This window comes from Calonectris borealis, chromosome 1, assembly GCF_964195595.1.
Source record: "Calonectris borealis chromosome 1, bCalBor7.hap1.2, whole genome shotgun sequence".
NCBI lineage: Eukaryota > Metazoa > Chordata > Aves > Procellariiformes > Procellariidae > Calonectris > Calonectris borealis.
The window spans coordinates 201455759-201577654 of NC_134312.1; the positions used below are offsets into that span (position 1 = coordinate 201455759).

Genomic DNA, 121896 nt, shown 5'->3' on the forward strand with positions numbered 1-121896 from the left:
AGAAGGCTGCAGCTTCCATGCTGGCACTGGGGCTGGATGTGGCAGCGGGCAACCAGGTGCCACTCCTGTGCCAGACATACTTCTTTGCGCAGCAGGAACACGGCAGAGCAGAAATATGCCCGGATGCCTACAGGTCAAGCCCAGAGCATCTGCTTGTTTATCTCAAACCCTGGGTGTTTTTGCTCCTTCCTCTAGCGTACATGACCACATCCACATCTTCCAGTGAATGTAAGCACGCTGCACTCCCACTTTGTACATTGCTCTACAGAAATACCAGGACCGGCATTGCTGTGTGTATGTCCTGGACAGAGCTGCTGTGCCTTATTGTTGTGCACCGAGGTGCTGTGCTTGGAAAAGACTGGGATGTGAGAAAAAAAGGCATTGGCTGAATCCTGCAAACATCCCACTAATAATTCACAAGGCTGCCTGGCAAAAACCCATTAACAGCCTATAGTCTAATAAAAAAGGCCATTACTCTACATCTGTCTATAAGCACAAGAAACAGTAAGAAGATCCAAGATGCATTTTGGTTTACAAAAGATAAAGATCTTACATTTTGTCTTTTGTCCTAGGAGATGCTCTGCCTTGGTCCTGAAATGGTAAGGGTTTAGCTGATGCTTTCAGGATCAGGCAGGTCTTTTTTCACCCCAGGACTGGATTGTTGTTCTCACGCCTCTGCCTCCTCTAATGAATTTCTTTGTTTTTATGAACACGTTTTGCGAGTGCCATCGTGCTGGGTCTGAGCATGTGCCCGGGCATGCAGTGTGACAGCCGCAGCGAAGCTGAACACACAGCTTGGCAGTGAAACAGGATCGCTAGGACTGTGTGCAACAGGCATCCCTGAAAGAATGGGAACGAACCTCATACTGGGTGAGTGGGAAAGTATTCAATTGCTGGGAAACAAGCTGAATTTAAAGAATGAAAATTGCTCCTTCATTTGGATAGCACAGGCTGCCAGCTTTTCTCAGTATCTGCCTGACAATCAAGTCCTGCACCCAATATCTGACATGCCACATGTTTTCCAGTTTCTTGACTTTCACCCCAGCTTTTGACTGTGCTTCTTGGAGTCATCACTGGTTTCTCTGGCTCCTGCCTGGTGTTCCCCTTTGATTTGAGAGGTGGATTTCCAAACCTACTGCTACAGACAGTTGACGAAAGTTGAGCCTCTCTCAGACAAGCATTGCTAATAGCTTCCATTTCTTATAGCTGCTATAGTAGGAGGTAAGAGTCTTGCATCAACTGCAGAGTCTTCTCTCAAGTTGTCTGACATGTCTCAGCCTTCCTGAACTGTGCTCAAGTTAAAACCTTGCACTTAAGAGGTTCATGCAGAATGATGCTCTTGGAAAAATATGTCAAAGGCATAAACCAATAATTTTTCCTACATCTTTTCCATGCAGTGCTTCATCTATCTCCTCATACAATCTGCTGTAGATTAACATTGGAATGGAAACTTGTGTAACTTATTTTCTAACACAGAAAAAAGCAACTTGCTTACATTGGTACTTGACATATCAATGTGCATATTAGCCAGAGAAAATGTCAATAGTTGGGACCAGCAATTTCATCAGAGGGAATGAAATTAAAGTGAGCAAATGTAATTATAGCTGATTTCTATTCTCTGGAAGAACATGCTATTGAAGGTTGTCGTAGGCGAAAAAATAGCTTAAATTGTGAATGCTAACAGGCAGCAGATCATTGGGTATGTGTGTGTGGGAGCGTGACTGTCCAAAATTGATCTTTCGAATCCTGAAGCAGAAACTTGCTACTTGCTAGCTGCGACTGGGATGGTCTGCTTGCAAATTTTGATAATACGTGAGCTAAAGAAAAGCAGCACAACCTGAATACTCCAGTTAACAAAGAGCCATGAGGCAGAGCCACCAGGTAGGAGGCTGATCATGTGCCAGGCTTCTGCACACAAACCATTTAGGTTGGGAAACTGGGGGCTTGGCGTTCTGGAGAGAAGAGCTGGTCACAAAAAAGAAGGGTCCCTGTGAAGGAGTCATCTCGGAAAGACACTGAGAGGAAGATCTTGGAAGTGGGGGAAGATCCTGGAGATCAGGGAGACACGTGGAAATGAGTGCTGGGGGTGCCCGGAGACCTTGGCCGCTGACTGCCAAGGCCAGTAGCAGGGAGCAGCGGTACAGCAGGACCTGACCCAGCTTTCTGCCCGAGCATCCCAGAGCAGCTACGACCTGCCTGCGGAGGGACGTGGAGGCCTGGGGGAAGCAGGGAAGCGAGTATGGGAGATAATGATAGAGGGCAAGAGCTTGAATTGTGTCGGTTTTTAAATAAGTACCCAGATCCACTATGTGGTGTTATTTACTATGTCTCACTCCTGACAAAGCTGTAATTAAACCTTCAGCAAAGCAGAGAGGACTCCATAGATGAGTAATGCAAGGAGGTTTTATTTAAACAGGCATCTGTGGAACAGAAAGGGGAGAATGCCTGACTGGACATTTTCTTTTATAAATAAATTTCGGGTTTTTTTGAAATGGGAAACAGTTGGCCCAACAGCTGCCAGTTATTTGACTGCATAAGATTTGCAAAGTGGGATGAATGTATTTGGAATACATTTTTGCTACACTATTAAAAATATGTTGGCAGGGAAAGAGACATTTAAAACTACTTTTAATTTAAAAGTACACAGATTTTATTTTCTACATCTGAAAACATTCTTATCCCAAAAGAGTCCTGTCTGAATCTGAAGCAAGTTGTATGGGAAGCAAATAAAGGCAAGGCAAAGAATGATAATTCTGTGTCAAAGAAAATGCAGGTATGTGAAATGCAGTTTCCTTCTGATAAGTCAGGGAAAGCAAGCTGCTCCCACAAAATGAGGCATTCCTTTTTTTTTCTGACCAGCTTTACAGTCAAAACGTGTCTAGAATTTGGAAAATATTATTGCTCACTATTTTTGCATTGAGAAGACTCGGGAAGACCATGTAAGAAGATACATAAGCCACATAAGAAGATATTCCATGCCTCAGAAAACTCACGAACGTGGAAAAGGAGGCGACTGGGGTAGCTAGCCACAGCAAGCGGCAATAACACAATCATGGCTGGCATGATGCACGGCACTTCCATCTCCTGGGTAAGTGCATTTCTTAACTAGGTGCTCCAGAACATCACTCCCAAGGTGGATTGATAGTGCCTAAAGCTGTACATACACAGTGAAAAGGAAGAGGCTGGGGAAAAGGGCTGAGCACCAGCCTATATTTAGCGCACACCCAGGCATGGTACTAACCTGCGACACTAGAGCTGTCCCCAGCAATGCTTGGTGGCTCCTGGTAAGCACCTGGGATGCGCTCCCCAGCCTCCCTGAGGAGCATCTCAGCTAGAAGCTGTGCGACTGAGGAGATGGAGGGTTGTGCAAATGTAAACCTCTGGCAACACAAAGTACAAGCCCAGCAACCCACCCAGCCCACACCAGCTCTGCCTCCGGGAGCTGGCAGGAGCCACTGGGAAAGGTTTCACTACGGTTCGTAATAAATAAACATGAAGAGGTTCTCCGAGCGTGTGCCAATATTTGCCTTGTGCTGGATTACAGCATCCGTTTGCACAAACTCTGACGCCTCAGCAGCAGTGAGCACAGCATCACTGAATTTTTGAAGGTGTCTGCAGAGGGATGCACCCGTGCACTGCTGTTCCATGGCACGATGCTTTTTGTCTCTGAGGCGTACTGAGGGGTCTCAGAGGGAGTTACTGGGGCAAGCGTGAAGGGAGGTTTGTACAGCCTGGGTCAAAGTCTTCGGTAATGCACAACAACAACAATTGTTTACAGTGTCTGGTCCAAGCCCTCTTTTTGCTGTAGCTGAGAGGACAGAGAGTGAAATAGCTGTTTTAAAGACTGGTTATTATCACCCTGTTTAACTATTTGCTTGATGTTTTTTTTTTTAATTCTCCTCTTTAACCCAGAGGGTTTGTGTCTGTAAGTGAAAGCTATGAAGGACCTTAATCTTCTTGCATCTTGTGATGCCTTTTAAGGGCTATTCAAAGCCCACAATCAGGGAGTTGATTTTTATCTGAGGAGCTGGCATGACAAACTGGCTGCAGAGACGTGAGCTTTCTCTGGCCTCATGAGCTTCAGGAGAAAATAGTTTTTCCCACCAGCCCTGTCTATCATCTGCCCGGTCCTGCTGTGATATGAGGCAGTACATGCAGAACTGGCTTTGTAGTGCCAGAAAAATCATTGCTCGTTTCCCTGCTGACATTTCAGGACGTGACACCTTCGCAGGGCGGATCGTGCCGGGGCTCCCTGTGGAGCTGCAGGAGGCACTTTCCTTCAGCCAAGGCATCACCAGAGCAGAGTAACAAACCCTGCCTCCAGCAGGGCTGGGCAAGGCTTTAATCAGCCATTCATCCAGCTTATTAAAGTGTCTATGAGTAGCAGCAGGTTTGCAGGATCCCTCTGTGTGAGCACTGTGCATTTCCCAAGCCCCCGAGAGCACACGCTCGGCAAACTGGCTAGGGCTGCCCTGCACGGGGGCAGGGGAAACCAGAGGGCCAGTGCAGAGCCTGGGCACCGGTGTGGGCACCGGTGTGGTAGCATTTAAACAGTGTTTTAAGGAGAAGCGCAATGCACAGGGCTTGTTCTGGCACACGGCAGTGGAGAAACATTTTGAGGCTATAGAGAAACTCTGGGTCCAGTGGATGTAGGGACTGAGAAGAGAAGGGGGATAAGACATTAATGTAAATGGAGAAAGCTAGCCTGCCTGAAGGTTGGCTTTGCAAAATCTGTCTGCTTATTTGCATTCCCCTGGTATTTCCTGTCCTTCTCTGAGCAGAGGGTAAATTAGTCATTCAGGTAATGAGTTATTTGAGCAAGATAAAAAATAAATGACAGCTCGCCTCCTTCTATGAAGTTAGTTATTTGAGAAGCAGTGCTGTTTGTGTCTGGCATAACCCTTGCCGTGGGAAATGATGGAGGAAGAGAGAGGAGAAATTATTGACCAAAATGGAAAAATTCCTAAGTTCATCGCTGCTGAGCTGGAGCTTCCCGGGGGTGTCTCGGGGCTTCCAGCATGTGGAGATTGGATGAACTTCACCATCTGAAAATCAGGAATGACAAGACTGAGTCACACATAAAGCCAGCAACAAGCTCTTTATTTTGGGTAACCCTTCTTTCCAACCTCTCTGATCAACAGCAAAAAAGGGAAAGGTGCAGATTTCTGGGGTCACCAATAAAACACCAGTCTGAGCCACCTCGAAACCTGGGAACGTTTAACTGAGCTTTCTGGTGCTCAGATCTAGTTTTCCTGGGGTGGGATACCCATCACAGGCACAGAGGTTCGTCCTCCACAGGAAGGCTCTGGCTGTGGGAGATACTTGCGCATATATGTTTTAATTACAGCTGGCACTTCTAGCTGATGGTAACGTCTCCCGCTGACAAGTCACAGCATTTGTGGCTGGTGCAATGGGGCAATCCCAGTGTAACACTTCAAGGCAGTTTCTGCCAGGATCTAGTTCTGCTTTAACACCCAAAAGGGTAAATTGTTTTTTTTTAATATTGAAACAAAATATGGTTCATATTTACACATGCAGGCACAGTTCTCTCAAGGCTTAAAACTATACCAAAACGGGAAAGGAAGCCTGAAGTGACAGCTACGTCAATGTGAAAACTGTGATTACAAAGATTGCTGGAGGTGGACTCAGAGTTTGAGCAAAGTCTACCAGCTCATTAAGAGTAACAATGGACGCTCCTTCCCAGAAAGATAGCAGCTAAATTCATGATAGCTGATTTTTTCCCTACGACAGTTCTTCCCTTGGCAAAACAAAATTAATTAGAACCAAAATCCCACCACAACGGCCACCCCGCCTCTGTGCTCTGTGGTTGAATATATTGTAGCAGATACCTGTGCTGCCCTCTAAGAGCATAAGGACGTGATTACTTTCAGCAGAGATGAATCCTTAGCGAGAAAAAGAGAGCACAGCGCAGTGGCTGTGGGCTTCATGAGACAGAAGAGCCAGAAACAGACTGGAAAAAGGCAAACGTCACTCCCGTCTTCACGAAGGGCAAGGAGGAGGCTTGCAGGGGACTGCAGGCTGGTCAGCCTCGCTGCAGCTCCTGGGAAGATTATGGAGCAAATCCTCCTGCAAGCCACGTCCAGCATGTGAAGGAGAAGAAGGTGATGAGGATCCAGCCCCACTGGGCTTACAAAGAGCAAGTAGTGCCTGACCAAACTCATCGCTTTCTACAATGAGATCTCTGTGGTCAAGAGGGAGCTGTCAGAGACTTCAGAGACATCTCAACAGCCTGGAAACATGGACTGGCAGAGCCCTCATAAAGTTCAGTAAAGACAAATGCAAAGTCCTGTAGCTGGGAGGGAATAACCCTCTATCACAGTGCAGGCTGAGGGTCCACTGGTTGGAAAGCAGCTTTGCAGAGAAGGATCTGGGGATTCTGTGGACAAACAGTTGAACATGAGCCAGCAGTGTTCCCTTGCAGCAAAGAATTTCAATGGCATCCTGGGCTGCACTAGGCAGAGCATTGCCAGCAGGTCAAGGGAGGTCATCCTTCCCCTCTGTTCATCCCTGGTGAGACACATCTGGAGTGCTGGGTCCAGTTCTGGGCTCCCCAGTATAAGAGAGACATGGACATACATGACGGAGTCCAGAAGAGGCTACCAAGCTGGTGGGGGACTGGAGCACATGGCTACGATGATATGCTGAGGGAGCTGGGCTTGTTCAGCCATCAGAAGAGAAGCCTGAGGGGGACCTAACTGCGTCACTAGCTACCTAATGGGGGTTACAGAGAAGGTGGAGCTGGACTTTTCTTGAAGGTGCACAGAGAAAGGCAAGAGGCAATAGAGACAAGTTGCAACATGGTAATCCTGATTCTGCGTAAGGAGAAATTCTTCTGAGCGAGGATGAAGAGAAGAACGGGGGCCCAGAGAGGCATCTGCATCCTCGAGGGCATTCAAAACTTGTCTGGGCAACCGGCTGCAACTTTGAAGTTGACCTTGCTTTGAGCAGGCAGTGGTGGATGAAGGTGAGATTTCTTCCAGCAAAGGGGAAAAAAAGTTTCAAGATTTTACCAGGAAGATACTATAGCAAATGGTTCCTATCGTTCATCAGCTGGAATGCTAATGATTTCACTGGTAATATTGTCTGTCTCCGTCTTCTCAGCAATGCAGAAATTGTTAGGGATTTGTTGTGATTCACTTGGCAAATGTTGCCAACAGAAAGCGAGTATCATGCTGTGACTACGTTACATCGAGTTTCCTGGTTAGCTGTCAATCCTGCTTTGTTTTTAAGGCAAATTCCATTTCTTGAAAAACATGTTCTTTTATTTACTTTTCTTTCCCCACCTGAGTGGGGTGACACAGGCTCCTATGGAGTTGTACATGGTGTCTGTTGTCACTAATGGACAAAAATCAAATAACACAAAAGGAACGACCATTTCTGCTCTGTATTTGGCTCAATCTCTGTTTTCCTCAGCAGTAAAAATTGGTTAGGATAACTAATGTATGCAGGAAGGATACACGTGCCCAGTCCAGTGACTTCATACACGTCTGACACAACCAGGCTGCCAGACTTGCCCTTGCATTCAGAGAGCGACTGGATGATGCTGGCTTTGAAAACAGACTTTGAAAACACGGGATCTAGCTCTGGTAAAACTTGAAAAATCCCATCTCGCAGGAACATTTTGTACCGATGTCAAGTCTGCTCAACATCAGCGTGGGGGTGTGAACGCAACGGCGAAGCCTGTTGTCGCAAGCCGGGGATGCGTACGCAGAGCGTGATGGAGAGCTGGGGAGCGAACCTCCTTCTCCGCTGCTGCAGCAACATTTCTGCACTACTGGGGCTTGCCGCCAGCATGCTCTCAGCTGTCACCTCTGCATCCTGCCCTCACCTCCAAAATTAAATTGACAAATCACCAAAACTAAACGTGTGCAGCCTGACTTGCTTGTATGGAAATAATTAAGCATCTGGATGAAGGAGTGCATTAGCTCTCTGATGTCCAGGGGCATCTGTAGGTTCTCATCCTGAAGATGAGAATTTCCTGGGGACCTTTGGGAGAGTGCAGTGGCTCTGGGCTCCAACCCACAGCGCTGGAGCAGGGCTGGACTCTGGACCATCAGTTAACCCAATACATAATTTTATTTGAGTAACAGCTGAACACAGTCTCAATTTCTTATTGCACCCTGGCTAAAGCAGGAGGGACAATCAACTTTCAAGAAGAGACAATTTCCCTAAGCTAAAAATATTTATCAGAAAAATTGACTGTAAGGAAAACTGACCCAGACAAACGTGAGCAATGTTTGGAAGTTAAGAGCATGTTACTATGTGTCCTAAAACCATGATCCCACAAACACATCAGCCACTTATAGAGGTAGATTAAAAAAGCAATGTGGTGTAGAAAGAAAGAGAAAGAGCGAATAAACAAGGAAGGATGGAATTTGATCTACCTAATTTAGACACCTGACTGTAGGCAAATAACAGACAAAGCTTCCCTTGGGAAACCCTTGATTCAACCTATTTCTCACTGCTGACTGGGGGAGACCCTTAGGCACCTTCTCCAGGAGGGTTTGTTCATTCACTGCAAACTATGGGCCCCAGCCGGGCAGCCAACTGGCTCTCACTACTGGAAAAACAGTAAATGGTTAAGAGGGAGGTTATAGCAGTGAAGATATAAGCAGCGAGAAGAACGACAAGAGAAGTAAAGGGAACCAGTGAAGAACTGGTGTCCAGTAAGGACAACAAGGAGGATGCCCTCCTGAGGTCCCTTCCTACCTGAGTGGTCCTGTCACCCTATGATCTTTAACTTAAAAATGCTTTGGGGAGGACCTTAGAGGTACTAGGCAACTGAAACACATGATCAATAACAACACAGACAGGATCGACACATTTAATAAACACTTCTGTGCTTAATTTAGATTATATTTAGCATTATATAGTGATAAGGAGTTATTTTCTATCCAGCAGTAACTGAAAGGGATATTAAACAATAACTGCTAACCAATTAAAAATCACTGATCAGTGTAGCTTATATCTAAAAGATTGTCTGAGGTGCACTGGCACTGGGAGAGCAGATGTTACCCTTTAATAAATCTTGGACACTAAGGGAGGTTCCAGCATATGGCCAGAAGGATGAGGCTGTAGAGGTGTTTGAAAGGGGGAAATAAACACCCGAAGTAGGACACGTTTGCTAACACCACATACCCCTTGCACAAAATGATGGAATACCTGCCTCCTCCTTGCAGTCTCCAAGCACACAGTAAGGAAAACAGAAATCCCAGGGAAAATCACATAGGCAAAATTATTTCTGTCCAAGATCGTTAGCCCTATTAGTCACTTAGGAGCTGTCCCCGTACTTAGCAAAACAAGGGTGTAAGAAATGACTGCAGTTCTCTTTTAGGGATATGTAATGGACCCAAGGAGATTTATAACTATTTCAATTCTTTTCTTCTAGGATACCACTTTAAGAACAGGCCATCACACAATATGACCTTAAAATAATCTTGATTTCACTTGTTTTTGTTAACATGTATTATTCTGTACCGGTAGTGCCACGTTAGCTAAAATGTCCGAAGCTCAGTATTTTGGGGAGCGTTTTTTCCCGGATGCCCCTGGTACTAACTTCTTTCCAAACAGATGTTGCACCAGTTGTTTCTTAACTGCTTTTGTGTTCATGTGCGTTTTCCATGTGTTTGTATATTTGGATCCTATTTTGTACTTTGCATCCATTTTTAGAAAGTAAATATACTGTTTAATCCAAACATTTCCATATTCTCAACAGAGACATTTTAATAATGATTTGAACAATTTTCTCAAGAGAAAGAACAGTGTTGAAGCTGTTTTATGTTAAAGCTTTCAAACACAGTTGTTTAACTTCTTTTAAGTGTCAGAAATTTATTCTTTAAATAAAGGAGAACTACAAAACCCTAATGGGGACTAGACAAGTACTTAAGTGTACTGTTTAAATTTCACCTGTTTCCATTACGCCTATTGTAAGGAATCCGTGCAGGCTCTCCAGTAGCTGTGGTTTATGTCTTGCGGTGCCACGTACTGGTATAACACGGGCGTGAAGGCTCCAGATTGCAAAGGAATTACCGTGATGTTTTCTGGAGAGAAGGACGATGTGTCTTGTAAATGACGGCATGTACTTAAAGACCGCAACGGTGCATTTCAGATACCCTCAGCAGGCGGCCTGATAGCAGGCTGCTAACAAAATAAAAAGCAGAAAGTGCCTTTAAAGAAAAGGTATTCGGGTCTGGCTGACCTCTGTGCAGAAGCGACTGTCATTCCCTGCCGTGTGCTCTCTCTCCCAGGGCTGCAGAGGGATGCTGCAGCCTTCTCGTGCTGCAGCCAACTCCTAGGAGTTGTTCAATGTCCTCCAGTTTGTAACGGGCCCTCAGATGTTGCTTCATGAGCTGTAGCAGGTAAGACCACAGCTTATGATGGGGATAGAGTTTTCTGGACCTCACCAACACACTACTTAACACTACTTAGCCTCATGGCTGGGAGCAGTTCACAGAATCACTCTATGCACCGTTCAGTCCTAAAAGCTGCGAGACGTGGGAGTGCTCTGGGGAGGCAGGGACACAAGATGGACCTTCCTGAAAACCTGAAAAAGCAGGTGTTCAGGGACCTGCTGGGACACCACCAGGAACAGTTCCCACCCTGGCTGCCCCACCAACAGCAAAGAGGGGTAGGGATAACATCTACAGAGGAAGTCTAAAGTGATTAAACACCTAATCTCAGGTGTCCAAATTAAGTGCTTAAATGGAGGTGAGATGACTCTGGGTCATCCTTATTGCAAAACGCAGGGAGTTCTCTATATTTTGCTAGCAGACGTAAAGGACGTTTTGAAAATGAACCCCATAGGAAGCAACACTTCCCCCTCCGCAGCTGAGGGCCAGAGTAGTGAGCTGGGCTGTCCGTAGGTTTTTGCTGGTCAGGGCTCCCATCTTCAGACTGAAAGGCTGTTTCACAGTCTTGATGACTTCCAGCTCATTTTGCACAGCACGTTAACTTAAGAGCAGGTTCTCGTGCTTTTATTCTTGTTGAGAAATGTCACCCTTCACATGCAGCCCCATGGAGTTACCTGAAATAATTTCTGTTGACATCAGCCTCAGTGGGTATATTATTTCCCCATGTGGAAACTGCAATGAAATAAAAGGATGTCTATATCTCCTGACTCTGCAGATACCCCCTCTGAGACATGCATCAGCCTTGGAAGCTCCATGTACCATTTGATTTTACATTTCCATGTTATCAGTGAGTTTTCTCTGGCTTTGGAAAAAAGGTACCGATTCTGATTGCTGCATCCACCCCGCCACTGCTGGGGCGCCCGGGCAGGAGGCACACAGGTCCTGGAGAAGGGGTTGCCTTCCATGTGTTCACCATCATCTGCCTGATACGGACCAAAACCTCTTGACTTCTATAGCATGTTACAAACTCGTTCTCCCCCAGTCCTGCCCCTTGGGAAGTCAAGAATGGGGGGCAATGAGAGACCCTGATTTTTTTTTTCCTTTTTTTCTTTCCATCTGTCCAGTCTTGTCCGTGATAGGTTATTTTAAAAACACAGATCTGGCAAACTGTAAATTTGCCAGAAAGTATGCCCTCACGTCATCCTGTAATTAAGCATAAAGTTAAACTGAATTCACTAGAGGGTTTCTCTTGGAAAAATATTTTTCTGGTTAGGACTTCTGTAATCAGAGGGCAAGATGCCATGCCTCCTTCATCCCAGGGCTCACCAGATTCCTCCAAAATACGCAAAGTCTATATTTAGTGACCCCCTGCAGCCTGAGAGATTTGAGTCCAGCCCAAAGGCAGCTGTCTGCAAAGTGTGAGGTATGGGGCATTCAGGGGCAACCTGAAATGACGTGTTCACGCTTGGTGGGGACCATATTTGACCAGTGCCGGGAGCCCATCTCTCGGCATTTATTCCCAAATAAATAACCAAAAGCCCATCTCTCCTCTGAGCACCCTGCTCTGGCATGGAGACATTCGGGAGCTCTGAGGCGGGTCGGTGGGATGGGGCGCACCCCCTGCTCAGATATCCTCTGGCTGTGGCTTCTCATGAAGAGTGGGAGCCCTTTGCTTCAAGCCGTAGCCTCGACTTCCCTGAGAGAGGGGCTGCCACGCTCGGCAAGATGTTTGTCTCTCTGAACATGTTATTTGCAGAGCCCTACCTTGCCTCTGCCAGCCAGCTGCACGGTGGAGGGGTTTCAGAGTTACCTCGCTGCAACCAAAGCATTACTCTTGAGCATTCACTCGTCAGCCCAAGCAGGAGAGGCAGAGGCAGGGGAAGATGCATCCCTAGCCGAGGCGGAAAGGGCCATACAAACACAAGTGGTGAGGAGTAGAGGAACAGCACTGGTGGCCCTCAACCCCTCAGTGCGTCACAAGTGATGGACAGGTGGGACCTCACTACTGGTTTTGGTTTTAAAGAAGTTTTCTCCTACTTGCGCTTGTGTCAAGGCTGCTTTATTTAATTCCTGATGGCAGCTCAGGGGCAGGCAGCAGCTCTGGCTCAGGGTGGGCTCCTGGCTCCTGACAGCCTGTTTGGGACCTCCTGTACTTTATTTCTCTGCCCCCTCGCCACTGCCCCGCACAGCTGAGCCGCCTGCAGAAAGCAGCACCGGGGGCGCAGGGCAGTCCCCGAGCAGCCGCTGCGCGATGCCCTGCTCAACTGGGATGCACAGGGAGAGCTGGCAGAGCTGTACGTCAGTAGCACCCTTCTCAGAGAAAAACTGCTCTCCGTTCACCTGGCAAGGTTTAACGGGCTAAGCGATGACACCCGTGTGAGAAATAGCAGCTGGATTACAGCAAGGTAAGCATGGCTGCCTGCAGCAAGTCACTTCTCGCACCTGTGCGACGCCGCTGACTTTAATGGAGAGCCCTCTGATTTATAGCCATGTCAGTGGAACAAGAATCAGAGCTAATATGTCTTTATTTCTTCCCTTTGGTCCGCTCTGGGTGTAATCAGCGCTAGCTGCTGAAGTCAGTGCAGCTGAATCTCGGGCTGAGACGAACGACAGCTCGCCACTGGTGATGACCAGTGGTATCAGCTGATGTAACTCTTTCTATGGAAACTGATTTTACCCCCTCAACTCCTTACCGTGTTCCAAAAATACTCAAGAAAATACAAAACCTAAGGTGCTGGAATGGCAGAAAAATCTACAAGCCAAAAAACCCAAATAAATACCAGCTCTTCCAAGAGCTTTGGCTCACCCACAGCTGCCAACACCAAAAGAGAGGGCTTTAAACCAAACACCTTCAGCAAAACCCTCACACAGAACTGACCTAAGAAAGTGGCATAAACCTAAAAGAAACAAAGCTCCAGCTCTAATAACCACATAAACTTTTCATAAGCAATTTAAAAAATGTTCCTTTTCCTTGTTTTGTGAAGATGATGAGCTATAAAGCTCGCTGCTACAGTAATTACTGAAAGATGGCCTATTATATTTTCATCTGATATAAAACACAGAAACAGGGTGGAGGTGATGAAGTCACTCAGAGTTGGCCACAAACACATCCCCTGTGCTGAACGAAGGAAGACCTGGGGATCAAGCAGCATCCTTTGCCTGGAGTCCACAGGGATGGGTGGTTGCCAGAATGCCAAACAGTAAAAGAGCTCATTTCTCCCATGCTATAACATAAACAGGAGCACACATGGCTCTAGGAGCTGAGAAATTGTCCCAGACCACACATTTTCCGTGCACTGGATGACCCATAAGCCGCTTCGAGTGAAAACAAACATCAAGGTAGATGTGTTCTCACCAGAAAACAGCCAAGGAAGGAAGCACAGAATGCCAAGGAACGGTCTCATTTTGGTTACAATTTTTAGGTTTATTAAATCAAACAGAGTCCTGCTACAGGCTCACTTCATTCCCGCAGCGCCTTTGTCATGTGCATGTCATTAAAACTTACCAAGCAAAGATAAAGTCTGATGCTGAGGAGCTTTTTTAGCATGAGTTTCATGTAACCATATCCCTGGGAATGCCTTTCCCTTTAGATCAAAGTCCTGCCTTGACCTGCCGAGGTGAATAATGAGGGGCAGGGAAGTATTTTTAACTCCACAGTGGGAGCTGTAGGTGCATCCCAGAAGGGAGATGTGGGGTAGCAGTGGCACTGGTCTATAAAAGGGACGGCCGAAACAGCCTGGCCTTGAGCTTGTGGGGCGGGGGGCAGTGGCCTGGTTCTGCAGGACCCCCCTCAGCCCACTCCTCAGACAGGGACACCGCTGCAAGGAATGGGAAGGGAATGTTAATTTTTAGATGGGGCCAAAGTCAGAGGGCACTGGGGAGGTGGCGTCCATTGCACACGGTGCGTACACCGGCAGAGGTGGTGGTGTGGGGTCCCGGCTCCACCGCTGTTGGGAATCAACCACCCGTGCAGCTGGTGGCTCGCAGTGACCCACTCCCGGCACAGCAAAAACGGGGACCTAAAAACCAGACTTCCAACTTCATATTTAAACATCTGAATATGTGACCCAGAAAAGCTCCTTTGGAGCTGCCTGTTACTCAGCATCCCAGAAAACCAGATTTAAGTGCAATTAGTATGAATTATGACATTAGTGTGAATTTAAGGGTCTAATTCTTGGCACCCAAGTTATGAAAATCTAAGTTTTCTGATCTAATCCATCATGGAGAATTCTCCTTTTCAGCCTTTGCCAGCTTTCTTTCCCAGTGTGGCTACATCTGAGCAATGTCATATATTTCATTTTAATTTGTGAGACACTTTAGGGGGCTAAACGTTACTTGCTATTAATATGGAACTGAAATGCTAGGAGCATTTTTTAATCAAATATTATGAATAGGAAAAGAGAAAATGGGGACTGGGGGAGAGAGAGCGTGGAGACACGGCATCTTTAACAAAGCAAAAATGGAAACAGTGGAGTATATACAGTTTGTACTGTACTTATTATTAATTGGACAAATCAAATGAAATGCAGACCCGCTTTCCAAGGAGCCCACTGTGTAAGTCTAAGAGCGCTTACAAGTACATGCGTTTCTCATCCCCCGACATCCTGGAGATTTGGGGATCAGTTGATTTACGGCCACTGACTCAAGATAATACTCTTTCATGGGCTCTGTAATTTCGGTAACACGGGTAGCACTAAATTCAGTCTAGTCATAAATCCTGTGCTGGTAATTCAGTTACAAGTGACGACGCTTTGTCAGCGCTGTCTGTGCACCCTCCCCGGCGGGGCTGGCGCGGTCCCCACGCATGCCCGTACCTCCAGCCCTGGCTGCCCTCCCCATCCTTGCTTCTAGGCAAAAGCAAGGGTTCTGGGGAGGACCCCGGCCCACTGGAGCAGGGAGGACACCACTGCACCCATGACTGAGCTATGTTTTCATGGAGAAAGGTTTAATCACAATATCGTTCTCACTTAGCACGAGAAGCAAAGTTCCTTAGGTGGGAGCGACGTCCTGAGCATGGCCCTCCAGCTGCCCCTGCCAGAGCGGGAGACGGCAATTTTATTCCAAGGGATCTGGCTGTGATACATGTTGTAGAAGGAAATTAAGTGAATTAAAAACTGTTCTGCCTTTAGGAAAAGCTGCAACACCTTCCTTACCATACAAACACCACTCATCTACCCCCGGGTGCAATTCTTCCAGTGCCCTGTCAGAACAATCACTGTCTAAAATAACGACAAAGCAAATGACTATGTCCAAAAGAGGGATCCCAGGCCGAGAGACTTTATGCTTGACATGGATGTGTCAAGGACTCCATGAGGTCTGTCCACCTTTCACGCTTAATTTCACATGAAAGATGCTCAGCTGTGACGGTGGTGGAGGGCAGCGGGTGGCAGGGAGGCAGTGATGTATTCAAGCAGCTTTGCAGGGAACAGCAATGTAAAATGGGACTAAGCAACCGGGGCTCCTTCAGGCGCCCGGTCTCTGACGAAGGTGTCTCATCTAACGTTAGCCATGCAAAATGCCCACCTCATGCCTCCTGCTCTGCTGTGGTCGGTGTGGTGCTGCAGGGTCCCACACATCCCGCCTGCCTGAGGCAGAGAGGAGTTGCTCTCGGGAGGTCCCTCGCTCCCTCCGGCACTGGATGGTTAGCTTGGAAATGTATCTTTACATTTATTACCTTAACATGAATTAATTAATTAAAGTTACCTTTACTAAAGAGGCAGCTAACTTTTTGACAGTTCATGTTAGATGAGACAAATCTCTCCCTTGCTGTGTTTAGCTCAGATAAGGACACTGCAAGAACTAAAGAGTTAATATTTACAGTAAGCTGAGAATGAGGGGTTCCAAGACAACAATCACTGCAAAAGTTTTAAGCACAGACACACAAAGGAACTGAGCCATAAATAGAGGGGCAGACTTTCCCATTTGTGGTTGGGGATAATCTTTCTTTTGGTCTTAAAAAAAAAAAGGAAAGGCCAACACACAACAAATTTCTTCTCTTTGATGAGATGTGAGATTACGTTCCTTTTAACTTCAAATTTTATGATATGCTGTCATGGCAAAGGGGTGATGAATCTTCTGCGTACAAACTGTTCCCAGCTGTTGATAAACGCATGACCACCGTCGGCTTGCCCTGGCCAAATGCTGTACGCAGTCTCTGCAGCCAGATTTAGAGGAAAGGAGCTGCTACTTTTGTCCAACTCAGGAGGCCTGTTTTGCCGATGGGCTTTGCTGGGGCACATGGAGAACTAATCAAATTTAACCTAATCTGCCAGTTTTCTGGAGCTCAGTTAGGGTTCACCTAATTTTTAAGTCTTAATAGTTCACACTTAATAGTTCACATATTTCTTTGAACATTCTTCCTTCATGTTTTTCTTTGAAGTTGCATGAGTACCACCAAAGTTACGCTCTGCACCCCTCGCTCCTGGTGGCTGCTGTTTCCTGGGGTCACACAGGAGATGGGTTTTGTAGCCCCTTGTTTGATGCAACTGATGGAGAAGGAGGAGTGGGATGACCTTTTTCATCACACTCCTCTCTTGCGGGGGCTTGGTGAAGGAGCTGTGATGGGTGAGACAGATCAGTGACACCACTGGGGACAACGCGCAGTGCTGGCTGGCCCGTTTTCCAGGGTCTGGCATGGAGAGAAACAGCATATTGCTGACACCCTACCAGAACTTGCACTTCTGTCTGCCCTCAGACAGGGCAGTACCGAGAAACGTCATGATCGCTTTGCATGGAAGAAGCTTCTCAGACTGAAAGGGCATCCATGTCCACAGGGGACAGGACAAGAAGTCCTGATGCCTTGAAAGGTGTCGGGGGCAGTTTGGGCTAGACGTGCAGAGTCAGGTTCTAATGGCACAGGCAGGGAGCAGTGGAGAGGCTGCCTGGGGAGGCACTGGCTTCTCCGTTGCTGGAAATTTTTAATTAAAAACAGAAAAAAAAAAAGCCAAATTATTTGTTGCTCTTTGAGTCTCTCTGCCAACAGTGACACCACATTTCTTTTCCACCCGTTTGGAGTGATACTTTCTTCGATTTTAGCTCTGAAATTCTACCGGTCGCAGCTATTTTTCCAGACTGCCCAGGCTTTTTGCAGATCTCTATATGCAGGTCACATGCATTTCAATGACTCAAGGCTTGCCTCCTAAGGAATAACTGCTGGAGATATTTATTTTAAAGTAATAGAAGGCTGAAATTCTGCAAAATATATTAGGAGCTCAAGAAAGAATAATGCATAGTACTGCCATAAGCTGATTCCTCCCATCAGTGGGAAACCAAAGCAGGCTGCATGTTGAAATTTCTACACTCATTTTTAAATGTTTTTGAACAGCAATCATATTTGCAAAACACATTTTGCTTGCCGTTCATTAACAGAAACAAAGGTGCGTGTGTTGTGAGCTAATTGTGTATCCTGACCACCCTGTAGTGGGCCTGACATCTTCATCGTTGGGTGCCGGAGATCTTTCACTTCTCCATTTTGATAAATGCTTTCTGACAGGGGAAATCTGAAGTCGGTGTGTCAGAAATGCATCCCCTGGGTCTCTTCTAAGGAACAGTGGCAGAGTGAGGAGTCCAAAGTGCATCTAAGTGATTGCTGCCTGCTGCAATCTATTCAGAGCTCTCCAGTCTGGAAAAGAGGTTAGACATGTCATGAGAACAAGCTGTTCAGTTCTTACCGAGCTTTTGGCCAGGTCAGTAATAATATAAAAACTCTGTCATACTGTATATAACCTTATCTAATCAACCTGTCAAGGCATGTGTGCTATGCTTATCACCCTGGTATTAGAGTGCTTCTTCTCAGAAAATAATTGTGGTGGTGTCACCAGGAGAGCCTCAGAGTGTAGGGCAGGTTATATAGGAAGAGATAATATCTTTTATTAGATCAACAGACAGAGCTGGCAAAATGTGGACAGCCCACCCCTGGCTCAGAGCTGAAAGGGGGCTGGGGTCTTCCCATCTCTTCTCCTAGTGACATCTTCTGCTCTCCTTGATACTTTTTTCTGACTGTCCAACAGGTTAATGCAGTCAGACTAAACCCAAAACAGTAATTCTGGACCTGCATCAGCTCCCTTTGCTGTGCCAGTCCTAAAGAAAGCTCTGGTTTCCTCACGGCTTGTTTTCTCCAGCTATGTCCATCCATCTAAAGAAGGTATTAGCTCTTCATTTGCCTCACTGGGGAAAGCCACTTCAGGCCAGAGAGCAAAGCAGGGCACAGAGAGGAATGGGAAATTAAAGTCACAATATACAGCAATATTCTATTCAGTGGCTAGACCTGGTACACTGTGATTTCGTCCCCGGCCTCTACTTGCAGAGCTCTTGACCTCGCAGATAGCAGCAGGCAGCTCTTTACAACCTGGCACTGGCTAACCTCACCGGTGGGTAAATTTGGGGTTTACTGGGGCACTCAATGCAGCCCAAGCAGAGTCCCATTGGGTTCATCAGCCCACGCTCCAGAGAGTGCATGGGTCTGGGTCAAACCCTGCCACGCACCCACGCACTCCTGGGTGGGGAGCAGCCCTGCGTGGGCTCCGGGATGTGCCGGCTGCCTGGTGCCTTCCCAGAGGGACAAGAAGGGCACAGACGTCCCATCCTGCCTGTCCCCAGGGGAGCTGGCTCCTGTCTGCAGGCAGCAGTGACAGCTGAGTGTCCCTGTGAGTCATGCCACCAAGCACCCAGATCCGCGGGAGCTTGCACTGGGAGTAATAGATGGGTTTATTTCAGTAACCAGGTTGTGCAAGTAATTCCTCTAAGAATTCCGCTTCTTTTCTTCTTGTCAGTTTATTTTTTCTCCCTCAGCTGTTCCTTAGACTTTATCTGCACAGTTTTTCTTACTGATTCAGACATGGATGCTAGGATGAGCTATTAGGAGATCAGCAGGAGCTTTCATTTTGATACAGCTGTATTTGTGTAAACGTAAGAACAAAACACAGCAGTGTAGTGTACTGCAGTTACACTGCTATGCAAAGTAGACACGTGTGCTGGTCTCTGCCAGCACAGCCATATACGAGAGTCTTACCCCAGACTGATGGAGCAGAGATAGTAATGACAATTCACACGCAGCCTGCGCAGGCAGAGTGGTGCTTTCACAAGGATAGATTATTTTATCTGGGCAGAAGAGGTAGCAAAGACAGGAGAGAGTGTAGATCCACCTGCTGTAGGTCTGGCACGTATACTGCTAGCAGTGCACTAGCAGGGTGCTTTTTACACTGGCCTGGCCAGAAAGTGATCCCCTTTTGCATGAACTTGCTTACAGCGCTACGAAGTTACAGTTCTTCTGGAAATACTGCCCTGAGCTCACACGCCCCAGGTGACACGATGGAGAAATGCCTGTGGGACCGTGCTAGCATCCATCACCTGGGGAGCAGCATCCAGCCCAAAGCGTTTGGGAAGCTCCAGCATGGCACAGACACCTCTGCGAGTGGCAGAAGTTACTGGAATGACATCTGTGTATCTGATGGCAATAGCTTTATTTACTGCAGTGGGGATGGCATGCCTTGCTGGTTCCTCTTATTATTCCCTTAGAGGTCTAAGTTCTGTTCATCAGCATTTTAGGCCAGAAAAATGTTTGGTTTGCTGTTTCTTTATCCAGTTTGTCTATTTCTTGGAGCATCTGTTTCCCAAATGTACCCCCCTTGCTCTGCACTGGGAACTGGCTCGAAACTAGGTAGGAGGTTTGATAGATAGATTACATCCAGGACTCTAATTTCAGAAAAAAATTGAAGATAGGCTTGAAGGCTTGGGCTGCCTCTAATCAAAACAGTGTTTAGAGTATATAGGGCCAAATTCTGATGGTGCCTGTATCTGGGAGAGGAAGGATGGTTCTTGTGAAGCTCTGGGAGCTGAGGAAGATGGGTTCACTTTCCCCTTCCATGTGGGTTTTGTAACCTTAGCAGGACGCTTTGCCTCATTTTCCCCATCTTTACATCAAACGTTGCGGGGTGGGTCTTAACATCAAACGCGCATTGCCCAGATATTGCAAGACTTCATTCATTACTGCTGGCAAAATACTTGGAGTAGAAGGTGCTCTGGGCATGCATAGACATATGTTGATGTCGGCCGATGTTTTAGACAGAGAACGTAAACTGCACCATTCTTGGTACAACCCCTAGTGTACACTAAGTCCTCCTGCTTCCCCTTGCACGTTGTTGCAGCCAGGCATGCCAAGATTCGGTGCAATTCTTTATGGACTGCCAAAGAAACAAATTATTATGCACTACAAAATGAAACTGGCATTTTAAATCTAAAACACATGACATCAGCATTACATGTGGAACCAGATACCATCAAATCACATGCCACCTCATAAATATTCAGGCTGGTGGGGCAAAAGAAATGAGAGGTGGATTGCTGGCCAACAATGCTCCCCAGGGTCTACTGCTTCGTAAAAGGCTTTTAGGCAATACGAGGAGTGTACATACAGTCCACTTTGAATAACCCACAAGGAGCTGACTCTATAGTGCTTGCAGGTTTTCTCGGGAGGCTGTAAGAGGGGGCCTTTTTGCATCAGAAAGCACTGGGGTAGGGATGTGTATCCAGCAGAAGGGCCACAGGAGGGGACAAAGGCCAAGAAGCCAGTGACCCAATCAGAAGTAATATAAAGAGCAAAATCCCGGAGGAGTGTGTTGCTGTTCAGCACCGCATCGCCAACCTGCCGGTATGCGTGGAAGTGTGTGAAAGTGCCTGTTTGCTACCCCTTCCCTAGAGCATCCTTCAGACCACGGAGGGGCTGCTGAGCTTGTCCCAAAAAGCAACACCTGTGGTACCTGCTGGAGGAGGATAGGGCTTCACGTTTGCCTCGCCAAGGGCTCAGGAAACTCATGCACAAGTTGGAAGTTGTGGTTTGATTTCCTGGAATCAGCCCCCAGTGCAACCCCTCCCTCCAAAGCAAGTTCTAGATATTTGAAAACTAACCTGAATAAACTTAGCATTTGATTAAAATAAACTTCACCAATTTTTCTTTCTTTTTGGTGGCATTGGAAAAATTTTAATTTTCAGAGAAGGAACTCATCCAGACTCCAAAATATCTTGGTACATTAGAAATGTGATTCTCCCATTATCTCTCTGCGCAACCTCTGTGAGGAACTCTATTTAAATCACATTTACATAATTCTAAGAATAGACTATTCTGCTCTTAGTATCCATTCATCCTTAATTTATTATAGGTTCACCAAATATTTGCCCTGAATGTAAAAAGGATATGAATTCAGACAAGTCTTATAGCATAACTTGATGCTGAGGTTACAGAAGATTTGGAAAGCACACTTATTATAAGGCACTTAAAAACTGCTCCTAAGGGTGGTGTAGGGGGCTCTTTCAGCATTTCTGTAATGACCTGTATGCTGGAAGCAATACGCTGTAGTAATAACTGTTTCCTGATTTTTATGCTTTACTTGTGAAGGACCGTTCCCCAAACTCAGAGAAGACAAATAGAAATAGCAGAGCGCTCGGGAGAGAGAGGGTGAATTAGGGTTTTCTTTTTCTTTTCTGCAAGGTCTCTATCGATCTGCTGCCGCAAGCCGTGGAAGGGAACGACTCCCCTCCGGCACTCCTAGTCACCAAAGAGAGGTGCGGGCGACATGTGTGCGCCCACTGGAAGATGGCGAGAGGGGCAGGGTGCTGCAGCTGGGGGAGCTCGCTGCAGAGACCTGGCAGAGCTGTCACAGCCCTGGCACTCCCACGCCCGTTTTGGCTCCGGAGGGGAAGGCAGGAAAGCTTTGAGGGAGCTTTCCAATGAACGGAGCTGCGTAGCCTCTGCAGCCCCACATCCTCAGCCGGCTAGACAGTGTGTTTCCAACAGCTTAGATGTTGGATGGCGAGCGGAGCCGGGCAAAAGCGTGGTTCGAGCTAAAATTTAATGTTAGAAAAAATGTGTGATTTCACCTTGAATGACCTTGCTGGGATTTTGCAGACGCTTCCGCTGTCTCTGTGTGTGGCTAGAGGACAAGGAGTGGTGGTATCTGATTCTGTAGTGGTGGACAGGAGACCCCTTTATGAAGTCAGGCTCTGCTTGGATAGGACCTTTATGTGGGTTTGAGGGATATGCTTATCTGTAGAGTTAAATAAATAGCATACACAGCTGTATTGTGGGGCTGCAGGAGAAGCCAAGGTGGAGACAATCCTCCTGGCGTTGCCTACAAACCAAGTTCCCCGGGGGTGTATCACCAGAAAGGGGTGTAGCACACAGCAGAAGATGCCTTGGCCAGAAACACTGGAAGCATGAAGGGTGGCTGTGGTGGCCCAGAGGGGACTAGTGCTGGCCCTGGGCTGGGATGTGCCGCGCATTTGCCATCTCCTGCAGAGCTGCAGCCAGGAGAAGGGCAGATTTCATTTCACTTCTTATAAACAGTAAATTTCCAACTGTAACGATTATCTGGAAAACGTGACCCGCAAAGGGTCAAACGCCAGAAGGCGGGGAACAAGAACCCATTATTCATAACTTTTATGATATTTAGAGCCAGCCCGTGGCTGGGCAGCAGACCCACGGTGTTTGGACAGCTGGGGCTGGGAGCTCGCACCCCTGGGGCGCCCAGCCACCCCCGGCCCCGCGAGACTTCTGCCCCACCGCAACAGCCGCCTCTCCCTCTCCCTTTCTTAAAGTGCACACCCATTCATAATTAATAAAAATAAGGTGATTAAGGTGCACAGCAACAAACAACAGAAAAGCAAGCAATGAACTCACTACTAGATATCATAGAAAGGTAAAAATTAAGCTCTTTTCATTTACATTTTACCTTTCAGTTTACATTTAGTTGGCTTACAAGTGCGGGAAGGGTCTCTGTCTTATTCCCACCTCCTGACATCATTTTTTTAAAGAAAATGTTTTTCCCTCTGCTGCAACCGTACAACAAACCTCTGAAGAGGGAGAGCGATTGTAAATACAGAGAGGCAATAGATGGCTGCCAAGAGATAGAGGGCTGTGTGATTGCACAAACTAGGGGGGGAAAAAAAAGCAAAGAATAACAAAGACTTTTATTTCTGCCTTGTTTTCATTTATACTGAGCTACGGTTTTATTTGTAGCAAGGGACACTAAGTAATTTCCAGGCAGAGACATGGTAATTTTTAAATTGACAGTGCCCTTGTGAGTACTCAATTGTATTTCTAATAAATACATTTAGTACAAATCAAGAGAATGGAGGTGACTCTTTTATAAATATGGCTTTTTGCTGTTCCCACAGACCTCTGGCTTTTATCCTTTTCCCTGCAGAGTGAAGGACAGAGTTAGTGTCATATGTTCCCTTCTCCGCTGGTGGAACAGACAGAAACTGAAAATGAAATTTTATTTAAAGAAAAATACTAAATGGAATGGAATAATATATAGTAAATTGCCATTACCTTTAACAAGCACTGAGTGGATTACAGAGGTTAACAAGGACATATTTTAGAGTGCCTGCTTATCCTGAGCTCCACTTGCAGTCAGTTAGCCAGTGCAAATGTTGATTAATTCGAGTGGGAAAAGCATGGCCTATTATGATTACGGACAATTAGAAGAAGCAACAGGAGAAATGCAAGAAACAACAAGATATATGCTGCGCCACAATGGTTCTGTTTACCCTGCTGTTTTATTGCTCCCTCTTGCTGGCACTTTCCAGCAGTTATTTCTTAGGCCACATCTATAAATTTGCTTAACCGCGGTTTAGACCAAGGCTTTCTCCTTTTCCCTGCCCGTGGGCACTCAGAGGCTGTTCAGTTCAGGTGGGCTGTGAGCGTGTGATTTATGGGGGCTTCCCAAGTTATCGCCTGTTTGCTCGGGTACTGAACCTGACGAGCCAGCCCTGGCTGCACCAGTGTTAAATTGCTGTAACCAAAGACTGAGCACATCTCAGCCCGCCTCTGCCTAGGGGGGAGGAGGACATTTGGTGAGAGGAGCTGTATCCCAGAAGCGTTGTTCCTACAGTGGGTGAAGCCGCCTGCAACGTCCATACCATGGCACATAGCTTGTGGGGAAGGGAAACACCCGCGTGAGTGTGGGTGATATCCATGGGTATCACGGTGCTGACGAGGCTGTTGGCAGCTCAAGTCAGGACCTGGCTAACCCTGCCCTTGGCTGGCCCAAGGGTGGGGTGAGGGACAGGGACGATGGCCTGGAAAATATTCCCACTTGCAACAAGGGCAGCGAAGCTTGCACGGCACTCGGGAAACATCTCTGCATTACCGATGGTGCTAAGTGAGCATACAACTGAAGGCTAGTGCCTGCACACTGTCACTGGGGAAGCTGGTAATTCGTTATCCTGAGTATAAACATCATTATAAGGTAAAGGGACACCATCAGTCTACCCCTCCATACACACATACACATGCACACAGTCTCTGTTCAGTGAGGCTCTTTATTTCCATGACTTCTGAAACAGAGAGTGTCTCTGTGAAAATCGGGGTGCAGGGTGAGGCTGTGGCTTCATGCTATCGCTGAGCCAGTGCAACCTGATGGCAAGAGGGACAGCCTGGTCCCCTGTCTCTATCCCAGCCTGTTCCTCGCTGCGGGAGAGGGGAACGAGGAGAAGTGGAGGAGGAAGGACTGTTGGGCTATTAACAGCTGCCAGGTTTTCTATTTAAGCATATCCACAGCTTGGTAACACAGCATGGTGGGTGCTAGTAGAAATAAAATCCACCTCTGTCTGTGGCAAAATTTACTGCAATACTTGTAATATTTCCATTTGGCAGTGGTGACATCACACACACATAGTATGGAAAATGTGCTTTTTTTCCAAATAATTCCATTGCACATCGGTCCATGGACGGCCTGACCAATTAATACCAGTGGGAAAAGACTGCAAGTTTCCCTCAGAACGTCCTTATTTTTTAAGCTGCTACTAGGTTCTTTATTAAAAAAACATACAAGTCTCTAGAAGCACATCTGATGTTGAATTGTCACTGCTCCAAGGGACTCATCTACCTCTATCGAAGACTTAAATTGTTCAAATCTCCTTCAAGATTTGTTTTTAATCATAAAACCATAGAATTGTTTGGGTTGGAGGGGACCTTCAAAGGTCATCTAGTCCAACCCCTCTGCAATGAGCAGGGACGTCTTCAACTAGATCAGGTTGCTCAGAGCCCCATCCAACCTGACCTTGAATGTTTCCAGGGACGGGGCATCTACCACCTCTCTGGTCTGTTTTTCACACAAGGTTTTCTTGCAGAGGATGACGCAAGCACCGGGTGAGCCCTTCTCTGGACATCCCCGCCTGAAGTACAGGGAACTTTCCTTTTTTTTGTCAGTTAGAACAATTTAAACACATGTTAGTTCAAAGTAAGGGATCCTAATTAGATCTTGATCTTGGGGATGGGTCATGCCTGTTAGCCAGGTCCAGGAACTTGCCTCTCCTGTTCCTGGAGATTAATATACTAACAGGAACAATTCTTCTAAATTACAGAATGTTTATTAGCTGGTTTTGCCTGTTTTCTTTTAATAAAAAGGGTTTTAAAAGTATAAGATATTGGTCTGGTGGTACATTGCTGCTGACTCCAGTGGGGAAAATGGAGAAGGGCAAATGAAGTTTGGCAGCTTCAACAGGTGTTTTCCAGGTGTAAAGGCTTCTCAGAAGTGATGATGCCAACTACCTGACTTAGAAGGTTTTCACTCTTTCTTAATCAAGTGATGTGGCTGCTTGTCACCTCTATGTCTCAGTGCACCAGACACCGTCACATTTTTCGTGGTAGAATTGGATGTTTCACATTGCGATGGGTACAAGACAACCCTCAAAATGAACTCCAGCAATGTGTGATTCATCCCAAAACATCTCATCAGTGAAATGAATGATGAGGAACTTCTGGTACGAAAGAACTCTCTTAGTGGTGGCACGTTGCCTAGAAAGAGTACAATTTCCAAAACAATTGTGGACCTTAAAATTGCAGAGTGCTGATGTTCCCCAGAGATGCTAAATTAATTACAAATATGATAGTCCTTGCTTCTTCTCTTGATTTAGCTTCAACATTGATTTTCACTTCAGAATAGGAGTGAATGTTTTAATTCAGAATGGACTACTCAGGGAAGAGCCATGATTTTGATATCCTTTCATTTGGTTAATGCTGCAGTAAATTATGAGCTAATATCCTTTGTTAAAGACCAATTCATCACCAAGAAAAATTAATCAAAAGGAATTTAAACTTTCATGCTAATTTTCAAATCCCAATTGGGTTGTGCTATTCCAAAATCAGTATGTTGCTTAGCTCCAGAGCTGGATGAAGACACTTGGGTAATGGCATGAGCTTTTTGGAGCTGGCTGCTTTGAGTGTTTTAAAACTTTCAAATTCAATTCTCTGTAATTTTGGTAGCCAAGAAGCAGTCCACTTCAAACTGTGATCATTTGTTTGAATCTGAAAGCACAGGCATCCTAGATACAACACGCCAATTCGTCACATTTTTTGTCAGAAAAGCCTCATCAATACCAGTTATTGAGCCACAATTCTCAGCTCCAGAAATGAGTTCAAAGCATCATTACTTAGCCTCGTTTTGATAAGAATAATTCAAATTTTCGTGGTGGAACATTGTACCTTGTCAGCCCAATCATCCAGAGACCTATGGTGGCTGAACGAGTGGCAGTCCATGACAGATGGGTTTCCCTCCCTGCACACCTCCTTTTGTCTAATAGTTGTTTCTGCAAATTGCATCCCCTCGTATTTCCATTCATCCCATGACTCATCCTGGCCTACCAGAGGGTGTCTCAGTTTCTGTGGCTTCTGTTTTCTTCAACAGCTTCTTAACGACCACATCAGGGTTCATGATGTAACTCTTCAAGGTTGCAGAAGAGACCTCCAAACATGATCTGTGACCACTGGAATATTCCTAATTATCTATGAAAGACAGGTCTTGGGCCTGAGATCCTATGGGGACAGGTTAGACTGTTGGTTTCTAGGATTATTTTAACAAATCAATCCATAATCTTTAAATTAGGATTACCAAAGTGTCGAAGTATGTACTTTATACATTTGCTGATATGCAAAGCCATCACTTCCTTAGCAAACCAGACCACCTCCACAACCCTCAATGGGCATGAACCTGTCAAACAGACTTTGGACCTAAAAGACTGGTATACTTGGTCAGTGGGCAGGGATATGGTGGAGTCCCTGAGGACTAGCCAAAATCAGCTATCCACTCGGTAAACACATAGTCCTTTCCCTGCTGATTGCGTTCGGTGACTGCTTTTGGGTAAGTGGCACCCCTCCATGCCTAGCTGCCCAGCACGTTGAGTGGCATGGGAAAGAGGGGGGCCCGCGAGGCCAGGATGAGGCCACTGGAAGAGAGACCAGTGTCTCCTTCTTGCCCAATTTCGTCTTTCCGAAGTAGGTGTCCAGAGGCTGCCTTCGCCGTGGGCCAATACAGTACTGTAGGGGCTGCTTAGGGCTGCACAGCTACAGTCATACCCATGTAGATGTGGTTTTGTTATCTTGTTCTTATTATACTGGTTTTGGCCGCTGGGTATTGGGGACTGCTGCAGAAGATAAGCGTTATGATCCGTTTTTATCCAAAGTGGCTCTCAATCTCTTTGCTTAGCTCGTCGGCTGGCACACTGCAAATCAGTTGAATATTCAGAGCTAAGTGGTCTCTGCTTAGGCCAATGGTTGCTTTACCCATCCATGGACAGAGGTCAACTAGGTAGGATCATTTTTCTTATGTCCTATGACATTTATGACATTCGTATGACATTCTTATGTCCTATGGCATTTTTGACGTTTTCTTATGTCCTGTGACTTGCATTCCTTTTGCCTCTGCACAAGGCTGCTTAGCTCTCTTGGTCTGCGTTTCCCTCTGAATTACCAGAGTACATGCAAGTAGCCTGACTATCAGAAAAGACAGATAACTGCAAAGTTGATGAATATGAGATATGAGTCAGACCAACCGATTTGATTTAGCCTGCTTATCACAGTGACTTCTACTTTGAGGCTTACTTTAGATGTGACTCATGTTGTACCTATACTTGCAAAAAGCCTGCCTTGAAAATATTTTAATAGGCTATCTCAAGTAATTGGCAGATTTCTGTTAACGTTGTATCCTGTGAGTGCCAGCTGACCTTTGCAAACACAGTTCAGAGAAGGTAGAGCAGAAAAAGAGAACTCTGATTAATTTTGCCAGAGCTGAAATACATGACACCAGCTGATGCAAAACTACTGCTCCGCCTGACCAGCTCCATGTTGTGCTTCTCCTTGTGAGGACACCTTGTGCTACAGAAACACGGTCTTTCACGAGGTGGGCATTTTGGCAGTTAACAAATGCTTGATTAACATGAGTTACTACATAATTAATTATAAGCCTCAAATGAAATGACTGGGGAATTGATTCAGGTCAGAAGCTGTGAAGCTAAATGAAGGTTATCGGGGTTATGGGTGCTGATTTGCAGTGGAAACCGTTCAGCACTGGAGGCTGGAAATCAGCTTGGTGTGTGAGATCCGAACACAGCAATTCTCAGATCAAAACGTTTTCCAGATGAACATAACTGAAATTTCAAAACGTGATGATGGAGGTCATCTGCAAGAGTTTGTCCAGTGAACTGAGCTGCTGCACTGATGTCCCTGGAGCAATGCTGATTGGTGTTGCCTCAAGATCTGATGCCCTGACCTTCAGTAGTCTTCATCATGCTATTTTACAATCTCAGTCGGCATTTCGCAGCTGCTTCAACCTAATGAAACAATTGTAAGCTGTGAATGGCTGATTGCAGGCAGCACACCCGAGGGGCACCGTGCCGCTCGCTGCATGGCACGGTGCAGGGCACGGCCGCTGGCCATCCGCTTGCACTGTTTCTGGGCAGGTTCTTCTTTTGCGAGTGTCTGAATTAAATAAAGGAAAGCGGGAGAATAGAATATCTGGCCTGATAGTTGGTAATCCGTTGGCCATCCAGAAAATGATAAGGAGTTGAAAGCAGTTCAACAAGCAGATCTTACCACACAGTGTGTCTGCATGGCTGGAAGACTTTTTTTATTTTCCATAACCATTTCCCTCAAGTGTCCCCAGCCTTCCAACATCTCAGTTGTTTAGGAATCATAACATGCGGGTTGCTTGGGTAACCAAAATCTGCCCCACCCCCTGCATCCAGCTGTCTGGGACACTCCATGTTCCAGGATGTGGATCAGTCCTGGAAAGAAACCTTGGCCAGATGTGGCATGGCTTCCCTGTCACAGGCTCCGGCAAGGTGCTCGCAGCGAGCTGAGAGCCGTGCACACAGACTGCTTGTGCCGCTATGCAAGGAGGAGACTCACATTGTGGTTTCTGGCCAGGCTGAGTCTATGGGACAGCAACATTTAAGATTTGCGCTCCTGCACGCCACAAAAAAGCATGCTGGCTGTTTCCAAACCGTCATGAGCTCACAGCATGAAGCTCTCGCTCTCCTGGGTGGCACTGTCACCTTGTCTTTTGTTTAGGTTGATGGCTGGGGAGCACCTCCCCTGCAAAGAAGAATAAGCAGGACCTGCCCAGCTTTCTGAAAAGCCTCCTGGGGAGCAGCTGATGTGTGCATCCCATCAGCTCAATCCGCTGTAATTTCTGCAGGGTGCTGGCTTTGGTCACAGTTTCTTTTTACTCATGTTTTTCAATCCATTCAAGTTTTTGAACCCATAAATGTGATTTTCAGTCTGGACTTTGGATGCTGTGCTAAGGACGCGTGCTTAAGGTTGAACTGAACTACTGCAGCACTCATTGATTGGAGGGATTGATATTCTTGACACTATTTGGTATCATTTCACTGTTTGAAATTACATAAGTGTCTGCTACAGGCATTAAGAGATGTGTCCTTGGAGACACCGAAGACTAAACCAGGCACACCAACAAGCTGCGTACTACAGAAGTAATCATACTCTGGAAGGGGACAGGAGACAACCTAGCAGATTTTCTCCCACGAGATCACTGCACCCTCCCTCTGCAAGTTTCATTACATCTCAGATGAACCGGCAGGAAAGGACGCTCACCGCGCTGCTGCCCGGCCCCTCTGCTGGTGGTGGTTTCAATGGATGTGGGGTTTTGCCTGCGCTCTTTGAGAGCTCTTCTGGACTCAGCCTGGACCTCCAGTTCTTTGTCCTGCCTCCATCGTGGGTCCTGACCTCCATGCTGTCCTCCACATACATACTTTCCTGTTTCGGTGAGGAGGCGTTAGCCTCGTTTGAGAGATGGGAACACAGATCCTGTATCATTCACCCAAGACACTGATAAATCTCTCATGGGGTAGGGAACTGAGTGCAGGGAAATCCTCAAGTTTGAACTAAATCATTGGACCCTTCTTCTTCTCTCAACTTCTGGTCAGTGCTCAGAAATGAGACTTCTGCAAAGTCAGTGGGAAAAGGCATTAACCATTGGCTTCACTGAAGTCTCTAGGAGCTTTATTTAAGATTTCATTGGAACCATGGGCTTAGCCAGCAAGATCAGTAGTAACCAGTACTTCTGCATATAATGGATCCTAAAGCATAGTTAGATGTATCATCTACAGTCATTGCATAATTTTCTTAATTTATGTTGGATTTCTAAAGCACAGCTGGATTTGTGAAAAGAAAATCCTACACAGTCCCTACATAGGATGGTACAATGCCAGGTGGCACTGCTGCACGTCCATGTAACCTACTTAGCCTTGTAATGTATATCCCCAGATACATCACACACCATGTCAGACCCCTGTCTTACTGTTCTGCCTCAAAACCATTGCTGTTTCATTACTGGTAGGTTGAATGCTCAAATAGATTTGGCAGATAGTGGATAGCCTTTTCTCCTGACAGATGCAAAACTAGTTGCACATGTCCTCTCCCCACAAAGCGTGGGCCGTCTTACAAACACAAAAGCAAGTAGATGAATTTTACCCCAGAAAAAGATTTTTTTTTTAATGTCTGTGATCTTTCCTACCATGAACTGCTAAACTATAAAGTACAATGAATATAATGTTTAATTTTGGGAGCAGAGGGCAAGAGCTGTTCCCCTGGTGCTGGACTAGACCCTGGTGGTTTTCGGGATACCTTTCCTGATTGTTCTTTCATGCATGTTTTGAGCTGTAAATTCTGATTTGGTGATTGTATGCTGGAAAGTTTCAGCCTGTCCCCTGAAGATACTGCACCAAAAATCTTCTCCTCTCTCTGATTTTCAGAATTGATGTCATCCTGGTCCCTCTTAATTAATCTGATCGCTTGTGCTGTGCTATTGCTTTCGCAGTTATGCCTATAACTGCTATTAGAAGTGTGATGAATCATTTGTCTTTTCCTGGAAATGTACTTGAATCTTCTGCAGAATTGTGCCCAGACCATCTTCTCCCTTCCTGTCCAAAAAAATGTATATGTCTCTGCTGTGCTCCATGGCTGCAAAGTGTTACTGAGTTCAAGACTGAGCTGCTCTGAGCATAAACACTCAGAGTTGTTATAACGAGATGTTCTTTTGAAAAATAATCATTTCCCCCACTTCCTCCAAAAAGACATGCAGTGATAACAGGAAAGATGTGAGCTCTTTGCTCCGGGTGTTCGTCCTGCGGGAGCATTTCAGCAAGGCAGGCTGAGGGCCCGTTGCAGCAGGTATTGTATAAGCACGGCACAGATGGTCCTAATCCAAAGCGCTTACAAGCTAATTGCCGTGTCTCTGTACTCATTAGCGTGTGGGCACTTTTCCCAGTCCGTGGTGCAGGGCTGTATGTACGTCTGGCCAGTACGCCCGGCCAGCTGATCCAGCTAACCACACCGGTACTTCTCTGCTCTGCTTTCTCATCGCAGCCGCTAGCGATGGCCTCAAGCCGCCAACCTCCAGAGCTGCGTTCACAGCTCCTCCGTCCCCCCAGCATCGCCTCCTGCACAGGGACCTGCGAAGCCGCCGCACGGATCCTTGCCATTCCCGGCTTCTGCCGTGATGCTCCTGGGACCGGGGAGGCAGGCGGCCATGGGGATGGACCCTGCTGCACTTGTTTGACCCTGTTAACAACAGCAAGAGACACTTGAGGACTTACCTAACGGCGTGCAGACTAGCCAGGGAAATGCTCTCTCCTATTACTGCCCCTAAAAACATGCACGTTACTGTAAGCGGTGGTAGCAGTAGATAATAAATGAGCGGGTGTCTACCTAAAAGGCCAGTTCTTTGCTCATTTGAGAAGGAGAATTGTTTCCCAAGACTCACTTTCTCTGCTTTTGTGGCTTCTTCCTGCTGCAAGGGCTGCCCTGTTTATCTCTTGATTTTCATACTTCTAATTTACTTTCTCTGAAAAATATCTGCAAGTAGTTAAACGGTGCTAATATATATCCACCAAGGGATGCTATAAAGTTTTTAAATAGTGATTGGGTGTTTGGCAGGCAGAAGGCGAATTGCTCTGTCTTTCCATGATCTCACACATCACATAAGGGTGAACAAGGGATTTTCTAAACTGCAAAGTCCCAGTGCTGCTGTCATTTGGCAAATGCTAGAGCCATACATTGAACAGCTCCTATTTTTATTGGAAATATTTCACTACAGTAAAAGGGGGTTGAAAACCAGAATACCATGCAGTTTCTCAGCCCCAGAGGTGGTATTCTCCAGGTCAGGGTTGAGTGGCTCTGGAGGATGCTACGGTTGGGGAAGTTTGCACTGCTGTGCTGGGTGGATGAAATTCACCCCTAAATACAGGATTTAGTCAGGATACGATTAGCACCAAGGTCTTATATTTTCCTTTTTATTGAGCTGTGTTCCACCCTGCAGGGACAGAAGCAATCATTCTTCAGTGCCTTCCTTCTGGTACTTTGAGAAAAAAAATCACATTAATAATGCATCGAAATAAATAACCTCTCTGTGTTACTTACACCAGAAAGATAAGTGCCACACAGATTGTCATGTCCTTGCTGTCACCTGTGCTACTATCACACACACTCAAGTATCCCCAGGGCCAATAAAGAGGAAAATGTGATACATGGCGATCTTCCACATACTTTCTGGTTTTAGCTGCTTCCATGCAGAGTGATTTCTCTTCCTTTTTAACTTGTACTGAAATACACTAGCACGGAGTTGGGGCAGAGTGGTTGCGGCTGGAACAGCTTTATGTTGATGCTGAGCGTTTGTTTACATTAATACTAATGACACATAAGACTCACTCCTACGACGAATCGCATCCAAATTGGTCTCATGCATCCAAAGCCAAGGGAATTACTCATTGTGCATAGGGTTAAACATGTACATCTCTGTGCAGAAACAGGACCTTGGCTGGCAGACCGCAGAGCGCGTTGCAGTTGCAGGCTGCGTGGTGATGCTGAACCAGTGCCTCCCGTCCCTCTGCGGGCCCCGATGGAGCTCCTCAGATGTCCTTTTGCTGCACAGAGAGCAACCTGCTCCAAGAGCCTCGGTGCAGGTTTCGCATCCAGCATCGCGTGAATGACAGCCCAGCCCAGCTGATCTCCCACCGGAGAGGGCTGCATCCCAGAGAGCGCGGCTCCCCACCACCAAGGCCAAAGGAGAGCTTACTGCTTCCAGAAAGTCCTGTCTTGGGAGCACACCCAGTAGCCAATTTGCTACAGCTTTATTATCCATGTAGAGTTACACCTGCTTCACAATTTCCGAGCTGGAGCTGTGCAGAGTAGCAGCCTGGGCTGGGGAAGCTTGCTGAGAAACCTTTGCTTGCTGCACAGGGGAGAGGGTGGGAAAGGGGAATGTCAGATCAGATGTTAATTCCCAAGGCTCGCCTAAAAGTGGTTTCTCAGAAGGAGGGGAAAAAAAGAACTTGTTTTGTCTCTTCTTTTTTTTTTGGAAATGTAATCTGGTACATAATGTTCCAAGTTACCAGCGTCTCATATTGTGTGTTGCTTCATCCACTCTAAATATCATCTCTTTCTGCAGTCTGGCTTGACATATTCCTCTTAGATTATCTCATTTTGCTGTGTACAGATGCATCTGTGGCTTTACCCAAAATTACGAAGGAAATATCATGAAAATGGATTATTCAAGCCAGAGCAACCAGAAACTAAAGTTTCTCTTTAGTGTTTAAACACAAATTTCCCCTTAAGTGCCTTGGTACTAGAAAGTCAGTTTATTCAAGTTAAATATTAAATGTGGGTCATGATTCATCAAAAGAAATTCTCAACTTTCGGTACGCGGCTGTTCCTATAGATGTCTAGTGAAGTACATCAGGACATGCTGAAACCCTATTGAAAACATCCAGAATTTGGGGCTAAGTGCCTTTTGTGCCCTTGCTACTTGCGTCTATAATAAAGGAAACATAGATCTCAGCTTTTAGCTTTAAAAATTGGTCGCTGTGAGGTACCTTTAGCAGGCAGGGTGTAGAAAGCCTTGAAAGATTGGATGCACAGTTGCAGTGGACAGCAGCTATAGTAGTCCCATACTATACAATCTGTAGTATCACCGACACATACTGCCAAACCCCACGCTGCAGTGTTTCCAAGGAGATATTACATCACGTGAGTGTCTCGTAGGAGTTTGAAACCTGCTCCATCTGACATGTTATTTAATATTTCCATTAATAGAGCTTTGTGAATATTTCCATTAATAGAGCTTTGACCAATTTCTGGTCAAACTTCTCTCAGGTCAGAGACCAATAAGTACCCTTGCACATGGATGGGAGTTTTGGTGTTTACATGTTAAAGGATGTCAAAAAAACTGGAAGAAAGTGGAGAGGAGAGCTGCAAATGCTTTGAGGTTAGAGAGGCAACCTGCAGTGAGAGGCTTGAGCCCGCTCCTTGGTTTGCGAGGCACAGGAATGAGAGCAGAGATGGTCAGAAAAATCAGGGAAACAAATTTGTTGTCCAAGAACTTGTGTCCATCAAAAATGGAAACGTTTTGTGAAAGTCAGCACTTTGCTCATCATCCATTTTGGAGGGAAAAAGGATAAAACGTTGACTGTTGCTGTATGAAACTCACAGGTTTTTCATTTTCAACAGTGACACCACACTGAATAGCGATGAGCACAGAATACACAAGGGACTTGCCTAGGGCAGGTTAGAGAAGCAAACTCCTCTCCTGAGCCCATGGGAGAGAGACGAGTGGGGCAGCAGGGCTCACCTTCACTCTCTGAGATGCTCATTCGTTTTCCCACCTGTTCTCATCCTCCAAAAAATGTGACTGTGTCAATAACAGTTTCACTAGTAAGGCAGTAATGAAATCCTTACTTTGGCCTGAATTTTGACCCTGAACCCCTATAAAATACCGATGAGCACTCAGAGCTCCTCTTATCCATTGTTACATTACCTCCCTGGGGACCAGTCTGGCACACAAGACGTAATCAGCTAAATTTGCAGCCAGAGACATTTAATTTTAAAACTTTCTAATTATAAGGCTAATTAAAGATTTTTTAAGACAAGGTCAGAGAAACATCCATCAGGGACAGTCTGGATGTCTTACAGCCTGCTTTCACGCCTTCTGGTTCAGTCGGACGGCTGCAGCCGGCTCAGCTCTGGACGCAGCGCCCTGCCCCACCAGCCGTGCTGTGTGAGGCTTCTTCTGATGAGGAAGACAGGAGGCTGCCCAGGTGTGAGAACGTTAAAAGCAAATGTAATCTTGCATCGTAAATGACAGAGCCGAATCTCTTCCCATCCATGCCAGAACCACTCGCGTGTCACCCCATTACTTTAATTTTGCTCTCACTTCATGCTGGAGAGCAGGACTGGGTCATGGACGATGACTGCAGAGTTTGGCTGCCTTTAGTAAAGCCTTTGGGCTGCACGCTCATGTCTTCCAGCCTCGCGAGAGGCTCTCGTGTGAATTACCGTAGCTCTCCAGTGAGCGATGTAGGTCATACCTGATAAATTTGCTTACTGGATTAGTGGACGAGCTGTCAGGGGTGCATTTAATACTGCACTGCACGACAGATTGATTTGAAGGTCAGAAAGCATGGCATAGAATAGGCAGAAAAATGCTGAAAGGGATTAAAAAATGGCTTAAGGGCAGAGAAACGGCAATGTCATTAACGGGGAAAATTTTAAGCGAGTTATCATCTTTATTATTGGACCCCTTTTTTTTGCTGCCAGTCCCATTGAGGAAGGCACTGGGAAAACAGTGAAGAGGGAGAACGGTCTAGCCTGGGAGGATGCAAAGGATGCAAATGCAGAGCTGAGGTGCCTGCCGGCATGCTCCCCTCTGTCCTAAGGAACTGGGCACCAGTTTACATCAGAGGCTGATTTGACCCAGAAAGCAGAAGAAGTCGATGAGCAGAGGAGTCAGGCTGCTTCTGTGGGATCCTGAGTCCTGCTCGTGCACAGGGAACCACAGAAGAACTGAGGTCTTCTCCCTGGGCTTCCGGGCTGCTTGAAAAAGATATTTAAGCTCTTGGTTTCAATTCACCGAATAAATAGTTCTTCCTTCCAACAATGACCAAGGGCTTGTCTTTGCCACCTGCGTGGCCAAGCCGGGCAGCGCTGAAGTGCAGAACAGTTTGGGAAGACCCTACAGAATGCCCCTACACATCTCCAACTCCTCTGCTTTGTAAGAATCTGAAAAATTGGTTATCATCTGTCACTTCAAACATACCCAGTCTGCAGCCCTCTGCGAGGAGTTCTGAGACCTTCTTGGCTTGAGAAAAAACTCAGGCAAAAAGGTGAAAATGTAGGTTCCCTGCAGTGCCATCTTGCCTCGTTATTACCTTTCCTGACACCACTTTCAGATCAACTTCTGCATGAAATGATTAGGAGGCCTAACGTGGCTGAGACAGCATTGCTTTTGGAAACTTAGGGCTTTCTTTTTTTTCTGCTTCTTCCTGGTTTTTAGATTTAACACATTTTCTTTTTTCAGCTATACACTAAGTAACATCAAACTGTAATGAGAGAGAATAATTTAAAAAATAACTTAAAACAGCCAAGAGTTACAAAAATAACAAATCCTGTGGGTAGCACCCAAAAGACTTTCTATCATGCTGACTGATTAGAAGGCTCATTTAATTGTCTGTATGCAAATTTTGTGTCACCAATTCCTGACATTCAGAAATCTTGGGATTTTAAAATTGACAGGTTCACATCGCTTTTATTTGCCTTTTGGCTGATTTTGGGACCTCTACCCTGCAGGCTCCATTGTTTCAAAGTAAGGATCTTTTTTCTGAAAAGTTGAGGAAAATAAGCTTTTTTAATTCTTAAAAGCAAGCTGAGATTCGCTCATGTTCACTGGGTTTCAAGAATTGCGGTCTTAAAATATTGCAAGTGTTGAGCATGCCACAAAGGCTACAAGGAAACTATAGGAGTCATTTGTTTTAATAATGAAGAAAATACACAGATTTCAGTTTCAAAACCTCTCTTTTTCAATATCAACACATTTCCACCAGGAACTGGACTGACTGGCTGCTGTTGGGCTCTCACTTGGCCAGCGGTGGGAAGTGGGCAGAGCCTGGTAGGAAAAACAGGCCACACAACATGATTTTTAAGGGCTGCATCCTGGAGGATTTAAAATCTTGATTTCACAGTCTCCTGAAATGACTGAAAAGGGTCTCATTGCCCTTCCCTGATTCAGGTACGCCCGTCACTGCTTGTCATACACACTGGGAAGGTGCCCCATTTCTTTACAACAGAGTTTTAGGTACTCAAAGGGCGTTGCCACCTCCATCCCTGTCCATGTCTCCCACGAGCACTTCTTGCAAGCCTGGGCTGGACTCTCTCAGCGGCTGCCCGGACGGGCCAGGAGATGGACCCCAGGGAGAGCTGGGCTCCCCGGGGAAGATGACCCGAGACGCATGGTGCCGGCAGAGCTACAGCGTGGGAGCTGGACCCCCACCGCAGCGCTGGTTCCTGGGGCAGAGGACTGAAGCTCTACCTGGCCGTTGCCTTCCAGGAAAGGGATTTCAGGAGCACTGGTGCTGCAGCGCACATTTCTGGAGACCAGGTCTGCCCAGAGTCCTGCTAACTGCAACCGGTATCTCAGGTATTAAGCAGAACTGGCAGCCGACCAGTTTACCTCCCAAATTTTTCCCTGTAGCTGAAAACACATGCGTTAGCCCATGGTGAAGAGCAGTTTACAGAAGCAGTCCCGGTAGCAGTTAAATTGTCCATAGCCAAACTTTCTTTAGAAGTTTATCATCCCCATTTCAGAGGGTTTACTTAAGGCAGGGTCCCGCTTGACCAGACAGGCAGCGTCTGAAAGCTCCAGAGCTGTGTAAAAGTGACGCAAGAGGGACAGAGCTGCGTTATCAGCCCTGGTACCAAACTCGGCTGAGGTCGTAACTAAGTTTTGCGCATACCGGCATTGTTTAAAAACTGCGCTCAGGCCAGGCTCCCCTTGATTAAGAGCAGCCAGATGGACACCATAAATCAGTTGGAAAACCCTGGGCCAAACTCCACGATCAGACTGATTCAAACAGCTCCATTTAATGTCACAAATGGGATTTGTGCAAACGGAGCCCAGAGCAGAATTTGGCCTTTCATGTTTGTTTAGATTAAGAAATTTGGACAGTAAAAGCCCGCTTATATTCTGGCTAGCAGGCTGGGTATTACAGCACTCGAATAGTGGGAAGCCCAGACAGATGGCTACATGAATCACAGTGAGGCAGGTCTGATTATCTTGATATTTTCCATGCGATAAAGCTGAGGATCGTGGTGCCATATGGTGGAATATGGCTGAGGGACCCTCCACAGCTGGGCGGGATGCAAGTGCTTTCCAAGGCAAGCGGCAGAGTGCAACACCCGCTCCGGCAATGAGGGGGACGGACGAGGAAGGGCCGGCTTTCTGGGACAGCCAGCGATGCCGGGCCATTAGCAGCATCCTGATGGGAGAGTAAAACAGGACAGGTTGGCCAGGTCCCCCAGCACCTCAGGATGCAGGGAAAGAGGGAGGGGGAAGGTAAATGTGTGATGGTGAAGAAAGAAGGAGGAAAGAGGTTGTGCATGGAGGAGGAGGGAAGCCAGCAGCTTCTTTGGGGCTGAGTGTGTACAGAAAGGGCAAAGGGAACAGGAGAGCGGTGCTGCCGACAGGGAACAAGTCTGCTTTCTCTTTCCAAAGGCTGCTGTTGTTTTGCTGGACCTCACAGTTATTTCTTACAGGCTACCCTGGAATAGAAACAGCCTATGGCTTGCTAATCCGTCTTATCCTGAGAGCTGCAGAAGAAAGGAAATTGCATAAAAGGAGTGGATTTCCACAGATGTCTAAGATCTGTTTTTAAAAGTGAACTTGTGCACAGAGATCATTGAGAGCCACTTCACTTTCATAATCTGTTGGTTGGGGTTGCTGGTCCAAGGCTTTCCATTTTGCATGTAGGAAATCTATTTGCAGAATATTACGTTTAAAAAAAAAAAAAGCTACCTAAAAGCAAGGAAATTTACTCTTCTATGGTAATCAAAGGATACAGTGGGTTTATTCTTTTGAACTCAAAAGACAAGAGCTCTCCAGCAGACAGTGCCCAGGGCCAGTGGTGCACACGGGCAGTGGGTGCCGATCGTATGGAGAGCATCAAAAAGATGCCACAGTGCCGCGGGACCCACCAGAAATGGCTCTGCCCTCCCATTGGCAGTGAATCCAGAGCACAGCACTAAAAAACACATTCAGTTAAAAAAGATTTTAGCAGCAACTCCTTGGTTAACCAAGGGAGCAAGGTGCTGGTCTCCAGGCCCTGGGTGCCCAAGAGGGGTGGCGGGGGCACGCGGTGCAGAGAGATGGGCAGTGCTGCATCGCAGCTTGACCAGCGTTTGCCAGAGGATGGTTTGGGGTTTTTTTGCAGAGACTGGCAGGAAAATCTCACATGTTTAAATTGGGGAAGTGTTGTAGATATTGTTTGGGTCTGGTCAGGGAAATGAGGAATGAGTTTTCTTTTGTTTGGGTTCTGCGGTTTGCTTGCTGAAGCCTATGGCTGGCTGTATATTTAGCAGACCTCAGAAATAAGGTTAGATACATCAGCGAGCAAGTGGAAAAGTACTGGGGAGAAAGCATGCGGGGGCTGTCTGGGAGATACCACGCGGGCTGGCTGGACCGCAGAGCGGGCGCACCAAAGCTGATGCCCCATGGCACTGGATCTGGCTGGGGACACGAACCCCATGGGACAAAGTGTGTGAGCCCTGGTGATGCTGCGTCGGTGGCCCTCCACCTCCAGGTCCTCCACCACCGGGAGCCAGCCCATCCTGGCAGGACAAACTGGAAAGGCGACATTGGAAACCACTTTAAGGGGCAAAGTATCTATAACTTGAGATGTAAGTAAACAGCAGAGTAGATGACTCTAGCTGCAAGTAACTGGGATGAACAGTTTCAAACCAGGTGCCTAACTTTACACACTTGTGTAATCCGGCATGCGGGTAGCTGCTCTGATTTATTATCATTAACTGATGTTCAGCAGCACAATTCCAGAGTGAAGCCATAATTTCCACCTTTTTTATAACTGTAGGCATCTCTAAAGGCTGCTGGGAGTACACGTGCAGACAGTGCAGTGACAACTTCTAATATTTTGAGAGTGGAGTTACATGTTGCTGTTTCATTCTAACAATAGGAGAGGACTGTACCTTATTGCTGTAAAGTCATTATCCCATAAAAGAGCTGATTGCCTCCTGCGTGCTGAGGAAATAGCAAATGTCTCTTTTTTTGCTGTTAGAAGATCAGATGGACAGATTGCACAACAGAGGAACTGGGCCCTTTGCTTGGAGAAGTAGCTGCATGCAGCAAGTGATGGCCTTTCAAGTCAGCAGATGGCTTCGTCAAGAAATATGGGGTACGTTTGCAGGCACATAAAAGTGCCAATGCTTGGCTAACCTCTTACCAGAGGTAGTTAATAAGAGATGCTCAAAGGAATGGAAGTGGTGAGGAGCAACCTCATTATGCTCCCGAGGTGCGGCTCATGTCACAGCACACAGCGTGAAAGGTAGGAATGATTAACCGTGGTTGTCAAAAAAGCAGGATTTAGCGTGAGAAAAGGGAACTGATATCAGATTTAGTGTCTGAGGCATTTCATGGAATGACTCTGGCAATTTGTTAGCCAGATCAACATATGATTTCCTACTTAGAGAGGAAGTGTTCATCTCTGCTTGACATGCCAATGCGGGGATGGATATTAGCGGAGACAAGAAGAAGCACCAGTTTGCCTCATCTGTCCTACTTTTGCAAATGTCTTCATTCTCGGTAGTTTATAGCTTCCATCTTCTCTGCATAATTCACAAATATCTCCAGATAAACCCCTAATTCAGAGGCCAAGCCATGAAATGATGTGCCAGCAGTGACCCGGCACGCGGCAGAGCTGGGAACCGGCAGCCGGTCCTCTGCTGCTGCCATCACCAGCAAAGGCGCAGTGAGAGGCAGAGGTCTCCTCCCAGATCTCCTCTGAGCTCAGGAACAAGCGTTCGAAGGATTTCGACACACTCCCAGCCGGCGGGGTCTTCATACAAACCAGCTGCCTGGACGGGCTGTGCAAAGCCGAGCTCTGGGCAGCAGGACTGAAATGATTTCTTGGAAAGCGATGCGGACTTGCTGCCTCGCTGGAGTTGCTACGACTGCAGTACAACAACACCACGCGTGCTGTCAGCAAACGGCAGCTACCCAGTTTCAACGCAGAGGTCACCGTCATTACTGCCAGGGATCCTCTCTGGCCACAAATGATGCAGTAAATAACAACCTCCATCCAGCCCACAAGTCCAGCTTGCAAAGCACAGCTTTGGAGGTTTAACTTTTAAGATGCTCACCCTTACCCGGTGACTGTAGTAGCCGTTTCCCAGTCGGTCTGCTCTCCTGCTCGTGCCAACTCGTGTGCTGGACTCAAACCTGCGGAGAGAGAAAGTTGTGTGGGTCTATGAAGATCACACCGTTTGGGTTTTACGACTGCAGACACCTCCCCTCTCTGCGGGCTGCAGGAGGGCTGGATGCACGCTCTCTTCCCGGCTGGAAGGGCAGACCACCTGTTTGGCTCCCGTAGCAGCTGCCCGTGGTGCAGGCAGGCAGGAGGAACACGCGAGGGCTTGCTGGGAGCGTGGGTCAGGAGCTCAAGCACCGGGGCCGTGCTGCCTCCCAGGCGGCCAGAGCCCTCGACTGAAAACTGCGGGAGGAAACCGGAGCAGGCGGTGGGCAGGAAAGTAATGAAACTGTCTGGGCAGGTGTTTGTGCATGCGAGGGGCTGAGGAAGGTGCAGAGCCAGAAATGCATACAGGCAAACCCTCCCGGACACGCAGAAGAGATTTTGTGCCTTTGATTTATCCTAAAGGAGATTTTCCCATTATGTCACAGGGAAAAGAAACGTGTTGTTACTGTTTTACGGCAATCATGGTAAAAATTTGTTGATCTGCCACTATAATGATCCAGAAAGCCTGAGCTGGCATAGCGTGATAGTGAGTTTTGATAGATGAAGAGAGGTGAGATGAGAAATGCATGAACACACTGTGCTAAGGAGCAGTCACACCTAGAAAGGACAAGGGAAGTGGTCCCGTCTTTTCTCATGGTGGGAAGTGGGAAGCTCACTATGGACAAGCGCATGCAGAGACGTCATTTGCAATCAGCTTGCAACAACAACCATAAGCAACTGGAAAATACTTATGTCTTTAATCTTGCACACAAATAGTGCCTATTTTCTTTTCTGTATTTGCATATTGATCCCATGTCCTTTCATTCACAATTTCAACACATAGGAAAGACACACCCCCCCAAGTATTAGGTCCCACTGCCAAAATTCTTGGGTTTTACGTAAGAAGCTAGACATAATCATGTTCTCCAAAGCAAATTTAAGCAGCAGAAAGCTTGTAGAAGGGGATTGAATTTACTTTTTTGTTTGAGACACAGTCTTGGCTAATAAAAGCAAGTTTATAGAGTACCATTTTTATAGAAATAGGTTTTTGTTTGTTACCTTGTGAGACCATTTCCCCCAACAGCCATCACTGAGATGGGAAGGGGCTGACCCACAGCATCCCTTGCCTGGGCTGTTCCTGCAGGCCTCTGGGGATGGTGACTGCAGCGTTGCAAAACGACAATTGAGACTCTCATCTGTCTCAATCTGCAACGCTTTTGCAATACTTCACCAGAATACTTGACGTTTTGGTTCTTCCTGAAGGTTAGCCACGAGAAGCCATCAGAAGGTGCACGGACTTTTGCAACTTCTACCTACACAGCTGAATTTTATGAATTAAACTGTATTTTAGTAAGTTTCTTAACTAAAGTGATCTTCAGAATCCAAAACATTTTAAACCTTGACCTGCTTGGGCTGGTTTTTTTGTTTTTAATAATGGGCTTAGTGAGTTAGATCTCCCTCAGACTTGAGCCTGATTCTCCCCAGTTGCTTCCCCTTCCCTGGACATCACCCCCTTCATTTTCAGCTGGGTACCGCTGTTCCCTATTCTGCTGCTTCTGACTGTACAGCCGTGAGCTGAACTCATTTATCTGAGTGTTATGATTTCAGAACAGAAAACAGTCTTGAGGTAATTTAGTGGCTGACTCAGCAGATTTCCCCAGAACTTAATTTAGAGACAGGATCCGAATTCTCCATCCCTGAGGTATTGAAAAGTCACAGCCCTCTCACAGGTGACTCACTTCACGTCTCAGTGAAGCTCAAAGTCTGCCCGCCTGGGTACATGGGATGGTGACTAGTGTGAAATTCAGTCTCTCTGCAAGTGCTGCAAGCTCGGTTGAAAACACTTCTGGACCAAACTCACAGAAGTGCTGAATTTCAGACAGCTGCTGTCCTTGCCCGCAGGATGACTGACATATAAAATTTTGTTTTAGAAGGACTTGTCTGTAGTGAAAATCCCACAAAAAGGAAAAGAAACAAACTGTTTCTGTCCTGATCTTTGGTGTGATTATTGCTGCTGTACGGTGGTGGCTCTCGCCTCTCCTTGTCAAGTGGATGCCACAAATTCTAAATCTAATAACATTATTTTTGACATCTTGGCTATTATAGTACCAGCTCAAAAGATTTACGTCTTGCTCAACGTAAAGTAGTTACAGCTTGTCTCTGCTGAGGAAAAAGTCACAAGTGGAATTTGATGTCATTAAAAAAATTTCTTTCTCCTTAAATCAAACCCTGTTCATTATGGTGATTTAATTCAACCTATCTCCTGTCCTTACCACCAGCTGCTCAGGGATGCCTACTCAGCTTTCAGCTAGTAAAATAAATCTCTCTAGCAAGTCCCACCAGTGTTTTCATGTTATCGAGGCAAAAATAGAGACTCTGTTTGAAGAAATTCAACTTCAGACATATCAGAAATGTGAGCCACCCCCGTCCAAACAACCAGTTCATTTTTACATTGTATACTGAATATACATCTTTCATCTCCTTAATCAAACATGTTTGTAAGATTTCCAAGAACAAAACGTGTATACATATATACATCCCCGCTCCAGGCTCATAGATACATGAAACTATAATGTATTTACTTGTCCCTGTCAGTTCTCTACTATGTATATATGAGTTTATTTCCAAGCCTGCTCTCCTTGTAGTCAGTAGTTTTAAACCTCAGAAACCTCCATGCTTATGCACTCTGGATTTTCAGAAATGTATATATATCTAAAAAAGGACCAGAGGGGTATAAAGGTTAAGGTTGAAAATATAATTGACAAATTTGGACCAGTCTTTTCCAATTTGTCAACATCCAAATGTTTCCTGATTGTCACCCTTTTTCTCCTTGCTGGGAATCTGTGATAGTAATTGAACAAATGGAAGTAAATAGAAAAGCTGAAAGAAACCAGTGCAGCAAATCTCTCCCAAATCTCCCCCTCTCCAAGCACTGTGTTTACCAATTGGCCAAGACTTGGTTTACTGATTAAAAGCTATGGCTCTCTGCTAAATTGTGGTAAGCTGTGGCATGGTGGTAAACCACAGCTCTGCATATAGAAAGCTCTTGAAACCATTACTGTGTTGGCATCGCTCGTGCATTTTACAAGTATTAGATCTGCGATGCAAGTTATGAGAGAAATCTTTTTTGGTTCGCAAAAGTAATAAACATCTGGGGGAAAGGATGACCTTCTCACTAAGAGTTAACGTTAAAATAAACAAACAGCCTAAACCACATGGAAAAATAACATAGCTCCCTTGCATATGTGCTCTGCATTATAGGACATGTGTAAATGCATAAAAAATGGTCAGGTATTAAACAAATGTGTGTCCCCCCTTTCCCTCCACATTAATGTAACATTAAGATTGAAAATATCATCATGAAACATCAAGAGGGCAGTGGAATTATGTGCAATAAGCCACATGTGTTTCTAAATAAAAGACCTTGCCAGACAGTCTTGATTACATTTTATGATGGAGTTTTACCATTACTGGACAAAGGCAATGACGTAAAGGAAATGTTCTGGGATTTTAGTAAAGCAAATGATAGGGTATCTCCCACCAAAGAATAATAATCAAAGTTGGCCTGGAAATGAACATTGTCACGTGGATTGAAAACTGGCTGGAGAGCTACAAACAAAGTGCTATGAAGGGTAACAAAACATCTAGTGGAGAAGCCTCAGGAGGGACCAGACATATTGGCCTTTGATTCATTCTTACAGAAAAACTGGGTCTAACAGCCAAGACTGGGGGTAGCCAACCTGCAGATCAGGGCAATATATGCCCAGAACGAAGTATCTAGCCCACAGCCTGCTTTCTGCTGCCAGCTATCCTCAAAGTCCCCCAGGCACAGGCAGTGAGCACTGCTGAGAACAAATGACTAATGCTAGCAGACATTCAGAAAGATGAACAAACAAAAAATAGGGATGAAACAAGGGAAAATACATTTTTTTATGCCTGGGAAAATATTCCTTGCTGTAGGTAACTGTAGAAAGCAAAGAGGAGGAAGTGATTCTGTGGAAAGAAAACTTTAACTTTGAAATCAAGCAAAAGCAAAGTTCTCAGAGGTTTTTGGATATCACCAACCCTGCCATCCCTTATGCAGGGCAGCTAAGACACCAGTGACTTTATCTCAGTCACAATTATTCTGCTGAGCTGCACTTCATTTTTTCTTTCATATTTATCACCATCCTGTGAAATTTTCTAGAGTATTGTGACAATGTGAGCTTTTACTCCAATATCTCTTTGGTACCACTCAGAAATTAACATTGCAACTTTACTGGTCAATATGAAAATGTGCACCGTGGCTGATAAAATGCTACAGTCTGGGACCTGTAAATTTATAATGCCTTATGCAGGGAGCTGAGTGGCATTTGAGCCAAGAAAGCTTCTGGTTGGGATCATTCCCATTTGACAACAGAAACAACTAGTAGACAAAATGACACCTGCTCCACATCGATCAATATATAGACCAGAAAGAAAATCAGTTGTATAACAGAAATCCTTCCACGATATCATTTAGGTATTAGTTTAGCATCAGGATACTATTATTCCCTAACATGGCATTTATTTTACCACCATACTTTATAGTATTCAAAGCCCTGAGTAAAAGAAGGAGCTTTCAGTAACCAGCCTGCTCTGATTGTTAGCTTTTTGGTGAAACTCTCTGGAAGAGTAAATCATTATTATCCCCATTGCCATGCACATAATTCATTACCTAACGCTCATATGCCAATTACACATCAATCCATATACGCAATTAAGCAATAAAGCAACCAAAGCCACAGGCTGGCAAGTCAAGCTCACCTTAGTTCCCGCAGTCCCTAAGACATGGAGCTTAAAGAAATACCTTTTTGGGTTGGGTTAGGCAGCAGATGAAGGCATAGCTGAAAATACTTGTCCCCCTTGCTGAGTGCCATTTGGTCTATAGTAGCAGCCACTGCTCCGAAACACAGGGTGGCCACCCCAAATTAGAGGGGATGGACACAAGGGGAGATGGGGATGGGGCATGCTGGTATCGTGGGGTGGCCAGGGGTGGCTGTGGGGGTGAGACACCACCAGCAGCTCTGTTTTCAGAGGGTTTGAAAGTGGGGAGAGACAGGCGGGGGCTGCAGTATTCCAGCATATCTTGGTTATTCAGCAAGTTAATGAGTCTGCAGGTGACCTTCATCTGCTGGATGGTGTGAGGAGCTGGGGTTTAAGAGATGGACTTTTATGTTACGACTTAAAGAGCTGACATTAAACCTTCAGGTCAAAACTTAGGAGGCACAGGAGCGGTTCCTGTGCCCTGCAAACCACCACATCACCCAGCAAAGCACCCACCAAATTTCCCCACAAAGACCTTCAAGGCTGCAGCACAGCTTTGCATCTGCACTCCGGCCTCCTCCCACTCACCCAGCACTGGAAAGGGGTCTTAAATGAAAGGAATCTTTCATGTGATGTAAGGAGCCTTTCATGTTGCTGGAGTGGTCTAAAGGGCCTGGCAGCAGATGGGAAGCAGCACGGCTGCTGTGTTTTGGGACCCGTGTGGTGGAGCAGCCAGGGCTCTGGAATTTGCAGTGTAAACTATTCACGAGATGCAGTGGGGGATTTTTATTATCCTGCCAATAGAAACTTTTGAACTAAAGAGAATGGGAAAGCTCTTGCACTGATGTAATTCAGAGGGTTTCCACTGTTAACACTGGAGGTATGCGACCATACATCAACCGCGCTTCTGGCGCCAGTTCCTTCTCAAACGGTGTTACCCCAGAGTCTTCATTAACATCAGATTATAAACCCCTCTTAAAGAAATATGATTTACGAGCATCTTGCATGAATGCAGAGGTGGAGGTTTCCTGGACCATTTTTAATGTGCTTGCATTCAGGTGGAGGAGAAGGAAAGGTAAGCTAGGAAAGGCCTGGCCTGCTGACGACTTTATTGTGAAATAACCTTCTTCTGGCAACTTTTTACTTTTCCTCATCGATTCAGTGAGGTAACTGTAAAATTATAGCATCCAAATAACGTTGCAAAGCATTAAATAAAGCACAAGGCCAGAATATATTGTAGAATAAGTGAATAATGTGACATCAGTGTCAGTTCAACCTTTTGAAACTAGCAGAAATGTTCTGAGGACATAAAAATATGTGCCATTATGTCATACTCCAAAACATTGAAAATCCTGCAAAACCTAAACTGTATATTTATATGCATTTGAATTTCAGTTCATTGAAATGGATTTTTTGCTGCCTTGGTTACCAAAATTGGCCTGGTAAGCACATGACTTGGCCAAAACCCATAATTCACTCGTTTTTCTTGACAGGCCTCTCAGGATCAACAGTTTCCACTGACCTGTAAGTCTTCGAGCCAACAGCAAACCTCTTTAGTGCAGAATTAAGCTGTGAACCTTGAATGGCAGCAGAAACAACATGATAGTCCTGTGATTGGCTATTTCAGGTTCCTTCTTCGTAAATGCACAACAATCTTTCTGACGCTAATTTTAGCCTGTTTTTTTATTTTTGTGGCCAAGTACACATCCCCACAGCCAACTATGTTTTGACAACTGCAAATACATAAGATGTGAAGCTGGTAGGGTTGCGTGTTGTCCCGAGAAGATGGTCCCAGGCATCTAATAGTGATTATCTATGCTATGTGGTTTATTTCTCCCCAGGTCTGCCATTAGCTTATATCCCAATTACATTAAAATCATTGTAAGGTGTTCTTATATTCAAGTTGTGTGCAAAGTACTGTAATGTAATGCTGTATTACTGTGGTAATGCTATATTGCTGATGCTATACTTTATGGTGACCAGCTATCCGACCTCATGCCTGAGGGTCCTCCAGAGAGAAAGCCCTCCCGAGAACTAGATTGTCCTAAGTGCAATATTTAAAAGCATCTGGGAAAAAAAAATCATGTTCCTTTAAGAAAAAAGCATGGCTTTCAGTGAAGTAATTTGAACACACCTCACATTAATTAGCTTTTTTCCATACTCTACCCTTGTAACAGTTATAATTAATGCGTGCACAATATTTATGTCGCTATTTTTAGGTTGAGGGAAGATCCAGTTGTTCCTTTGCCAAGCTGACGCTGCTCCCTGCTCGCCGGGGGGGGCCAGGCAAAACTGTTCGGAGGTATCCTGTCCTCCCCATCCAGGCCACCGACCCGCTGTGCATCCGCAATGATCTCCGTGACAGCAACCCAGCCAAGCCCGTGCTGCCGACGAGCAGACACTCAGGGCTGTGCCGCGACGCCCCTGCCGCCTCCTTGTCCCCTCCCGCGGCACGTGGCGTTTCTTGACTCGGCAGCACCGCGGCTGCCAGCTCTGTGTCTCCTCTGCCCCCGCATCTCCTTCCCACCCCTTCAGGTCCTCTCCTGCTGCTCCTCTGCCCAAATTCCTGAGCATTCATGGCAATGAACATTTTCACTCTTCCAGCATCTTGAAGGAATTTTTTTTCCAAAATAGGTTAACCATTTTTTTTCCAGATTATTTTTTCCCTACTTTGTGAGCTAAAAAAGTTTATTTTTTAACAAAGATTACAAAACAGGTTTTGGTTTGAAGGGTCTGGGAGTTATTACAGTAACAAACCCTTTTTTTCCTCAAGCTTGAATCCTAAAATAATTCAAGCCCACAATTATCCTACGGCTTAGGTTTCCATCCAAATGTACACACTTCAGTAACGATCACCTTTCTGTTAATTTAAAAGCAATAACCGTTTAGCTTTGCTTGATAACCAGGGCCCATATCCTGCTGATCCAGGAGAAATGCTGGGTCATATGAGCTTTCATATTGAGAAATAAGCGTGATAGGGATATCTGCTGGAATCTTATCTAAACTTACACTATCCAAATATTTTAATAGCTTTACATATATTTTCTGGCTTCAACAGTTATAACGACACTTAGGAAATGTGAAACTAATACATTTTTCCTTGCTAAATGGCTTTCTGCATCATGGGGAATAATAAATGTTTTTGTAAAATATTAAGGATGGACTGCCAACCTCCCTGTACCCCTCCCCATGGCTACAACTTTCTTCAGTTAATAAAGAAGCAGAGAAACATTTGTTTTGGAGGTGGGGTGTGAAAGGAAGACAAACATGTGCGCGGCGTCCTTACGAACAAAACATCCCCCTTTGGAAATGATGACTTAGAAAGGAAACGTACCAAATGGAAAGAATTCCAAGAGAACAAGATTGATCGGAGAACCAGGAATCATCAACTGCAAGGAAAAGCTGACGGATTTGGTATTGTTTAGTCTAGAAAAGAGGATTGTGGGGACATAGTGTCCAAATATGTAGAAGGTAGCTCTCAGGAGGAAAGAATAAACTCTTTTCATATCCCCTGGGCTTAGGACAAGTTGTCGTAGGCTTAACCGAAGAGGAGGCAGTTTCAGTCAGGCATCAGGGAAAATAGTTCCCAATTGTGGAAACAATGCATAGACAGGCTCACAAGGGAGGCCGCACATCCCCGTCACCGCTCATTTCTAAGAACAAGTTATCCAGAAGGCCTTTAGGAAAGACCTAGGTAAAGCTGCTTGATGATGAGGTTAGGTGATCTTCTGAGGTCCTTCCTAAATCTGCTTCTTATGATTACCATGTTGGAGTCAGGAACAGCTCAGATACACTCCGAAACCATTGCTTTTTCCCTTAAAATGTTAGGATGCTGGAAATAGCACCTGAGAGGCGGAGGGGTGGTGGTGGGAGCCTGGCAGAGACCACGGGCACTCCTCTGCCCCGGTCCTGCTGGCTGCTCCCTTCCGGCAATTAAACCTTCCTGCATTGCAGCAAAAGCCAAACTCCATTTGGAGGTTGACAGTCCTCATTGTCCACATCAGCCAGAAGATCCAGGAACTCTAGCCCTCGTATCACGGACCATTTAAGCTGTAAACCGCTAGTGGTGTGGTTAGAGGCTGAGACAGGCAGGAGAGCCAAATCCTCGCTCGATGGAGTGCAGTAAAGCTTGGGCTCCCACCTTGGCTGACAGAAGCTGAAGTTATGTCCATCAGGTTATACTGAGTAATTCAACACTGTGTACAAGAAAAATAGAGCCGTTTCCTCTCGGAGCCCCAGTCAGCGGGAGGATGTCTAGCTCAATTTTTATTCATCTGCGTCAGTTTTGAAAGCATCCCACTCTTGCAGTGAAAAATATTGCAGCGTGTTACAAAATGACAACTAAAAATCTTCCCCATCATTTTTTTATGCCTGTCTTTCACAGCTTGACAGTCCCACAGGTTGTTAGGAAAAGGGAGTTCTCTATGGTGAATAGAAAATAGTAAATCCAGGGAGAGATCAGAAGTGCAATACAATCCATCAGTATGTTAAAAACACAAACTGACAAAAAATATGGCCCCCTGGGTTCTTAAACACACTCGCAGTAAAAACTGTCTAGGTTGTGAATTAGAGAGAGAGAAAGTGATGCCTGAAATGAATCCAGAGCGAGGATGATAATGTGATAACTTTTATGGATGAGTGCATGTCACACTCGAAAGGGTCCCCTGTTCATGGGAGCTTCCTTCATGTTTCCTAAAGAGCCAATGTCAACAGCCCACTTTCTGCTTGCAATAAATTGAAGTCCCATCAGCCATAAAACAAAGATGCTCTATTCTTAATGCAACCCCAATAACTTCCCATTCTAGTTACTATAAACGTTCCTGTTACGAATGTATAATTCTCACCGGGCACATATATGCCAACCTGACTCATGTTACCTAATTTATCACTCTGTGCCTCGACCCACTGAAAAGGGAATCCGGCTGTCTACATGGCCAATGCCTTGTGGAGCTCCAGGGAGTCCGTCAGCAATACCTGGCTATAACACAAAAAATACTACAGGTTATTTACAATCTGTATGCCGATAACCACGCTTCTCAACCGTAATTTTGGGACAAGCATCTGAAAACACACCCTCATGAAATTTTAGGTGATAGGATGTCTTTTCTCAAGAATATGTTGATGAATAGAAACCAACCTCAGTGCTGAGCATCACTGTGAGTGCTGTGGACTGTGGGTTTTCCAGGAGTCAAATAGTGTGATGGGTACGGTGACATCCAAGAAAACTCAAGCTTGTACTGAAGAGATGTGTGTCCTGCACATACCTGAACACTTCGGAGGTGTTTCCTAAAGTCCACCTCCTACTCTTAATGGCACCTGCATTTTGTACTTAGGATTATGCTGCAGATTCAGTTCTATGTATTTCCATCACTACTCACCTAGCTGAGAGCAAAGTTAAACAGCTCCAGGTGCAGGTGCTCAGATTTAGTCCAGAAATGTTGCTTACAAAGGGAAGAGATTAGGCCTTATCTTAAATGAAATGGTATCCTTTCATGTCTAATACTTAGCTCCTACGAAAGGTCTCTCGTGGATGAATATCCAGTTACTGACTTTCAACTTTGCCTTGCAATTTGCAGTTGAAAGGTTGAACTCTGGACAATGACTGTAAGAAAATCTTCAGCGCAGAGAAACCAAAAATAAACAATGATGTTACAAGTGTACGAATGTGAACAAAGGAAATAATGCATAAAAATCAGAAGTAAGATGTAGGAAAAACAGGGAAAATGTGAATAGTAGGAAAATCTGAATGTCACTTGCTTATGGGCAGTGCTGATATCAGGCCATAGGCCATCAAGGTGCTTACGCCAGCCGTATTTGCTCGCAAGCATCGTACTGGTTTACCTATACTAATTATAAAATCAAGCTTAATTAAATCAGAGCAACGTTTGCATGCAGGAAGCATGCAGCCCTTCAAAGGCAAACTTCCCTTTGATGCGCTGGACTGAATTTCACATGGCATATGCAATAAGACTGAAAGGGCTATTAAGAATTGGCAGGATCGTTGGTAGGTTCCTCTGTAAGGCTGGGTCGTGACAGTCTTTCCTCATCTCTGGGCAGCAGGTATGGCTATGGGAGGACAGCTCTAGCTGGCCATAGTGGTGATACTGTGTGGAGCACCCAGCGCTCAGGCTCTCCCAGTGCTTGTGCTGTCCCTGTTTCTACAGCAGAGTTGTCACCTGGGGTCCCCATTCAATGTGCACACTTGTCCCTGTTGCTGCAAACACGCCATGTGCTGCAAACTCAGACTCCACGTTCTCACGGGGCCACCCTGTATTTTTGGGGTAGAGAGAGCAGATAGATCTTTGGTTATTTGAGACGCTTTGGCAGAACTACCCAAGTGAGGTGTTCCTCAGCGCTTACGGAGTCTCTGAGGCAGAGCATCTGGCACGAAAGGCCCTGCAAACTTTAGAGCATGGGAAGGGACTGAATGGGGTATTTCCTGTTAATGTGAACCTATCTGCACAAGGCATTAATAACTGCTGTGGCCTGAATCCCAGGACGTTTGTGAATTCCACTTAGCAATTACCCACACAACATTTAACAATTTTATTAGCAAGCTGCTATCGAAACACAAGGGCAGGGCTTGGTACCTGGGCCTTCTTCGGTCCAGACCTTCTGGAACCACAGAGCATGGAGGATGCTCTCAGCTTACCACAACCTTTTTTGCACAGAGCAGCAGCAAATGCTGTGAAGATGAGCAATGAAGGATTCACACTGTAGGGTAAATAACACTGCCACTAAAGCTCCTCAGCTGAATTCCAGAAAAAAAGAGGATGCCTTCTAGTCAGCATTCCCAAGGGATGCTCTAATTTATGCTAGGATAACTGCAAGTTGAGGGTAATGTGGAGCTGTTAAGTCATCCGTCCTGTTCTCCTTCTCCAACCTTTCCTTTCAAATCAGCTTTTCTCCATCTGAGTAGCTCCAATCTGTCCAGGATATGGCCCTATTTTTAGCTGCTCATAATGTATGAGCAGCATGAGATTCTAGGTATTGGGATATTAAAACAGAAAGTCATTGCATCAGATCTCATTGAAATACAACTGCCCCTGGAGCTTCCAATTCAGATCTACTGCATGGCTTTAATTGCATGAAGCGCTTGCGAGGTTCATAAAATTAGTGCTTAGGTAAATGTACCCTTTTGGGGCAGATTTGGTGGAATCACATTTATTCAGTGCAAGTTAAGTACAGCTCACTCATTTCTAGCCTCACATAGTTCCTCAGATATCATGATTTTCTTGGAAGGGAATGTCTGCTAGTGCTAACGTGTTTGGAAAGCTCATAAAAACTGGAGGTAGCTGCAGCCTGTGTATCTAGCATTTGCTAACAGTTCACTGTGGGTTTCTCTAATGTGGCAGATTTACAGGGGTCATATTTCCATCTGGATGGGTTTGCCCGTGAATAATTCTCCTGTGTCTTGTGCACAAACGTGATTTTCCTACAACACCCATATATTTTTCTGTCCCGATCCCCCCTTTGCCTCCCCAGTATTTTTCTTCACACAACACTGTGGCCAAGGCAACAGAAAGAAAATCTTCCTATGAACATGCATGTTATTTTCTGAGCCTTGTACGTCTCTTTTTAGGGCAGGGCTCAAGCAGGATTTTAGCGGGTGGTGATGATAGCTGGTGCAGTTTAAGGATGGTTTGGTGCAATTATACACCTCAGCTTTTCATTGTTCAGCCCGACACGGGTCAGAAATACCCAGGCTGATGTCAAAACCCAGACAGCGTTGGTGTTGTGAGAGAAAGCGAAGAGACCCCCCAGCAGGCACCCCGTGGGCTGGCCGACATCAGAGCGTGCGCTGCGGGGTGGCAGGGACCGGGGCGGTCTGGGCAGCAGCAGCCCCATCCCCATGGCTGGCTCTGCACCAGCCCACGTGGAAGTTTCTGCATCCAGTGGTTTTCCCATCGGCAATCTCTGCACAGAGATGGGTAACAGTCGGGCAGAGGCAGCACGGGGGATGCTGCACAGGCTGCAATTGCATCCTGTCGCCAGCCTCCGTCACGACACCAATTTTCAAAGGTCTCTCAAAATCCAAACTAAAATCAATAAACAAAGTCCTGATCTGCCAGAAAGAAACTGTTGGTTAAGCTCTGAACAGTGCATTGGGAAAATCTATTTTTCCCATTTCCCGGTTTTGGCAGTTCTTAGCAGGTTTGTTGACTTATTTTTACCCTTTGAGATTAATCACTGTAAGGCGCGGGACCCGCTCGCTGCCAGCTCCACCCCAGAGGTCTTTTTACAGGCAGGGTGCTCCAGGCTGCTGTACATCGCTGCTGTACCCCGTGCGCTCCCTCCCTGCCTCCATCGTCCGGCTGCCGCGCTGTCCGTGCCGCAGCAAGGGGAAGTGAGGCTTGTAAAGCTCTGCTCCCTCCGAGTCACTCCTGCCAGCTCATGCCTCCGGCACTAAACTTCCCGTCCACTTTTTCTGCCCTAATGAAAGGTACGGGAAAGTTAGCACCAGGGAAGTACTGCAGCCAACAAAAACTTCATGGCTGTATACTCACATATGCGCACAAACATATTTGTGCTGCGCAGAGAAGAAAGCTTCTTCTCCGATCTTGCTTACCAAATGGCAATATTTCAATCTATTTATCTCAGTGAGTAGGTGAAAGAGTCAGTATTCAATGAAGAGCGTAGGAAATGTGCTCATGGTAGTAGATAAAAGAACACCTCTAAGCATGTGCGAGCATTTCGGAAAGCTTATGTAACATTTCCTTTGCAAAATAAACATATACTTACAGCCCCATTTCCAAAACGTCACCAAGAATATCATCACTTGCAAATGTTTCTGGGGAGGAGGTTGCCAAATTGCTAAATATATTCTGGGCTTCGAATAGACATTTTGTACCGTTTCCTTTCTACCCTGATAAATCTTTTCTTAGCCCTCTCACAGAAGCTCGGAGACCTGCCTGGGGATGGCATCCCTTTGGGCTGGGTGCTGTGCACTAGCAATCGGAGACTTGCCTCCCGATTTCATAGACGTGGGCGCCATGCCAGGGGAAGCCTACGCCTCTGCCTTTTCTCCGCTTGCCGCTAACCCCCCGCAGGACCAGCACCACAGTGGAAGGAGGGGAAACAGGGACACGACCAAGGGGACGGGAGTGGAGGGATGGGAGAACCTGCGAGAGCACTGGGACAAGGTCTGCACAGTGCGCAGGGACGGCTGCTTGCCGCCCCGCCTGATACGTAGCTTGCACCAAGGTCCCTGGGCGCAAAAATTAGCTGATATCATGGCTTTTGGAGACTCATGCTTTAAAAATTCAGAAGGTTTTTTATACGCTGGTTTGCTTTAGTGATGTATGTCCATCTGTCTGTAAATTACTGCAGATACCAAAATGCATCATTTCAAGGTTTTTACGCTTCAGCTGGAAGACCGTACAAATTCAATGAAGAGGAAATGGTGCAACTCATGACATGTTAACATACATAATGCATAGAAACCTCTGCCCTAACCATCCATTTCTCTTTCTCAAGGATATCAGGGGCAGCCTGGTGGGCTTTCTGAGACTGGACACACAGGCACAGTGTTATCGAAGAGCTATCTCCTGGTGGCCTAACAGTCATAGATTAAAAGTTAAGAAGAAAAGAGGAAACGTTAACAGTTGGATCCAGGAAAACCCAGTGCTTCTGCATGAGGAGACAGAAGCACTCATACTGCATCCCAGGCTTTAATATTTCATCTTTCCTTTACTTACACTTGCCTGATTCCACTGACTTGCAGAAACGAGGGTGCAAGAAGAGGGCAGGTGCCCACATCAATCTCAACAAAGAGATCATTGAAGTACTACCACATGGACATGCTAGGCCTAAATAACCTAAATATCAAGGTGGCCACATAACATGGAACCAAATATCATCATTTACTGCCATTTCAGTCACACACGGCAAGAGCAGCTGCCATCAAGTTACGGAAACAGCACATACATTTCTGCATCCAGGAGGAGAACCAGCCTGGCTTTTGCTGATGAAAAGTAACCTTAAAAAAGCTGTATCAATTCTCAATCCAGTTCATCACAAGGATGTAGAAACTCTTCTTCTGGCAGAAGAAAAGTGTAGATATGAAAAGCTGCACATGAGATGGCAGGATCTCTCTTTTTCTGCTTTTTTTTTGTGATCAACACGGGAAAAATGCATTTAAAGCCTATGACAGCTGGAAAGGCTGGAGATAAAAATATCCCTCGCAAACTGTAGAAAGATAGGATTAGAAAGAACCTCCTGGGTGATCAGGAGTAGCCCTTTGCTGTTGAAGACACCATATTTAATGAGGGTATACGATAACGTACAAACGTGACAGCCATATCAAACTGCTGCTGGAGCTACGCCTTTTGCTCCCGGCTGGCTGGTCTGGCTGGCTGGTCTCCTCCACAACCTCCTTCCTCTTCTTACGATCAGTACGATCAGTACGCTTTCTTCCCATCTCCAGCCGAGATTTATTTATAGCCTATTTACACCCATTTGTTTTTAAGTCAACGCCATCCATTAGCTTAACTAGTGGTTCCTCCTCCTTATTGTTCATGGCTTTCTGGAGCACAATGGCATCCCCTCAGCCTCCCCTGGGCTGCCCCAGCGCCCCAGCAGACCTGGAGCCCATGCTGCCACGGTCACCTCTCATGCCAGGGACCCCTGCACCCGTACCTGTACCTGCACCCACACCTGCACCCAACCCGCTGCTTGCTCCTCACATGGTGACCATCCCTCGGGAGGGCTCCGGGGAGGAGCACTGCACTGACCTGCCTTCTGCAGGGAGGTGGTGGGGGAGGGTAATTCTGGGGCAGTGCAACACCCACCCCAGTCCTGGGACCCTGCAACAGCTCCCCAGTGCTGAGACCCTGCAACACCCACCCCAGTCCTGGAACCCCGCAACACCCACCCCAGTCCTGGGACCACCCAACGCCCCCGCGGCCCCGCAGCTTCCCGCTGGCACCGCGCGTCCCCCCCTCCGCGGGTCCCGGTGGGAGCTGCCTCCCGCCCCAGCAGCGCGCGCCACGCCCCCCCCCCCGGCACGAGCGCAACCCCCCCCCCCGCCGATTCCCGGCGGCGGCGCATGCGCGTCGCCTTCCTCCCCCCATGCTTCCATACCCTTTCTCCACACAGTGGGGCGCGAACCTGTTGGGGGGCGTGGTCGGGTGAGGGGCGTGTCCCGAGGGGCGTGGCTGCGGGGGCGTGGCTGCGGGGGGCGTGGTGCGGCGCGGCGCGCCCTGTCCATGGTGCGGGCGGCGGCGGCGGCGGCGGCGGCGGTGGCGGCGGCGGCGGCGGCGCGGGTGTTCCCGCGGCGGGAGGGCGGCGGCGCGGGGCTGCATGGACGTGATGTCCCCGCAACAGGAGCACCTCGGGCCGGGCCGCTCCTCCTCGGTGAGCGGCGAGAGCAGGGTTTTCGCCGCCACCGACAGCAAGAAGGTGAGGCCGACCCCGGGAGACCCCGCGGGAAAGCGCCCCCTGGCCCCCGCCCCGGTCCCGAAGCCCCCCGCGGGCCACCGCGGGTCAGCGCGTCCCCGCGGGACACCCTGCGGCCCCATCGCCCCGGGACCTGCGGCGCCGCCGCCGGGGCAGCAGGCTGGGCGGCACGCCGCCATCGGGACCGGGGCCGGGGGAGCCGTCCGGGGAGCTGGGGGTGTCCGCGGGAAGGGCTTGCTGCAGGGGTGCCCCGGGAAGCTGGGGGTGCGGCGGTGCCCGGTGGAGCTCAGGGGGCTCTGCCGGGTGGATAACCTAAGGGGGATTGCTGCACGGATGTCCCGGGAGCAAAGGGAGGCTGCTGCCTGGATGTCCGGGGTAGGTCAGGAGTGCTGCTGCATAGGGGACCTAGGGAAGGGTTTGCTGGGTGGTGTTCGCTGGAGCCAAGGGGCTTTGCTGCATGGATTACCCGGTGAGCTGCGGGGTGGGGGGGTTGCTGCATGGATGTGCTGGGGAGACCTACGGGGGGCTTTGCTGGATGGATGTCTGGAGGTTTGCTGGTGGGTAACAGAGAGAGCTGGGGGGAGGCTTGCGGAATGATTATCCAGGGGAGCTGAGAGGGATATGCTGCATCTGTGTCTGGGGGGGAGCCAGGGAAGGGTTTGCTAAAGCTGAGGGGGTTTGCTGGCTGCTCTCACACGTGCTTTGTACAAGAGAAATGTAAACGTAGCTTCCCGAAGAAGCGCTTTGCGCTCTGTAAGTATATCACAATTGATAGCAGAAGAGCGTCATCCCATCTTCAAAACTGGTTGTAAAATCTGTTTGATGTCTCGAATTGCTTTTCAGCATCTGACACGATCAAGTGCAAAATGCTCACTTCTGCGTACAGCCCAGTACTTGTTTCTGCCATATACTTTGCTGTAACGAGTGAGCTGTAACAACCACATCTTTCCCACTGTGTAAAACAGGAACTCTTTTTTTCTCCTTGCTTTAGCAAGTGCTAAAGTAGTGTTTTTCTACCTAAAGTAGAGCTGGTACCTTCCTACCTTACCAATTTTGCCTCACAATGACATTTAAATCTATGCACTGCCTTGTCATTAGAGGTGCACAATACTACTGACTGCTAAATACACTGGCAGAATTAGAATGACTGGCCAGGTTACAGTGTCCTTCACTAAATCAGCCCACCTGGTAACATGAATTTAGGATGCCTGATAGTAGAGGCTGAGCCTGTGTCCAGTCCTGCTGCTGAGCGGGGGTTGGGGCTTTGCTGGCCATGGCACAGCGGTGCGGAGAGGAGTCCTGGTCCCTCTCTTCCTGCTGAAGCGTCTCTTCGGGCTGGGAAGCAATGCTGTGTGTTTCCATGGGATGCGTCCATGTGTGCCATGTCCCACCAAGGCACGTAGCGCTCCAGCCTGACCGCAGCCCTGGGGACCTCTTCTCATGGCAGCTGCTGCCAATGGTGAAATGGTTGCCTGGAGAGTGTTTGGCCAGGATTTCCACCACACTTCGCTGCATTTAATACCTGATTGGTTTCTGAAGAGGGAGTGTGATACACCTACACAAAGTGGTGGAGTACCTTCTGCTGCCTAGCTGGGCAAAGTGATGGAGTAGATACTCACCCTCTCCAAGTACTACGATCAAATTTGAGACGGCTAAATGTGCGGTTTTGATTTTTCCTCTATAATTTCTTTCATTTTTGCTGAAGACAGAGTACCATGTACCTTCCAACTTGGCAGACCCCTGATGCCAGGCACCTGCCTGAAATGAGAAGGGATGCTCAAGTACTGTGAAGATGAACATTTTTTTCTCACAAGTTCTGCTTCATGATTCAGCATTCTGAGGACAAATATTAATTGTAGTACTTGTGTTTCCTATTCCTGCTCCAAAGAGCCCACAGTCGAAGGAACGCAGACCTTGTTTTTGCCAGTGCTGACAAGGGAGCGGGGATATTGCTTTTTACGGATCTTGGCAGCCCTTTTGGAATTCCTCAGCGTGGAGGCACATGCAGCGGGGGTACAGATGGAAATCCTCCTGCGGAGAAGCAGCTTGAGACCCTGGCTGGGCCATGCAGCATATGGCAGCTTTGCACACCATGCACAGCCAACACAGGCAGCCACCAACATCCAGCCAACTGCTCAGCTGCTCATCCACGGTCGTGGTGCTCCCTTGAGACCACTAGCACGCCATCTCTTTGTGTCTGTCTGGGGAAGAAGATTCCTACCTTTATGCTTGTGCAGCAGTGAGCTAGTCCTAGTTCTGCCTGAAGCTGGATCTCAGTGAGAGTTCGAATTTTTTTTTACTACTTGGGTCCTATGGACTCTATATACCTCTGTTTTGTCTTCCACTCAGTGCCAAAGCATCACTTTTTTTACAATACAGAAAGTCTTTCTTACTACCGGGGAGATTACATTGCTTGTATTGGTTACATACAGTTAAATGGAAGAATGTGTTGGCAAGAAATCAGTTTTGATACTGGTGACACAGCATGTCAAGTTGAACAACTTTGTTGCAAATATGTATTTAACATCACCTATTTTACTTTCTGGCACAAATACCCCCAAATATGGGATGCTAAGTGACCATTGAACCTTTCTGCTGTTTTATTATCCTGACTATGCCTTTCTCATATTAAATTTATTTAGCTACATTGTTCTGTGGTTGTCTGAACTCCTCCTTCATCTTCAGCTTGGCTGAAGGATTGCCTGCATGATCACATCATACCGAGACAGAAATTGTCTAAGACTTTTTTTCATGTATTTTGTGTGACTGTTTAAACCATTTTTCTGGAAACATTTCCTTTCCTTTTCTTCACATGCAAAGTGGTTTGAGCTGCTAACCTACCTCACAGACACTGGGAGGTTCTCTCTGTTAAATGCTTACAGGACATTCAAGACACCCTGCTAAAAGGTGACATTGAAGTGCATTAGTTAATACTTTGGGAAAATTCTGGACCAGATTCCCTCCTTACTGGACTTAACCGGAGTCACTGGACTATGTGTGGTTGATCTACAGAGAAGTTTTGTACTGACTGTTTAGTTTAGTAACCAATACCAGTAAATTGATGCAACTCTGAAGTGGATTGAAGTAACATGAGTAAGAGTGATTATACTGATAGAGCTTATTTCTACAAATTTATCAAAACAAACTATGCAGCAGAGACGTCTTTTATGCCAGTGTAACTGTGTCAGCAGTAGCAGCTGCGGTCATTTAACCATATTTGTAAGTTCTTGGTGTTTCACTTCTCTCTTCTTAGAGGGGCTAGATTCCAACCAACCCTGAATATTTTACACAAGACAATATTTGGTGACATAAGAATTCACTCTTAGGATTTTTTGCTGCCTCCTTGAAGATTTCAAGTGACTACTTATAATTTTTTTGAGGCTCAGCAATTTTTTATATTTACTCATACAATGTGTGCAAAAAATTAACCATTTTGCACATTAAGCAAAATAGTGTTTATGGTTTGAGACTTGAAATATGGTATCCCATCACCATAAAAATGTGTTTCTTTGTGATTCTGATCACAAATACAGCAACAGTTTACTGGCAGGGAAAGGAGAGTTATAGTGTTCCCCAACAGTGTACTAAATGGATAAAATTCAAGCAAATTAATGGCATTGGAAGTAAAGGTAGTCACACATAATCTTCATCCCTTTACATGTCTTACTCTGCAAAGATGAATCAAGTATGTATTTGCCATTATACCTGATGATACATTGATCTCATGCCCATATATATATGTTTTTTAACATAAAGCTCCTTAAGCAGAAATTTCTTCTTCCTGCGAGTCTCTGTCCTGTTTACTGTGGTCCTGGCTGAGGATCTGGGGGGTTGCTGTCAAAATTGCACCTGGTGCTGGGAATCTCAGCTGCCCAGGAACACTTCCGGCGCTGTCTAGTGAAGTGATGACAATTCCTGCCATCCCACAGACATATCCTGTAGCAATTTTATCTCTGATGAGGACTGAAAAAGCCCCTATTTTAATGAAGTCATCCACATAGTTGGTCCTTAGGTTGGAATCACCTTGGCAGGCTGTGCTGGTGTATGGTACCTTAATGTTGTGACGTGCCTTTTGATGATGCTTTAATTACAAACTAGCATTAGCAATCCTTCCTCTGTCTGTCCATGAGAGAAATGGAAAATTATGCATAAAACAATGTGTTCTAGTTCTTGAGTTTCCTAGTCTTGGGGTTTTTTTTTTGTCCCTCATGGTGGCAGCAGGAAAGAGGGATTTGGCATGTCATGTGGGATCTAATATCCAAGAACTGCATATATCAAATTATTGCCTATTTACTTAATGCTGCTTGAAGTATCCATGTGGAGTGGGGGGGAATCTCCTCCCTCTGTCATCTGTAAACTGCTCCTGAGAAAGCCCTGCTGTACAGACACTGGGGCAGAATCGTGTCCATGTGTTAACCTTCCTGCTTTGTGTCAGGCTTGAAAGGAAACTTTGGGCTTCATCAAAACCACCACAACCAGAGTCGCTGGTCTGAGCGCTGTGGGCGCAGTGCAGCTGACAGTAGGATCCATAGGCTAAACATTCTGTGCTCCCCTCCTCCACATTTTTAGTCGTCTTCCACATCTCCATCTTTGGATGTAGATGGGTGAGATCTTTTGAACACATCCGTATCAGTGCTTCCAAAGATTAGTATCCTTTGGGAGGTAGCTGGTACAACACCTTTTGCTTATAGTTGCTTTCATCAGTTTTTCTTTCTGCTCTGAGATGGCCTTTAGTCTCTATCTTTGCTGTGCTCTCTAGCAGCTGCTGTTCCATGATGATGTGCTTTTGCTTCCACTGTGTTGATAGCTCTTTCCTCTTGTGCGCCTGCAATTGTTTTCTCCTCGGTTATCCATCCAAAAATGGCTTTCTTTTTAGGAAGGTCCTTGTAAGTAAAAGTATTCTGCCAGCATAAACAAAAGAACATACTTCTGTCACCTGCTCTGCCTTTATGATAAATGGGTTCTCCGTGGGACCTAGACATCTCTGCTGCCTGAGCCAGCAGTTCAAATGCAATCATCTTCTCACCCTGTTTATAAGGGCTTGGGATTGTGTAGGGCCATTTCTTGCTTTACTGAAGTATAAGAGATTCTTGTTATTTCTGTATTTTTAGACAACCATATGCTGTAATTCTAACAAATACTGGATTATGGCATGTAGGAAAAAATGATTTATTGCCCCTTGTATCTAGCCCAGTGATACAGGGGAAAGAGTGATGCCCAATTGTCCTGGAAAATTAACTGATAGGTGCTGAAGATTGTTTTGATTTTTTGATCGTCGGGCAGTTAGTCCAACTTTGCCTCACAGTTTTTGGTAAAGGTTTGTGTTCTGTGCTTTGGTTCATGTCTTTGGTTCAAAGCAGAAATGTATGCCACAGATAAATAGGTTTTGTTGCTCAGACAACAAGAACGGAGTTTGCATGGGTGAAATCCCTCACGGTTATTAACTTAGATACTTTTAAAGACTAGGTTTTGTTAAAATCAGACTTCCTTTTATTAGAAAAATAAAGCAGTGAGAAGGAGAGCTTAGCCACTTGACTGCAATCCTCAGCTCAAGGTATTGGCACATCTGAGTGTTGTCCCTGTCACCCTGTTAAATGACCCAGGCACATGTCCCAGCCTTGACCCACTTCTGGAGCCAGCCTGTAAATCAGGAGCCTGAAATCCTTTCATGTCTGGGGAGGCTTTTACAAGGGTGTCTGCACATTGCTGCATTCACCTGTCAGTTGGGAACTGAATACATTTGTCAAGTATTTCGTATATGAATCTCTTAAATAGACATCAGGTAATACCATTTTCTCATCCTAAGCTCTAACCACTCTCTGAGACATCAATTGTTCCCTATGTTACTGAGCTCACAAATTCGTCTGTTCCCTGTCCTTTGCTCAGATAAAGGAGAGGATTGAGCTAATTAACTCAATTTTCTTGGTCACCTTAGTTTTCTTTTACAGTCAGTGGGGGGAAACAGCACTTCTAGGACAAGATGAACTGTGCACTACATGTGTCCTTTTCTCTCTGTTGACTGCAAAAGGAGCACAGAGCGAATAGCTCAGGTGTGCAAGTCTGAGGTTGGGTGAGAGGAATCCTCCTGCACGTGTCTGACCATCGTATCGGTCAGGCACCATAACCTGGCAGCGTGGGCAGTGTGCTCCCCGGGAATCACAGCACACAGCCCCTGCCTTAGCCCGCCGGCTCCGACCTCCTACACCTTTGCAGTAGCTGCAGCAGGGTATCCGCTTATTGCACAGATTTTCACTTCTCTAGATACTTATAAAATATTATAAACACTGTATATCTGTTACTTAAGTTATTTGTCATCACAAAAGAAATAGTAAGTACCATGAATTCTTTCATGCATTCTTTATTTAATTCATGGTCTGCCATTCTCTTTCTAAGATTGATATAGTTAAGTAATAAACACAAAGTACAAGAGAGCGCTTTATCTTCAGTTCCAATTTTTTTGAGGACAATATGCAGATGCTGCTGTATGTTACCTATTTCACAGAACAGGAATTAATATCATAACTTGGCAATACATTAATTTACATAAATTCCATATAATACCATTATCCACTTCAACTGCAAGGAAAAACTGGTTGAATACTGGCAGTCAGGAATAGATTTTTTCTTCAGCCGATGACTTGTGAGATACTTGTGAAAGTTTTACTGTAATCCTGTAATCCACAGGGGTTCTGATTCCTGAGGAAAGACAGCATATTTTCAGTGATGGTTTGCAAGGTTACTGTCCTCGGCATGGTGGGCTGATCTGCTCATAAACCACCTACCATCACAGTTTACAAAATAGTGTTTCAGCGTGTAGGTCTGATCATTATCTGGTGTAAATTAATTCTTTTGAAATCTATAGCCCTATGTCTCTTTATACCAGATGAAAAACTAGCCAAATACTAATGCGTACCACCAGTCCAACAACTGAAAAAGCAAAACTTTTTGTTTCTGTTAAAAAAGCAGTCAAGACAACCACCACCAGAAATGTAGAAAGTATGAAGTTAAACCTGAATCGGAGGGGAGGGGGGCGGGAACTCAAGCTTTTGAACGTGAGGAAGGCAAAAATAACCCTAGTTTGTCCTGACTGATACAAGATTATCATCTTTGCATCTGGCACACTGTAAACGTTCGTTATGGATACTGATTTTATGATACATTTCACATGGGTGTGACTCAGCCAGCAAGTATGAGGGTTTCTCTGTGTTGACCTTTCTAATATTTACATGAAAAAATGGGAGGTTATGATGTGGGACACATGTTAGAAATGCTTCTCTGTCCCCCACACTTAGATAATTGGTCTTTGCATCTCCTTTTGCTCCCAAACATCTGCTCTCTCTACAGCTGTCCAGGATATATCTCCTCTTCTCCGCATTGCCAGGGTGACATCTTTGCACATGTAAACACAGTGAAACTGAGGAGAGCGGGCATCTGGGTCCAACTTAGCCAAAAATGAATTTGTCTTCTTCCTTCTCAGAGTAAATCAATTCAAGTTATCGTGATGGTCACTTATTTTATTTTCTTAAACTCCGTACATAGCAAAATAAAGACAACCCCCCCCCCCCCCCTTTCTGCCTGTAGTCAATGTCTCTGTATAATGTTTTTGTTTGCATACAGCTGACCTGACTCACTTCACTTTTGCTGTGAAAATTTTCCTTTTCCAAATCTCATCAGTGATCTTTTTATGTTTTAAGGCTCTTTTTTGTTAAGCTTTGCTTAATAGCTGTATTAGGAGGTTTCCTGGAGAGGCTGTGGAATCTCATCCTTGGAGATAATGCAGACCTGGACTGGAGGTGGCCTGGAGCAGCCTGCTCAAACGGGTCCTGCTCTCAGCAGGTCCAGGGAGGCTGGACCAGAGACCTCCTGGGATCCCCTCCAACCTGAATTATTCTGTGACTCTCTGCCAGTCATTTGAGCTTTTTTTAAACTTGTTGTAGTCCTAATCTTTACCTTGGTCCTCAGATATTTAAGTCAAGACTGGAATCTCACTGCCACAGGCACTATTCAGTGCTGCTAACCCAAGCATGAAAAAAATTGCCATAATTGAGAGAGATTTTAAAATGCTGCGTTTTTTCAGTGGCTTCCTTTTCAGAACTGAGAAGCCAAAGGATTTAAGATAACCAAACCTCCACTGCATTCACAGGAGCTGAGATGCTCTAGTTTTAACCACCCCCTGAAAGCCACCTGCCCAATAATCAGACTTGCAGTAAATTTCCAAATGCGAGTTGATGCTTTATATAAACTCCTAGAAAAAATGCTGGTTGGGGGAAATCTGTTGCATGTCTTCTGTAGGATGTTAGACTGCATGTTATACAGGTCTCTTTTTGCCTTCATATTTGTAGATATGCTACTTTTTAAAATGCTAACAGCTTCTCAGATTTGCTAGCAGTAAGAAAAACTGATTTTATTCACTAGAAAAATTTAGCAAAGTATTTTCTTTCTTTTTTGCTCAAAACTAGCAAAAATGGGCATCTATATTGTTAGTAATCTATTAAGTTACTATCCAGTTATTTTCTGATCAGATAGAAGACATCTAAATGTTCCCAGGCTTAATTTATCAGTCTTGAGAAGGTTATTTTTTGATGAAAGAAAGAGGGAGGAGGGGATATTTTTTAAAGGTGAATTGAAATTACACAGTTGAATTTATAACAATTGCTGCACAATAGCTGTAACTGAGTATCTGACAAAACAAACAAGCGTGCTCTACATAAATAAAGGAGGAACCGAAAAAATGACACAATAACAAATGCACTGTAGTGAGTAAAAGAAACACACTTGTCAAAAGTAAGTAAAGCACATAGTACTGTAGAGTTTCATTTCTCCGAGGGGAGCACGCTGTGCACCTGCCCAAACAAAATGTGTGCCACATCCAGCACATACATTGGCAGAAGAATCGGTTGTTCCCTAACATATCTGTTCCTGGTAGTCAGTGGTTATTTTTAGTATAAAGGAAGAAAGACTTGCTTTGCCATTATTGAGAACCGAGACGTCATGACTGTCAAAGGTTCACCTGTTTGTGGGCTCTCGGTGGTTACCAGGCTGGTGAAAGGGACCGCTCCAGCATTGGAAACTGCCCTGTCGGGGTCTCAGGAGGAGTTCAACACCAGTCCTTTTGTTCACCAGTTTATTCTGAAAAATATTTGACCTAAATAAGGTAATAACCACCCTTCTGGTGGAGGGTCAGCGAGAGGAGAGGTCATGCACCTTGGCAGCAGGCTGCACAACCGGTTCTAGAGAGCAGCTCCCAAGTTAGGGCCAGGACTCCTTAGTCCTTCTTCTGGCTGCAGGAGGGAGAGGATACAGTGGTGAATACGTTTGTGTCCAGGGAAATGTGTGGTTTTGTCTCCTGTGGGTGCTTTTGAAAATTTCTACCTCTGGGGAAAAGTGTTGTTTATTTGCTCAGTATTTTTATGGTAGTATTCAACTTCACTCAATGGGAATCCATGCTCCCTTGATAGCTAGTGACATTTTCATCTCTTCCCTATGCTTTGTCTTTTTTTTTCCTGCTGCATTCTCTGTCTTTGAGTGGCTCCTTTTTCCCATTCCCTTCCTAGTTCTGTGCCAAGAACTGCCCTGCCTCTCACTTTCCTATTTTGTCCCATACATAATCAGGAATGAAAAAAATGTCATTATTGACCACTGAGAGACAAGATGTAATGCCCCAGCTAGATTAGTAGGGAAGGAAAATGCCCTCAGCTCTAAAGATTTGGAAAAGAAAGGTAGCCCAATGTAGCACGTAAGGTTAGGTGGGTAGAATCCAAACCTTAATTTATGGTAAATGTCAGACCTGACACAGAACTGTATCAAACATTTGAAATTTGAACCACCATCTGGATATTTGATAATTTTAAAGTACAATAGATTATTAAGGGACAAAAAGTGGTTCAGGACAAGCCCTAGGTGTTTACTTCATGTGTACAGTGTACCTCAGGTATCTGTGTGTAAACACTAATTATCAGCTTTTCTTTGTCACTGGCTTTCTGGTCGTGCTCCCATTTTTCTCAATATGTGATATTTTACAAACGTTTTCCCCCTCCAGGGTTGCTGATAGCAATAACTCAGCCTTTTTCCCATGGTCTGAAATTGGAGTCTGGCTGCGACAACTCTGTTTGCATGCAGTTATTGTTCCGAATCTCACCTGTGATTTCATTTTGTTTCTCTTTCCAATCAGAAAATGAAGAGTTTGGCCCAAAGACGTCAGTCTGCACCATCTTTGATCTTTGTCAAAGCACTTAACAGATCTCGATCGGTCTCAAGGTGAGTCAGTGAGTTTTGCTGGCTGTACTGTTTTGCAGTTTCTCAGCCCAAAACTTGAAATGTTTTTGAGCTATTGTCCACACCAGGTTGTCAACCACAATTCAGGCTGCTCGCTAGCTGCACAACTATAAAGCCTGCTGAAAGATGTGATAGACCCAGGCCAGACGCCGGCTGATCTCCCAGAGGAGGTTTCCCCAGTGCTGTTTATACCCAACTGGGCAAGCAGAGCTGCTCCCCAGTTTGCAACCGGGCATGCAACATTTGGGCTGCTCAGTTCTAATTAATTTGGGGCTGACTACGATTGCCTGCTGGGGAGGTGGCATGGGCAGAAGAAGATTAATGTTTCCTACTTTCTGCCTTGTACACTTATGCAATGCCAGGCATAACTCAGGAGTGGTTATTGTGGGATTGTACAATTTAATTTGAGCTAAGTTTCTGTCATGGACTGCTGCATGGTACAGGCTCTCCAGGTCTTCGGAAGCACCTGCTGGTTTAGGACAATGCTGTGGGCCAGGGTCTGGTAGTCACAGCTTTCTCCCTTCCAGCATTAGCAGCTTGCGGGGCTGCGTATGTGGGTGTGTGTGGGTGTGAAGCATTCAGCATTTTTTGTCTTCATCTACTGCCAGGATCAGCCGTTCCTCCTCCTTCCCTACCCCAATGTAAAGCTACCATAGAAATGGGAGTTTCTGTGGAGCTAGTCCACTGTCCAGCCCCAGCCCTGACCTGCCATTTGAAGCACTCTGCATACATAACTTTTGTCTTCTTGCACTACAGTTCATTAGACTTTAAACTTACAAAACATAAGCGTTTATCGAGAAGGGAACCATCTGGTAGGCTGTTAATGCTTCCAGCTGTGTAGAGCTCTTTATAAAGAAACATTATCGAGGGAAATTAAAGTATGGCTTTGTAAGGAATATTTTTTCCTACTATGTGGTGTGTTAAGTAATCAGTATGTGAGCTTTGGAAAGTTTTTTTGTGTTTGATCTAACTAATACCTGGTTTCATATTCATCATCATGGAGAATTCCACAGTATTTCAGAAACCTGTGAAAGTATTCTGTGAAAACATCAGAGTTGCAAAATAGGATAGGAAAATGAGTTGAAACTACTTGCAGGTCTTTTTGCTGGCTATGACATGAAAGAGGAAACTTAGAAATTAATTCCTAAAGGCGTTTGCACCTTTTTGTGTAGTCCAGTGACCTGAGCCTAGGACTGGGAGCCAGCAACACGTGTTCTGGTTCTGTCTGTAAAATTTCTTCTGTGGCCTCTCTCTGACTTTGTTTCCAGGTCTTTAAAATAAGATAAATGGGTATTTTGTTACCTCTTCATGAGAATACTGAAATTGTTTAGATTGTCTGTACTACCATATTTATTCTTAATTTACTATTATGTACTTATTGTATTTGTAGCTATGTTCATAATTGTGATACCACCTTTTGGGCATAAATGACACATGCATAACTGAGGTGGTGAAATTAGAGACGGACTATTACTATGGGGAGTAGGAATAACTGGAGATGGGATCTCTCAGTGCTTGGACTGTAGGGTTTCCTGCAGTTTATACACTTTGTGTCTCCATAATGTCTTCCCCTCAAGCTGTCTTAACACTTGCTCCTCGATGTTAAGAGAATGAACTGTATTCGATGCTTATATTTCAGTCTTCTGTGGTTTGCCTGCTGGGGTTCAGACATGAACATTTTTCTTCAATTCCACTTTTATTTTTTTTGTTTGTTTTATTGCTCTGTAAGTATCAGAAATTGGACATAGATGGAGAGACACTGAGTGGGATAATACTCAGCATGTACACTTTCACCTAAGAATTTTACGCTTTCTTAAGTGTAAATATGTCTTGCTTGTATAGCCCGGATCAGAATTATTTCCAGATCTGGTGTGTGGAAGGATTTTTTTGTAAGGCCAGATGGCAGAAACTTTGTGGTGGAGAGGACTGAAGAGGGGAAAATGTTGCCTTGCCCTGCAGTAAGGGCAATGCTTTGCCTAGCCGGCAGACCCTGCTGCTTTCACAACTGCTGGATGCTGCCTCAGTCTTGCCTGTCCTCTGCCTGTGGCATGCAGCAATTTAGCTGCTCCTGTTGTTTTGAACTGAAGCTTGTGGCCGTAGTGAGAGGTATCGGGTGAAGTCTGAGGACCCTGCAGCCAGAGCAGGTGATTTTGTAGCTTCAAAGTCTATCAGTTAGAGTGTAACACTTTGAATGGTGTTTATTGTTGTTCACAGGAGCAGTAATTCTCACCTGTGCCTGACTTCCTTGTTTGACTGTGCAAAATACATTCCTCTTCATCGCCAAACTGATGGATGAGTTTGAACTTTCCACTCGGTTTGTGTAAATGCTTAACTCTTGTGAAGTGCTTTCTCTTAAGGCGAGCTGAAGAGCAACAAAATGACTTCTCATGTTTTCTAATCTCCTCCAAATGTTTTATCTCAGACCTGTCTCAGCTCTTAGTTCTCCTTCTTGTAGACACAGCCAGCCTGCAAAATCCATTATTCTCCTCTGGCAGTGGGACTCCATAACACTTACTTGTTAATGGTTGATTAATGACTTGTAGATAATAAAGCTCCTATCTGAAGTTAGCAAACATCTGTAAGGGATTTATATGAATCCTCTCACCTCAGCAGCTGGCTCACCTCAATATTTGTTGAAATTAATGAACAAGTGCAAAGTTTAAAAGGGCAGGAAATACTTAGAAGCACAAGTCAGTTTGTATTTTTATACCACTTTGTATGTCAGGTGTCCTTGGTTTATATACAGGGCACTTCCATAAAATGTGGTGGCACCCACTTTGGACAGACTTACTTTGGGGCATTTTAAAGTTTATTAATGATATTTATTCAAAGAAACCATTGTGACATCTGGAGATGGCTATTTAGCATTCAGAGCATTAAGTTTTTTTAATGGTAGTGTTGTTGTAGCTGTGATGGCACGAGGATGTAAGTGAGGCGAGATATCTGGCTGGAAAAAGCAGATGCTTGTTTGTGCTGTTGTCCTCTTCTTCAGTCCTGAAAAAGAAGCAAATCTGAGAGTCTTGTGTGCTTAAAAGCTTGTCTTCTTTTTCTGCAGCTATATCATTTGGTTTAATGAAAGTTAAGCCTTCCTTACAAATCTTGCCTTGCCATGTCAGTCATATAAAAGGAGTTTCAAGATATTTGGCCTACAGAAGAATTCGGGGATGGCTGTATGGCACGATGGTGCACAGATGTGCAACCACGCTGTAATCCCTGCCTCACTCGACTGTAACTGCAGGCAGCAGAGGAACATAGTAAATAGTATAGTGGACTTTGGGCCCTTACTTCCAAGGGATGAAAATATGCAGACTATTCATTGCCTCCTGTTTTTGCTTCTCTTCCTTTTTCCTATACAGTTCCTCTTTCCTCACAAAATAGGATGAATAGGCAGCTAAGGACTGTTTCACATCATCAGATGTCCTCTTTGGAAGCACTTTGAGCAAAGTTATTCTAGAAATACATTGGAAAAGTAAGCTTTTGATATTTTTCTTGGCTGATACTCAGATGCAGGAAAAATAAGTTTGATTGTTAACTCCATTAATGTGTATGAAATCAGCAAAGGATTTGGGTTAGTTATATTTGGCCCTGGACGTGTTCCGCAGTTGTAATTTTCCTTTTTCTTGGTGTCCTTTAATGAAAACTGCACAACTTAATGATATACTTCAGTGCAACACAAATGTCTGAGGCCTGGATTTAAGCATCAGGTCTTGTAATCTCAAAATAATTGATATAGAATAATAAAGACTTGTTTCAAGCCAAATTTTCAGCCTTTGTTCTGCTGTCCCTCAAAACAATTTTCGTATGTAACAAAGCCCAAGCTACCAAGTTTCTGCTCTGCGTTGGCGGACTTCTGCTCGCATCTTGGATACTTCACAGGGACAGCCAAATTCTGTGTTGTGGTTGCTGGCAGCTTCCCCTTTCCTAATGCACACCTCACCAGATCTTTGAAAGTGATATTTTTACATGCTGAAACTTATTAATATAATTTCACAATTTCTGAGCCTGCATTACCATTTATATATATGTGTCTCTACACACTAAAGGTGTTAAAATATCGGTAATGAAACTACTCTTTATTAGAGTGTGAAGCATGTTTATGATGTTATTTTGGTGTAAGCTAGAAGCAGGGGTTGTTTTTAAAAAAATTAAGCATAATTTTTAAAAGGTTTTATGACCAACTCTTTAAAGAACCTGAGAAGGAAGTACCTAAAAAGGCACCCCCACCTGATTTCATTATTTGTATTTTACAGTAGAAAAAGTTAAAGGTAAAAACTGAGGGTTTCACAAGTTTTCAAGGTGTTTTTTTCCCTTCTGTACATGGAAGCAGTATTGTGCCATTCACAGAGAGGCTGCTCTTCCAATGCACAGTAAGTGATTCTGGCATGTTATCTTCCAGGGGTCCTGTGCCAAATGCTAACTATCCCAGATAACGAAGATCATATGTGTAATCTAGTAATACATTCCACTTGGCGCTAGTCAAATACAGAGTGTTCCCAAAGTCTTGGACATTGTGTTTTCAGGGTTTTAGTCAGAAGATATGTGGATGATCCAAGCTGTGTGACTAGATGAAGACAAAAATAGAGACTTTTAATAAATGTAAATTGCCAGAAGGCCTTAACTGTCTTTTTTTCACAGCGAAGATGAGTATTTGGTCTTTCAATCAAATCCAAGCGGGGAGGAAGGGAATAAAAGTTCATTGCGAGTAACCAATTTGTTAAGTAGGTATTTCGGTTGTAATAATTTTGTTCATTCTTCACTCGTTTCCATGGTAGCGAATAATTTCGCCTAGCAAAATAATCTCTGCGAGGCGCATTTAGTTGGTGAGCCTGAGCTCCTCGGTACGGTACGGGGGCATCGAGCGGGAGCCACCGTGCCCCACAGCCATTTTGTTTACTGGCTGTCGCAGGATGAGGCCTGGTACGCCCCGAGCAGCCACTGTCCCCCTCGGCTGTTGTGGCAGAGGCAGCCCCCTGGGCACCATGACAGCACTTGTTGGGGTGCGGAGCGGGGATGGCACCCGCCCGGCTGAGGCCGCCCTGCCGCCGAGGCGCCTCTCCCCGTCGTCACCACAGCAAAACCTGTCAGGTGGAGGAGCCGGACCTTTGGCTGTGGCCACCGCGGCCTGGCCGATCGATAGTGCCATTGCTGGCAGCACGCGGGGCATGGCCTTAGGGCCACCCTGCTGCAGGGCACCAGCCCTGGGATGGTGTGAGACAAATGGCGCTTGGCAGCTAAACCTCAGGGGCCTTGCGGGACAAAGGCTGCCATATTGCATGTGTGCACATTTCCATGTGTGCACATTTCCGTGTGTGCCTGTGCGTGTCATACGTATGATCAGTGTTGGGTTTTGCCTCCGAAGCTGTTACACACCACCAGCGGTGATGGGAGAGATGAGCTCAAAACCAGGACAGGAGGTAGCGTGGCCAGATACTGTCCCAGCCTCCTTCCATTTCAAATGCAGGTAAGTCAGTTTGAGGGGCAGGGTGTCCCTTGGAGGCTGCAAAATGGAGGGGAGGGGATAACGGGGTAACAAGTCACTTTGAAGCTGGCGCCGTGGGCAGTAGAGGAAGATCTACAGTGTTTGAGGCCAAAGTGGCTGTCAGGCAAGCCAAGGCCCTGCCTGGGGGTTGCTCCCTGGTGTGGCCCTCACCCGCCGCCCCATGGCTTGTGAGAGGCCGACTCAGGTGGCAGGGGGTCGGGTAGCTAACGCTAGGCATGCATTGAAACAACGTCTCTAAAGCCTCCCCCCATGCCCTCGGCCACCTAAATGGCATGGTCGCAAGAGACGAGGGCTCTTAAACGCCTTCATTCACCCTTAGGAAGAGGCATGCCGTGGAAGGGAGCCCTTGCCAGGCAGTCTTTCTGAAGCCGCAGGGCTCATGGTTTTTTGGGAAGCACAAACTGTTGTCAAAGTGGTTCGCCCAGGTGAAAATGAAAGTGGCAGCACACTGGGGGCAGCCCTGTGTTCTGCACTCCTCATCTTACAGTCCTTTTTCTGAGAGACTCCAATACACTCAAGAATACAAAAGAGCCATTTTATGAAAGAAAGGAGGAAAAAGGGCAAAATCCCACAAAATAGAGTTTCCCAATGTGAGGGACTAAGTACAGGCACCGCTTATTTTATCTTGACTTGTGATATTTCATAGCTTTTTCCATAAAGCTCGAGCTCCAGGAGTCATGTGCTTATAAAAATCACAGTTTCATTAGAAATCAAGTTTCTAGTCATCAAGATGGAGGGAAAATCCTGTTCCTAAAGACTCAGTCAACAAAGCAAATGAAAAGTTCTTTGCTTCTGGGTTTAATTTTTAGATTTAATTCAGCCTCAAAACTTCTGATCAGGATTTTTTCTGAGATTTTCCATTTCATGAAAAGTTTTGGTGTTTTAACATTTTAACATGCTTAATCTGAATGGGCAGAAATCTCTGTATGACAACTTCCCCAAATTTCTTCCCTCGGTATGTCATGTTTCCCTATGTAAGGTAAGGATACATTAATTTGTAGAAAAACAGTGATTTAAAAAAAACACAACCCACTATTTTGTATCAAATTGCTCTTCCTTTTTAATGGAATTGCACATAATGAAAATAACTTGTGATGATATTGTTCAAGTTGTCATTTTTATAGTATTTCTAATTCATGCTTGATTTACGCTAATTATGACACTGGAGTATTGTTTCCTTAAACCATGTGCTTGAACGCAAAAGTTATTTTTATGTAGTAATAGCTGGGGATAAAATTTTATTAACTGTTAACAAGGAACAAAGTGAACTTTCTGAGGCCTCAAATGGCCTTTTAACTCAGAGATTGGCATTCCTGTCCCCCTGCTGTGTTTTTTCTGTTTTGTTTTGTGTGTGAGCATGTGTGTGTATGCGTGCATATGTTTGTTTTTGATAAAACCCATCAGTTCTTCATTTATGACATGCAAACTGGCTTATAGCGATGTTTGTACATCTGGAAATTGAAATGAGCTGTGGCTCTCAGAGATATGCTGCCTTTTTTATTAAAAGAAAAGGACTAGAGGAAAAAAGAAGGAAGGCTTGGAAGCAGGGTTTTGGAGGGATTGGAGTTTAAATGAGGAATTAATTTTACAATAAATGAGTAATAGTTTAACACTAGCGCTTTAAGCTAATTCCCCTTTGGGTAGAGTTGTGACAGTTTTAAGACAAGGGGCACTGCTCATCGGGATGAGCACAGGGCTCTGCTTGTCCAGATATCCCGCTGTCCACATGTGCTTTTGGCTGTGGCCCATTTTGGGGGCTTTTTGGATTAGACCTTGAGGCCTGGCAAAATGCAGCTGTTGTCCAGCCATTGTGTATCCCTGATTTTAGACAATAAAATCTCTGCCAAATGACAGTCTGGCCAAGCAGTTTGGGCAGCGGCCTACCTGAGGAAATCACAGACCGACTCGCTCAGACTGCTTTGTGATCGTTTATCTTGTGTAAACAAGCAGAAAACCTCTAATGATGTGCAGGCTGATGTGCAGCCTCTGGTGCTCTCACCTCTGACAAGGGCCAGCATTAAATACGCGTTGAACTCTCTTCCTGGATGATACGGCATCGCTTCTGCTGTGCCAGTTCCTTCCTCATGGTGCACAAAACTGCTGGTGAGGAGTTTTTAATCACACCACAGGAGTAACAGTCTGTCTTTAGATTTCTTCTGTGCCCATGTCTTAAGTGTTTGAGTACCAGGGGCTAGATCCAATAAAGGATAATAAGCCTCAAGGGCAAGTAATGGGAATAATTTAGGTACCTGAATCTAAAATCGTGACTTAAAAAACATCATCTCAGTGGTTGCCTGACCTCCCAAGTGCCTCTGTTTTTTAGGCACTCTCCTACTGACCAAAGAGCTCCCCAAACACCTGGAGTTGTGCTTTTGCACATCCCAGTACGGCATGCCTGTTGGCAGCATGAACAGGTCTGTGTCAAAGAACTAAACACTGCTTTGTGTGAGGCTCCTGAGAAGCTCCATCCATGAGTCCGCAGACCCTATTTAACCTGCCCGGGCAAGAGCAAGGCCCTCACAAAAGCAGTTGCAAATGTTGCTGTCTTTTAAATCTCTGGCTGAGTCCATTTTTCTGGAGTGTTTTTTTAATAATTGTTTAAGGCAGTGGTTTCCAAACATGCAATATCAGGGCTGAAATGGGAAGGCTGATCAGGTATTTTGGCAGGGAGAGACCACGGTCTGTGTTGCAACCAAGGTTTGTGCCATCTAGCAAGCTTGGTATAAGCTACGCTAGGCGTTTCTAGCCTGCTCCTTCGGCAGGTCCCCACAGACCACCACTGCTCTTTGTGAAACTGCTGGCCTCGAAGTCGGTGAGCTTTCGATGGATCACCCAGGTTCAGCTCTCTGCCTCTCTAGGCAATTCATCTTCTGCTTCTCAGAGTGATGTAACTAAAGCAGAGGGTAGTTGGTGTGAGTGAGGACTTTCCTTCTCCCTCTCACAGTTGAAGTTGGGCCACTGTGCAGAAGGACATGCAATATTCCTGGGACCAAAAATCTTATGTTCACAGGAGCAAGCTTGGTTCTGTAGATGAATGGTAAAAGCACTTACCTGGGAGGGGAAAGGCCTGCGTCTGTTGCCAGGATTATTTTTGCATATCACCCACTGACACATCCATGTTCAGCCTGTCCTGTCCTCTAGCTGAAAGTGGTTGTAAGTACTGAGATGAGTGTGCTGGTTTGGATCCTCATGCGATTTATAGGGAGCCTGTGCACTGAACACAGACTGCATTCAGTGGGAGTAGGTATCTCAGTACATCTAGGTGCATCCTAGGTCTTCGTGGCAGGGTTATTCAGAAAATGCAGAAAAGAATGGTAAAGACTTTCACCTGAATGAATAAGCAGAGCTGACGTGTTTTCATCCACCTTCCTTCCCTCTCTTCCCTCTGCATTTTGTTCTGGTAGTAAAACCATATCCAATATTTTGCAAGGCATCTCATTTTATCAGGGCTCCTCTGGAAACACATTTGGTTGCTGAGTTCCTCTGACTAAGCAACCTCACACTCACTCCCCTCCCCATTTTGCTGTCCAAGAGCAGGACAGGTTTCCTGGTGGGAGGTGTGTCAGGTGTGACATGTATTTCTACAAGGAGGTCACTAATCAGACACAGGCAAGCTCTGCTGCTCTATCAAAGGCTGAAAAGCCTTTGATAAAAAAAGCCATGGGGAAAAAAAGTCATCATGGAAAAGGTTCTTGTGTTCTCCAGGCTGCCTTCTTTGCAGGTAACTGGCCTGTGCCTGCTTCTCCCTTACATAAAGTAATTACCATCAGGTGCAGGGATGTGGGGAATCCTTTAAGAGCTTTTTTCTCCAGCTCAGATCACTGGTGGAACAGAAACCTCTGACTAACCTGCCTGAGTAGCTATGCAAAAAACTCATTGAATATATAGGCAGTCAGTTATAGGAGAGCAAACCGGTGCATGTGGCTGCAACTAATTTGTCTGCTGGCTGTTCACAAGGAATCTGGGTCATTATACTTGCAATAGCTGGCAGCGGCAGGCATATCAAGTAATCTCTTCACTGTAATAGGATAATTCCTGTGCTGTAGTACTAGTATCAAAATATGGTTTAAAGCCCTTGAGGCAAACCAAAGCCAGATTTGTTCTTGTTACAGCTGGGACAGGTGCAGTGAAATGACAATCCTGTTCTCCATGCGGCACCCATATTGGTCATCCCTTGTAGGGAAGCAGTCCTTAAAAATTTAAGCCAATACAAGGCCTGGGCAGATCTTCCCTTAACATCTGTGGTGGAGGTTTGTGGAGTTCACCGCACAGTGTCCCACAGTTGTGGGGATACAGGCAAGGCTACGCAGCAGCGGCTTCAACGAGAGCTGCAGCTTGCGGGAGGATAAAGCATGGTGAAGGGGCTTATCTTTTAAAGGCAGTACTTGCAGCTATTTATAGGTCACTTTGTATGTGATTACTTCGTTTATAATCAGCAAGTTTTCTCCTGAAAAAGGGCAATCAAGAAACAGCAGCTGGTGGATTCCAGGTTTGCTTTACCTGGCCACATATTTGAAGTCTTGCACTGTTTTGAATGCATTTGTTTTTCATAAAACTCGTTGTTGCCTAACTGCAGACTCTACCCAGGTGGCACGAGCCAAGGAGGGGAAGAGCCTAGCTGAATTGCTTCTTCAAGAAAGGGAAAATTAGAGGCTAAAGGGGAATGACTGTTGAATAATGAGACTTTGAGAGACCGTGAGCAGCCCCTCTGGTACTACCTGCTAATTGAATGAGGTGACTGACAGGTAATAAACCTAGGCAGTCATGTAGAAAATGCTGTTTCCCTGTTAAGAGAACATGGTATCACAAGTGCCTTATTCTTGCTCATCTACAGCCTGTGTAACATGTAGCTGCAGATGATAGGGTAGGCAGATACACGCAGGCTCATTGACAGCCATACATGATGGTCCAGAAGGGATTTCTAAAGATGCCCACACCAATCTTTTCACCTCATGTGCACCTCAGCTTGAAATGACCTGTTTCTGCAGAGGCCTGCAGCATGTCCTGGCTATTTTTGGTAGCCCTGGCTATTCATGACCTGTGCTGAACTCTTGTAATACAGTTTGCAAGAAGATATTTGAAACCCCCTTTTGAAGGAAAGGGTAGTTTTGTCCATGAGGTAACTCATGAGCTAGGCTTTTAAATGTCCCAACTGTGATTAAGTGGGATTAAATGTCCCAATTGTGATTGCTGCTTCCCCAAAAAATTAAGGTAGGACAGAAACCTTATCCCTTCAGGCTACTAAAATAATACTGGATCCTCTTAGGGGGACCTGGGTGAAACTGAGATCCCAGAGTGCTCCCCTGTTTGCCTCCTTGGAATGGGTGGGAAAGAGCCACGGTGGAAGTGGCAAAGGTGGTCTGCGTCTCCAGACTTCTTGTAGGCCACAAGAAGCTCCAAAAAGCCCAGACAACCATGGTACAGAACTGCAGTGCCGGAGTGTTAAGTTCTGGCCTTTTCTTTGCCCTCTGTTCATCCTATTTTTTTTCCTTTTCTTTTTTTTTCCTTTTTTTTTTCTTTTCCTTTTTCTTTCCCCCCAAAGGTCACTTTTTTCCTGACTTTTTTTTATCTGAACAACAAAATCTTTTGTCTGGGTAGACAATGCCTGGAATATGCCATTTCCTTGGTGCAACTGGAATGGGAGAATAACTCAAGGTGGTGGTGCTATGTCACTCAGCAAAAATGAGTGGGAACTGCAGTGGGGAATAGAGGATCAATTCTTTCAAAGGCCAAAGAAGGCTTTATTGACTTCTACATGTGAATATGTCCTCCCCCAAACATCTCCCCTGCTCAGGGAGATTTGGACCAAAACCCCTTGGACTTGTTGATTGCTAGCAGAGCTGTATAGCAGGACTGGAGGACACCCACACTGCAAGACCTTTTCAGTAGGATTTAAATAACTTGCACTAAATTATTTTCTGGTGGAAATAGGCAAAATATGACCGAAACGTGTGGTGCTAATTTATACCAATAGAGAATTTTGCCCTTGTGCTGAATTTTCAGAGTAAACACCTTGCAGCTGTTTGTTAAAATAAAACAAAAAACCTTGGAAGTAAACCAAACCACAAGTGTGTTTCCTGTCTCCAGCCACCACACTGTAGCACATATTTGCTCTGCAGAAAATATTGTCCTTTTGGCTATGTAGAAATTACTTAAGTGCAGCTTGTTTTCACTTAAGCTGCCAAACTTCCATCCTGAAATGTGTGAGGATTTTTTTTAATGATGCATTTTACCCTACAGCTATGTGATATTTTACTGCAAGTCTTAATCGTTTACTGATTTTTGGAAGACTACAGAAAAATAATACAGTTACACCTTGAACATTTAGTGTAAACCACATTATTCATCATAGTAATTTTTATTACTTTTCATAAGATTTTGACATCATGCAAAGATGATTTCAGGTACTTACAAAACAACTTTTAGAATCCTAGAATAATTTAAGTTGGAATATTTTCTTAATATATTTTGAATTAAAACATGTACACTGAGTTTCAGAAGCAGAGGAGTGGTACCCAATTTCCTAAATATGAGTGGTAGCCCCGATTTCTGCCCTAAAATGTAAATGTATCTATTTATCTGAGGAAAACTTGCTCCCAATCTCTATTAATATTCATCTTCCTTCTATTGTCTAGGCTTGTGCTTGCCCTGCCTGGGCTGGAGAGGGGGTTGCAGTGCGTTTTGATCCAAAGGCTCTATGACCCTATTGGGACTCATTGCTTTATCTTGGGTGCAGTGTCTTCTGCTGCAGATTGCTGAGGTCCAGCTGCTTGCATGGGTAGAGTGAGGATAGCCCTGTGCTAGAGGCTGTGAACTGGAGCCGACGCGTGCCTGTGGCAGGGGGCTTTCTGTGGGATCCACAGGCACAGTCCATGAGGGAAAACACAGGGGTGAGAGGTGACTGCCTCAGATTTGTTCATTATTCGTAAAAAAGAAGTTGCAACCAGTAAAGCACACTCATCAAGTAGGAGCAGGCATTTTAATACTTAGAAAATAACTAATGCTCTTTGAAAAACTGAGCACATCTTACTTGTTTCATTGTATAAAAGCCACTGTACGTGATGGTGATGGCCTAGGAGACTTTAATGGAGTGCTGCAGAAAATAGCCTTGCTATTTCTGGAATGCTGCACTGTTTTCACAAAGTGGTCCTTCAACTGTATAAGATTTACCATAGATAACAGCAAGCAAACATGCTCAGCATCCTCAGAAAGAAGCTCCCTTAGCATAGCAGGGATCAAGTTGACAGCAGATTTTCAGAAATGGGTTGCCAGCCCATGTGATTAAGAGAGTTTTATGCTTGTCTCCCCAAGTCCCTTCTATAAATAGCCAGTGTAAGATTACAACAGCATACTAACTTTGTGTTGGCCCGTATCTTACCTACCACCTTCCTGGAAAACACTCCTACCCTCCAGGCTGATACTTTTTGTGCTTACTTTCACCCTCCAGGTATAATTATTATTTATTAGAATAAAATGCTGCATAAATTTAGATGAAAAGCATATTCCGAATCATGAGGAGTCAAAGTGGGAAGAAGCACCAAAGATCCTGAGCACATGGGTGACTCCCCGAGGGCACTAGTCATGGCTGGAAGGCAGTGACAGTAGTGAGTGGTTGCCACCTTTAAAAATGCAGAGGATTTTTTTAATATAGTCTGCCTGCCTAAACAGGGCTCTGAGCTGCAGATTGCTCCATGTGGGTGAACCTTGTCTGTGTGGAGCCTCGTTCATGGCAAGAGGAGCTGCAAGTGCTCGGCCCTGAAGCCAGCAGATTTTTGTGTGGCCATGCAAACAGGTAGTGGGGATGGGGCAGGCTGGGCCGAGCAGCTCTTTTCAAACCATGCACTTTAATGAGCTGTCAGTATGATAGAGGCTAAATTCATCAGGAGCATAAGCAGGACCATCTCTGTTGTCTTGCGTTCAGTCCCAAGCATGGCCATTCCCTTTCAGTGTACAAAACCAGTTCTTCTTTCACTTCGTTTTTCACTCTTCTCTTTTCTTACACAAAATGTGATGATCCATTATCATAATATTGTCAGGTTGGCCAGGATATGGTATAAGTCATGTCCAAACTATCATTTGATGAAACTATGATGAAATTAGATACGTGTTGAAGTCCTGAAATGTTAATTCTGCACTTGAGTGCACTGTAAGCAACCCTGTGATGCAGATCAGCACTCACTGCTGTGTTACAGGTTTGGGGTTTTTTTTCCACCTTATCTCAGAGCTTGCACACCAAAATGGAGCTCTTTTCTTTTGGTTGGTTAAAGAATTGTTCTCAATACCTTAATAAGTTAACTATCTTGAATGCAAAATACCCTCTAGCCACACAACATGGGTAATATGTCTTATGTGCTAAAGGTTTTCTAGCAGTAAACCATCTTGGCTTCCAAGTTCCAATTAGCAGGGCCAGCCTCATTAGCAAAAATAGGAAGCAAGCATCTATTAAGCTGCTATCAAAGTTCCTTCTCACAGGAAGTTTTAGGAGCTTAAGGGTCTGAGTAGGAGGCACAGAAAAAAAGTGCAAATATTGTTACCTGATTTCCAATATAAGCTCTATTAAGAAAATGAAGGAACTTGACTTCTAGATCAGGCTTGCTTTTTGGGGGTATCTCTGCTGGTCACAAATCACATGTCATCCCTGACTGATATGTCCATTTTGGCAAAAATCTGTAATGTGGGCTGGGCTGTAGACTTTTCTCACTGTGCAGATAGCTGCTGTTTTCACTAGCCTTGAAAGGGTGTGAATAGCTCCTGCTTCTCTCAGTGGGTTGCTCTAGCCCAATGCTGTGAGTCACTGATGATAAAGTAAATGCTTTACTGAGACATTGAAGTTGAAAATTCATTGGCTTTATTTTTCCTAAAAGATAATTTGCTGGTTCCTTAGAGCCATCCAAAACTGGCCTTTGAGATACACAAAATAAGTCTGTCGTCTCTGAACACCATGAGGAGAGTTGGCAGGTGCTCTGCTTGGTGGCCTCTCTAGCCTGTAGCCAAAACAAGGTTAGGTTTATGCCATAAGCTGCAAGCTCTACGTGTGTAGGCACAAAACTGGAAAGAGCTTCTGGTCCTTACCTGGGCTTCAGCGCTGGCACAAGCTTGCAGTATTTTTGCTTATGTTACCTATGTGTGAAATGAGTGTAGGCTAAGTTGTTCACTGTGAGAGGAATTTGGAAAGGAATTATGTATGTGTGAGTATTGGACAGACCATGTGCATCTTCTCATGTGGCTAGGCTGACTCAGATTTCAGCCTTTTGAATAGCTGCCATTTTACTGCTCTGCTAATGAAAAGATGCATTTCTCACCTGTGAAGGACTTCAAAGGTTAAAGAGCAAAGTGATATTCTATTTTAATAGGTATCAGTCATGCGGAGAGCATTGGTGCTACATCATTAGAGGAAATCAACTTCTGCGGCTGCAGAGATATCATCAGCGGAGAGAAGTTCTGGCAGAGAATGATAACCAAAACAACAGAGTAAGATTTAGGGTGGAGCATGAGCAGTCTGTGAGAGGGATGTCATATAGCTGAGATACCTGCAATAGCTCATTCCAGCTTAGGTACCTTGGAACAGATTGTTCCCCTGAGGCTTCTTATAGCTTAATCTAAATCATAGACAGGCTGAAGTCATCGACTGAAATCAAGGGAAAACTTCCCATTGGCATAAATGACATTTGGATCATGGATTTAGTAACCATTTAACATGGGCTGTTAAATTCTCCTTTGGAAAGTGTAATTTCTTTCATCGTTTTCACTACAAATAGAGAATAAAGCTGACATCTCCATTACACCAAGAATAAACATTTTGGGGGTCATGCCATTCAGGTATCAGTTTTACTGAGAAAGTCCAAGGAAGCTCTGCAGGGAGAAGAAGAAGGGGTTTTTGTGCTTTTGTGGTTTCTGGTAAATACAGGATTGATGAAGTGAGCAGTGATGTGTTTGCTTTCACACTGAATACAACGGGGATGTATTTTTCAATGTTAGGCTGACGACTTTGGATTTCAATTTCAGATATTACACCTACAAAATTGAAGAGTTCTTTTAAATCATTGTGTCTTGTAAATAGGCACAAAATGCCTATTTTAATTAATTTGAAAAAATAATAGGTGTAAAAATTTAGGCTCTGGAAATACCAGGAGAAAAATCTTCAATTATCTTTCTAATAATTTCAGCCAGTACAGTGATTTTAGTCTTTTCCTGAATAACTCAAGAATATCTCTGTAGATATCCTCAAATTACAGAATTTACTCCTTGGTTAAAACCACACATGGAAATTTTAGACTCCCAAAATAGTACTTTTGAGAAGAAATGTCCACTTGAGACTAGAGATTTACAATGGCAATGCCGTCTAATCATCAGTATCAGCCTTCCTTCTACACAAAGTGGAATATGGCTGATTGCTGACTCTGCAGGACATCCCCATCTTTTGGAAATCAGTTCACAACTCCTTCTTAACAAACTCGGCTGATGGCTTTTTTCCTGCTAAACTGGGAAGATGTTACTTTGTGGGATTTTTACATGTGTTAATCATAGAATGACTTTTAAGGGAACACAGAGAAGGCCCTATATCACTTACTTCTACTTTTTAAATTACATCAGAAGTTACATTGACTTAGGTACTGATTTTTGCATAATTCTATGAAAAGGAATTTTCAAAGAGTCAGTATTTGAGTGCTTAGCACTTTTTCAAAATTAGACTCATTTAATGGCCAGAAAAATCAGTGAGCCATTAAAAACTGAACTCCAAAAATACCTCTCTTATATAAATCCCTATGCCTGAAGGTATAGCTGATCTGCATTTTCTTCAATGTAACAAACCGTGGATTTCATTCATGTCTTGTAACAATGGAATGTTAATTGAGAGGATCAAAAGCATGCTTTCCAAAACACATTTTTTGTCACTGCTGGTGAATTTCCTGCATGTTCGTTCGTCCTGGGGTTTAGAAGGTTCTGGTTGAATTAATGGCTTTGATTTTTTCCTCTTTGTTGGAAAGGAAGAAAATATTTTCACTTTTTTTTGATAAGGCTTATCAGGTAAACTCTATTAAAGTATGTGAGAGTGCTTGTTAGAGTTCAGATGACAGAGAAGCTTGAGAGGCATTGGGTCAAAAGGCAGATTTCGTTAAAATAACTGATTTATGTTATTGCATTTTCCTGTTCTAAAACCAAGTTCAATTTGCTTGACCCCTGCTGGCATTAATAAACCTACTGCACCTTCCTTTGCTTACCTGCATGACAAAGATTTTGCTTACTTTAACTTGGGAGGTTCCCGGGCTTACAAATCAGGATGTAGAAAATGTACAAATGGGAATAATCAAATAGAGTTGCCTATATGGAGACATATGAGCCTGAACCTACAGGAAAGTCAGTAAGGGCAGGCACTTCAGTATGATTTTATGAATGTTTCTGCTGATTTGGTTACAGCAGTGTAACATGAAGGGTTTTTTCTAACTATTGTTGTTACTGGGTTCAATATAAGTGAGTATTTCCCTGACTTTACTTTTGAGGTAAAGGCTTTCACACAGGTGGACTGCTCATCATTCCTGATTTCTGTGTAAGTTTCTGTGCCAAGTGCTGCTAGGGAGTTTATGAAATTGAGTCCCAGTAGCCTGTCAGGCTGGTGAATTGGTGAATTCCCAGTCCCACGGAAGTGGCAAGGTAGGAGAGATGCTTGCTGTTCCCCTGACTCCTGTTGCTGGCCACACAGCACTGTTGTATTGGACCAAAACTCCTCTCTCTGCTTTAACCTCCACACTCCTGGCCACCCCTTCTGCTGAGGAATGATCAAATAATTTCAGGTTTGCATTATTCATTCTGAAAGTCATTCGTCTTCTTTCCCTCTTCCTTGAAGAGGTAGGTAATGAAAGATAAGATTAAGACACAGTTTAAGACAGATTAAGTTGAGGAATTCTTTCAAAAACTCAGGCTCCCAGCCAGAAAGGGGAAACCAAAGCCAAGGTAGAGATCCTCACCAGCTCCTTACAGATCAGTGAAAGTGTGTCCTGCTAATGTAGGCCAATCTCAGAGCTTATCCTTTCTCTCCCAGCTGTCAGGATTTCCTAAATAATTTCCTGAGTAATCCAACCACAGGCATCAAGGAGAGGAGGGCTGGGAATCATCCAGGCTCTAGGAGAGGTGCAAGAAGGTTTATGACCTTTTTTGAAGGTTTTCTTTGCTCACTCTTGTTTTCTTTCATATCTCTCCCATTTGTTTTGTGACTTTCACTGTATAAGGTCTATTTCTTCTCCCAGCAAAGTCATTAGATGTTTGTCATCCATTCCAGCAGGACCAGGAATAAACTATAATCATAAAGCTGGTCACTTCAGCCTTTCCTTGCCAAGCTGATCCTGCCAAGTTTTAGCTTAATTTTTCTTTTTTTTTAACAAGAAAAAATAAGTAAATACATTTGAATAAAAATTGAACTGATTCATTCAACCAAAGGGAAGTGGAAGTGGTTCATTTGGAGGCACCTCTAGGGAAATCAAATAATTGAAAAGTTGCATTTAAAAATCATGAGTAAAGATCCTGATGGGTCATGGTTTTAAACCAGAAATTCATTATTTAAGGTACACCAGGGTATAGGAGACGCAGGTTCAGTTCTCTCGCTTGCCTGGGAGAATTTGAAGCCATGTCTCTGGCTTTCCAAGGGAGAGCCTGACCTGCAACCAGCTTCTAGAGAACCCTAGAGGAGGAGTGTCCTCCCCTCAGACCCTCACATTCGTTCAGTTCGGCAACTGAACAGACATTTGTTAGGGTGAGGCTCAGAAACTAGGGGTATCCTGTCTGGGTGAGTGCCAGAGAAACTCTCATTTTTGCTTCAGTGTCATGCTTTATGTCACGCAGAACAGTTAGATCAGGAGGGGTTGCAGGAATCATGTCTCCACCATCAGTAACCTTCGACTGCAACCTACTCGATACCTCCTTAGAAAAGATCAGTGTCTTCCAGGAGGGAGCCTGATCTCTCCCCCATAGACCTGCTGGATTATCCAGCAGCCTCTACACACCACAGCCACAGACCAGCATAGCCATGCTCCAGTCACATAAGTAAACCCTGCAATGGGAGCTTACTTCAATGTTGGTTGTGCGCTGGGAGAGAGGCAGAGCTGCCTCTTTTCATGTTGCATCTAGTACACGGCCTGCCTCTAGCAAAGTTCGGTTGCACCTTATGTTAGTCCGTGGTTCTGAATAATTTCTGTAAATTGCTCTTGACCCCAAGTACAAGTCTCCTTCTGACCAAGATGGGTGTGCAGTTATCCCTTTGTCATGCATATGTCTCCACTCTCTTTATGGAGAGGCTATAGAAGGTGCAGTATTTTCTCTAAGACTTCAGTACAAAGGGACACAAATACAAATAGACAAAATGGAGAGGGCTGTATTTAAATTTTGCTAAATGCTATCCATGTGCTTGGGCTGTAAAAGATTCAGTGAGGACAGTCCCTAACAGATTTTGTCTCCGAATCAGACTGCTGGATTATCTTCATTGCCCCTCTCACCTTTCTCTGAAACGTGGTCAAATAAATTCTTTTTGGCAGCGGGTTTAGGAAGTCACTCCCTGGTTCTCACTCACAGGCAGTTGGCTGATTCGCTTTCCTTTATTCCCTTTATTTCCTTTTTCAGGGAAGGCTGCTTCTCCCCCATCAGCCCAGAGGCATGTCCCCTTGTGCAGTCTTTCATGTGCCACAACCGAACGTTCATCCTGGATGGCCACGTGCAGCTGAAGACGGGTCTGCAAACCCAGGAGCGACACCTTTTCCTCTTCACAGACCTTCTGGTTGTTGCCAAGTCCAAGTAAGTATGGCATCTCAGGCACTGCTCCTACAGAGCAGCCCTTTTTCTCAGCAGAGCATAACATGGATTTCCATAATGCTTTTTTAGTAGCAAATCTTCCCTGAATCATAAGGAAGCTTTTTATTTGATTGCCTCTCAGGCACCTTTGAAAACCCCATAGCCATAGAGGAATTCCAGGATGCAACATTTTAAAGAAGTATCAGATGTTCTTGAATATATTGTTTGCATTGTATCATCTTCCCTGCTTTGGGAGTGCAGTGTCATAGAAAAGACTCATCGGTGCTTGACTGTGTCTGTTGTGCTGCCTTCAACTGACTGTTGTGTTTTAGACAGGTCATCTTCAGTCCTATGGGGTGTGCGTAACAGCAGTGGCTGTGTCGCAGAAGGGCTACAGATCTTAACGCTTACCTGCTTTGAAGCTGCTTTGGTACAGATCTTAACGCTTACCTGCTTTGAAGCTGCTTTGGTACACATCAGTGATGAGCAGCTGTATAAAAATAGAGATTGCAGGCGGCATCGGAGTGTAAGTTGTGCCATGCTAGGAGGAGTGTGGGGAAGGGGAAGGAGAAAGAAAGCGATGCTGAGCAGTCTGGGTAGTGTTCATGTGTAATCAGGCTTGCTGCTGAGCTCTGATTATTCACTCTACCATTCACAATTAAATCAGATTTACAAGCTGTGTCTAGCATGAGAGCTTTGTGCAGCATTTGTGGTTTAAGGCAATTTTAGAGGGTGCTTTCACTTGTTGTTATGGGTTATGGGGAAACAATAATAAAAAATCGTGATGCAGCTTCATTCTCTGTTAGGCACTGTGTTTGTGGTTTCACAGGGTGGGTAATCTCGATGTGGATCCTGGGCTTTTGCTTAAGCAATTGTTTCAGAGGCTGCTGGGAAAAGCCAGAATAAATCTATGTTTTCTGTAGAAATCTGAGCTGTGTCCATTTGAATCCCACATAGTAAATGTAACCCCCCCAGCTGAACTTCTTCACTTGATGTAGTGTGACAACACAGAGGATATTTTACCCAAAACATGTTCCACTGCGGGTGGGTGGTGAACATAAGGATATTTAGGGGAAATCTTGCTATTCTACCAGCAGTAGCAGTAATAGCATTGTCACTGTATTTATGTAATTTATGTAATTTAAGCTTTCAAATGTTAAATATTTGCAACTTACCTAGGCTTCTAGGCCCCTTTTATAGTTACTGAGGGAAAGCCAGCACCTTCCTGCAGCAAACTCACCTGACCCTGAAAGAGTGCTGACGGTGGGTGGGGGGAGTCACGCTCTTGGGGGTCTCTCACTCTGTCCACTGGCTATTCAGTGGGCATAGTCTCACTAGCTTAGATCTAAGCTCCTAAATTGTAGAAGATTAAAGTCAGGTGAGATGAATCCCTCCCTCCCTGGTCAGCATGCTGAGCAGAAGCAATGTTACAACCCCAGGCTGAGCTGCACATTACTGCAGGTTTGGCTGGGTCCCAGAGGGACTATTTGCATAGTAAAACACTACTCTGTGTAACCACTCCAAAATCTGGTCCCCAGGGAGTAGTAATGGCTCTTACAGCATTTGATTTAGTGTGGTGAAGAGTCTGCAGTGTTTAAAGAAGGTGGAACAGAACAAATTGTGCTTCTGCATGTGAAAAAGGGGGAGAGGGATCAAGTCTTTGCTAGAAATGGTAAAAATAGCATTTTGAGTGATATTACTTCATGTATTTTAAAGAACTAATTGGGATGTTCTCTCTACAGCTGCCCTGTCAGCAATTAAAGCATCAGAGCTGTCACTAATGAATGCTACTTAAAAGTCAGCATTTTTAAAGATATCTCACATTAAAATACCACTGCTGATTCCTAGAGGGAAAACCTGAGTGGTGTGTATTGCTATGCAGCCATGACTATTGATTGTTATTGATGTTTTAATAGCTGATGCAGAGTCAAGACAGCAAGTCACAAGGACAGAATTAATGATACAGTTGAATCTGACTTAACTTCAGAATTATTCCTTGTGAAGGTGCTAAAAATTTGTAATACCCTTTTGTGTTAAGTAGTTTTTCAGCTTGGGGCTTATGAACACTTAAGATATCTTAGGTAGAGCTCGGCGCTGTACTGGTGTCAGCTCAGCTGCAGGTACAAAGGGAGCTGTACAAAGGGAGCTCATGTATAATTAGACTTAGTATGATCAGCAAACGGGTACAAGTTTTTCCTAAAGAGAGCAACAAGTGTCCTCTGAGCTTGCTGAGTAAACTCCTGTACAGCACTGAGCTCCTGCTTAAAGGCAGTGAATTGGCATTGCTCCCACAGAAATTTGTGGGGGGTAAGTCCTCTCTACAACTGGTCTGTGTATGACTTTGGATAAGGTGCCTGTAGGTTCATTTTCTGCTACTTTCTAATAATTTTTGAAATGTAGACTGTTATCTTTTCAGATCATGCATTAGCCCAGCTTATAAAAAATAAGAATAATACTCACATGCTGTGCTTCTGTCTCTGCTTTTACTGCCTTCATGTGAGGAATAAAGCATAAATTGATTGAAAACACTAAGCCAATGTTAAGTACGTAAAACGTTATACTGTTTTCTATATATTGATTAGATTTCTTACAGAGACCGTGTGTTTTAATTTGGCAGAGTAAATATTTCAAGGATCTGTCATTTCAATGATCAAGGTTTCTTACATAAGTTTTTGTGTGGGAGGCACAGAGAAATGGCTTCCTCTTTCTCCTTTGTAATACATACATGCATATATACACTATATATTTTAAGGTTATTTTCCCAGCGTGGCTGGACATAGAAATTGATGGTTGAGTACATACATGGAATTACGGTAGCAATCTCATTAATGCTTTTGTAAGAGGGTCCTATTAAGGAGATTAGCAAATCTAGTGAGAAGTTAATCTTCCATCTGTTAACTGGCCGTACGGTATCCAACTGCCACTTACAGAAAGCAAAAGGAGCTGAGTTTACTCTGCAGAGGTGGCACAATTTGGGGTGCGTCAATACCTACACCATTGATGTTCATGATTTTTCTGTTGATTTCAGTGGACTTTGGATCTGCCTGATGTTTACAGATGGAACACTTGCAAGGGGACTTACTTCCTTAAAAAATAAATAAAATCTTTGTTAGATTGTTACTCTTTCCATTTTTCACATGTTCAGTCATGCTGCTTCCTTAGTCATTTCTAGAGGTAATGCTTTGGCACTTAAATAGAAGACCCACATTTCACAAACACTGAGAACCCATGGATTGCATAAAGGACGTGGCAGATGACAGAGATAAAATTATACTTAGATGTTAAAGAAGGCTACTGTTTCAGTGCCTCTGGAAACCAGACCACTTGAATACTGATAATAGCTGAGAGCTGTGACTAGGCATGGCAAACGGAGTAAGAATATACATCAAGCATGATTGGAGAACATCTTTGTCCTTCCGCCAACACCCTGCCGACACCTGCTACTGGCACTGTAGGGGTCTAGCTTTATGAACTGTAAATGTTAAAAAAGTGAAACAGCATGTAGAGAGTTCACGGTACTGGGTAACGGGAAAAAGAAATTGAGGAGAAAGGGAGGGTCAACAGATTGATTCACTGGAGTCAGACCAGGCATCCATTTATTAACATCTACATTAGAATTCACAGCTGTAATTTTTTGTAAATCTACATTACAGTTCATTCTGTGGTCAATCAGTTACAGTTATTTCTGTAAGACAGATCTTACTCATTGCATCACAAACTGATTTGTTGACGAGCGGTTGAAATGTTCTCCTGTACTTTAAGTTTCTCTTTGATGGGGTAACAAAATGTAATGGAGTAAAGAGAGGTGAAATGTACAGCTGACCAGGAAACACCATGGTATAGTTTAAAAAATACATGAACTTGAGATGGTATTTTACAGTATTTTATGGTGATCTAATTGAAGTGCACCTTTTTGCCCGGTGTGATATGAACTGATGGTCCTTTCTTGCCCACCACTGTAAATGCTGCTGGGTTATTAGTGTTGCTCTGCCCCACTACACCTGTTAGCATAATGTCAGCTGGAAACCTCAGACCAGTCAGGGTGTTGCAAGTTCATCTATGTCCTCTTTAAAGCCGCAAGGTTCAAGTACTTTCATGTTTCAGACTGTATTAGTTCAGTCTGTCCTAAATCAAATACCTTGTAAATGAGATTAATCTCAGAGAAGGTAGTCCGTGTGTATCAAAGCTCTAAGAAACTGCTTACCTGGCATATTTATTTATAGAGCACTAATCACCATGGTGCCTGGCACTGTCCCCCATCTACATTTGCAAGACAGTGTTGAACTGACATGCTCTGGCTTGCAGTCCTTGGATTAGAAGGGCAAAATATTTTCAGGGAGGGGACACTTTTCCTCCAGCCTTTCCCTGCTGACCCAGGAGATCCATAGCCCAGGTAATTCAATCTGCAAGGCCTCTAGTGCAAACCTGCCTTGAAGTGAGTGGCTGTTGCATTGCTACAGAGCTGGACTGACTTTGTGAGATTTTACTTGTTTCTCACATAGCACTGGTGCCCACCAATCCTACAAAGGAAGGAGACTTATCATGAGAAATTAAGTGGAAGAAAATAATTTAAATAAAAAAGTGAAAGTCTGTAAATTTGACCTTTACTGTACTCTAATGTTTAGTAGGACAAAATACAGGAAGGGCCAAATTTTTAAAAATTGGGGAAATTTTGTATCTTCCTTGTAGATGACTAGATATTTTGAGAATGCACAAAGTCCTGGCTCATTCTCCAAGTGGTGTGGGCTTAAAGCTACCATTCAGTGAGTTCGTGGAGGCTGTATGTGACCTGTGCTGTAGTCAACGCAAATGGAAGTTTTCTGCTTGTTCTTTTTTTAGGATTGCCTAGTTGTCACTACTTAACGTCACCATAATTGTTGACCCTCGGGCTAAGCAATCCAACTATACTGTAAACTTCTCCATGGCATTAAAGTCACTGAAAGGAGAGTCCAACACAAGTGGCAATATCTGCCTCATGGCGAGATTTGGAGGGGAGCTCTAGATGTGGGGAGAATTTTCTCCCAAGAAGGGGGATGTCCAGGGATGCCACAAGCAACCAATTTTTCCCACATATAAGATATGTGTTGATCCCATTTAGATGAGAAATTGATATATTTTTATATGCAACCCAAATAAAACATTGCTTGCTTTAACTAAAGCAGAAGTGCTTCTTCCATCAGCTCCAATGCAAGATTCACATGTGCCTGAAGGAGGAAAAAACTCTGAGTTGTTTAACCTGCCTTGCTATGTTTTCATGTGTGTGACATACCTGTGAATTTCTGCTGGCAGGTCACATTCTCATTTCAAACTAAAGTGCCAAGCACGTCTCTGTGAGATGTGGACAGCATTTTGTACAGAAGAAGTCTGTGAAGGCAGCACAGACCCAGAGAGGTCCTTTGTTTTGGGCTGGCCCACCACAAACTGTGTGGCAAATTTCAGGTAAGAACTGAGATATGTTTTATTTGCCAAGTTACTTAAATGTTTTTAGGCTGACGGGTAACACGTCTGGGTATCACGGATTCATTTCAACACCAGTGAAGGTGGGAAGCAGGAACTTACTGATTCTTACACCAATTCGTTCTACTGCTGTGAGCAAGCCACTTACCGTCCATGCCTCATCTTCTGTCTCTCTGCAAATGTGGCAGTGATACTCGCTTATCCTTAAAAATTTGAGAAAATACGTGATTTAGCAAAGCACTGTCTGTGCTGCAAACTTGCTCAGTGGAAATTCTCTTTTTTTGGGGTATAATTTGACAAACACCTTGGCTAATTAATAAGATGAACTACAAATAGTAAACAGCCAAGCTGATGAAAGCATCAAAGAGACCCTCATAGGACACTTTTAAACAGAAGAGCTTGTATTGGAAGTAGCAGGAAACATACAGTGAAATACTGACCTTGTCCTATTTCTCTTTTTAATTTAATTGTGCCAGAGAAAATGTCAAAATTCCTCTTAAAGCAGAATCTCTGGATTTTAATAGAGAGAAAGATTTTTGGGCAGTCTTTGCAGCATTGACTGTAGGACACATAAGGGCTGTAGAGCTAATTTCAGTGATTAGGCTAATTTTAGTCTCAGTGGGAGGGCTTTGTCATCACTTTAGATAAGGGAGGGCACCGTCCCCCTGAAATCCCAGCTGCTTAGCCACAGTAATTTGGCTGGGTCTTGGAAAATGCATTTTCCTCTTTACCAACAGAGAGCAAAAGCTGACGCATGCAGCTTAATTTGTATGTCACATTGTCCGTATCCGAAGAGAATGCTGTGCACAAACTGCTCTCTGTTGAGCTGGTTGTGCTGTTTATGTTTTTTTCACTTAATAGTCTTGAATCAAAGCTGAAATTTTCTATTGATTTTCAGTTGAACTCTTGCCAATAAGCATGAGCTTTGATCTAGAGACAGTACATGATTCTCTATAGCTATCAGAAAGTAGTTGGATAGGAAAACAACAGGTTCAATCAAAACAGAGTCAGAGATTTTATAGAACTGAAATTATTTTATGTCTGGAGGTACACAGAAAAATCTAAACCGCCATGCATGAGTCTGTAGATGCATATCTGACAAAATTGAAGCAGCCAAAGCAGAATCACATTTTTAATGTTTATAAAGTGTGCATTCTCCTCATAGCATCATTCAGTATGTTTGTAGTTCCCTAAATGCCTGCTCTGAAAATCTGAAGAACTTGATTTGCAGAAGCAGCAGTGGGAATAGCAGTTACTCCATCTGGGGCAGGATTTAATTCAAGAAAGTTGAAGCAAAATTAGGTTAGATTCCTTGCACTGGCCTATTATTAGCTACATTTAACTGGACAGTTTGTATCCTTGAAAGTGTATAAATGAGATAAAGATAAATGAGATAAGCCTTAAAATGTCCAAAGTTAAACCCTACTAAGTACAATGGGACCTTTTTTCATTGTGGCTTATGTGTACTTTGTAATGTGGTCATAAACCAAGTAATAAGTAAGAAGAGAATTAGAATAGTGAAAGCGGAAAGAAGTCTATATACCTGAGGAAATACCTTTACACTTTTGAATTAAACTCTTATTTTAAAGTGCACTCCTCTTCTATTTGGACACTAGTTTAAGAACTCAACCCATTTCCTACTGAATTCACTGGTAAAGCTTTAACTTCTGTATAAAAGCTGGTAACTGGGGCTTTTGATCTCCGTGGCAGGCTTTTCAGTTGATTTTGCAGAGAAACAGATTTTTCATTCAAATTTGCAAAAACCTTTTACTTTCTGTAGGTATTTATGGAAATTGCAACCAAGAAGCAGTCCATTCCACCGTGGTTTGTACAAGGGCTATTTTGGTATTAGAATGATGACTGATCTGTCCCTGTTTTTCTATAATTCTTGCAGGTCTGCAGAACAAAAGGAAACATGGCTGTCTTTTTTGCAAAGGTACTTTATTATACAATCTTTGAAGACACTGAAAAAAGTTCCAGTCATCTAGACCAGTGATTCCCAAGCTGTGGTACCTATGCCATCATGATAGATAAGCTCTTTCAAAGTGATATTAAGAAAAAAACCATCTCATGCTTTCTCCCTGCAGAAGATGGTATGTGCCGTTCATGCAATGATCACTACACAAGGAGGGAAACACTTCCCTGTGCCTGAACGTGGCTCGGCACAAAACTGGAGTGATTCCTGTGACACATGGTCCCTTCCCTACACAGTTGTAGGAGCCTCTGCCACCATCGCTCTAGTTGAGCTGGGGCTCTTTCCATGGTGATGGCATCTAAGCAAGCCCAGCTCAGGAACCTCTGCTCTAACCTACCTGCTGGCCATGGCTGGCTGTATTTTGGTCTTACAAAATGGACCCCAAGCTGGAGGGTATGGTGGGAGGGTTTGCGTAAATAGAGCTGTCTTATTTCAGTCAGTATTTCAGCAGAAAACTACTAGTGGTGGTTTTGTTTTCCGGTCGGCTAGTTCTGCTGGTTGAGGTTTGTGTCTTTATCTGAGTCTTCAGAGTTCCTGGGGTTGTTTAAATCATCCTTGCTGGAGATGATTTCTAATTCACTCTTCTCCTATTCAGTCCTTTGGACTGGTCTGTACAATGGGATGTAACTGATTCCAGTAGGAGCCTGTACTGCAGTCTGAGGCATCACAATGATGGGTAGTTTTAGCTTGATTTTTTAAATCCAGTTTCTCTGCTGCTTACACTGATTTCTACAATGAACTTTAATACAACAGGGCATTGCTGGGGGCCACGGTCAGCATACCTTCGAGATACTGCTGGGTGCTTTCTTGTCCTCAGAGATCTTTCTACTGCAGTACATCTGCAAACAATCTGCTTCTCATCCAGTTATTGCTTGATTGCTATTTAAATCTCCATCTTGCTATTTGTATTTACAATATTAAAAATTTACTTGTTTTGTACTTGTTTTGTCAGTCGAATAAGAGAAGAGAAGGAAAAAGACTATCCTAAAAGCATTCCTCTGAAGATAATTGCAAAGGACGTGGGAACTTGTGCATATGTAAGTGCTCTTGAGCTAACCAGGGGTCTAGATCCCCATCACCTATGAGTGCTAGTCACCTAAAAATCCTTTGGATATTGGGAAGGTTCCTTTGGGTTGCAACGTCCTTTAAGGATCTAACCCCTTTAAAAGACTCGCAGCCCTGAAATGTTTGTTTCCTGTGTTTAATACATGAGTTCCTTTTTAAAAACAGTGTGCTTGATAAGAAATACTGGTTCTGGCACACAAACTAAAGACTGTACAGTGTGAAGTCCCAAGAAACACCTTTAGCGGAACTTATGCATAAGCATATTCAGAAATGCCAGTACAATGTACCCTTTTTTTGCTTGTAAAACTGATCTAAGCTCACAGCTGCCTTAATTCAATTCTGCAAAGTTGCAACGTGTTTTATTGTTTATAATGATCGTAAGTCAGTAAAGCTGTCTATATGAACACCCTGAAATTGCCTTAAGCATGTTTTTCATCAGCTAACTGATGTTGGTGAATTTATAGGCAGAAGGTAAATTGGTAAAGAAAGGTCATCCACAGGGTGATTTGCACCTGTTTACTAAGTCATTTTTAACCAATTTAAACTAAATTCTTGTATGAGGCCAGTTCCCTAGGGATAGCCTAGCATTCAGTGATAATCCATCCATTCTTCCTCTGCTTCTTATACATTTGTTCTTTCTTTCTAACTGTGCTTTTAAGATCTTTATTTCATGCTCAGAAACCTAAAGAGCATTTGCAAGGACAGGAGAAATTTTTACAGAAGTTAGACTTCATTGGAGGTCTTTGCCCAACAGTGAATCTCCACTTAGAATTCTGTATTTGCATAGACATAAGCATAAAGGTGTCTGCCTTTTTTCAGAAAATCATTATTAAAGAAACGATAATAGTTAGAATTGCCAGGTTGCTAAGACAAATGTTAATAAACAATAACAATAATTGTGATGATAGTTCAAGTGCAGGTCTGCAGATCAAGGTGTGTTCAGGTGTAAATGTCTATAAATCACACATGCACTCCGGTGTTGCACTCTTGTACCAGGATTTGTCTGGGCTTTTTTTAAAGGTCTTGTCTCCTTAGCTATAATTAGCTTATGTGCCAAATATGGTTTCCTGATCTTGACAGTCCTAGAAATGACACACTCTAGTCTAGCTATTATCAGTAATAAAACAGTGGAGGAGCAGATGGAAACTTTGTGATGCAAATAGTTCTTATGGCACTGTGGTCCCTGTGCTACAGCAGCTGGAGATGCCCAAGAATTATTTCATTTTTGGAGGGTAGGGAAGGCTGAACACAAGACACAAACCATTTTATTATATTCAAGCCAAGAACAAAACTTATGCAAATGTGCTGACCTCCTCCTGAGAGCCAGATGTCATTGCTTCAGGCAAATGTTAAATTTTTTATGGTATGAGCATTCAGATATGTCCTGAAGCAAGATATACAGTATTATCACTACTTTCCTTTGATTGCCATGGCAGCCATCAGAGACTTATACAAATGTACAGCTCAGATCTTTTCTAAATGCAAAATGTCACGGGTTTGTTTCATGTGAACATCCTATGGCCAGTATAAAATTGATATGCTACACAGGGGAGCAGGGTATAGCAAACTGTCTCGGGACTGGCAATGAACATTTACATCCCGCTCTGCCACTTTCCCTTCTTTGGGCCATTGGATACACCTGGACGGTTTGTTGTAGTGGGCACGTGTTTGTTCTGCCAGGGCTTTAGGATGGCCATGAACCAGCTGCAATCCAAAAGCTGTGTCGTCTTGTCAGCAGAGCCAAACTAGCATGCCTCTAAAGAGGGCTTAGTAACTTCTGCTTGATGTGTGGGAGCTGCCTGTCGACTTGGAAGTGAGGCCAGTGTGGGTGTGATGGTGCAAGCAAAAACCACTCTGGACATGCTCTCCCCACTTGTTTTTGCCCTGCAAGGTGATGGCAGCGGTGCTGCCACATCCTGGCAGGGCTGACGATGGAGTCATTAATCCTGCTGTGTTTGAAATGCGCTGCCCTGCATAAGAGCAACCCATGGTGCGGAGGTAGAGAGCATTGCCCAGCTGTACGGGAGTAACACTGGTGCCAGGCAGCAGGTGCTGAAATCTCACTCTGGAAAGACTGCCTTGTGGAAAGTGGCACTTCCTCCGACACGAAGCTCAGCACTTTGTGCTGGTCACCGTAGCTATTTAGAAAGAGGTGTTTCTGCAGATCCGTGCTTTTCCATACTGCCGATCAGCAGATTCTGGAGGATGCCAGAGAGGTAGCATTTTAACTGGATGAAAGATTACCAGCAGGAAGCGTTTCTGGTATTAAGCCAAATCTCGCTTTGAGAAGTCTATATAGAAAGTGGCAAAAGATATAGAGATGAACAGCCCGTGTCCAGTATTTTCTTACCAGGGAGATTTTCAATAGAAAAGAATGGAAATGATTAACAATTGATATGAGAACATCTTATTTCACCAAAAACCTAATTTTTTTCAAAGGAAACTTGTATGCTTTTAAATTAATCAAACCATTAAGTTTCCCTCATGCAGTGTCTAAAGTGCAGTTAGTGGCTGTGTCTTTTTGCATATTTTAATGTGGAGGTCTTGTCCCCGGTAATCATGGCACTCTCTCATCTGATGGAGTTGTTGGGGAAGCAGGGAGCAAATACAGAAGATATGTGACAAAGCAGAGGAATCAAACCTTGGTCTCAGACAGCTGGGTCTTTATCTATGTAGTATAACTTATTTATCAATGAAATTTTAACAGGATACTCTCCATTTTTCAACAATGAATTATGCAGAGCTATTGCACTTCAGGTACTCTCTGCAAATCCAAATTTTTAATGCCACTTTCCCCTTCTCCTTTTTTCTGTTCACAGTCAAAAACCTTAAGTGTAACCAATGTTGATACAGCAAATGATGTAATTCTCATGGCCCTGCAGCAGCTGGGAATTAATGTAAGTCCTTGCACCGGTTTTAATGAGTCTTTTTGTAGTCATTTTAATAATCAAATCTTCTTCTGCACTTTTTCCAAGTTTTAGGATATGAACATTAATTAAATCCTTTATCATAGCAATTTAGTGTTGTTGAAATGAAGCAAAAGTGCCTAGCTAATACATAGACCTCCAGAGATCATCAAGTGCCTTGAAAGTTTTGAATAAGTCTCTCATCCCTGTAAGGGATCCGTCATGTTTGAAGCTTCTTTTAAATCTGTTTTGCTGATGCCCAAGTGGAGATCTCTTGACAGAAGAAGTGAGATTTTGATACAGCTCCTTTTGCATACTTCAGTGTGAACAGGAAACCTATTGACCTGCTTGTTAGTTGGTTTCAAAATGTGCAAACATGCATGATCAGCTGTGTCCCCAGATTACAAGTACAAGCACTGCTCTCAAGCGTCCAAATCAGACACTCTAAATATCCATGGACCTTCAGTGTCATGTGAGATACGAATGTAACTGAGTGATTGCACAGAATCTGAATGTATCCAATTGAAGCAATGGCCGGAAACTCTTTTGGGAAAAGACTTTTACAGGACTTAAGATAATGCCGGATAGTGCACCAAGTAGATGCAGCGATTCCTAGTAGATCAAGTACTGCCTCAACTGGCTCCCTTTGCTCTAAACAGGACAAGGTAGTGCCTCAGCTGTAATAATGAATCAGTGCCAGGGACAATAATTCTGGCTCCCTTATTCTGTTTCTCTCATTGTTTCACAACATGGCTTCAGCCAACACTGGTGATCATAGAAGCTCCTGGATGACAGCTTTCTAACTGGCCTGTCAGTCTGCTGTGTGGGTAACAAGATTTTTTAAAATGTCTTAGTCTTGATGTATACATTGATCTCATTGCATGGAATCTGACAAGATTTTCCATACCACAGCCCAGTTTGAAGAGTCAAATATGGCCAAATGATATTCTTGTGTGTTCCTGGGGCTTCCGGAGACACCCAGCAAAAGTGAGACTAACCTCAGAATTTGCCTTCTGTAGCATTCATTATCCCTAATTTATACAGGCTTTTAATGCATCCAGGGGCCTATTCTGCTAGCTTGGTATTTCCTAGGTACAGCAATTTCTGTCTATCTATCTGTCTTGTTATGGCTCAGACATCCCCTTTACACCAGGGCTGTGGCTCTGGCCTGAACTCGGGATCCAGCAGTCTATCCAATTCAGGTAGCTCTGGAGTTGATAGAGGGACTGCAAGGTGAAGAGGATAGTATGTGAGTTAAAATCCATCCCATTGTCTACCCCAGTCTGCACCAAAAATCAAGAGACTGCGCTATATTACAACTGCAAGTCTTCACTGTGATGCGTTTCATTTTTTTCCATTTTATGGGTGTCATTTGCACTTCCTCATTTTGTATACAGAAAAAACAGGAAAATGATAGTATTGGAAGAGAATATTTTATTTGAGATGAGCAGGAGGAGGAGATGGTTAGGTTTCAGCTTTGTGTTCTTTTGTATGTATCACAATCAACCCTTTCCTCCTCTTTGCATTTTTATTTCAAGTGGAAAAAGAATGAAAGCCATCTGAAAGATGTAAAATCTTGCCTGCAGAATTATTTTCCCAAGTAATATACCACTTTTTTTTTCACTGCATCTTCATACCATAAAGCCTTTTTCATTAGAGGCATATCATAAGATTAGCAATAAAATCAAACAAGCTAAATAAATTAAGCTGTAGCCTGTATATCAATCAAACACCCAACCCCCTCATAGAATTGTTCTGACTGCGAGGAACCTTTTCCTTATATGCCGTCTCAAGGTTTTTTATTTACGTCCAGAGAGAACCACTTGAAAGGAGCTCTACGACTTTTCAATGGCAATTATAAAAACTACATTTCACATGTTGTGTGATTAATGGGGCTATTACTTTGGCTGAGTTCACTCTGGTTTAACGCATCAGGGTTTTTCCCTCTGTGGTTTGTCTGGTAAAATGACAACTAGTTCGTGCAAAATGGCATTGATCATCTGTTCCAAATTACCAAGTGGGGCAGAAAGAAGGGCCTTGGGTTTCCCAGCTCCGTAAGTACACTTGCTGATTTTTCTAGGACAGTCATATTTATACCGACAAATGGCCTTATAAAGCCCATAAAGGACAACATTTGCAATCGAGAGATGAGCAGTCTGCCTCCTGAAACTGCGCTTACAAGCTCTTCCCCTTCCCTTGCTTCCCCTTTACAGCAACAAACCCTTTCATATATATATTTAGAAGGAAAAGTAAATACCCTTTCTTGTGCTCCTCAGCTGTATTTATTTGCTCCTGGCTGCTTGCCCTAAGGCATCAGAGATGTCTCCAAAGCCTATTTATTTTCCTTCTGCCCCCTGCTAGCTAACTTAACAGCAGTGCTAATATAGGCCAGAAAGCTCTGTCAGTCAGAGAGCAAACTGTGAAGGCTTTATTGGGTGTATCAGCATTACACCGGGTGTGTGCAGCAAGTAGAAAGAGTCTCAAGAGCTCTGGACACTGGATGAAGGTCCAGACAATGCAGGATAGTAAGCAAATCTGTTTAAAAGGAGATAGGATTTAATTTTAGAGCTTATTAAATACTGTCATGAGGTATTTATCACCTTTTGTAGCCAGAAAACTTTCAGACTTTAATTATCCTGATTTAACAGTGTCACTGAAAAGGGATTTAAGGTATAATAGATCACTTTTCACACAGTGTATTTATCCACTTGCTACTACCTTTTGTCCTGAGAGTGGTTTATTTTAAATGTTATTCTTTTTCTCTCTATTGTCTCACCATCATATCTGAAATAATGTACTGTTCTCCAGTTAAACTGCAACATTGACTTGTATAGTTATGCTAAAGGCAATATTTAGAATTTGCTTTCAAATCAGCAGTTTTACACAGCTTTTCCGAAAGATGTTCACATTCTCCAATCCTCTGCAAATTGTCTCCTTTGATGTAAATTTGTTGTCTCCACAGCAAATTTTAAAGGAGAGCTCAGCAGTCTTAAAACACCATCCAGCGCTCCCAAGCCCTTCCACAGAAAAGGGCTGCACAAAAGGCTGACAGCAGCCCTACGAGGAGATTTCAGGGCAGCATTGAGTGCCAGGAGCCCCTTGGGTGCCATCCTCGCCTTGGCATCATCAGTGCAGGCTCAGGTCTCAGGCAAGGGTGCTCCTGCCCTGCCTTCCAGCACAGGGCACAGGATGCTGTCGGCTGGTGAGCCTGAGCTCTGTAGAGGAGCTGGAGAGATGGTGGAGCAGAGGTCTCAGGTGTGAGGCTGGGGGTGCCTATATGCCAGAGCACGTCCCGGCGAATGCGATTACCCTGGTACTCAGGACAGAGCTGAAGGGTCACCTTAGCTCACACAAACTGCTCACTGTCTGCCACATGCTCCGCAGCAGGCCCCCGCCTCATGCTGCTTATCTGTAATCCCTCCGGGGGATCAGCCCTGTCTCTCCTCAGGGCTGGGTGCTGCTCAGCGCCAGTGGGGAGAAGTGGGGCATAGAGGCGCTGGAGGCCAGGAGCAGCACCCGGGGCCGGAGGTCCCCTCCATGCTGGGGGCTGCCTCATTTCCAGACTCCTGGGAGTGGGGAGGCACATGGGCCGGGGACTGACTCAGCCATGTGGCTGGGAGGTCTGGCACGGCTAATGTCTTGATCTGGCCTCAAAAACAATCCTGAGTCCCGACAGGCTGCGACCTCCATCCCTCTGGTTCCAGGAGCAGTGAAAGAACTGGGGCAAATCTCCCCGTTTTCCTTCAGAAATGATGGGCTCCAGCCCCTCTCACTGCTCAGAGCTGGACCCTGGTCACATATTGCGCATGACAGACACAATTCAGAAGCTTTGCTAGTGGCAAATTTGGGCACTGCAAAAGCAAAGGGGGTTCCTTTGACCCCGCTGGCAAGGTGCAGATTATCCTTATATTGTGAGAAACCTAACGCGAACCTGTTCTTAATGGCTGGCAAACTTATTCTTAATTTTGGTTTTAAAGGGCTCTGAAAAAGACTACAAGCTGTGGGTAATTTCAGGAAGAGAAGATGCTCCTTACCCTCTTATTGGTAAGTTCTTGACATGGTTTTGTTTTTCAACATTCACTCAGTTTTTAGTGCTGAAGGAAGCAAGAAATACAGAGAAGGCTGAAATGCAGCTTCCTCTTTTGTTTTGTTCTGTTTTTCCCATTTTTTCTCTTATGTCACTGTCACGCAAGTTTGCCTTTTTGGGGAGCTAGTCAGATGCTGATCCTTTGTTTTGAAGAGCAATTGTCTGCTTGTGTCACTAAGAGGTTGAAAAAGTTCATTTATTTCTGCCCCGATTTTGCTGCATGAGCATAAGTCTTTCTAGAGATTCAGCTTCTCCACTCACTCACCTCCTCTCCTGAAGCTGGTCCAGCTTTACCGTATTTCTTCCTACACTTCCAATAGCATTGTTTACTCTCCTCCTCAGCAAAACTCAGCAGAGTTTTGAGAAATGTTCTGTTCTTCCACAACTCAAGTTAACTGATTCAAGAGGTCCTTTCCAATCCTCTATTTCTCTTACTGCCTGACAGCTCTCCTCTGATTAGAAGCAAATTATTGCTTATTCACTTTCTAAAATGCTTTTCGAAACATTTCCTCCCCAGGAATCAACCCAAAGCTCAGAAGTGATTGGATGGAGTGATATGATTTTGGCCCATGATTCACCGAGAACAAATCCCTTCCTGTTATTAAGAACCTTCCCCTGTAGAAGCCCGGCATTACTTGTGCTATAGGAGTTCACAGATGATTAGAACAAGAAAAATTTGTGGATTTTCTGTTTTCCTCCTGCAAATCTAACCTCAGTAAATCTTAGCATTCCTTCTTTAAGTAGCCTTAACTACAAATGCTTTGCTGGAGTCAGACAACATTAATATTTATAAAATGTCTAACTTGTGCACCTTATAGACAGTGCAAACTGTTTTGTCTTTGAAACGTAGCAGACTTTGTCTTTCTGACTATTATGTGTAGCTTCTTCAGATAAAATCACAGCCATGGTTTTAAATATAGAACCAGAGAATTCAGAAATGGGAAAGGCCTTTCTAATTGACTGACTCTTACTGCAAATTCAAGTTACAATCCTTGGAAAAGAAGAATGTGATATAAAACTGGTGCTGTTCTTGATATTTATGTAAAGGTTTATTAGATAAGGCCAGCTTTTATCGTAGATAGACATCAGGATTTGGCTGTGCTTCAGCTTCATACTACCTATAATCTCAAATAATGTCTCTTCCACTTTCAGTGTTCAAGTCTAAGTGCAAGTTAACTAAAACGTCTTAACATTGCACCCATATTTAATATATTTCAACTGCCAGGTCTTTAGACAAGTCCGAACAATATCTTTCTGGTGGCATTTTTGAAAGCTTCTCCAGAAATGAATTGCCGCTGTGTAGTCCCCAAAGATGCTGGTTAATGCTGAGCGTAGCTCATTTGCATTAGTCCTGTGATTAACGTTTCCTTCCTGTTTCAGCCTCAGACAGGAACTGTAATTGTGTCTCGTTTGACTGAGTTGATGGCTGTTGCATGGAGAGGGAGGGAAGATCACTTTCACACTGAATTTTTTGGTTTTGCATGCTCAGCAAAACTTTGATAGATGACTGCTTCCAAAATCTCATTTCTTGCCAGAACCATTTGAGCAACCAATACCTAAACTTTCAGTGTCACAAGTAAAGCAGTAGAAAGAATAAACACTGAATTCAGAAATAGTCACTTATATTTTTTCTGATGGGCTTTTATGTGATACAGCTGTAATAGGTCTGATTTTACTTTTATGTGTGTTTAACTACACTGAACACAGTAACTCTATCTCTGCCAGTGTATGATTTATGCCAATGTAAATATGCAGAAAAGCATCAATTCTGAGATTACTGAGAGAGAAAGTGCCACAGGCCAGCATGCAAAATCTGCTTTTCCTCCAAGGCAGATGGAGTTTTGCAAGTCTCCAGTCAATCCAACACAGATTATTATGATTTCTCTTTGAACAGGACATGAATATCCCTTTGGAATTAAAATGAGCCACATTCGCGACGCTATGCCCCATGGATCAAAGCACTGTGCCTGCCCCAGGCAGCTTCAGGGGTCCTTCTTGACGGAGCAGCTGCCCCAGGAGCTGCAGTGCCAGTTTGTGCTGAAGCCAAGCCGCCTGGCTGTGTGCCAGCAGCTGAACGGTACGTCGCCCCGCGTCGTTCACCCACAGCCTGGCTACCTCCCTGGCTCTGCTATAGAAAGCAAACGTGCCAGGATGAGGGGGGGTGGAAAGCGAAGAGGAGCACGCAGATGTACCTTCCAGCTGCACGGGGGATTTTGCAATGTAGCTCTCCCTGATTTGAGTGTGCTGTTGTATGTGTGTCATCTTTGTAAGTTACGTTTTGACAAGCTGCCTGTTAAATGGTTGTTCTAAAACTACCTAAAGAAAGACAAGATCTCTCCCCTGCAATTTTTTGTAAGTCTATTAGCTGAGCTTTTCTCTGCAGCCCTTGCTGTGCTCTGTAGCAAGGCAGCGTGGTTTTGTGGTTCAGGAGTCAAGGCTTGACTTCGGCACAGAATTCCCATGCAGCGCTTGTCAGCATCCTTTATCTCAACAAGGTACTTCGGACTACGCACCTGCCTCACTGGGACCCTCACGTGGCAAAGCCTAGGCATGTACTTGAGTACCTAGATGAAGTGAGCAAATACTACTTCTTTATTTCAATTCTTTTTGAATAAAATGAAGACAGTAATATTTTCTTCTGCCTGTGGCCTTGATGCTGCAAAAGTATGAGCACCTGCTCTCTGTTTTGTACTCTGCTGTCAATGACGCAATGACTGCTCACTGATCACGAGTAAAACAAATGAGGAGATCTTTACAGGATTGGGGCATTAAACTAAAAACTCTGTAGGGCAAGGATGCATCCCATAGTGTGTTTTTATTGTGCTTAACACACTGGCATACTCACCTCAATTAGAAACTCTGCCCTACTTCACCATTAATGACCATATAATAACGAAAATAACATAAGCACTCTGTTATCCTGTGCGCTCCTCAATAACTAAAACCTCCCACAATATATGAATAGAATCCATTTGTAATGTTTTTAGAAATTAAATATAGTGAGGCTATACCAGTGTCTATTACAAATTATTCCGGAAATTGATTGCATTTTATATAAATTAATTTCCTTTCCACACTCCTGCATCCCCCCTTCCCCAGTAATTTGTATCATATATTACTTCATGGCATATTTTAAGAATGAGGCAATCTAGCAAAGGGGTGTAATTAGGTTTACAGGCCCCGCTTGGCAGCTGACGTTGACTGGCAAGAGAAAATAGAAATGCAAATCAGGCCTGTAAAATTCTAATGCAGATGTGTTGTCAGCGGTGCTGTGCAAGCCGCAGGAGGGGAGGCGAGGCCGGCTTTGGGGCAGCAAAAACCTGGGGAAGCCTGCAAGTCATGCACAGGGACTGCACTAAAAGAGGCTTTTAGTCCATTCACCTTTCCTACTTTCATCAGACAAAACCTTTTAAAGTGATGTATAGGTCTGGCTGCTTGCAAACCAGATTATCTTGCATATAGTGCTATTCGTTGTGCTCTTCCCAACTCCTTCTCACCTATTTTGATTTTGGAAAATGGTGAAGGGTACCTGCGTGCAAGCCAAGGCTATGATTTGGCTTTGGGTTCATCGTCAGGTCAGCAAGCCAAAATCTGTGGTGTTGTTAGGTAACCACTAGGCACGCCGCCACATACAGGGCAAATTTACAGGGAGCAGAGCCTGTAACCCCACATTTCACTGCCACGCACGCTGTGCTATCCTCCCTCCTATCACTTCCCTGCACCGATACCGCTCTGCTGGACACGCTGTCCCTTCTGGAGGCAGCAAGGTGTAGCTGCCCAGTTGTACCAGCATGCACCATGGTTAGGCAGCATTGTAGGTGTTGACAGGCAGACATGACTGACAACTGGCCATCATGTCAAATAAGTAGCTGTGTGGACACCAACTGTGGTGGTGTAGTTGCATCAGCTGTCCTGGCAGGATGGTTAAAAAAAGTACAGAAGAATTTACTGTGTGGAAGAACTGGAGTGTTTCTTTGCCTCTCCTGCAGTCTTTCAGCACGTAACAGGAACGCTCACCTACCAGTTAAACATAGCCATTAAGTAATGCTCATGAGCACATGTCTAAAAAGTATTGTAAATAATGATTTGCTTAAAGTTTAATTTGAAAGAACTGACTGCTGTCAGTTGTTAGTCTGTAATCCAAATTATTATTTAATCGTCTGTTAAAATAGAAAGCAAAATTTCAACAAGTTGGTCTCAATACAGAAAGGAGGTCTTTGAAAACTGTTTGACATTTAGGGGTCTGATCAGAAAGGATGCTACGTTGTTAAGTAGACCTGAGGTTTTATTTATAAGTTTCTGATTAGTTTACAAGAAGAGGAAATGCCACTTGCAGGGGACACTACCTATGAATAGAAATTCCCTGCATGTAAAATATGAGCAGAATAGGCAGCTGTTGTGAGCTCTGAGCAAGACCTGCAACCAAAGAAGTATTGCTTTTTTCCTGATTTTTGCCTAGAATAATCCACCAGAGCAAGGCCCTGATTTTTTTGTATGGAAGTACTTCTGCCGAGCAATAATTGGCATGGGTCTTGGCAGAGTGGAGGCTGGGCTTCTCCTAGTGTTGTAACTTTGCACAGGTTCAAGAAAAGAAAGTGTACATCCTCCCCTTCTCATCTGCTCTTTACCTTAAGACTTCTCAACACCCTTAGAAAAGGGGATATGAAAAGGATGAGTTTTCCTGTTGTTCAGTGAATGTTAGTTTTCTAAGTGACTTGGCATTTCGTTGCCGTACATCAGTTGTTGGTTTCTGCGCCGGTATGTTGAAGAACACTGATTAAGATTTCCTTCCTGTCCCAGGAGAGAGCTGCAGTTAATCACAATAACCCCTTGCTCACATTGTCAGTTTGGGCTATGGCTTTTAGGAGTGGAGCAAACAGTGAAAGACTAAGAAAAGTTCCTAATCTGAAGATGCATTTTTTCCACTTCTGCTATTCCTTGTTCTCCAGAATAGCATTTCTTCCTAATTTTTACTTCCACTGAGATTTACAGGGTTGCCAGAAAAAAACACCTATATGTATTTGCCATTGTGTGAATAGAACTCCAGTGAAGCAAACCATATTCACATGCTAATATCCAGCCCATCTGAAAGGAAAATTGCCATTTTGAAAGTTATAGGTTAGTTATGTTCTCCCAAAACATGATGTGTCAAGTAAAGCCTTAGACACTGCCAAGCTTATATTTCATGAAGCTTTGGACTGCTTAAAAATGTATATCCTCCTCATTATTTTTTATTAAAAGAATTTTTCATCAGGCTTTCACATTCATATGTTCACATTTTGAGTTAAACTGTAACTTTTCATCCTGTAAGCCTCTAATGAAAAGACTTCCACCTATTCCCAAAGGGACCATGATCTAGAATGGAATGACGTCTAATGAAAATCACTATTTGGGCTAAAAAACAAGTGTAGTAAATTATAGGAGAGAAAAGTCTGGTATTATACCACAATCCTTCCTTCTGCAAGCCTTGCTTCTGCCCTCCACAACAGCAGAAAGCAAAATGGTTTTGGTTTTTTCCACCAGGAGGAAGAACGAGCTAATAGAAAGGTGCACAGGGTAGGTAAGCTACTAAATCAAAGCTGACTGGCTTTGAAAACATCTAGAAAAGGAAAAGTATATCAAAATAAATTTTTTCTGGTTAGCACTTTCATCATAAATGTGTCAACCCACCCTTAACAGTAGCCTGTGCTGTTAAGAAGCATTTACACTGTCATGAAAAAACCCTTTTGTATCCTAATACCAGTATTTCCTTCTCTATGCATTGCAAATAAGAGCTTCAATTAGTGATACTCTTTAGATATCTCATGAAATACGTTAAAATAAATGAAGACAAACGGAGTCCATCAGTGTGTTAGCAGCATGCTGAAATGCCATCTGGAAGGCGTTGATTAAAGGGCAGGCACCGTCCCTGGGCCATGGTCAGCAAATGCTTGGAGCGAGGACTCTAATGATACACTAGCTTTGTGGAGAAGAGAGCAAAGGCAGTGACTTTTCCTGGTCTGAAAACATCTCACCCCATTAGTTGGTTCTCTGGTGTTACTTGTGGGGAGAACAGGTGCTCTCCTGCATTGCCAGGGGAACTAGGATGCCTCCGGACAGCAAGCCAAGGTGAGGGCAGTGGTGTTTATGTATTATTTTTTTCCAAAGAAGGTCTGTGGTTTTGCACCTGTGGATGGGAAATGAGTTATTCAGCACAGCCCAGCTCCGGGTGAAGTCAGCGGGCTGAGGTTTGCCATCCCACAGTGGTAAGTGCTGACCCTGTGGTCCAGCAGTGCAGTGCAGATCCTGTGATCCTCTTAAGAGCGTGGGTAAGGCAGCACATTCTCCACACACACACGCACAGGTATGTGCATGGTGGATTAGGCTGAGCCGGATGCCAAGGAGTTGGTTGAGTTCATGACATTTTTTCCTTTGAAACCATAGCAACTACTACAAAACAAATACTGGAATTAGAATTGAAATGCATTTCTTCTAATAAACACCTTTCTCTTTTCCCAGACTTAAGCCAGAAGTCATTTAAAAGGAAAAGATCTATCATAAATTGGGCCTTTTGGCGTGGCTCAGGCACTCACTTGGACAATGCACCCCTCTCCTCAACATCTGCTGCTCCTGGGAAGCTCTTTGGCCTCTTGCTAACAGCCATCTGTGAGGATGACAACCTGCCCAAACCCCTCTTGGTGAGTCCTAGGCTCAGGGCTGGCTCTTACAGTGATGGAATTTCTTTGTGTAGTGAATGAGAACATGGAGACACTTTGTAAATGGACACTGAAATTACCCAAGCAGAGAAACCAGAAGGAAACCTCATTTGTGGTTCTCAGCAAGAACTTTGGTTTTTAACATATGCTGTGGTCAGGCCTGGTTAATAACAAACAGCTTGAGAAATATATGTGATCGGTCTGCTGCTCCGGGCTGTTTCTTCTTTATAGCCCACGCTATAAGGCTGGTTCCCTAATCCTCACTTATGCAGTGTAAATAAATGCCACGTTCACACATACTTTTAAAATCACTCCAAAGATCTCTGTAAAATCCCCAACTCCATAAATGTGGTTTCTGCTGTCCCATACAGACAGCCCACGTGTGCATACAAATGCTACCTACCCTTAAGTAGGCAGTTTCAGAGCCTTTCTTGAAGGCATCCCAGGGCAGGCAAGCACTCTGGGTCCTCATTTTTGATCTGACAGCACCATTGCAAAAATAGGTGGGAAGGCGGAGGCTGCAGGAGCATCTTTTCATCCTGTCTCGAGGGAGCGCTAGTGCTGTGGGTGCTCTCAAAATCAGTCCAGGAACATGAAAAAGGTTGTCCTAGAGCCTATTCCTAGGCATAATTAAGGCAGATATGTGGCATTTTTGGTCAGGACTGAGGGCTGCCCTGTTGTCGATGCAGCAATTGAAATGTTTACAGGGTGGGAGTGAGCCCCGCAGGATCGGGCCCCTCATCCTAACAGCCCGACTTTCAGCTGGAACAACTTGCCAGAACCCCACTGAAATCACCAGTTAACTGGTTATACCAGTTTACTGGAGGAGATGGTTTGTCTCCTAAGCTTGTGCTTGATGTGCTGCTTTATCACTGCCTGAATAGTGAATCATACCAGGACTTTTCAAGTCTTTTAATAGTGTGGGTTTGTTATTTTCTTTTGAGGAGGAAGTGTGCAATGTTATCATTTAAGTTATTTAAATAAGCCCTCCAGAGATGGACTCTGTAAGAACCTGGTCTCTTGTTCTCTCTGAGATATGAGCCAATGCTGTCTTTCAGAAATTTTTCCAAAACATAAATATTAGTAAATTTTTATCTGAAAAAAACCAAAGTTACTAAGCATAGAATCACAGCTCAGTAGACTTTGTGCTTTGAATCTTAAACACTGTGTTTATGCTACAAAATATAACTTACTTTGGGTTTCATGCAGCATCTCTGGAGAATGGAATACTGCATCTGAGGGACTGTGTGGGATTTACCTGCAAGAAAAAGAAAATATCAGGGATAAATGCTGCAGGCACGTTTGATATCTCTGCTTCAGAACTTCAAACTTGCTTTCACAGCTGAAGGGCTCTCTTTTAGCCATTGCCACACTGAATTGTCTTACACCATTAGCTTCATTCATGTAATTTTGCCTGCGTTTACTACTTTAAGAGGGGCTTCCCAGTTTTCTCTTGTGGGTATTTTATTCAAAATATATTTTCAAAGTGTCTGTTCATGCGCTAAGAACCTGTGCTGTGGGACTCAGCCTGTTTTGACAGCAGAGCTCGAAATCCCTGCAAAGAAAATGGAAATGCTGACACAAGTCCTGCTGCCATGAAAGGTGCTCCTCCAAAGTGTCTGCACTTACATGAATGCTTGGCTTTCAATTTCTGCAAGAGCAAGAAAGAAACGTTAAAGAAGAAAAGTAAAAATAATAGTTTCCAGTAGACTTATTTGCATTGCTGTGTGTCGGGAAGACCTACCTCACAGGCCAGACTAGGAAAGTCACCAAAACCCACTGCTTAGCCATCACTGTTACAGTAACTTGGTTTAATGATGACAGACTCTCCCCCAGTGTCCATTTTCTTGCCATTTCTTGTGATAACTTGGTCCTCAGACCACTGTGTGCGTGCACGTAATCCCAGAGACAGTCTGCACGCGTCCCCCCCCTTGGAAGAGACAAACATGACAAATTCCACGTCGCTTCCACATTGCTTGGAGCAGGCCTGGGGAGAGGTGACCAGCATATCTGAGAGATGACCCACAGGAGACTGCGGAGAATTAAGCAGCTGGAAAGTATCATGTACATACTACCTCAGGAGAGGTCTCTGATTTCAGCATTTTCCTTTTCTGCTCTTTTTCCTCTCTTATTTAGCAGAAGTCAGGCCCTCCCGTTATTTTAAAAGCTAGGCAGGAATCTGCTTGTTTTCCCTTTCCTTTTAAATATCTCATGTAGTGAGCTGCCTAGCTGTTCACTCCTTTGCGGCCTCATTGGCTTCAGAGGAGCCATAAGCCAAGCTTTATCCCCTCTGGGTGACCTCCCAGGCAGGAGCACCTTGCCCCAGAGGTGGTCCTGCTAACAGCCCTGAGCTGCTTGCAGAGTACACGATACCGCTCACAAGAAGCAAAGGGGGTAAAATCTGACTCTGATCTGCTGTAGAAGTGCAGATAGATGTTACCAAACAAAGCACTTTCCAGCTTAGATAAAATCTCTTTTTTTTGCAGACATCAGGCATGGAACAGAAGTCTTTGTCTCTGGTTGGTGATAATATTGAACACACTGATGAGCAGTGAGAGTCTCATATCTTCCTGGAAAGTGGTGTCTGGCTGAGGCCACTGTCAGATACAGAGCTTTGGATTAGGTAGACTACTCCCTTTTTCCCATGCCACAGTGTTTATATATTTAAATGACTTGGCTAAAACTTGCACAGATCCTGGAAGATCTTGCAGGTTAGTGCTCAGCAGTGGCAGCACAGTATATCTGAGGGGGTGTTTTCCAAAATCAGTGCCCCAGACCACAGCTTTGCTGTGCAGTTTGGCATGGCTTGGAGGGTGAGCCTTGACTTGTGTTTCATTTGTGAGCTTTTTTAGGACTCAGAGGTTTTCACATGTGGCAAAAGTGGCAAAACTACATTTTAATGGCACTAGGCAATAAAATATATTCTGAGAAAGCCTCTCTGTCTTTTAATTTTGTTTAGGACATGCTTTCCCTCCTTTACCAAGAGGGCCCTTCTACCGAAGGTATTTTCAGACGCTCTGGAAGTGCAAAAACCTGCAAAGAGCTCAAGGAGAAGCTTGATTCGGGCGCTGAAGTGGACCTAGCCTGCGAATCCATATTTGTGACAGCATCTTTGTTTAAGGTATGTGAAGAATGTTCCTTTGCCCCTTTTTGGGTGAGAGCAGCGCAGATCTCAGGCACAAACAAGTAGGACTTTTCCCCAAGGACAGCCCTTGGTGGGCTAAATTAAGAAAAATGGGCTGGCACCTTAACATTGTGAGGATCTCCAAAGGAGGCTACCACTGAATTAGGATGGGGAAGAGGACTAGCCAGTTTGTTTTGCTGCCAGCGTTCCTGAGGTCTCAGCTACAACCTAGTCCTGTTATTCTCTTTATCTCTGCTTAAAGTCAATGAAATACTAGAAAGGCAGATTTGTGGACCTGTTTCCTTACTCGTCAGTAATACCCTACACAACAGACCCTAGCGAGTGTATAGTGTTGCCCAAAATATTTGGATTAATTTTCCCATTCATTATCTTTTCTTAGACTTGTACATTAAAAACAATGTTCCCTGTGCAAAAAGCATCCCATGCCTTCAGTAAAATTTCAGCTACGAGGAGGATCAGCATATTTCTTTTCATATTTTAGTACAGTGCATCTGTTTATGTGTAGGTTTTGCTTAAAAGAAATAGTAATCTCCATTCTCAAGCAAGTACTGCTTCAGGGGAATATTTTTATTGCATTCCTCTTGCTACCATTTGAGAGGTTTTCATGGGTGAGACTTACTTACACAATTACTTTCCTACTGGTGGATTTAGGACGTACATTTAGGGCAGGACCACTGCACCATGCAAAGTGCTTGTGTGCAAAACTCATCCCATGGTAACAGTTTCACTGAGGGGCAACTGATTAGCATTTATCAAAGTGAAGAGTTACCACATAAGAACAAATGTGTTACTCGGGTGCTTCATAGCTTCCTTTACCCTAGCTCGTCTGGGAAGCTGGGATTTGGGCTCCTTCCCAAATTGCAATAGTTTGCTCACCAGTGGTTGAGGTATTAGGAAACAGGAGCAGCAAGACTATCCATGACTAGTGTAAGTACTCCATTACCCAAGGGATTGATTAGGGGAAGGAAGGTGGGGGTGCCTTGGAGTGCTTATGGTCTGGTGATATTGGAGCTTGTCAGCTAAGGAGAAGAAATGGGGACTACAGATGAAGTTAAGTGGTAAGTAAAGACAGACATTATGCAGCATCAAAATAACTGGTCCCACTGCAGATTTTTTAGTTCAGCAATAGCAGATGAAGCATCCAAATACCTCTATTTTGACAGGAAAAGGTGAGGAAAGGAGAGCAAAATTTTCACTTTAAGCATAATCCAAAGTACTTCTTTATCTCAGATGATTTTCTGCTGGTTTTGGTTGCTGTGTGGAACAAGATGCTTGGCAGCTAGTGCCATCCCACAGATACATCCTCTTGTATCTGCATATCTTATTCCTACTCCCTCCAGAACAGCTGTTCACATATTTTGTTCTTCTTTTCTCTTGATAAGGATTTTCTTCGCAACATCCCAGGTAGCATTTTGTCATCCCAGCTCTGTGATAAGTGGGTCTCTGTGATGGATCAAGGAAATAACGAAGAGAAGATAAAAAGCATCCAAAGGTAGAGTTACTTATATTCTCTGTATTCTTTTCCTATCTCAGAATGCAGAATCCCAAATATTTGACTTACAACTCACAATTAAATTTTTTTTAAAATAGATGCTAAAAATATCTTTGTGTGTGACAGAGCATTCAAACTTACATATATATTTAAGCGATTGCCTGTATGGGACAATTTTCTGACTCTCTTTTGCCCCGCTTTTCTGCCTTTTGTGGATACCAGTAAATAAATGAAATATCCTTTCATGAAAAAAAATATTTATAGTGTTTATCAATACGCTGTCCAAGACGTGGATTTCTGCCTGATACTAAACCCAAAATCATCGGCAGGGAACTTTGGGATTCTGGGTGAAAGGGTAGCTGAAATCAGTTCCTCATATATTCCCCCTCATTCATCTAAATTTTAGTGACCATTCTGAAGTCAAGATGGAATTGTGAATGAAATACTGGAGCATAGTGACAAGGGAAGCCTCCGCCCTTGCAGGTGATATAAAACAGCAAGTGGGCAAAGTTTATGTCATGGGAAAGAGAGCTTTGTACACTAGCTGACCTCATGTGTACTTACATACATATATACTTATGGCAACTAGATGGCATGGAAAGACAACTGAACTGTTTGGTTAAGTGAATAGTGAATTATCAGGCAACTTAGGTGAAATACAGTTTCATGTCATGCATTGTACTTGGTTCATTAGTTTGACAGAGTGTAATCTTAATTATGTGTTAGGGTGTTTTCTGTCCTCACAGAAAACTGTTCAGAGATGTGTCACAATGAGGGAAAGCAGCTGAGCAAGAACACCTCTTCGACACACTCCCTGGTTTAATTAGTGGACCATGTTACCCTGTTTCTGTATTTTCATTATCTTGACTTGTGTGTATCCATGGAAAATGGTTTTATTTTGTCCAGTCACTAATTTGAAGAATTACATTTGTATATGTTTTCAGGTTAATAGAGCAGCTCCCCAGAGCTAATGTTGTTCTCTTACGTTACATCTTTGGAGTACTGCATGGTATAGAAATGCGATCTGAAGAGAACCAGATGAATGCGTTTAATCTGGCTATCTGCATTGCACCTAGCCTGCTCTGGCCTCCTGTTTCCTCCACTCCTGATATAGAAAGTGAATTTACAAAAAAGGTAAGATTCACTGCATGTAGTAAAAAACCAAACCAGTCTTCATCCTGTTCAACCAGGCTGTTGGTTACAAATGTGAAAACAGTACCTCTTCAGATCAGGACTTGTCCTCTTATCAGGGCTCCAGAAACGTTCATTGATTCATTCTCATAATCTGCCTGGAAGTAGGGAAGGAAGATCATAAAACAATAGCCAGTGTATTAGCAAAGTGCTTCTTTCATCAAAAAGATTGCTGGTTGTGGTGACCTTGGAACAGGACAGAGTAGAAATGAAAAAGATGTATACAAGCATGTATACTGGGACATTTTAGCTGGGCCTGACTGTTTTCCTCAGGCCCAGGAGATCGGGAGAGGAGTTCTTGGCTGTCAGGAGGCACATCACGGATGGGCAATTTGCTCCTGTTCCTCATCTGTATGGTAAGCTTGCCCTGAATGGAATAATGGAAGATCTGACAAGACATCTCTCTCCCATTGCTTTGTTGCAGATTTCTAGTCTGGTACAGTTCCTCACTGAGAATTGCTGCAGGATTTTTGGAGAGGAAATTACCTCCCTCTTTGGAGAAATACTGATCACATGCAAGAGAGAGAACGGCTCAGGTAATACAAATGATGTTTTGATCCTGCTAGACAGCTAAACTCAGCCAGGCAAAAGATCAGTATATTCCATGGAAGAATGCTGTTCCCTCTTCATGTGGTGTTCCCAGATACTGCTGTTCTCTTTCCTTTGCCGAAAGTATTGGTGATAATCACTGATTCAACTTATCATAGACCTGGAGTATGATCCCAAAGAATCCCTTGCTCCTATTCCAGTCATCTGAGCCACTATGTTAGAAAAGGGTGGAGGGGAAACAAATAAAAAGAAAGACAAAAATCTGGAGAACGTTTCATCTCAACTCTAGAATTTTTGCCCCAGCCTATATTTTCCCAGAATATCACGAAGTCAGTGATCAACAAAGGCTATAATACCATTCTATTAGGGTTGAAAGCATCTATTCTTCATTATCAAAAGAGAGAGATCTCCAGAGTTTCAATGGGACATGCAGATTTTGCTCCTAGCACAGAAAAATCATGGAACCGGTGACCGAAAATGTCTGACAGACTAGTTGGCAGAGCATTCCAGAATATCATAAATGCTCTTTTTCTCTCCAACTCTGTGATAATATCAATTTTGACTGGAGTTTTGGGTCTCTCCTTAAAATATTTCTAAAGCAGCATTTCTGTAAAATAAATTTTGGTATAGCTGGCCTATACTAAAAGTGGTAATGGCACTTGCTCCAGCACGCCAGACTGACTCAGTGTGGCCGTCCCAAACTCCTCATGCACTGCCTCCACTGAAATTTGGTGAAATCCAGTGAAGTTTGGCCTGCCCCCTCCCCCAGAGTGGAAGCACATGGGATCTGCTCTTCTAGGATGTGCTGGGGCTGAGAGCTCAGATCCACTATAGGTTACGGCAGCTGCACGAGTTTTCAGGCACGCACTGAGGCATGGTGACTGCCCATGTGTGAACTCTGCCTGCTGCAAGTGTGAGATAAGTCAGCTTAGCATAGCCCAGAGCAAAAGAGATTTAACGTAATTCCAATTATTGCATATACAGAATAGGGCCAAGTTGTGCATTGCTCAGTGGAAATCAGGTGACTGTTTAAACTGAGACTAGAACTTTATTCATAGTGCTGCTTTTAAAAATACTGTAATTTCTGGAAGACCATAAAAGTACAAAGTATGCCCTGTTTTCTTCATTTGTCTAAAAGAAGGAAAGAAAGGTTAAATGATGCTTTCAATATTAAATAACAAAAAGAAAATTTCAATAAACTACTGATTCAATATACTGTATGTAAATTATTGTTTACAGCTGGATTACCTACTCCTAAAGTTCCCCATTTAAAAAAAAAAACAACACAAAAAACCTTAACCCTTATTTGTGCCATTATCCTATATTTCTTGACTGAACTGCAACTTAGCACTCATTTCAGTTTTTCCATTTCAAAATTAGACAGTAATTTTTTCTGAAAAAATTTCTGCTGAAATTCTTCTGAAAAAATTTCTGAAAAGCATTTCTGCTTGAAGAATCTTTAAAGGCTGAATGCTCCTGAAAGTAAAGGATAATTGCCAAAAAAAAAATGCAGCTGCTTGTCAGCAGGGTGGTTCAGTCACTGATGTGTTAACACTTGGTTTGTCCTTGCAGATGCTGCTTCTCTCCATCTGAATGACTCTTCCTACGACAGCCTGGAAAATGAGGCGAACGATGAAGCTGACTCCTCTTCCAGCGACTGGATAAAGAACCGAGATCAGGATAACAGGAGCAGGGAGTCTGTCTTCACTCTGAGTGACGGTGATTCAGAGCAGACGGAGGTGGATGAAATCCAAAGTAAAACCAAATCAAAACAATTGACAATTTCTGTTGACGTACACCGTAAGTTTTCATCACAAGAAAACTCGGAGAACAAGTCTCTCTGCTCGAATGCACTGGGCTTCTCTTCAGCAGCTACCTCAGGCGCTCTCAAAACTTTGAGGAGACACAGGCGCTCCTCAGAGCCGGCCATTGGCCTCCTCCCCCCCAGCTTCGCCTGCGTTGGCGATGGTCATGAGAAGGCAACACGCAAAGCCAGCTGTGACGTTGTCCTGTCTCATGAAGACGAAGACTATCTCCGTCAGCTTCGGTCATTGCAGATGGAGGGGCAAAAGCTTATTAATCAGAGCTTGATTATAGGGATTAATGTTGGTAAAAGTGACAACACAAACCAAAACATTGAAAAGAAAGACTTGTCCCATTGCCTCCTGCCTCCAGCGCCAGAGGGATTAAATATTTGCTCAGGATTTAGCTCTTCTAGCCTGTCTTCTCCTGGGACGTCTCCGTCTGTGTCATCGATGAGCTCTCTGGACAGTGCTTTCTCTCAATTTTCAGACCAATCTGTGTTTACCCCAACTGAAACCTCCTCCCCTTTCGATAGCACTTTTCAGTCTCTAAAGAAACACGAAGACACTGCCGCTGAAGCGGCTGATGACTATTTGGTTACACCCACCAGGGTGCCACCATCTCCACAACCTACCGACGCTTTGGCTGAGGGGGGCTTGGTGGAGCTCAACAGCAGGCCAGCGCCCCTGAAACCTACTGACAGAGTCGACGGCTATTTGATTAAGCCTGACATTCTGCCATTACCTCTGAAAGCCACCGGAAGAGACAGACTTCATGATCCAAGATCAAAGAGGAGGTCTAGAAGAGCATTACAGCAATCCAAAGTTTGAAGAGACTGACCAAAGCTTTTTTGCGGAGGAATCTTAACGCTTAAAATAAACACCATAAAGAAAATGCCTTTGGTGTTAATGTGTGTTCATTTTAAGTTTAATATCCAGGTTGTTCAAATTTCATTCAGCAGTCCCCAGATTCACAGGTTTTCTTTTTTTAGGAAACTCTCTGAGTAATGTTCCCACATAAAGCTTTGCAAGAACATTGTAAGAATAATACAAACTGCTAAAAAGCAAGGAAACAGAAATCTCCCGAAACTCTGGAAGGGTCCCCAGAGGTAACTGAGAGAAGCGCCCTGTTCTCTGAGCCTGCCAGGGCAGCGGGGTGCCTGCTGGGCCTCTCCCCTTCACCACTCCTGTGTTGAGCCTTGCGGATGTGAGTCCCAGTCCTTTGTGGTTTTGATGTAGCGTGCAAAGTCAGCATAGATTCCATAACTGTGGTATTATACTACTGTTCTGAAACTGATAGCTATTACCTTCATTGTCCTCCAAGGAATATAAGTGTATTGTTTTCTGTATGTTTATAAGGTATGTTCGATAGGTGTAGTTATTTCTTTCACACTGCAAAAGAAAGAAAAAAATAAGCTCAAAAATATGTAAAGAGAAGTGCTGAAGCTTGTAACTAACACCTCGCAACTCTGTGTGTTTCATTTATTGTGCTTCGTTGGCTGTTCTGTTCGTGTTTAAGTTGTGAATAGTTTCTTAACATTGCTGTAAATGGCATTATGTATTATTGCAAGCAGAACACATGTAATTTTATTATGCAGCATCTAAAACATCATATAATATATTAAAAGTAACGCATTATCTAAATGCTTTGAGTTTGTATAATATATCCTGATAAATTTTGCTATTATATATGTTCTGAAAAAAATGTGTATTTTTGTACTTGCAAAAAACTGCTGCTAATTTTACAAGTTCTGTTTTGTTGTTACAGCACTGATATTGATGTGTACGCATTCAATGCTATATATTAAATATTATTTGTTATGTCATAAATTCAATTTATATTCTGTGTAATTTTTTTTTAGGTGTCAGTTCTACAAGCTATTGCTGAAACAAAAAAAACCGCTGCAAATCTTGCATGAGGAAGGACTGCAGCATTTTTCGTCCTCTTTGGGTGGCATCATTCATACTGTATGTCATCATCCTGTCAACTTTTGTAGATTTTAGTAATATTCAAACAAGAATTCCTACCCTTATGCTCTTCATCTAGAGAGATGAGGGTGTTCTCAGCTAATGGGATGCAGTTAACAATATGGAGGTGCAGAGAGATCTTTTTGGGTGATAGATATTAGGGAAAGCAAGGAAAGAAGGGGAGCAAGACACTGGGTGAGAGCAAGATTTATTCTTTAATATTAGCAGGGTTATAGAGAAAGCAAGAAGGAACGGCAGGGCTAAACTAAACACATCTGGGCATGTGTGCATGCATACAGTGCTTCTGAAATTGCATTTATTCATTCATTAGATTTCCATTTTCAAAAGCCCTCCCCCGTCCAGTTAATACTGGCCGGTAACGGAGTTTCAGATCCTATTCTGCTTAACTGTGCTCTCGTAAAGGTGCTTATGCTCCTAAGTCACTATGCATTTCTGCAAAATGGAAACACTGTCTAGTGCTCTAAGGCGTTTCCAAGTATTACCAGCACAAAAGGTTTTTAGCTCTGTATCAGACAGAATGGATACCCTCCAGCAGATTTGGAGAGGGGAATGTATGTTAACAAAGTTAGAAATATCCTTACTTGAAAATAAAGAATCAGAGGGTTGTTATTTCAGGCTCCTGCAAATGTTGTATCTGTGAGCAGAGCTGCATTTGTGGAGACCCACATAATGCAGTAAACCATCATGCACTTAGAACTATACCAGCATGTATAATTGTGTGCAGGCTCAAAGACGTCACTGCAATTTGTTCTTTTTCATCTTTTTCAAATTCAGCTATTTTGATAAAAATGGTAATATGCAGAATCTGATCTGTAATAGTCACCTTCCAAAGGTAAAATCCTTTGTATGTGTTTTGAGACCTGTCATCTGATAGCCTTACCTATGCACTTCCTTTAAAACAAAAAAGAAAAAAAAAAGATGCTATTTTGAAATAAAACAGCTACTCTGCATTTCTTTTTGAAACGGTAAAAAGCATATTGCCGTGCTGCCAAGATTACATCAAGTAGCAAATGCTGATTCATTGCAACAATAATAAAGCTTTAGAAAAACCTCTAGTCTCTGCAATATAAATGTTCTGTCCTACAAATGATATCTTCCAGCAAGTCATTTATCTCTGCTAGTCTGAAGGAAAAGTGTATCCAAGAGTGCTTCGATATGGAACAAATTATGTGTCTGCTTTTGAGCTGTAGCTATGCTAGAGTGCTTTCAGCTTTAAACATATGGCGAACAAGCTGGATGTAGACCCGGTACAATTTAAAATGCACTCCTGTCTTACAAGACACACACCCCGCTGCTGCACGAGGCATGTTCTGTGACAATCACAAAAAAGAGCGCTAATGGAGGAGATCGCTGTCTGCAACTCCTCACTGACGGAATTAAATGCTGTTAAGATCCAAAATGAATAATACTGAACCTTTTCAGAGTATAGGATGCAACTCTGAAGACTGCAGTAAGCAGCAGCTTTAGGTATGCGGTTCTTGGGAGGCCAACATTTAATGTACTGGGGGTCCCTGCTGCTCTCTTCCCCTGGCACCCCCACGGGCTGGGACGGGATCTCTGGTCTGGGGAATATTAAAAAGAAAGTTTTGTAACTTCTTTTATGGCTCTGCTGATGGCCTGTGAGAAGGTGTTGGGGTAAGGGTGGCCCCAAGGGCTGAGCCCCTGCTTCTGCCCTGGCTCCAGCTGGGTGCCCCAAGCGCTGGGGTCCCTGGCGAGGTGCTGCCCAAGTCCTGGGCACCGCAGGTCACCACGTCTGCCCCAGCCGCCTGCCTCCCTCGACTGGCAGTGGAGGGTGGCTGCATGGGGGAAGGTGTCCAAGTTTTAGGGACAAATGGTAGGTGAGATGTTTCCAA

The 121896-nt window shown here is 44.3% G+C and overlaps 1 protein-coding gene across 1 annotated transcript; it reads left to right on the forward strand.

Annotated features, from left to right (window-relative positions):
- The first annotated feature begins 58040 nt into the window (after positions 1 to 58040).
- ARHGAP20 (Rho GTPase activating protein 20) lies at positions 58041 to 119533 on the forward strand. The gene is made up of 16 exons (XM_075140228.1): positions 58041 to 58139; positions 59128 to 59130; positions 68308 to 68393; positions 87523 to 87693; positions 92980 to 93129; positions 95042 to 95083; positions 96075 to 96159; positions 99007 to 99084; positions 103071 to 103137; positions 105075 to 105257; positions 109679 to 109857; positions 112835 to 112996; positions 114403 to 114512; positions 115457 to 115646; positions 116128 to 116239; positions 117825 to 119533. Exons 1-16 carry the CDS (start codon positions 58041 to 58043, stop codon positions 118883 to 118885), a joined length of 2778 nt encoding a protein of 925 aa, XP_074996329.1. The 3' UTR covers positions 118886 to 119533.
- The last annotated feature ends 2363 nt before the right edge of the window (positions 119534 to 121896 follow it).

Coding starts and splice junctions, on each gene's coding strand:
- ARHGAP20 (XM_075140228.1), top strand. CDS start 58,041: ATGGACGTGATGTCCCCGCAACAGGAGCACCTCGGGCCGGGCCGCTCC. Junction 68,394..87,522: donor AGATCTCGATCGGTCTCAAG/GTGAGTCAGTGA, acceptor TTCCTTTTTCAG/GGAAGGCTGCTTCTCCCCCA. Junction 96,160..99,006: donor ACGTGGGAACTTGTGCATAT/GTAAGTGCTCTT, acceptor TTCTGTTCACAG/TCAAAAACCTTAAGTGTAAC.